The following is a 144179-nucleotide window of genomic DNA, read 5'->3' on the forward strand; positions in this document are numbered from 1 at the left end:
CCATTCAGTCAAAAACTACTTTTCGAAGTCAAAAAGTCATTCACTAAACGCAGCGCATGATCAAAAAACTTCTCTCGCTCAGAAAAAATTAGTTCACACGGCAATTTTTCTCACTTTCGCTTTCAGGTCAAAACAGCGTCTGAACGAATAGTACTTCCGGTAAAAAAAAAACCTTAAGAAAACCAATACTCCTCTTCGAGTCGTAAAAACCAAGAGCACCGCAATATAGCTACGCTCAGCTTACAGCTTCGCAGCTAATAAAACCGTCGAACAAAAATCTCTCATAAATGACCGTGAGAGAAAAACCAAGTTGAGAGAAAATAATACCCTATCTCTAAGTTGGAAAACAATTTTGAAAATGCATCAATTGAGAGCATTTGTTTGCAAAAGTATGAATAAAACTCTGAAATAGAAATTTCAATCTGGTGAAAAGTATCATGGCATGAATCAGGTCCAATATATGCAATCATTCTACATAATGTATAATTCACTGAATGCCACAACATCGAGACGCTGGAATTTTGGAGGTGTCTGCATTTGTAACACACTGACTGTCGCCTGCTGCCTCTGGAAAATGATCAGACTTGTTAACCAGTTTCTCGTCAGGAGTTTCTTTGTATTTGTCTCTTTCCGTATTGATCGTTGGTTGCTTATTAGAAACTGCATCTTTAGAAGAATTAAGAGTTTTATGTTGAACTGAAGATTCTGAGCTGTTCGAGTTCTTCTCTTTCACAGGGTACGGTGACGCCTCATCAACCAGCAAACTTTGACTTTCAGAACACTTGGCGTCAATTTTTTCCTCTGATGAGGGCGAAACTGAAGCATCCATTGAGTTCTTCATGCAGGATGTGAAAATAATGCGTTTGGTTTTGCGGGTTTTCTTCCTCCTTTTTCTTGTACCGTCAGATGAGGAAGCTTCCCGTTTTGTTCTGCTCCTCGCAGAGGCCGATGTCTTATTGTCAAACTTATTATACTCGCATTTGACATTAGGACGACCCTCTAGTGACACGTGCGTTCCACTTTCTGACGAGAGACTGTTTTCGTGATTCTTTCTATAGGGACTACTGGCGCCCAACGCCGCAGACTGTGGTACTTCGAAGTCATGGGAGGCTCCACTTGACATTGGTTCCTCTTCAACCAGGTTTATTAAATTAGCAGCGAGTGTCGTGTTATGTTTGCCAGAGAGCAGCCTGGCTGAACAGTCAATATCGCCAGCATCTACCAGCTTATTGCAGGCGTATGAGGAGGTTTTGCGAGAACTTACACTGTCAGAGTCACTCGGGGTATTATTAGTGGGATCAATGGGATATTTACTGCTTAAATTAGAAACCATTGAGCTCACACTCAAGTTAGACATTTTCATATTCTCGTTTAACGATTTCTTCTTGCGTCTATGGCGTCTGTTGTTCGGAGTTGAATTGCTGGAACCAGAGAGATCATTTCGCTCCATGCCTGCCAGAAGGGCGTTCTGCTGTTGGTAAGATGCGTTGTGTCCACCACTGCCAGCTGAGAATAAAACTGGTCTTTCAACTGAAGAGTCGTCCGATAGCTGATTGAAGCTGTGGCGTTGCTGTCTGTGTGAGTAGCCGAGAGATCGATCGCTTTCGCTGAAGCGACTGATGTTGCGTAGTCTGTTGTCGCCGTCCTCCCCTCCCGACTCATCAGAGCTGCAAAACAAGCAGACAGTGCAATATCCATGTAATGCTAACCCAAAGACAATATCGAACTTAGATTCCCATCTATAACTATACTTAAACCACCAAACGAATTACAAAATTTCATTAAAGACTAAACAATTATTTTGTAGTAAGAATTCATATTTTTTAACCTAATTTTACTCGATCGCTATTATAATGAGATAGCAACGGGAACTGCAATACGTAAACTAACACGTCAACCTAGAGCCTTTGAGAGAGCTTTGATTTTTGCAATAGGATAATGTAATCTTGACACGTCCTTATTGCAGCATGTAGTTCAAAGTATTTTGAATGAATACAAACACTAACTTATGATGACTTCTAGTGGGAGTACTCCTGCGACTCAGTGCAAACGTTTTTATGCCATAACCCCCCACTCCACTGCCGACACCCCCAGTGCCCCCGGTGACACTACCAGTACCACTACCACTTCCAGGGGGTCCCAGAGCACCTCCGCTGTTTGCGTTGCGTCTCAGGCACTCTGGACTGTGTCCGGCAGATAAGCGTCTCTGTTGGTTATTCTGCTTCCGGGAGAATAACGTTCCCAGACTGTGATTGCGAGACTTAAATCGGCTGCTGTTTGAACCTACAGTTTAAAAAACTACAAATAATTGGCATGTATTTTTGATTGTTAGTTTTCCTAACACACGGGACACGGGATCATGATGTGATTGATTCTGAGATAACATGCTATAGCATTTACACACCACTGGTTAAATAGAATGGTTGAATGACAAAATATCAGAAGCATCTGTATATTATTTGTTACAGAAACGACGCTAATTTCAATTCAACAGTTGAAATGTATTAATGAAGATCAATATCAAATTGCTTACTACGAGACGTTCTAGGCCCTCCGAGGAAGGGTCCCGTTCCATCCTCGAAATCGTCCAACTCTGACTCGCCCTCTTCCTCCACAAGTTTGCCCAAACCTCCTGCGTGAGGCTCCGACAATCTAGAGCTCTGAAGAGTTCCACGTGACGTTGAGACAGGGGTTGAAGAGATTTTGGGCTTTATGACGGAATCGGCAGAGGAAGAAGAAGGAACCAGCAGAAGATTTGGAATGTCTAAATTACAAACGATAAAATAAAGCAATAACTCAAGTGCATATTAGACTACTCCTTTTCGACGTGTCAAGGAACGGATTCCCAGCTTAACGAAAGTTACGATGAAGCTTCCGACCAACGAAACTTACAACGAAGCTTCCCACCTAACAATACACCTTGCCATGTCATGCAAGATCTTGAAAACTCTTGCAAAACTTGCAAAGAATGAAACACCTTGCCACGATATTGATAGGCAAAAATTTCTTGGAACACCTTGTTAAGATCTTGACAAGATCTTATCCAGTCATGTCAAGAAATTTTCTTGGCATAACTTGCTAAGATCTTGACGACAAAGAAAAACTTTTTTGAAGCAAGTATGATTTAAAAAACACTTTTGAATCAATTTTACGGTTGAAAATTAGGGCAAAGTGGATCAACAATAGTTTTGGACACTTTTTTTTTTATAGAAAGTGATTCAAAGCACCATAAACAGAAAATAAGCAGGGGAGCAGTATTTTCCGACATTTTTGATAATTCTAGATAACTCTTGTTTAATCTGACAAATTCATGCTAAATCTCTTCTATTGAATTTTTGTTACTTGATATGTCTTGTCATGTCTTTCTTGGAATTCTTGACAAGATCTTGTTTCTTGATACCGATGCAAAGATCATATAAGTTGGTACATATCTTAATGATCACCATCCCCCCCCCCCCAGCTTAGCGGGCATAATCTTTTACGGCCCCCAAACGCACGTGCTATTTTCTTACATAGTAACGTGCTGTTTTCTTACATAGTAACGTGCTATATAACAGCACAATTTGTAATAGGGAGCATAAAGAACACTGGGGGGGGGACAGAATAGATCCCAAAGTTTTAAGCGGTCAATGTCTAACGTGATGAGGGAAGGAAGTCAGAGGGAGAGGAAGTGGGGAAGGATGAAGCGGGAGAAAGGAAAAGTGGGGGATCTCTAAAAAAGACCATTCTCGTGATGAATTCATGTCTTTTAAAATTCCTCGGTGAATCGCATATTTAGATACTTGGCGACTACTAAGCTGTAAGAATCTAAGAAAACATAATGCTCCCCTAACTTTGTTTTTTCCGTTTTTGAGGACGAAATCTCAAAAGGGGTCAAAGGAAAAATTGGGTACGCCGATAGAAAATTATTAAAAAACCTAACAAGAAAAAAATGAGACAAAAGGACAAAAAACGGCTAAAAACGGTTAGCTGTGCCCTCTTTTCAGTGTCCAAAATTATTCAGAATCAAAACGTCATTTATTCCACGCAGAGCATGAAGAAAAAATTATTTCACAGGGCAACTTTACTCATTCACATTTAGGTCAAAACACCGTCTGAACACATAGTACTTCCTGTAAAAAACCTAAAGAAAACCAATACTCCTCTTAGGGCCGTAAAGAGAAAGAGCGCCCCAATACAATTCAAGCTTATTCAATTATTAAAAAACAAATGAAGTCCAGTAATCGCTCGCTATTATGAAACTTTGATTGAGAGCAATAAATAACATAGCCGGCAGATTTCCGGAATAGCTGCGAAAGAATAGACTTGTGTGCCGTATAATAGAGATAGAAGAAAAAGATAGAAGAAAAAGTTATCGACGCCGAAAAAACCTCGAAAAACATTCAGCGATAAATTAATAAAGCTTGTTAAAATTCATTGCACAGAAGCCTTTTCATTGGGGGCCTTAATTACACATATGAGTTCCTTTGACCTTAAACTAATTCAACTTAAATTGTGCAAAAGTCATTTTATCGAGTGAGGTAAGTCACATATGATAAAAATCTAATCAAGCAAATGACCTAAAAACTTTTACTAGAGAGAGTGAGAAACGACTTCACACGCGCAAATGCCGTTAGTGAAAGGAAAAAGAAAATTTGACTTTTCAGCTTTGCTGTGTGAACAAATGCAAAACGAAAGAGCGTCAGACGACGAAACAAAAAACATGGGACAAGTCCTGACGTACAATTCAAAAAAAAAATTCATTGACTAAACAAAAGCAAGACCTAGAACGGACTATGATTGAATTGGAAAAAACCCTTTCAAAAAAATCAGATAAAAAAATTTAAAAAACTGTAAATCAATGTCAAAATGCCGCATGTGAACAAAAAACCACTAGCGAGAAAGAAATTTTGTTCAAGCAAAAAACTAGGCCTAGAATGAACTATGAGAGAATTGGGAAAATCATTTAGATAAAACACCCAATCCAAAAAATTTAAAACATACCCGGCAGATTGCCGGAAAATAGCCGCCGTTGATTCCAATAAGCATGATTGGGATTGAAATAACAGAAGATATTGAAAAAAAAAAGATTTTTGTACAAAAACATTTTTTAAGTCCGATTTATTTTGATGGCATTTCGTAGTTGAACATACTCCTGTTTCTTAGAGAGAGGCTACAGGGGCTACTATCAATAACAATAAGCATTAGAGATGGTAAATAAGACTTATAGGAACGACATTCAAATAGCGGGCATCTAAAATTGGGCTTTATGGGTTTATCCCGTTTCTATTTCTGACTTCAATTTTTATACTGACTCTGTTCATTTTGAATTGCTTTGCTGAGCAACTGATGTTCAAATTCACTTTTAGCAGAATGAGAGAAGAGAGAAACTAGCCTAGAGAAGTCAAAAAGATTTCACGCAAAATGTTGAAAAGGCGGCAAAATGAGGTAAAGCGAAACATTTTTTTTATTCGACGAAGTAAAAAAAAAAAATAGGAGCGCTATAATAGCCGGCTGAGAAGATGAGGGCGGCTATTAATAAACAGTAAAAATCAAGGTGAAATTGCCGTATTTGAACAAAATACCACTAGCGAGAAAGCGAATTTTTGTTCAACACGTTTTTTCGCTCCACTTCCGGGAAAAAATCACTAAAATCACTACCCCAATTTGACTTCAAAAATCATGAAAATGTGTGAACAGATCATTAAAAAAGACAGCGCCTCAATACAATTGAAATTCTTTGAATTGTAAAAACCAAGATCACCGCAATATAGCTCCGCTCAGCTTACAGCTTTGCAGCTATAATAAGAGACGAACGTGGCCGGAATAAATGCAAAAAACTCCGTATGCGATTATATCGAATGGAGAAAGTACCTCTTACCATTTTCACACACTGATAAATTGAGTCTCTGCTCTTGCTCTCTCTCCATCAGCTTGTTCACATCCTCTTTCAGAATGTTCCTGTTGTATGATGGTGCAATGGTTAAGTGCTCTCTGTGAGGCACTCGCGCACCAGACGGTGTTCCAGCGGAGGATGTGGTGCCACCCAGTTGGGAGTTGTGTGTAGCCAAAGACTCGAACGAGTTCACGCCAGTGAAACGGGACAGCATCGGCGGCGGGGAGGGGGAGGCCGAGTCTCGTCCAACACTCATACTGCCGTGTCGAATGATTGCGGTTGAGATGCCTGGACCCGCAGACCACGATCTCTGGGTCTTGGGTTTTTCAGCAGTTTGTGTTTCTGAAACAACACGCAACCATCTTAAATTATATCAGACATGCCTATTTATAAGTTTACAGTTCAGTATCAGCTCCGATCATAGAATAGCAGTATAGTGAAGCAGCATAAGCATTTTACATGTATGAGCATTTTTTGGCAATGACGACCAAACACCAGAACACGTGAAGCACCATTAGAACAAAGATAGACAACCCCATTAATTATGAGGAGCACAATCTACAATGAGTGCTTGTCGTCTCGTCATCCGCTTTCACAGCAACAGGTGAAAGTGGAACTAATTTCCAGTCTGCAATATGGAAAAGTGAGCAGCAGATCGGTGGTGATTCAGATACTACAATAAGCAGCAAAGTTAAGAACCCTAAACACACCGCAACCTCTGCCCATCATTCCGTCCTTATTTACCCACCCCTCTAGATTGAACGATCGTCTGATCTCTTGGACAAGGGATGATAATCGAGCATTTCAAGAAGCGTCAAATGTGTCGGTTCTCTTAGACTGTTTCGAACCAACACAAATCGATCAACATTTGTTCGCAAACATCATCAAACGCTCGCTTTGCCTTCATAAAGTTGATCTTCTACTAGACTCGTCACTTCATATTTAAGCTGAGTCGCAGCCAATCCAGGCATTCGTTTCGTAGACTTCGCTCACAAGATTCCACAAAACCATGCCGGTGAAGCTGAGCTGTCGAACACATTTTCGGCCTTTCGTATTGTCCAGAACCAACCAGCAGTTGATGTAGAAATGCTGCTTCGAAAACTGCTGGTTTGATACAGTCCATGACAATGGCTATGATTGTCAGTTGTTATGTGAATAAATGATGACAAGCTAGTATATTCAGAGGTAGCAGTCAGCTTATGCAGTTAATATTTAATTGATCATTTCAGTTCATGGCTCTCACAGGTGGCCGCAGTATATGTCCAATTACGAGGATGATTGTGACAGGAAGGGTAGATTTTGCGGGGATGATGTCGATAGTAGTTGTGGTGGAGGTAGTGTTGCATGTATTGAGTGTAATAATAACAATTCACATTGACACTATCGTATGTGTTTGTTAAGTGTGAGTTGTATCTACAAGCTATAGCATGACTAGACAGAAGACTAGTGTAGCCATTGCAGACTAGACTACTACCCAGATGTGGAGCAGGAGCAACAGGCGGTGGAGAGTTTGTTTGATTTGGTGCTTCCTGTGGAGGGGAACACAGCTGCCCTTTGGGCCATAGCTTGCAGCAATATTTTCCGCTCACCTTTAGCCCCTCCCCCTCCTGTCCCTAAGACAACACTGCTGCTATCGCTACTCTTCCTGCTCAGCTCCGGAGAGTCTATCGCTGTAAAGGCTTAAAAAACACGCCCACATACTAAACGCCATCAAACAAAGAATTACACTATTTACAGTTGCATTCACAAAAGAATAAACAATCAACTGCCAACATCAAATTTCATTTTCACTATAATTGCACGTAAGAAATACAGATAAAGTGCATAATTCACATGAAAACCTATAAAGGGTGCTCGGCAATGTGCGTTCGCACACAATGTTTTGGCCCCACTCATCCTACTTTTCGGCTTAATTGTGTACCAAATTAAGCACATATAGCTAACATTCAAATTATTAAAGATTAGTTCAAGCTTTCTAATTTAAATTAAAATTAATGAATTAATGACATGCACATCAGTGACGTTAAACCACTAAGATAATTTTTCAATTTCACTAGAATGGGCAAAAATTGAACTGACCAAAACTTTCGGCTTAAAAACTTAAAATCAACTCTAATGGAATTTCTTATGAAACACCTGATTTTGCCAGCACACAAATTAAAAATTCAGCTATTGAGCAGTAGAAGTCACTTAAAAAGTCACTCCTTGAATTCTTGGCGTCATCGACTCCTAACAAAAATCGAGAAGGATGATAAATTTAAACATAAACCAACAAATGTCAGAAGAATTGCTCTTGAACGAGAGGCGAGGCAATTTAATTCATGGTCTTTAGTAATGACCAATTTTTCTTTGTGTGTGCAAACAACCTCGACCCCACCGTGATTCCAACCACTGACCTCCCGATCCATGGCCACCCGCACTAACCACTGCGCTACGAGTCAATTAATTTTCCGATGCTGCAACCGAATTTATATTAGCAACAAGCTTTACTTCGGAGCACTAGAGATCACTAAAAAATGATGAACGAAAGCGTGAAAAAGTCACTTGAGAAGTCAAAGAATGTTCTACAAGAAAAGCGCAAAATTTTCAAGCGAAAAATTTGCATAAGGAAAGACACACACTTTTACAATAATTGCTATGAACTGCATTCAAGAGCAATTAAAAACATAGCAGTAGAAGTATTCAAACACAATCCAACGGAACGGACAAACAAGTAGCCTCGCTATTAGTTTCATTAGGCGAACAGAACCTTATGGTCAACTAATCAAAAAAATAAAATACGCATCATTAGAGGGCATTGCATACATGACAATATTGACATTGAATAACAGGACAACAAAGAATTACGAAAACCGGTACAACAAAAAAATCATTATTTCAAGGAAAATAACTAGCTCGAAAGTTGTCAAAACAACCAAATATGGAATGAAACCATTAAAAGAAATTCAATTAACCTTTACTAGAGCGCCAATGAAACCTGCCGTTGATGCAAGTATGTGGCAGGAAAACAAAATAAACTATATCAACAGGCAATAATCAAAAATTTATCTCGGGATACATCACGATAAAGTCCGAAACAGTTTATTAGATTTGAATATCCTCCATTGGAAAGCCATTTTCACTTGTCATTATTCAGACGGGTTGGTAACGCAACATAAAGAAATGGTTAAAAATTAGCCAAAATTTACGAGATATACAGTAAAAAAAAAGTCATGAAAACAAAAACAGAAAACACAGCTGGCAGATTGCCAGAAAATAGCCGCAACAGCTTCGTAGATCTACAGTATAAAAAACAGTAAAAAAGGCAGACCAAAAACAAACGTGTCTTTTCATGGAAGGCTGATATGTTATATTTTAATTTAAAATCTGTAAGTTTTTGCTACCTCTATTAGCTGCTCTCAAATAACCTTTATTTAGAGTGACACACATTCACCTGACCTTATCTCTTTGAATTAAAGTATATAAAAGTGAACTTCAAGGTGAGGAAGTCATTTTTGAGAGAGGTAAGTCAAGTGTGACCAAAAATTTAATCTCGCGAATGAACAAAAAACTCGCTCCTCTAAGAGCGAAAAAAAACGTCACGCACGCACTTCAGTTGAAAGGGAATGAACGAATGAAAAAAGCAGACTTGAAGTGGTTGTCACGTCATATGGTCGTAACAAAAATCTTGACGACGAAAAAAAAAACCTGTGCGGCTATTAATAACTGACCCACTTTTCCCAAATTGCCAAAAATTTTTGCTAAGTGTCAAAGTGTCTTATTTGATATGCAAATTCTGCATATTCGTTTAGATTCTAGAACTACACTACATTCAGCTTCTACACTGAACGCTATTAGCATAATACCAATGCCAGCTATCAATCGCTTTAATGAAATTTGATAACCTAGTGCACTATGATTTAATGACGGGGCTTTATATGTTTCTCCCGTTTCTTTTGATTTTGCTATTTTGACTTCCGTATTCACTACATTAAGTAATTCAATGAGTGAAAGAATTTAAAATCATTCAATTGAATCGGTGAGTGAGGTTAGTAAGAAAAGCAGCTGAGGCTGACGGCCGTCGAAAGGCTGAAGGCTATTAATCAAGAATCTAAATGGTTTGTTTATGTCTAATTGGGAAGCCGTGGTCACATGTCATTATTCGACAGAGCAGTCAGACAACAAAAACAAAATCAAAACACTAATTTTTTACGAGACTAAAGATTGATAAAGTCATAAAATAAGAGGCATCAACTGGAAACTTTAAACAGGTTTTTTAGGCTTTACCAGAAAACATCTAAAAGTCAATAAGAGTGTGAACAGCCCTTCGAAACAGACATTGGCATAGTAGTATCCAAATTCTTTGGATAGAAAACCACAGGGCAGGTGCTTTAAAGACAGTCCATAAATAAAAAAAACCGAATGAATTACTATCAACTAACGCAAAAACAGCTTTTGACCCTGACCGAAACTTGTCATCCTGCAGAAGAAAAAAGGGGAAAATATCAGAACGCACTCGTCTTCAAAAACATCTGCGCTAATTTATCACAACGAAATAAGAGTTGAACAACATCAGGCCTACTTTCCACAAAGCAATCGCTTACATTCATGAAAGCCAATAAGAAGATATTTGGCAAATAATAACATTTTTCAAAATTAGAGAAATCAGAGTTAACAAAACACCTAACTACTAAGAAATTCGTCCAAACTTCGTACATTTGGCTGTTAAAGGCCAGCCAAAATAGTTTCTTTCTCCAGTAAGAGACTAAAACTTTATTGCAACAAGAAGGATAAACATAGCACGCAGATTGCCCAAATAGCTGCGAAAGAAATAGACTTGCGTGGCGCGTATAATAGATAAACAGATACAGAAACAAGTTAAAAAAATTATCGACTTTGCTCAAAGAACTATGTAAAAACCGGATTCATTCCGCAGAAGCCTTTTTATTGGGGATCTTTATTACACATACGAGTTCTTTTGACCTTAAACTAATTCAAATTAAACTTGAATCATAAAGCGAAAAAGTCATTTTATCGAGTGAAGTAAGTCACGTATAATCAAAATCTAATCACGCAAATGAGATAAAAATGTTGGCTAAAGAGTGAGAAGGAAGAAGTCGTTCAGAAAATTTTTCAGCTTTGATATGCAAACAGATGTGAACCGAAAAAAGAACGTCAGATGACGAAACAAAGAAAACACGAATACCGCAATATAGCTCCGCTTAGCCTACAGCTTCGCAGCTATAAAAAGGGGGGAAAAATCAAAACTTAAAACATAATAACCGACTAACGTCGGGTGAACTGCTTTCAAACGACAGGCGAGTGGTTGGCTTTGTCAGTAGCTGGCCACGTTTTAGTGAGGCTAGCTTTAGCTTGATTCGACTCTGCAACTATTAGTTCTCTAGCCTTGTTAGTAAATAACTCAAATAAAAAAACTGATATTTTAAAAATTTACAAAATTTAAAAGAAACGCTTGCAGATTTCGCAGTGAAATGTTCAAAACTAATATTTGTCTCTGAAGTTATGTCAAGTAACCCATCTGCAAGACCTGAAAAGCTTCGTTGGCCAGTAATGATCGTTAAGCTCAGAAAAGGACAAAAATACTAAAAAAAATTTTGAAAACAATAGCAAATTTTAAAAATATCTTACTCAAATTCAAGACATTAAAACCTTCAACACCATTTCAGTGTCTCAAGAGACTAGCCGGTCTCCCTATTTTAAGCTTAAAATGGTTTCACTGGCTCATAAGGATCCATAAACTTCGAACATGATACTAATTTTAAGAAAGTTTGAAAAAAAATTCAACTTTTTCAAAAAAATGCTAAAGCTTGAAACATTAAAATATTGATGACCACTCCATTGAATTTAGAAAACACGCGACAGCTTATCATCAAACCTAGGATCTTGGTACCGGAAAAAAAGGATGAAATATTCAAAAGACTCAGAAAACAATGAAAATGTTTTAAAAAATTGCTGATATTAAAATCTTCAAAAACATTCCATTACAAATAGAAGCTATGCGTTCACCTAAAATCGAAGCCTAGAGGAGGTTATGAGGCTCTTGAGGCAGGAGAATCCTAAAAAATGACAACAATTTTTATAAAACTTGAAAAACAATTCAAGTAGCATAAAACAAACTGCTAACATTTGTGATAAAAGTTGAAAACAAATCCATGGCCGAAAAACATTTTCCAGTAACTCATTATCAAACACTACCGGAGATTTCCTGTTAGGCTGAAAAACCAGAAGAATGGGGTGGGGGGCAACTGCGCGGTTGGGATTGGGCAATAGTGGGGGGGGGGGTCAACAGTGGGGGTGACTGCAACCTCTAAGAGCCGCCCTTCACAGAATAAGTATAAGTCTCCAAAACAGTTTGAGCTGAAACAGAGCTGAAAGGCTCTAAGAGCACTTAATGCCCGCTGGGCGTTACCTGTTTATCCCGTTTTTGCGGACGAAAAGTCAGAAGCGTCAGACAAAAAATCGGTCCAGCTAAAAATCGCACAAAAAAGACCGACATGACTAATAAAGTTGCTACAAACTACGTTTGAGAGCAATTAAAAACAAAGTGTATCGGCTGACAACAACCGCAGCAGTCTGTCAACAAAAACTCAGTTCACTGGAGAATTGCTGAGATTTTTATTGAGGCTTAAAGAATTAAAAGTTAGTCATCGTTTTCAGAAATTGTTAATTATTTCATTTTTATAGTATTTTTTGTTGTCATAACTAGAATCAAAGTGAAAAATAAAAATAGGTCACAACTAAGTTCAAGAACCAGATTTAAAAATTTTCAATAGCTAGCAAATTGAACCTGTCATCAAAGACACCAAATTCAAGATATTCAATTCCACAGAAAAGATTCAGAGCTCCACAAAACCAAAACAAGAAAAACAATAGTTGTCAACAAAAACTTTCCAAAACAACACGTATCACTGATTCTAAGGAGATCAATGGACCGCCCTTCAATCAGCAACAAAGCTGGCAGATTGCCAGAAAATAGCCGCAATAGCTTCGTAGATCTACAGTCTAAAAACAGTAAACCAAAAAAAATTGTCTTTTCACTGAAGGCTTAGGTGTTATATTTTGATAAAGAATCTGTATTAGATATTGTTGCCTATGTTAGCAGCTTTCAAAAAAGGGGTCATTTAGATCGACACACATTCACTCGACCTTATCTCTCCGAATCAAAAAATAAAAGTCAATTTCAAAGTGAGGAAATCATTTTTAAATGTACGGTAAGTCACGTGTGACCAAAAACTCAATCACGCGAATGAACAAAAACACTCGCTCTAATAAGGGCGAAAAATGACGTCATGCACGCACTTCAATTGAAATTGCACGAAAAATTGAAAATTCAGCTATTGAGCAGTAGAAGTCACTAAAAACGTCACTCCTTGAATTCTTGGCGTCATCGGCTCGTAACAAAATTCTAGAAGGATGACAAATTTAAAAACATAGAAGTAGAAGTCCTCAAACACAATCCAACGCATCGGACAAACAAGTGACCTCGCTATTAGTTTCATCAGGCGAACAGAAACGTGCGGTCAACTAATCAAAAAAAATAAAATATGCTTCATTAGAGGGCATTGCATACATGCCAATATTGAAATTGAATAACAGGACAAAAAATTAAGAAAACCGGCAGAACAAAAAAATCATTATTTCATGGAAAATAACTAGTTCAAAAGTTGTCCAAAAAATCAAATATGGAATGAAACCATTAAAAGAGATTCAATTAACCTTTACTAGAGCGCCAATGAAACCTGCCGTTGATGCGAGTATGTGGCAGGAAAACAAAATCAACAGGCAAAAACCAAAAATTTATCTCAGAATACATCACAATGAAGTCGGAAATCAATTCATAGATTTGACTATCCTCCATTGGAAAGCCATTTTCACCTGTCATTATTCAGACGGGTTGGTAACGCAACAAAGAAATGGGTAAAATTTAGCCACAATTTACGAGACTATACAGTAAAAAAAAGTCATGAAAACCAAAACAGAAAACACAGCTGGCAGATTGCCAGAAAATAGCCGCAATAGCTTCGTAGATCTACAGTATAAAAAAACAGTAAAAAAGGCAGACCAAAAACAAACGTGTCTTTTCATGGAAGGCTGCTATGTTATATTTTGATTAAAAATCTGTAAAAGTTTTTGCTACCTCTATTAGCTGCTCTCAAATAACCTTTATTTAGAGTGACACACATTCACTTGACCTTACCTCTTTTAATTAATGTATATAAAAGAGAATTTCAAAGTGAGGAAGTCATTTTTGGGAGAGGTAAGTCAAGTGTGACCAAAAATTTAATCCCGCGAATGAACAAATAAAAAATCGCTCCTCCAAGAGCGGAAATGACGTCACGCACGCACTTCAGTTGAAATTGCATGAACAAATGAACAAAAAGCAGATTTGAAGTGGTTGTGGCGTCATATGGTCGTAACAAAAATCTTGAAATAAAAAAAAGAAAGAAGGCCAATAATAGCTCCAGCTATCGCTGTGTGGCTATTAAAAAGAACAAAAAATAGAAAAACTCAAAAACTTTGCCAAAAAGTTACGAGAAAAGAGTAAAAGAGCAAACAAACTGTAGGCTATCAACATAATCTGTTGATCTATTGATCAACTCAGAAAAACAGATGAACACAAAAATAATTGTCAAAGAAAACTATTGAAAAGAAAGTTTAACAAAATTCAGCCACGGATTTTGGAGTAGGTGTTCTGGTAGATGGGGGTTGCTCGAACCACGGCCGGTTTCTGGTTGTCTTGATAGTGGAATGCTGGAAGGGGGTAGGTTTGTGAGTGGTCATAGGTATGGTTGGGTGAAAGTAGCGGGCGATAAGTAGGTTGTGGCCGAGGGGAGGGGGGGCCTCTCCCCAGTACGTTTGTGCCCTCCCCCCCCAGTACGTTCCCCCCAGTTACAGAGCACGTGCCATTACATTGTAAATCATCATGTAAACATATAGCAAGTGTGTCTGGGGGTGCAAATAATATGCACCCACTAAGCTGGTGGCACAAACGGAAAAGATCCAATAAAAGAAACAACAATAAAAAAAATTGACTAATAAAACTAAAGAAACTGTTTTTACAAAATGCAGACACGAATAGTTAGTTCAGTTCAATTGATATTGATATGAAAGCTTCAGAGCAGTTCAATTGATATGAAAATCGTGCAATATAAACTCTTAATTAATCTCCTCTAAATTAGAAATATCAAAAAGACAACAAAACGAAAATATAATTCCCAAATAAAACAATCGAAAGGAAAGTGCATTCAAAACCAAAAAATCAAATGAATCTTCAGTTCCTGATATTAAATCAGTGCTCTTACCTTGACCTAGTCATAATTCACAATTCTTAAAAATCGGAGCTATATTAAAAAACGGTTTTTTCTTCATGTTGTCAAAATAAAACATACCCGGCAGATTGCCGGAAAATAGCCGCCGTTGATTCCCATAACTCTATTGGGATTGAAAGAAAAGAAAAAATCAACAAAAATTGATTTTTGTATAAAAACATTTTTAAGTGCGATTTAATTTGATGTCATTTCGTAATTGAACATACTCCTGTCTCTCAGAGAGAGGCTACAGGGTCTAGTATCAATACCAATGAGCATTATAGATAGTAACTAAAACTCAAGAGAACAAAGTTCAAGTACCGGGCATCTAAAAATGGGCTTTCTGGGTTTATCCCGTTTCTATTTCTGACTTTGATTTTTTATACTGACTCTCTTCAATTTGAATTGCTTTGCTAAGCAGCTGCTGTTTAAACGGACTTTGAGCAGAATGACAGAAGAGTGAAACTAGCCTGGAGAAGTCAAAAATATTTCACGCAAAATGTCGAAAAAGCGGCAAAAAGGGTAAAGCGAAAAAAAAGTTCGACGGATTAAAAAGACATAGCAGGACAAGTCCTGAAAGAAAATCCAAGGAATTGAATGACAAACAGACCTAATGTACCCGACCAGCAGATCAATTGAACAATCCCAGCCAAAAAGACGAAATCTCGAAAGTTGAGAAACTAAAAGAATCAAACTAAACAAAAAAAACAATTATTCCTAAAACTATTGAAGCTTTTAACCTGAAGGCCGTTTATGACACAATGCAATATAGTCATTAACTCACGCAAAAGACTTGAAAGAGATTAATTTGACACCAAAGGTAGATAATCTCGAAAAAAATGACAAATGCTTCAAAAAGAAATGTGACAACTGCTTCAAATGAAAAGGCAAAATTTAAAGATATTTTTCGAAAATGTGTCTGGAAAAAAGTTCAAATTCATTTGTTCTCTGTGGAGTTCTGCTTTGTAACTCATCTGCAACATTTAAAAAGTTTCGTTGGCCAATAAAGATAGGTAAACTCAGAAAATGACCAAAAAAAATTTAAAAAAATTTGAAAAGAATCAATAAATTTTAAATTGCAAGCTTTATTTAAAAAATTACTTGTATAGCAGCAAACCCCTGGCCACTGATGAAAAAGACTAAAATTTCAGGAAGCCAAAGAAAAAATTACAATTTGAAAATCGCTAAAATTTGTAATATTAAGATCTTGAAACACACTCCCCATTACCACTAGAAACTATGCAGTAACCTATTATCAAAACCTAAAGTAAATTTTTGGGCTGTTCAGGTTACAGAAACCTAAAAATTAGAAGAAATTGGCTTATGCCATTGCCAATAAAAAATTTGCAGTAAACTATTAGCAAATCCTAGACAAGATTTCTTGCCCCCTGGAGCTGAAAAACTTGAATAATGACAATTAATGTCAGAAAATTGGAAAAAACTGCAAGTTTTATCCAAAAAATTGGTAAAATTCGTGAAGTTGAAAACCATTCCATTACCACTAGAAACTATAAAATAACCTATTATTGTGCAACCAAGAGCTAAAACAACAAAAATATTCAAAAACTTGAAAAAATTTTAAAAATTAGAATAAATTACCGTGTTTATGTTTGGTGTAGCAATACATATAGCTCTTAAAATGGCCATAAAAAGTAATTACGTCTTGCAAAAGACCTTTACCTTTTACAAACCTCAATTTCAGACTGCTCTAACAAAAAATCAGAAAAAAAGGCGAAAAAATTGCAACATTTTGGGCTCAAAAACTTCTAAAATGACCAGTTAACCTTGAATTACGGCCTTCCCAGTAGCTTCACCACTCTAAGTACTTGAAGAACTACTAAACGCGGTTAAGGGCCTCTAATGAAACTTGATACCGGCTGAGCTTTACCTGTTTATCCAGTTTTGAAAGCTCAAAGTCATGAAAAACATGATGTGAAAATATGAAAAACATGGTGTGAAAACATTTAAAAAAAAATTTTAAACATAGCTGGCAGATTGCCAGAAAAAAGCCGCAATAGATTCGTAGATCGGCAGTCTAACAATAAAAACAGTAAAAAAGACAGACCAAAAAAATTCGTCTTTTCATTGAAGGCTGATCTGTTATATTTTGATTAAAAATCTGTAAAGTTATTGCTGCCTCTATTAGCTGATCTCAAATAACCTTCATTTAGAGTGATACACACCCATTTGACCTTATCTCTTTGAATTAAAGTAAATAAAAGTCAATTTCAAAGTGAGGAAGTCAATTTTGAGAGTGAGGTAAGTCAAGTGTGACCAAAAATTTAATCACGCGCATGAACAAAAAAACTCGCTCCACTAAGAGCGAAAAATGACGTCACACATGCAATTCAGTTGGAATTGCATGAACGAATGAACAAAAAATGGCTGTGACGTCATATGGTCGTAACAAAAATCATGACGACGAAATAAAAAAAAACCAAGAGAAGGCCAATAATAGCCTCAGCTATCGCTGTGCGGCTATTAAAAAAGAAGACAGAGCACCAATACAATCCAATTCTTGGATTGTAATAGGAGCGCTATAATAGCCGGCTGAGAAGATGAGGGCGGCTATTAACAAACTATATGTTAGTTGTAACACCCATTACAATGAACATTCCGTTGAGCTTAAAAAAGCAGACTTGCAACATATGAACATTATAAAAAATGAAAAAAAAAACAAATAACGACTTCTTGCTCTCAAACGGAAGGTAAGCTTTAATGTTGAAAAGTAACTCCTTTCGGCAGGCTTTTCAGTTGACTTTGTAAAGTAAACTGCCGCTCAATCTAGTTCAGATGCTTAATTTTCTGAATAGGAACACTTTAGATTACTCATAAATCGAGAAGTCACTCGAAAATTTGACTAGTCAGAAAAAACGATCACGCGAAAAATCGTATAAAAATTCCAACAGTCTTAATATAATAACTACTAACTTCGTTTGAGAGCAATTAATAATGGAGATGCAGTACCTGGTTATTATTTTCATACAGCCGCAAAACAATAAAAATAAGCCACTTACCACTAGCTCTTCGCTCCGATATATCAGTGAACGGCTCGTCGGTGAAGCTGTTGCTAAAACATAACAGACAAGTAAACAGACAGACAAACAATGATCTCATTCTGTTTCAACATTAAACGAGAACAGTTCAATCTACCGCCTCCAACATGCCCCCTCCCGCCCCACTCAACTACCCTGCTTCTATGAGGTTTATCATTCTACAGAGTTAAAAATAGCTCCAAAATAGGTTTGATTGGCCTATAGCACACAACGCAATCTGAAAATCTTTGATCTTGGTTGGTAAGCCGTTTCTTTATAGGTATGCCGCATCAAATGCTTGATGAAACCGTTTTAATAGAGAAAATGAAGCAACAATATTCAAAATTTTTGTTAATTGTCCTATATCTTACTGGAAGAAATTGTTTCCAAATGTTGCCCGAGCGATATTATCCTCGTTGACTTAACTCATCCAACTGTTGACTTAACTCATACATTTAGTCATTCAGTTCATTTTGAAATAGAAATGCGAATGAGAAAACAGCAGGACAACTCCTCTGAAATACAATCGAGAGAAACTTTTCCTGAAGTATTAGGATTCAATACATGGGTGTCCCAGATTATCTTGACAAGGTTTTGCAGTTGCCGTTGTCTATAGGCACCTTAATTTTGATGAATATGCCATTCAGAGAAATAGATTAAGTCAGTCGTGGTTAAAAAAAAATAAAAATAGCCGCCAGATTGCCGGATAATAGCCGCCGTTTACCCCACCCGCCAAATTTGGTGTGAATGGTCAGAGAAAACTAAAAAGAAAAAGTGACGACAGAATTTGATTAACAGTTCCATTATATTCAACAAATCTAGCGAATTCAGCATCTAAATTGCAACAAAATAAGCCTAATACTATTAGCAGTTACATGCATCCCCTATGCAACTTTGATAACGTAATACCCTAAGTCTTTAAAAACTACGCCTTAGCGCGAAAACCCTTCCCTCGATGTTATTGAAAAAACGTGACATCGAAGTCAGTAAAGCACCCAAGAGATAATCACTATAGGTTGAGATACTCAACATCTATTGCACTATGCATCGATAGAACGCGTATATCAACTTCAATGAAAAACCATTCGCTGACCACGTAACAGAAAGAGAAACAAATGAAGTAAACAATCAGAAGTTCAAAAATTGATAACAAATGGTGTCAAAGACAAAAAATGGTTAGCAATAAACTGAAACTCTGAAGTTGATTATATTATGCCTAATTAGAGAACAAAAAAGACCTCTCAAAACTAAAAGAACTCAAAAAGTCTCTCACAATTATCTCTCTCGCAAAAACAAAAACTAATAACTTCCTAAACCACGTCGTGCCAAAGTCGTGAAAACGGTTAGATATGAAAAAGAAATTCTACTTGATCAAAATGTACTCATAAGAGAGCCAAATATAGGTCTCCATAATGAGACTACGTAACACAACAAGAAAGAACCAAAAACATCGTTAAATGTCTGAAAAAAAGTACTGTCAAATTTGTCAAAATTGAGACACATTGAGACGAATGCACTTGAGACATATCATTGATGCAACTAAATGAAAAAAAATTTCAAAAAGTATAACAACAAAAAACCTAAACTAAATGAAAAAAAATTACAAAAAGTATAACAAAAAACCTAAAAAGTTCAATCTTTTTACGAAGATAACTAGCGTCTAAGTCATGAAAAACCATTAGTTAACTTTTGACGGGTAAAAAAACTGAAAACACGCATCATTAAAACAGAAATAGCATCTTTGAAAAGAATTCGCATGAATGCTTAGAGAACAGCAAAAACAAGACAAATTTCTGCATGTGAGGAAAATTTTCGCTCAAAAACCAAAATCTGATTAACACATTTTTCCTCATTCACTAAACAAGCAGTCTGAAAAAATCACCACTCAAAACTACTCGTTTGTCGCTCCCCTTACTACTACAGCGTCACTAATCATAACTCCAAATTGACTTCTCATTGACAAAAAAGCGTGAACAGATCTTAAAAGACAGCGCACCAATACAATTCCAATTCTTTGAATTTTATAAACCAAGAGCACCACAACAAATCTTTGCTCAGCTTACAGCTTCGCAGCTATAAATATAGCCGGTAAAATTCTGGAACCGCTGCGAAATAGAGTTCGGTTCCGTATAATACAGGTAAAAAGTCATAGCTATATTTTATAAAAATTATCAGAAATTTATGTCAAAAACATTCAAGCGACAAATTAATCAAGTATTTTCAATCTGCAGAAATCTAATTATTTATTATGCATGAGATATTTCAAACTAATTCAAATTAAACAAATCAAAATCTAATCACAAAAAACATTTTTGTGTGTGTGTTTGTGTGTGTGTGTATGTGTGTGTGTGTGAGAGAGAGAGAGAGAGAGAGAGAGAGAGAGACTGAAAAATGACGTCACGCGCGCAAAGCCCTTAATGAGAGGACGAAGTCATTCAAAAAAAATTTTGACGATTCCAACTGTAAAACGGAAAACAGCATCAGACGACGAAACAGCAGAACATAGCAGGACAAGTCCTCGCACAATACAGAGCATTTCATTGACTTAATAAAAGACCAGAAAACGAATGGAAAAAACGGATTGGGAAAACCACTTACCACTTAGAAAATTTGATAAAATGAAAAAGATAGAAAAAAATTGCAGTCAAATAGCCGCATATGAACAAAAACCACAATCAAAAAAGCATTTTTTTGTTCAAACAGCGTTTTCTCAATCTACTTTGAAATTGGAGTGAAAAAAATGCCGCAAAACCACTCACTTTTTTGCTCCACTTCCTGTTTTGGCGTCACCAAAATCATTTCTCCAAGTTGACTTCAAAATTCACGAAAAATGTGTGTGCAGATGTGTGTAAAAGACAAAGCCACAATACAATTCAAAAATAGCCGGCAGATTGCCAGAAAATAGCCGCTTGTGGTTTTCCATGAAATGAAACAACTAAAAAAAACATAACCGACTAGCGTCGGGCGAATTCCTCTCAAACAACCGGCCAGCGGTTGGCTTTGTCAATACTTAGCTAATGTTTAGTGAGGCTAGATTTAGCTTGATTGAAGGGGCGTGAGGTTAGGGTAATAAACGATGACATCAAGCCAAATAACAGCCGCTGAAGTGGGGCATCAACAAAAGAGTTAAGGAAAGTGTGTGCGTGCGAAAGATAAAAGGTGAACAAAAAAGATAAGGAAAGAAACCCCAATCAACACACACAGAGAGAAAGCGCGCTAGGAAAATTTTCCATGATGAGATTCGACTCTGCAACTTCAAGTTTTCTAGCCTTCTTAGTAATTAAAGCACACAGAAAAACTGAAAGTACATAAATCAAAAGAAAAGTTTCCACTTTCGCAGTGAAGAAAAGCTTCAAAATGTTTTTTGTCTCCTGATTTCTGTCATGTAACCCATCTGCAGGACTTAAAATGCTTCATTGGCCAGTAAGGATCGTTAAACTCAGAAAAGGACAAAAATATCCGAAAATTTAAATAATGGCAAATTGTAACAAAATCTTGCTAAAGTTAGTGATATTAAAATATTTAAAAACATTTCTTCGTCTCAAGAGACTATCCAGTATCTCTACTTCAACCCTTAAACAGTTTCACAGGCTCATAAAGATCCTTGAACTGAGAATATGATAATTTTTTGAAAATTTTTAAAATTTTTATCAAAGTCGAGTCATTAGAATATTGATAACAATTCCATTAAATCTTAAAAACAAGCGGCAGCTTACTATCAAACCTCGGAGGAGGCCCCTGTTGCAAGAAAAAATCAAAACAATTCAAAAAATATTCAAACTTGAAAAAATTTAAAAATTTACAAGATGCTCAAATTCAAAATAATAAAATCTTGAAAAACATTCCATTACATCTAGAAATTTAACAGTAACCTATTATCAAACTCTAGAGTAGCTTCCCTGGCTTTTGACGCTGGATGAACCTGAAAATTTTTTAAACATTGCTTAAATTCGTGATATTAAAATCTTGAAAAACATTCCATTAGGTCTAGTCTAGAAACTATGCACTTCCAGGGTTGGGTTCAATAGTGGGGGTCTTGAACCTCTAACACCCGCTCTTAACACGTCAAGTATACGTCTCAAAAACAGTCTGAGCTGAAACAGAGGTGAAAGGCTCTAAGAGCACTTAATGTCCGCTGAGCGCTACTTGTTTATCCCGTTTTTGAGGACAAAAAGTCAGATGGGTCAGACAAAAATCGGTCAAGCAAAAAACTTACATAAAAAAGACCATCACGTTTACAATAATTGCTATGAACTTTGTTCAAGAGCAATTAAAAATAGCTGCATAAGAGGTGCTTACCTTTTGTTATTTCCATTATAATTGAAAAGCTACTGCAATTGAGTGAAAAAGTAAACCAACTTTTAGACCCAAATGATCAGATACTCCCCTTCATTAAAAAATGAGCACAATTGAAGGCGTAGAGCTTGGCTACTCCTATTGACCTTAAATTAGTTTTCCTTTGAAATAAGTTCTATGGAGCGGAAACTACTTTGTTTAAATCAGTGGTGATCATGAGAAATTAGCAGTCGCACAAATAACCCCTGTAAAACTCTATATTACGCTGTGAACTGAATTTTAATCCTCAAGCGTGAAAATATCAATTAAATTAGAGGTCAAAAAACATCACCTAGAAACAACAAATTCCAAAGTTTTATGAATTTGTTTTTGGAGCAGTTATAATTACAGCTGCATTGAGGCAATAAATAAACTGAAGTTTACTAACCATTGTACCATAATCTGATCTGTTATACCCTTTTGATAAATGTATGCTGACAGATAATTTCTGCAGTAAAATTAACGATGTAGCATTTGTATAACCTAGCTGACTGATTGTCAGAAAATAGCTGCAATAGCTTCATAGATCTGCAGTCTTAAAGAACAGTAAAAATAGCCGGCACATTGTCGGAAAATAGCCTCGATAGACGCTTGTGGCCTTCCGTGAATTGAAACAAAAGAAAAAAGATACAGATTGACCACCAGTCCTTTAATAGAACATTAGACGTTTTGGTTAGATTCGTACTGTCATTTTCATGAGACAGATACACTCTATAAGGAAAAAGCCCTAAGGGAGCTTTTTCAAAATTAATAATCAAAAACATAAAACAACTAATGTCGGAAGAACTGCTCTTTAACAACAGACGAGTGGAAAAACATTTGACACCGTCGGAAATTGAACCACTGACCTCCCAATCCATAACCACATGCACCGCCCACTCGCTTACCAGGCCCTTATTTTTGCTATGTTCCAACCAAATTTATATTAGCAACAAACTTTACTTAGGAATGAGAGCGAAAGAGATCACTCCAAAATAAAGAACGAAAGCGTGAAAAAGTCACTTGAGAAGTCAAAGATCGTTCTAAAAGAAAAGTGCAAAAAATGTCAAATCAAAAAAATTGGCATAAAAAAGACCAACACGTTTACAATAATTGCTATGAACTTCGTTCAAGAGCAATTAAAATAGCTGCATAAGAGTTGCTTGCCTTTTGTAATTTCCATTATTAATTGAAAAACTACTGCAATTGAGAGAAAAACTAAACCAACTTATAGACCCAAATGATCAGATACTCCCCTTCATTAAATAATGAGCACAATTGAGGGCCTAGAGCTTGGCTACTCCTATTGACCTTAAATTAGAGTTTTCCTTTGATAAGTTCTATGGAGCGGAAACTACTTTGTTTAAATCAGTGGTGATCATGAGAAATTAGTAGTCGCACAAATAACCCCTGTAAAACTCTTCTATTACGCTGCGAACTGAATTAATCCTCACACACAAAAATCAAGCGTGAAAACATTAATAAAATCAGAGGTCAAAAACATCGCCTAAAAATAACGAGTCTCATAGTATTATGAATTAGATTTTGGAGCAGTTATAAATACTACTGCATTGAGGCAATAAATAAACTGAAGTTTACTAACCCTTGTACCATAATCTGATCTGTTATACCATTTTTGGTAAATATATGCTGACAGATAACCTTCTGCAGTAAATTTAACGATGTAACATTTGTATAACCTAGCTGACTGATTGTCAGAAAATAGCTGCAATAGTTTCGTAGATCTGCAGTCTTAAAAAACAGTAAAAAACAGCCAGCAGATTGCGCGGAAATAGCCGCGATAGACGCTTGTGGCCTTCCGTGAATTGAAACAAGAAAAAAGATAGACAGATTGACCACCAGTCCTTTAATACAACATAAGACGTTTTGGTTAGATTCGGACTGTCATTTTTATTAGAGACACATGCTATATAAGGAAAAAGCCCTTATGGATCTTTTTCAAAATTAATATTCAAAATCAAAAGCTCAAGACTCTAATACTCAAGAATTAGGGCATATACTTTTACACTACTTACATGCACACCATTGACCTTCAACTAGCAAACGTTCAGAAATTTTAAAGTTCATTAAGCGAGTTCAGAAGTAATTTTTTTGAATGAGGTAAGTCAAGCAAATTGACCTACAAGCAGAAAAATGACGTCACGCACAAATTTTACGCGCAAAGCACTAGAAATCACTGAAATTGAAAAAGTCAAACCCAAGAAGTAAGGTGTTGTTGTTGTTGAAGAGTCATCGTTGGAGGCGACGATTTAAAAAAACCACAATGTCCGCAATAATAGCCGCTATCGCTTCGCGGCTATTAATTATTTGAATTGTAAAAAAAACGAACACCGCAATAGAGCTACGCTTAGCTTCCAGCTACAACAAGATCCAGAGCATTATATGGAAATTAGAAACAGACCTTGCACTTCTATTGCTCAGAGGCAGCTGCATGCCTCCAGTACCAGTTGTGGTGTTGATTGAGTTGGAGGGTCTCCCGGTGCCGGGTGCCAGCATCTGGGCTGCATTCGATATTATTGAGATATCGGCAGAGCCATTCCCACTTCTGTTACTCAACTGGGCCGCAACTCCCACTTGACTCACCTGACCCATCTGCTGCATTGGACTATTGGGCGCCGGAACCTGAGTTATGTTATAGGGAGTGGATTGTTGTTGCTGAGGGAATTGACTACCAGCTGCCCCAACGGTAGTCTGGCCTGCGTTTACTTGGATTGGCGTGTAAAGAAGGGGCGACCGCCTGCCTTGACATTGTAGCCCAACCAGTCCACCCGTTGTCCCATTCACAACTGGAGGATTCGAAGGTTGCAATCCAGAGCCTTGTGAGCCTGATACTGCGCCTGTGGGCGAGCAAAGACCAAATATTGAGGGTCCGCCCAGTGCTTTGAGGCGCTCATCGTGTTGCAGCCGTAATCTTTTCTCGGCAAGTAGGAAGTACGTTGCCGATATGTGGTCATACGCTTCTGTATTGAGTGAGCTGAAATAATAACTAAATACATCACATTGAAAACATGACACGTATAAGAGAATCATGGGGTTTAAAATAGTCACGCATTGGGACCTCGAGACAGTTCAACAACTTATTCAATAAGTTTGCAATCAAGTCGCGTGGAAAAAACTCACTAAATACCACAACATTTGCTTAGCTCTTTGTTCTACTTAGTCAACGTTTTCGCCCCACTTAGTGCCCTCTAGAAAGCTAATCCAATTTTTTGAGCTTTTGATTCCCTAAACAGATACAATAAATCCTAGTTCCTCTCGGGCGTCGTACCCAGCACTCGGGCAGGAGCGCACTCATGCCAGTGCACTAAGTCCCTCACGCGACTAAAATACTTAACAACCACAAAGTCAAAATTTATGCAAAATTCAGCATCAACAAACGCTGAATGAAGAAAGCATTCATCGGACATCACCAGTCAATTCAGAGTTGCATGTTTTCATAATCATTTCATTTTTCAAACGAATAGTGCAATATTTGTTAAATAGAAACGCTAATTTTAAATCAAACAATACAAATGGCAGTATTTATCAAGTTTCATTTACTATCAGCTCTATTTGATTGACTCGCAAAGTTCAACTAGCACAACAAATTTGCGCTCCGTCAGTTTAGTCTATATATAGTTCGACTGCCCATTCAAAACTTGCAAAAAATGTCAGTTCTTATGCTTCTATTGCCGACAACTGTCAACTGAGTTTCTAATGAGATGTAATTAAGCACCTGGGCTTCTTTCTTAACACATTTCAAGACAAATAATTTTTTTCAGTAAAAAATAGCCGCAATTGCCAGAAAATAGCCGCAATAGATTCGTAGATCGGCAGTCTAAAAAACAGTAAAAAATACAGACCAAAAAATTCATCTTTTCATTGAAGGCTGATCTGTTATATTTTGATTAAAAATCTGTATAAGTTATTGCTGCCCCTATTAGCTGGTTTCTGATAACCTTCATTTAGAGTGACACACGCCCATTTGACCTTATCTCTTTGAATTTAAGTAAATAAAAGTCAATTTCAAAGTGAGGAAGTCAATTTTGAGAGTGAGGTAAGTCAAGTGTGACCAAAAATTTAATCACGCGAATGAACAAAAAAACTCGCTCCACTAAGAGCAAAAAATGACGTCACAGATGCAATTCAGTTGAAATTGCATGAACGAATGAACAAAAAGTGGCTGTGACGTCATATGGTCGTAACAAAAATCATGACGCCGAAATGAAAACATAGCAGGACAAGTCCTGACGTACAATTCAAAGAATTTTCATTGACTAAACAGAAAAACTAGACCTAGAATGGACTATGAGTGAATTGAGGCAACTATTTTTTTTAAAAAATCAGATAAAAAAATAAGAACATACCCGGCAGATTGCCGGAAAATAGCCGCCGTTGATTCCAATAAGCATGATTTGGATTGAAAGAATAGAAGATAATGAAAAAAAAAGATTTTTGTACAAAAATATTTTTTAAGTCCGATTTATTTTGATGGCATTTCGTAGTTGAACACACTTCTGTTTCTTAGAGAGAGGCTACAGGGGCTACTATCAATACCAATAAGCATTAGAGAGAGGTAACTAATACTTATAGGAACGACGTTCAAATAGCGGGCATCTAAAATTGGGCTTTATGGGTTTATCCCGTTTCTACTTCTGACTTCAATTTTTTATACTGACTCTGTTCATTTTGAATTGCTTTGCTGAGCAACTGATGTTCAAAATCACTTTTAGCAGAATGAGATAAGAGAGAAACTAGCCTAGAGAAGTCAAAAAGATATCACGCAAAATGTTGAAAAGGCGGCAAAATGAGGTAAAGCGAAACATTTTTTTATTCGACGAAGTAAAAAAAAAATAGGAGCGCTATAATAGCCGGCTGAGAAGATGAGGGCGGCTATTAAAAAGAGGGAAAATCAATGTCAAAGTGCCGCATGTGAACAAAAAAAACCACTACCAAGAAATGAAAATTTAATTCAAACAAAAAAACTGGGCCTAGAATGAGCTGTGAATGGATTGGGAAAACCATCTAGAAAAAAATCCGCTCCAAAAATCGAAAAAACAGTTAAAATCTGAGTGAAATTGCCGCGTGTGAACACAAAACCACTACCGAGAAACCGAATTTTTGTTCAAACACCGTTTTCTCACTACTTTAAAATTAGAGCGAAAAAAATTCAAGCCGCAAAACCACTCGCTTTTTCGCTCCATTTCCTGTTGCGGCGTGACCAAAATCACTACTCCAATTTGACTTGAAAAATCATGAAAATGTGTGAACAGATCTTAAAAAAAAGACAGCGCCCCAATACAATTCAAATTCTTTGAATTGTAAAAAACCAAGAGAAGGCCAATAATAGCCCCAGCTATCGCTGTGCGGCTATTAATAACAAATCAAAAACGCATACCAATTTTTTAAAAATTAAAAATAGAAGACATGCAATATTTCCCCAAACTTCTTTCGAGAGCAACTAAAAACGGAATCGAGAGTTCAACTATCGAACGAAGTCAAGACATCATTAATTTAGAGCTGAGTATCGACAATGAAACACTTACCACTCTGCTATCAGGCTACTACCTGACAATCGCTTTTATTTTTGCAAAGAAGACTTCATTCCTCAACAAGAGCAATTGAGGTCGAGCAAACTCAAGTCAAATATGAAAAAGTCACTGAAGAAGTGCAATCGAAAGAATTTTCTAGAAACTGTCAAGCAAAAATTTTGCATCAACATACAAATTAGCAACAAAACATAACCGACTAACGTCGGATGAATTGCTCTTGAAGGAGACCCACAACCACACTAATTGCTTTCATCTTATTTTAAGAGTAATTGATTATTAAAAGAATTTAAATTGTCAAGCTCACTCTAGAATAGCAGGTTCATCTGCGATGTTCTGCATTGTCATACATTCCACAATTTCTTTGTGTTCGTCATCTGTAATCATGTCTCGTGTTATAACAGGGTACCTTCTGTACGACGCTAGGGAGGAGGCTGCTGCAGAGGTGGTGCTGTATGGGGGTCTATACCCTCCTGTAATGGTATTGACGCTCAGGTGTTGCGCATGATTTGAGGTATTGTTTGCTTGCACACGATTATTCTGATTATGATGTAGGGGGCTGTCTGTGGGCTGAGGAGAGGGCTGTTGCTGCATCCACGGGTGCGCCAAGATCTCAGCCAGTGACAAACGATCGGCGGGCTCGCGCTTCAGTAAGTTGCTCACCAGACTAAAATTACATACTGAAATAATTTGTATAATTGGTTCGTTCAACCCAAATGTCTCCCTGATTTCACGAAACATTTAGATCACATAACAATTTAGATTAAATTTTAAATTAAATTGGCAAACAATGGAACCAAAATTATATCTTATCACAGCTTAAAACAGGGAGAACACTCCGGAAACCAGCCAAAGGTTTAGCACGACAAAACATAGCCGGTAGATTGTCGGAATAACTGCGAAATAGACTTGCGTGCCGTATAATTCAGATAACAGATGCAGATATAAATTAAAAAGTAATTGACGCCGCTAAAAAACTATATTAAAACATTCAGCAATTTAAGGATTGTTAAAATTCGCTCCGCAGAAGCCTTTTTAGATGGGACCTTCATTACACGTATGAATTAACAAACTCAAACCTTAAACTAATTCAAATTTAACTTAAGTTTTGAAGTGCAAAAGTCATTTTATTGTGTAAGCAAGTCAGGTATAATCAAAATCTACTAACGCAAATTACCTGAAAACTTTAACCAGAGAGAGTGAGAAATACGTCACGCGCACAAAAGCCGTTAATGAGAGGAGGAAGTTACGCAGAAAATTCGAATTTTTACTGTGTGAACAAAATTAAAACGAAGAAGAGAGCGTTAGACGAAGAAACCAAAAACATAGCCAAAGACTATACACTCTAGTCGAAAAAATCATTTAGTCCCCTGCGAAACGTCACTCACTCAACGAAACAAATGCTGTTCTTATTTTCAGAAAAATTGAGGAAAAAACGCAGTTCAGAGAATTTTTCCTTTAAATTCTTCACAAGTTGCGACTCAAAGCCAATTACCGTCAACAGATCCTGTATAACAATTTCTGCTCACTCAATGACCAGATGCATGAGAGAAAAATAACCGGTAAAGTTATAAAACCTGGTGAAAAAAGAATGGAAACAAAGCAATTCAAAATCTGATTAGAACATATTTGAAAAAAATGTCTGCAAGTTGTTAAGATCCCAAGGTTTGCTATAGGGAAACTTGGCAAAACCGCCTGTTGAATCAGTGCCTACCAATGCGACTAACAAAACAACAAAAAATGGCCAGAGTAGAAAAAAGCAGATGCCTATACAACTTTAAAATGACCTCTCTGGAAACACAGCCCAGAAATTAGCTCTAAATGAAAAAAATTAAATAATTGAACCTTAAAAAAATCCGAAAAGAACAAAAAAAAAATAGCTAGCAGATTGCCAGAAAATAGCCGCAATAGATTCGTAGATCGACAACTTAAAAAAACAGTAAAAAAGACAAACCAAAAAAATTTGTCTATTCATTGAAGGCTGATATGTTAAATTTTGATTGAAAATCTGTATAAGTTTTTGCTGCCCCTATTAGCTGGTTTCTGATAACCTTCATTTAGAGTGACACACGCCCATTTGACCTTATCTCTTTGAATTTAAGTAAATAAAAGTCAATTTCAAAGTGAGGAAGTCATTTTTGAGGGTGAGGTAAGTCAAGAGTGACCAGAAATTTAATCACGCGCATGAACAAAAAAACTCTCCACTAAGAGCGAAAAATGACGTCACACATGCAATTCAGTTAAAATTGCATGAACGAATGAACAAAAAGTGGCTGTGGCGCCATATGGTCGTAACAAAAATCATGACGACGAAAAAAAAACAAGAGAAGGCCAATAATAGCCCCGGCTATCGCTGTGCGGCTATTAAAAAAGATTCAAAAATAGGCCTTCATTTTTTCACATTTCGTTACAAAAAAAACAAACAAAACTTATAGCAATCAAAAGAAAAGGTCCCAAATAACTTATATAATAGAATTTAATCAAACAAATCTCAAATACACAAAATTGAAGTAGGCCACAAAAACAACAAAACAGCTCAAAATTGCACCTGAAGATGTAATAATTGCTTCCAGTGGCACAAATACACTTCTAGACGAATAATTAATGGTTAAAAAAGTTGAGAAAACCTCTTGGCTGAAATAGTTAGTTAAACCTACTAAAATGCTTTGAAAATGCCGCGATCAAAACACTTAAATTAGCAAATCGGATTCCCAAGAACTAATCACAGTGAAACACCAGATGATCAAAGAAAATTATGAAGTTGAACATAACAAACAAACGACGGACAAATTGTTCTCATATATCAGGCAATGGCTTGCTTTTGGTAGCACTATGCTTAATTGTAGGCTTATTGCTCTCGGGTTCTACAACTCCATCCTTTTTCCCCAGACAAACAGACAGGAGTATTTGTCGTTCAGACAATAAATTGGCCGCAACAAAAAACGAATAGACCAAAAACCGAACAACAAAACAAAACAATTGCTAAAAACTTAATTGTCATCAATTAAATTCCCATAGCACACTTCAAACTATTTTTGGTCCACATCACCGTAACAAAACATAGACGGTCAAACGTTGGTCAAACAAATTGCTCTTGAATGACTGCCAGGCAAAAAATTTAGAAGGAGGTATAGGCTAGAGAAACTTTTATGGCGCAAAAGTTGCACATGGTGCAAATGGATAGGGACAAGTTCGCACTCGCGACTTCGGCTGAGAGTCAGGGACATCAACCACTACCCTACACGGGTTATGTATGGTCATCGCTCACAATCTGTTATATTTTAGCAACGGACTTAACTTCTGATTTTACTCAATTCCAATTACTCAAAAAAGTCAAGCGTAAAAAAGTCACTCTAGATGTGAACTCTTGAAAAGAGTCAGGTAACAATTTTGCATAAAAAACACACACACACGTTCACAATTATTGCTTCTATCTTCTTTCGATAGCAATTAAAAATGGATTATCAAAAAACTCAAAAACGTCAGACGAATTGCTCTAAAAAACTGGCTATGGATTGCTTTTGATAGTCGCCGGCGTAATAGGAGGCCTAATGTTTAACCCCGTTGCTTTACACCAAAAAATACAAAAAATTATTGGTCAGCCAAATAATTTGCCGTGATAATCGAATAAGAAACCAAGAGGACTTACATACATTACCGTGACATTAAAAACGAATTTATTATGGGATTTAAAGGATGAATAGCTCTCGATCGAAAGACGGTGGGCAGTTTAATTTAGGGAAGTAACAGAATGTTCTAGAACAAAAGCGCAAAATTGGTCAAGCAAAAATTTTGCATAAAAAAGACCACCAAGTTTACAATAATTGCTTCAAACTTTGTTCGAGAGAAATTAATTAAGACCATTAATTAAAACTGTATATTGCTATGTAAATTTATTTTTAAAGAGTTCATTATTTTTTAAGAGCAGTTAAAACAAACTTCAGGGTTCAGGGCAAAGAGAAGTCATTCTACTGTGATGAACCATATGGGATTAAAAACCCAGTCAAACATAAGAGAGCCAAACTTAAAACAATCCTGGTGCTACAACCAAGTTATATTGACAACTTGACTTAGGCAATTAAATGAATAAAACCAGTCGCGACTGCTAGGTTTACTGTAAAACATGGGGAAAAAGGTTGCCGTACTATTAGGTACACTTGCATGTCTGGTCGAGAAGTTCTGGCTCGTAGAAACTTTTTTATCCACAAAAAAGATTACGTTAAGTGCTATTATTTTGAGCGTAAAATTAATTTAAAATTTACACCGCGATACATTATTAGAGCAATAAAAACACCCAGTTTAATAATTATAAGCCCTCAAGTAAACACAGACAAAAAGAAAATTATTGTAGCATCACATTTTTTCCACAAATTAATTACTTGTGCTGGAAAATCAAAACATACCCGGCAGATTGCCGGAAAATAGCCGCCGTTGATTCCAATAAGCATGATTGGGATTGAAAGAATAGAAGATATTGAAAAAAAAGATTTTTGTACAAAAACATTTTTAAGTCCGATTTATTTTGATGGCATTTCGTAGTTGAACATAACGTACTTCTGTTTCTTAGAGAGAGGCTACAGGGTCTAATATCAATACCAATAAGCATTAGAGATGGTAACTAAGACCTATAGGAACGACGTTCAAATAGCGGGCATCTAAATTTGGGCTTTATGGGTTTATCCCGTTTCTACTTCTGACTTCAATTTTTTATACTGACTCTGTTCATTTTGAATTGCTTTGCAAGATTTGCGATAGATATTAATGCGAAATTACTTCCCAAGTCAAGGTCCCAGGCCCAAGCGACCTGTGATCAGACAGACTGGGATCGCACACGGGTCATGGACAGAAACATAAAACAATGAAAACAAACAAAATATCTGAAAAACCTTAGGCAACTACCAAAGAGAGCATTGATAGATTATTGCCAACTCACTCCTGGCACTCCGGTGATAGCTCTGGTGGCAGTTTGAACCTACAGTCCATAATCATTGTGAGAGTCTCGCTGTCTGTGCCCTCGTTGAACGGTGCCTCGCCACACACCAGCATATAAAGGAGCACTCCGAGACTCCACACGTCTACAAGCAAATAGATGCTCTCATGAAATAACTCACCTGGACCAAAATTTGATAATGGTAAGAGAAAGCGTGCATCTCAAACACTGACATTAACAGTTTCATCGCTTAGAGCGATGACATTGGTCATGATGTTTAGATCTATCCCACGGGCATGCTAAAGATATTAGCAATCTCGTTGTTTGTGATTTCTGTAAATTTAATATCTGTATTTGATAATTTATTTTGAAACCTGCATATGGGTAAAATCTTCTACCTCTTCTGAAACAAATTCACATCAAACCACTACATTACAAAATCTAAGAGATAATTTCAATGATATCTTTTGTGCAATGAGTATTATGGCGGAAGATACATTGCTTTAAAACGAATTTTTCTATAAGACGATGTTCCAGTTCTATAAGACGAGTTTTTCTTTAAGCTCCAGTTGTAATTCAAAGGGAAATGTGAAGCATTTTTTTCGCGTAGAACGCAAAACCTTAAGGCTTTGTTGACCATTTGTGAACAGATGTTGAAACAATTAAGAAGTAAAGATGAACATCACATTCAGCAACAAAAACTGCGCATTCTGTTGGATTTTCCGTTTTTCTTTACCGCTTGACCATGATCAGGACATTTTTTTTCATTCTTCTAGACCTTTTTCAGACTAATACATGCAGGATGTTGGGTAACCTGCGTAACTTTTGCGCTTTGATATCGTTACCTTCATCCAAATATAGTATCACAGTTCAATCTTATATATTTAACGCGTGGGCTCTGAATTTGGACAAAATTTCTGCATGTTTAAGGGGCCTCACAAAGCGCATGTTTAAGGGGCCTCACGAAGCGCATGTTTAAGAGCCGCATTGAGCAGCATGGTTAAGCGAACATATCGAAAGAGTTCAATGACCTAAAAGGCTCAAAATAGATGGGTGAGAACCGAACCTGGGACAAAAGACTGTTAGTCAGGTGCAGTTACCGCGAGGCTAAGAGGGCTTGAAAGTATGCTCGCCAAGAGGAAGGATTTACTTTACTGGGTACTACGTGTTTTTTAATTAATATTAATTTAAGTTTGAAAATCTCATTGTAAGTGTGTTTTTTTTTCTGCAGCTTTAGCCGTACGGATTATGCGCTATTCTAGAACACACTTAGCTTTCAATTAAGTTTTTTACGTGTATCTTTTCGATGTCTGCTTAATCTCAAAGCTCTCAATCGGAAATATGTTAATCGGTGAGATAAAAGCGCTTGTGAGAGACGGTGGTTTGTAGTGAATATAGCCCAGTTTGCAAGGTGAAAGACTGCTAATCTGAAGCTTGATGTGTTTACTGTTACCATTATCGGTAAAATTGCTATGAAACTAAATTTTAAATAGTTTTAGTTGTTTTGTCTTATATTCCTTTTTATAGTAAATATCATTCGCAATTGAGGACAATGGTTAGCAGCCCTCCTAAGGTAACACGTTTTAGGGGTCCTTAATCAGGGAACCTAGCGTAATAAATGCGTTTTGAGACGCGCTTTACCATCCTTTTTAAGCTCCTAATTTGCGCTGATTAAGCTTGAGGTATAGCAAAAACAAGCAAATCAACAACGCCATTATCCAGAAATTTGCTGTAGAAAGAGCAAAAGAGAAGCAATACACATAGATAGTCTAAGTTGGACACCTATGGCTGTTAAACGAGGGGCATGGTTTCTAGCTCGTGTTGATGCGAAACAGTAACCTTTACTTCTTTTAAACCTTCGATTCGTGTAAATGATTTTCTGGTTGTTTTTGCGGGCCTGCTAGTATTGGTGAATTACGTTGACGTTGTCTAAATTTTGTGATAAATTAACTTCAATCCTCTTTTCATTTGACTAACTTGTGAGTGAACGAGAGAAGGCAGCAGCTCAAGCTCTGAATGATAGCAATTTAGATCTTCTTAGATTGGAAACTTCTCAAACAATAGATAGGGGCTCAACTAAATTAAATTATTTTACCGGTAGGATATTTACTGTTGAGGCTTTAGTTTTGGGGAGGCTAGCGCATTCTTAACTGAGGGACGGGGTCGATAATTTCGTGGGTGCTATATAATAAACCATAATGGGAAAGACCCAGCAGAGGTAGCAAAAGGTCAAAGATCATATAAAAGATGTTCCAGTACTTACTAACCTACAGCAGCCGCTTCGTATGAATCGCCAAGAAGAATTTCAGGAGCACTATAAGCTAGAGAGCCACATGACGTTCGCAAGTGTGTTCCAGGTGTGTACTGATTGCTAAATCCGAAGTCAGTGATTTTGACGACGTCTTGATTTCTTGACAAGACAACGTTTTCGGGCTTCAGATCCCTGTGTACTATGTGCAAATCATGACAATAAGTTATGGCAGAAACTATTTGCTGGAAGAAATCGCGTGCCTTGTCTTCAGGAAGTCCTCCCTCGTGTTTCGTTAAGAAATCATACATGTCTCCTAAACAAACACTTTTCCATAAATCAATAATATTACCTCTCTTGTAAAAGACTCCAATGCTAAACTTCCTAGTTTTTATCTTGAATAATTGCGTAATATCATTCCATAATCAATGACATTGGTTTTCTACAGAAAATGACACCGTACAGGTACTCGGTCATCCAAAGTACCCGTGATATTTTAGCTCGCTATTAGACAACTCTTCATGTTGCACTTTATGATCCAGCCCCGCTAGTCACAAAGATAAACTCCAAACATCAAAACTCCTGGATTTGTGAAGACAATAAAAAACTATGCAATTTACAACGGAGACCGGTATAAGACAAAAAAAATAATGTAAACCACAATTTCGGTGCGTTTTTAAGGAATAAAATACCCAGTTATTATCAAGCCTCTGTGACCATCATATGTTAAGATATAAAACCATTCCTGAATTTTCGCAAATTGAAAACAAGAGCGCTGTAACCTTTACCTTAGTCAAAACCAAATTTTTCCACAGAGACGTTCAAATAAATATAATAAACATTCAGCTTTGAAAATTTCAGATAATTACGCCATTAGATTCAACTGACACTGAAGGTAAACAAAATTCAAATTTTTTTAAACCGATCTACAGCCTTAATTGTTCCGACCCCTCTTGAGGGGGAGGAACTATATACTCAAATGGGTTTTTTTGTTCAGTCAATTTTGGCCGATCGATATATTCATCGTAGAGAAATGAGACTGGTATCATTAGAAAGCTTGTTCAGCGTAGAATATGGAATTAAAAAGATTTTTTTGATTTTCGTTTTTGACAGGGAGATATAGAGGTTTAAACTTTCGAGAAAATAGAGTGAATTCAGTTGATTTCACTCACTTTTTCGGAATTTTTGACTAAAATTTCGCCAATTTTGGTAAAATTTAATAAAATTTTCAAGAAAATGTAGTTGATTTTACGTTTAAAGACCAAATATATTGTCGGCTATTTTCATTGATTTTTTTTGGTCACAAGTTCCGGCTAAATACTTCACAACATTCAGACTTTTTCATCAAAAGCAGCTCGAAATAAGTTTCTTTAGTCCACTCTGATTAAATTTGCAGGAAGTGCACACCCAAACACCACTAACACAATCTTTGTAGACTGAAAAGGGGGCTAATTCCACTTCAACTTCCGTTGAGAGTGCTCTGTAAATGAAACTTTGCCGTTTTTTTGCTAACTTTATTCGTTGATTATCAAAAACGCAGCAATTATTTTCGATTTTTTAAGTAACAAAATATACATATATATATATATATATATATATATATATATATATATATATATATATAAATAATATATATATATATATATAGATATATATCAATGACATTCCAAAAATTAAATATTCCTAATGGACAATCAGCATTAGCAGGACTAGATCTAAACCAACCTTGGACCGTTACAATCCAAAAATAATTCGGATTGTCGTCAGTCGGTTTTTTTTATAAAAAAAAGTTCGATCTTTTTTATATTAATTAAATAACAGAGCATTTCAGATCAAAGCTCACTAGTGATAGGTCCTATTGGCTTCCTAATTCACTTGAAATTATTTTCTCTAGTTGATTGCTCGTAAGCTTATGGTCGTTTTGACTTTTAAAATACTTGATTTTTAAATAAAAAATGGCTTATTGAACTTTGCCTCCATTTTTCTCTTAATTTGGTCAACTTGTAGCTTAGTATCAGCAATCAAAGAGTGCTCGTTCTTTCTGCTCAATTCAAATTTAGTCTTTTTTGCGGTTTTACGCCTTAAGTCATGGTGTTCTGGCTTTAATACTACTAGATTTCACAATTTTTTTTAATTTCTAGGTATTTGCCCATTTTTCATGTTTTCTAGTTTTGTCAAATTATCACGTTATTGTCTGTTCATATATCACATTTTTTGCGTTCAAAATAACGCACAACTGATAATAATTAAATCCTTAACGATATAGATTGTGGTTCTTTACCGCTTCGACAGTACATTCTCGAAGAATTTAACCGATTTTTTTAATTTTGTCTTTAACTGTCGTTTTTACTTTGTCTTTTTAGTCGTATTTAATTTCCTGTACAATTACCCAGTTTGATTGGCTTTTCCTGGAAGAGTAGATGAGCCGATGTTCTGATATTAGAAAATAGATAATGGCTTTCATGGCTTTGAAAACAATTGTTTTTATTTGACATTCTTTTTGTAGACGTAAGACTTGTTCTTGAGGGCCACCTTTGGAAGAATAAACGAAAATTTTCAATTTTTTCAATTTTTAATTAATGGCATTCATGTCTTTGAAATAAATTTTTTTCGATAAAAACAAGTATTTTATAATCTTGCTTCTTTTTTTCTTTTTGCTCTAATTGTTACCTAGTTTCATTAATGAAAGGTCACATAATACAATTCAAGGGAAGGTTTCAAAAGAACTAGTGTCACAAAATCTAATGTTTTAAGAGAATTCGCTATAACGTTACTGGCTTCCACACGGGTTTTTTAAAAAAAAAAGTAAATGATTTTTTGATTTTTGTCATATTTTACGTTCTTTTTGTAGACGTAGGATATATTCTGGATAATTGCAGGTCTCAAGGGCTTACTTTGGAAGAATCGACGAATCTATACAAATTTTTCATTTTGTAATTAATGGCTTTTATGTCTTTGGAAGTAAACTTTTTTCAAAAAAAAAACAAGTATTACATAATTTTGCATTTTTTTCTTTTTTGTCTCATTGTTGCTTATTTTCATTAATGAGCGGCCACATAATACGTTATCGGTGTTCGACGAAGGTGCAATCAAACATATTTTGTGGGCCGAAGTATGGCTTTTCGGCTCCCAAAGCATTTTCTGGCAAGTTTTAATTGATTTTTAATTTGTTGACTATTTGTTGCTCTTTTTGTAACTGCAAAAAAAATTGAATACCAAGAGTTCTTAATTCCATTCTATAGAAGCATTGGTAATTGTAAACCTATGGAATATTTTAGTTGATTCCTAATGGTTTTCATTATTTTGAAATTAATTGTTTTTTTTTAAAAATTCAGCGAATTTTCTAACTTTAAAGTTTCTGTTCTTTTTTGTCGTATTTTTACCGAGCCTTATTATGAACTGGTGAATAACCATTTTTTTCTGGTGAGTTACAAGTTATTTTGTTTATTTTCAGTTTTGTTTGACGCTATTTTGACTTTGTTATTAAGTTTTGTTTTTAAAATGGACATAAAATTTTTGATGTAATTAATGTTTGTTGTTGTTGTTGTTTGATTTTGCCGTTCGTCTTCGCTCGCTTTCTTAATATCGGCTTATCTCATCAATCTAATGCATCTTTTTTTTACTCCACTGAGTTATTTGCTTCGGCGGCTATCTTTTCGTTCATACACCAATTTTTTTTTTGAAAAATACTTGAATTTTTTGTGTTTTTCCATCTGTTTCTCATTTGGTAGACAATTATGCCAAAATTGTGGATGAGCGGGGTCAGAACCTTATGTGCGATCGCACATTACCGAGCCGCCTTGTTGGAAATTTAAATATTCAATTAAAGAATACCGAAACCAATTGGCTTGAAAGACTAAAGTAAGCTAAAAAGACAACTGGACAATTTAAAAGACATGCTTAATTTGCATTCAAACTGAAAACTTTCTGCGCTTCAATGGCCTGCAATGTTAATTCAACGATTTTCGTTGTTGGTCAAATGGTCGTCTTCACATCAAAAGTCGACAAAAGCATTTCCGATAACCGTTCTCTATCTTCATTTATTTCCTTAAAAAAAGGTAACGTGGTTCTAAAAAAGTCTCTATCTTTTCGTAGCTCTCAAAAATGTTTATTATGCTCGAAGACATCATATGCGCATTAGGAGAAAAGTAAAAAGTTTGTTTTAACAGAACTCGAAAATCTCTTTTACTGATTCCCTTACAATTTTTTACACTATCCCATATAAACTAAGAACCATCTTTCGCTAAACTTTTCTGGGTACGCATGCGAACAGGGTGAAATAGCAAAAACAACTGAAAGATATAGCTAGTTTAATTCGCCCGAGAATTCTTTATATTCAGAAAGTTTCTGTAGCCAGTCACTTAATTTCAATTATCCGGACACCAATGCAAGGATATAATACTAATTTCAAATTAGCTGTTCTAATAAGCATTATCAACTTTGACATTTTGAGAAAACCTAATCATTTATTACATGTTTCATAGTGCAAAGACAAAAATCGTGTGTCGTGCAAGGCGCTAGTGAAAATGGCAGACGTACCAAAATAAAGAAATTTTACTGCTGGCCAATCACAATTGAGACAATAGGAATGTTGTTTTCTGATTGGCTGATAGCTCAACAAATTCTCCATGTTTTAAAATAGGATATAAGTGTTAACGTAAAATTGTTCAGAAATCGCGATAAGCCGAAATAGAATAATTATAAGTTTTTTGGGGAAACTGGTCTCACGTTCGGTTGTGATAGATTCATATCAAGTCCCACGGGCCGCTGAGGCATGGCCATGGCCCGCGAGGCATGGCCAGATGCGGTAAAAATTATAATCTAGCATTAGGCTTTGTCCAGTTTAGGCTAATTGAACGCATAAAAGTTAAGTGTTTTAAATTTCTCAACCAATCACATTCGTTGAAATTTCCACAATTTGGTACGTCTATTTGTTAAGCTAAAAAATCCAGTTGGAATGTCTTGATTAGCCACTGAATTTCTTGAACTAAATCAGTTAATTAAATTTTGACTATGATGACAAAAACTTAAATTTTGCAAAACCTATAGTAAAAATATCTTTCCCAACACTTTAATAAACGATCAGCGTTTTTAGAATGCAAAAAAAATCGACTCAAGTGCTTGGCCAAAAAACTCTGATCGAATGTTTTTACTTTAAGAACTGTTTCAAAAAACATCAAGTTAAAATGTCCTGAGCTCAATGGGCCGTCTAATGATACCACAGACGACTTTGTAGGGTTCAAAAAGCATAACCAACATTCATCGGAAAAATTGCTTTCAGACGAAAAGTGAGGGGTTGGCTTTGGTTTTAGCAAGATGAAGCACAGCGAGGCTAGCCTCAGACGGAGAGGACAACAAAAGCGAGAGGGGCGAAAAGGCAACTTTGCTGAACGGCACAATAAGACCTAATTAATAAGAGAGCTGCCAAGAGACTTAAGGCCTTACCAGTCCATCCTGTTTTTGGAGATAGACAGCCAAGTTAAATAATTCAAGTGAGCGAAAGAAACCTCGAGGATGTTCTAGCTGAAAAGTCAAAACAATCAAGCAAAATTGTTAGCTTTAGGGGAGAGGATGTAGGCAGGTGGTGGATAGGTAGTTGCGGGTGGTGGGCTCGGGGTAGGTGTGCGGGGCGGGGGGTAGATAGGTGGGGTGGTTTGTTTATAGTTTGCATAGTGAGGAGGCACTGTTAAAAAACTAAAATTTCTCAAAACGACCTTCAATCTTGAATGTAACCGAACGTTCTTAGTATTATATACTAAAAAACTAAGCTACTGTTGAACTAAGCTACTGTTGAAGTCCAATGTTCGAAAACAGAAGTCAATGTTCTGAAACAGAAGTAATGGTCGAAAAGAAAGAAGTCAAGGTTCAATTCATGAACAAACTTGTATAAAACTTTAAAAAAACCGTAGAATACCAATACTCGTCTTCGAGTCGTAAGACACGCACGTTTTGAATAAATGATTCAAACTTCGTTCGAGAGCAATTCAAAATTTCATCGGCTCAAATTGAATACGCAGCAGAGGTGATAATGGCTACCCCTCCCTCCCTCCCTCCCTCCCTCCCCCCCCCCCCCCCCCCAAAAAAAAGACAAAAACTTTACTGAGAGTTGATTGAAAAAATCTCGGCACTAACGAGTGGGGTCATGGGGGTCGAAACAATAAAATATCCCACTGCCGGAGTTTTCTTTTGCAAAAATCCTATTAATTGCGATCATTCTCCGGCTGCAATATTGCTAACCTCCATCTCCTAGCTCCTGCACAATGTATAGAAATTTGCTACTGTCAATGACTTCGTACAGCTGCACAATGTTCTCATGCTTCACCATCTTCATGCAGGCCACCTCTTGGTACAAATGGGCTCGCGATACCTCGTCCAACTTGCTCTTGTCTATAACCTTAATAGCCACGCGCTCCCCAGTGTACAGGTGCTTGGCCAGCTTAACTATTGCAAAGTGACCTTTGCCCAGAGTCTTCTCGAATTCGTAAAGACCTTTGATCTGGCTGTCTCGACGCAACCTGCCATCTCTAAGACTCTCCATCTTGATAGCACTCCAACCAGCAACCGTATCTTCAGAAATCAATGTGCACCCACACACGCCATATGCATCACTTAATGCTTGTGGCCAACGACTCCAACGAAACAAACACTTTTCCGACAAAAATTATACAGAGTAATCCAATAATTGCGCCTTTTGATCAACAAATTTTCAGAGCGTTCTACAGTTGGTTTTCGTTCCCAATTCTTCGTCACCAAATAAGCCTCACCATCAATAAATTATAATAGCAACTTGATATTGATGAAATGTTCCCACCGCCCAAATTGCCGATGATCCTCAGCTACGAGGATCTCAGGTTCACAATCTGAAATACAACGGTCTCACGCTTACAGTCTAATTCGATATAATTGACAACCAGGAAACGCCCCAAAATAAGTTTTTAAGTAAAACAAGTAGCAAAGAAAATTTAACTGGACATTTGAAAGAATTTGTCAGCTTCGAGCAATTTGTAATTAGTTTCTTCATGCGTCATATCGGTAAAGTAAAGCTATGAAACAGTACAAAGTACATACTACTAACGTAAATCTATACAAGAAACGTTTTGAACATCAATATAGCGTCTCAATAACGTCTAAATTTGACCCTCAAATTTAACGCAAGGCACTCGGTTGAATCAAATTAGAAATGTAAAGCTATGCATCAAGTATTTGTACACTATTACAGCAGGGACTATACTTAGTCGAAATAGCAGACATGAACATGGTCAAAGTCATTTTATCACATCGAGAAACGTTCCATCAGATAGACTCGACATCCTTACGACAACCTCCACGCTTGGTAACAGTTTTTGTTATTTCTCTTTGTTATTGTTATTTCACAATCTACTCTTTGTTATTTCTACCATTCAACGTGCTTTACGCAGAAATTATCAAAATATCAACTTGTAAACTTTCGAAAAAAAAAATAGCAAAAATATTCCACCAACCACTTCGTTGTATGATAAAAAAGGGCTACTAGGCTTTTTTTGCTCTGAAGCTTCTGACTTTTAATCAATTTGCCGTTTGCCGATACTTAATGGTAATATAATACAGCAAGCTCCACAAAATTATAGCTGGCAGCTTGCCTGGGAATAACTGCTAGTGCTTCGTGCTTCTGTAGCAAGCATCAAAATACTGTTGAAAAAAAACTGAAAACAAAAAATTACAAATCAGTTCTTAAAACGAAAAATTGAATAGGAACATTGTGCTGGGTATAAATTAGAGTACTATTTAGAGTACCAGAGAACAAGAAATCTATTCTTTAGACAATGCAAAAGAATAAAATATCATACTGCAAAAAAACAGCGAGCAAAAAAATTACCAACATCGTTACTAATTTAGTTATGATGAGGATGCTTTCCAAGCTACTTCAATCACCAACTTTAAGACCTTCTGAAAAAATAGCATTCCAATAAAATATGTTAATCCCCACGCATATGAAGGCAAATTAAATTTGCAGTTTTAAAAGCTTGAACTTCCAACCGTTTAAATTTTGCTGTGAGATTAAAGACCAAGATGATGGGAATTGAATGCGAGTAAAACTACAGAGAACTCTTTACCGAAAACATCAAACAGAAATGTCTTAAAAAGGGCATTAAAACGAACAAGGCGAATAGCAAAGACTTCTCCATCAGTAACTACAAAATAAACAGATGTCATTGCAGTAAGATGTTTGAAATTAAATGCTCAAATTTTGTCTGTTAAAACCACTTTGAGGACCTACGGTAAAATGATTATCGAGCACTGGAACAAAAAGCAGTCAATTTTTTATTAATTAGCGGACAAGTGACAAAAACGCACGTATGGCGGCGTAAGTCTGCCTAAATATTAGGCCTCGTTCAAGTTTTATGCCGTAGCTTAGATGCTTTTAAATTAATTACTTTAATTTAGACGCCCTAGTGGGATTGCACTCAATTGTCAACCAAATCAAAACTAACCAGAAAGACGCAAACCGCCTAAAGTAATACAAAATGATTACGACTAGATTCATTTAGGTAATGTGTATATGGGCTTACAGGCACAGGGGAGGGGGACGTATAATTACTAAAATTTCAATTTTTACGCATTATAACCATTTTTAATAAATTCATAAATCTCTCAATATATGAAAAAACTAACGATATTTTAACACATTTTTTTAAACAAATAACGTAATTTTGTAATGTATATATAGACTTAGAACAAACCTACAATTAATCAGTGAAACTGCTTCACAGATTCTATATCAAAATACAATAAATATTACACCAGGTGTAAAGCAAAACTTAATACATCGCCATTAAAATCAATTAATCTACCATGTTCATCCTCAAAAACTAAACTCAATATATTCTACTCTATCTTTTGAAACAATTTGATATAAAACATTTGGCGGTATAATAACTATCATATAACCAGGTGGTTCAGATAGATTAAACGTACATAATATATCACTATTTTGCCATTGTCTTTAACACCCGATACAGTATTACATAGAATATTAAATGTCTTAAACGCATTATATCAATTATCCTATCAGCATTGTATTTACATGTTGAATAGTTTTGTTTCTTGAAACCTTGTAATGATTGTATTGAATTATCAACATCAATATTAACAAAACTGCCAACATCCATTTTACATTTCATTGTATTTTTATTAGCTTCTATTGTAACATTACCATCAGTTTGCTTATTTATATAATATTTTCATATGAACGTTGTTTTATAATATGAACGTGGTGGCATAACAATAAATTTTTGGATTGCATCTATCTGATGGTGCAATTGGACACATAATTATAATCAGAAAATCTTATTAAACCATAATTTGTTGCATTAAGGATAGGTTCATTAAAATGAAATCGTTCACTTGGTCTTCTCATTTTAAGGTTAATTGTATGTTCACCTTTAGATTTAGTTGTAGTTCACATAATATAGGGTTATCTGTCAATTTTATAATTTAAATATTGTTTATTATGATAACTGTGATACGGACATTCTCCAGCGGAGCACACGCCCGTTCAACTTAGCACCTAAAAGTACTACTTATAAACACTACTAAACTATGCTATGTATTTTATACACGGTTTTTAAAAATGTAGATCGTTGTTACTGTTGTCTGTAGACAGCATATGTGTTCAAGGTCAATTAGATCTTATGTTAGAAATGAGCATCTGCAGCGCAGACGCTGAACATGAGCCCTAGAAACAGGTTGAACATATAACCAAGAGAGAGCTAACATTAATTCAAATCTTATCGCTTGCTTTGTTCTCAATCGCTTTACTGAGCTCACTTAGACTATCTTATCGGACCAAACTTATTTCTGTTGTACTCAAACCTTCGATCCATACGGATCTGAAGAGAGCGGACATCATTCACTCCTCTCGGAGACACTATCACCTGAACGGTGTGCACGATACTTACAGCTTCCACAGGAACTTATCAGTCCTAGTGAACTAAGCCTAGGCACTACTCCAGTGGAAAATATCGTATCTAACACACAGATCGAACTCAAACACAGATTCGGCTATAACACGGCTCAGTCAGCTACAAAAACATCATTAGGCCAACCCCAATTCTGGGAAAATGGAGCTAATCTAAACACTGGAAAAAAATGGATGGGGACACTAAAATTGGCAATCATGGCCAGAGAAAGTATTCACGTTGACAAACTCTTGAAATTGAAACTGGGGAGAACAGATCTATTCTATCCCCCACTCCTATCATAAAGAGATCCAATGGAGGGTGAAACGGAAGATTAATTCAGAGCAAGAGAATAAAGAAACGAAAAAAAGAAAAGTAGATTGGGAGAATGAATGCCTATCAATCGAAAGGAAAGGACCCATGATAGAGAGAATACGATGTGACGAAGCAGACGTTAAGGTAAAAGCCTGATCTACTTATCGTCAGGAGCAGAAGCAACCAGAATTTTTCATCAACGAAATCCTCACACAAGAAGTGATCGATGCACAACGAATGAAATTATACACGAACTAAACATCACATTTACGAGACAGAGAAATTCTATTTCTAGAGAAACATTCGATCGTTTCCAAATATTCAACACAAAACAGACTAACGAATCACTCAAAACATTATACAGCATACTAAGGGAACTAGGGTCCCATTGTGGTCTCAGTGAGCTAGAAGAGGATTGCGAGAGTTGGCAGAAGAATGGAATAACGTAAACTTCATAACACCCAAAAAATTCGAAAACAAAATATGCAAATGGCATGGTGAATTCTGTTACAAAACATGCCCGAACAAAAAAGTTACATTGGTTGGTCAACAACGGTTCTCCGAGATCATTTATGAACATTGACACAGCAAAAAAACCTTTGCAACCAACTCCTTACAAAAATTCAAGAGAACAACGAACCTAACAAATACAGATGCTTCAATAACGACATCAAAATAGAGGGCGTTATCCATTTTGAGCTAAATTCTGGCTCATGGACACCGCGCAATTGTAAACTACTCATGGTGGCATAAAAAACAACATTATGGGGCGCGCCAAGAATTAGGTATACGCCTAGAAGCAGTCAAACAAAACAAAACTCAAAAACTCGCATGTCAAACACAGAAACGGAGAAAAACATCATAAAATGGGTACTTCGAATATACCCACACTCATGGCCACGGTTGGGAAAAAAATCCACGTCGCAAAATCAATAATTAGAGAAAATGGCAGAAGAGCACCGTTACACTTATTGGACTAAGTTGACCAAGAACTAAAGAAATTAAGACGAAAAACAAATAATTAAATCAGACAATTGATCAGACCAGTGGTAATTACCTCATAAGTCCAGTGGTAATTACAGTCAAAGAGTAAAAAAATTGCACTAGATTAAAAAAAAATAAACGACGCAATCCACAAGAACAAATAACAAATAGGATCACCTTATTGACTCAGTAGCAATTTATATCTCGAAAACAAAGTCAGCACCCGGAAATTTCTTTCTCAAAAATTGGACGTCAAATATACGTAAAGTCAGATTCCATTGGACGAAGAAATTCAAAAACACTGCAATTTCAACTTATTGGGTGGAGCAGCATCCGGCACCTATATATTTATCAACGGATTCTATGGACTTACTGACATGCCCACAACATTCCAAAAAACAATAGACACAACATTAGAGCCAACAAACTCCAAATTTAACAATTTTAGATGATATTCTAATTTGCACGAAAGATTCACTGTCAGAGCACGAAAAAGAACTAGACAAAGCTCTATACCTACTAAACGTAGAAGAATTGGCTAAAAACTGGCAAAAATGCGAATTCGCAAAAAGATCAATAACGAGGTTGGGACACAAAATGACCCCAGACGGAATCACACCTACAACAATGAAATGTGATTCCATACTCCAACTGGAACCACCAAGAACACAAACAACTCAGATCCTTTTTGGGCTGTATTCACCCCCTAATAAAATAACCGAAAACAAACACTGACGTATCAAGATAAACAAGAGTACGTTGCGATGCAAGCAAAACAGGTCCTGGCGCATGCCTAGAACAAAAATACATACATAACAAACATAAATATTACCAATACGGAACAAAATTTCTCCTCCAAACGTATCACCGAGCTCTTTTATCAGCCCTGAAAAACAACAGAGTAAAGAAAACGCATCAAAGTCCTCTAACACGATTGGTTGATAGATTACCTCCATTTCACTTTGAGGTAACGCATTTACCAAGAAAAAGCTTGGGTTTCGCAGATTACCTAAGTAGAAATCCATCAGGAAGAACAAGTCCATTGAACTCGTGTGTCGAACAATTGGTCATAAACACAATTGAACAAATACATTTAAATCTATTGAAGAATGAGTTAAAGCGGACTAATCCAACCAATCAAAACACATACAACAGTGAACAACTAAATGACGCAATAACTCAAAATACACACACCAAACACACAACTGCTTTTCGCAATTTCCAACCCGATAAACCGTCGCTCTATTCAAACACAATCTTTCAAAACAATTCAAAATCTAAATTCACACAAACAAAATTCAACTAAATCTAAACTCTTTCAAAATAAACGAAACCATAAACCACAATTTATCGCCGTTACAACGCGAAATAACCCTAAAAAACCTACGAAATTCCAATGAAAAAGGCCAGAGCACCAAAAAAAATCAATTTTCCGAAACCCAATGGACAATCAGCACCAACATCAAATCCAATGGACTCACAACAGGAACTTCAGAACTCAGACAACATACAGAACCCAACCCAGGAACAAAGACACGATCCAACGGACACAAAACAGAAAACAAAGACTCCATACAAAAAACTTGTATCTAAAGCACACAGACGCAACCCACTACAAAGGAAAAGCACTGTTAGCACTTAACCCAGATAAACCCGAACCCTTATTCAAAGCAGCCAATGAGCCATTTCCTTAATTGTACAGAGATCGGATGGAGCAATTATTTAACAAGGAACTGATAGGATGCGCCACACGAAAAGACCTTTTTCTTTATTAAAGATCAAAGAAAAGGGACTGAAAGACATTGAAACTCGTAAACTTGTTTTTTTACAAAATCCGAAGCTGGCCTAAATGTGACACCCACAGATTGTATCACAAACGATAACAAAATGGTAATCCCCAGATCTCTAACACAGTTAGTAATCAACACAGTACATCACAAGCACCCCGGACAGGCCGGAAGGCTCGCCCTAGCACAGTTTATTTAGTTTCCAAACGCCCTAGCACAGTTTATTTAGTTTCCAAACTCTAGATTGGTAGCAGAAGCCCAAGGCTGCAGACATTGCATCGAAGCAGGTAAAACTTAAAACCAATGCTCCCGAAAGACAATCTAGGAACACTAAACGAACAAAACGAACCAAATGAAGAAGTCCAAATGAACTTTGTCCTTTGTCGGACCTTTAACAAGTAACAACACTAATAATAATTACATACTGGTTACCGTGGACCGTTTGTCAAGATACCCATCGGCGGAAAGTTTTAATAACTGCGACGCCGAAACGGCAATTGAGTTCTACACTGCAAAAATAGCTAGATCAATAAGATGCCAACAAGCTCAAGCATTTAAATCGAGAATTTGAAATTTTCTGTAAGAACAAGAACATAAAACTAATCCTAGCTCTAGCCAGAGATCACAGAGGTACATGAATGTAAGAAAGATTAACAGAAACCATTAAACGTAGACTAAGTGTTTTGGAAGTCAACACAGATTGGATAACTGAATCACTTTCATCAAGAATAGCAGAAATCATACAGAACATTAGACTAATACCAAACAAAACTATCAAAATAACTTCCTTTGGAGCCCACTTTGGAAGAAAACCAAAAACGGAGTAATCCAACATACTGACAAAACGTAACCTTAATAATTTAAATTACAAAATTATAAAGAAGACTGTTTAGACAAAAGAATTCTGAAGAAGCCCGTTCTCACAGGGGAAAAATTAGGAGACTAGATGGGGGATGTGAGGACGAACTGGATATCCAGTATGCAGAATCCCCCAAGAAGAGTAGCACCATCGGATATAAGATTGAACCATCTGAACTACACTTCTCCATCTCCATTGGATACAAAACAACTAAAACCATTTATAAAAAGAACGTAGACAGAAAATCCAAAAACAACGGAAACACATCCTACTTTATCTCTACTTTGGAACATAATAGAAGAGGGAACCATAACCGATTACACTCCACATACTATAAACATTGATACTCCATTAAGAAAAATCACAGTTCCAAGAAAAGGTAACTTAGCTTTAGTAAACGATAAACAAAAACTATCTACTGCAAATGCAAAAACTAACATAGAAAAAACCACGTCTAATCCATATCGTAGCATGTAAAACAACCGGAGAATACAACCATAAGAGAAAAAATTAGAAAAATGTGCGTAGAACGACGCGTCCAGAAGTCCGATGACAGCGCAAACCCAACATGACAGCGCGTCCAATCCGATGACAGCGCGTCCAATCGGATTGGACGCGCTGTCCAATCGGATTGGAAGTCCGATGACAGCGCGTCCAATCCGATGACAGCGCAAACCCAACAAATACCAGTACGTAGCAGAATTTCACACAACATCCAACGGAGAAACATCAAACATATTACATGTTGGGATGAAGATAAAATTGTACAACTGGCTAAAGAGAACCAAAAACAGCAAGCGAAGAACAAAAGCTCAACACAAAAATATCACATCAAAGCAAAAGTCAAGAAAACAGTTCAATCCAAGTTCTGTTAACCAGAGATCACTCCAAGCATAATTGACAATTCACAAAACAATACGCAAACTACAATACAACCGTCACACCAAATTAGTAACCGAAAGTTAGTACCCGAAAGAAATACACTAAAATAAAACCAAGCAAAGAAAATACATGAACCTTCAACCAGTAACTCAACTAACACCAAAACAATTGTAGGTCCAATCAACAGATCACTTCTGAAAATAAATATGAATAAAATTGAAGAAAACAAGAACATAAAAATGAAGAACCGGTCACTATCTTATCAAGCGACAACCACGCACCAGTACTGATCAGCAACGATCCGTCAATTTTTATGAATACATAGATTGAAAGGCCATCAACAGCACCAAACATAGAACCATCACCTCATCCAAACCAATTCACATCAGTGAAAATCACCGAGAATGAATCTATCCGTTGAAAAGATCAGAGAGCACAATAGCCAAATCCAATTGGATAAAAAACAACTCGAAAACAAAACCTGAAAAAATATATCTCGACTCAGCACAGTCCACTACAATAGGTATAACAACTCCATCCAAACACAACAGATGAAACAAACGATACATCCAAGCAAGAACAGTGAAATTAGCAAACAACCTACTGACGACCAGAGAACATACGGAAACGTTACGAGGTTGAAACTACTTAAACGCAACAAAGCAATGAGCCAATACAAGCAGTAAGAGAAATCACACAGGACCAGCAGAGCAACAATTCAAGGCCACACCATACAACTGATTCTGTGTTAACAGTCTACGCAACACCATCAATTTCAGATCCCAAGGACGAAGACATTCAGGAAGTTAACCCCATCCCATGGAATGGAATCTAAGAGCGGCAGTGTGATATGGACATTCTCCAAAAGAACACACACTCATTCAACTTAGCACCTAAAAGTTTTACTTATAAACACTACTAAACTATATGCTATGTATTTTATACACTGTTTTTAAAAACATAGATCGTTGTTACAGCTGTCTGTAGACAGCATATGTGTTCAAGATCAATTAGGTCTTATGTTAGAAATGAGAATCTACAGCTCAGATGCTGAACATGCCTAAAAACGAGTTGCACATATGGCCAAGAGAGTTTACATTAATTCCAGTATTATGGCTTTTGTTCTCAATCGCTTTACTGAGCTCACTTAGACTATTTTATCAACTATGCTTATTTCTATTGTTGTACTCAAACATTCGTTCCAGCGGATCTGGAAATGAGCGGATATCATTCACTCCACTCGGATACACTAACACATGAACGATGTGCACGATACTTACAACCTCCACAGGTACTTATCAGTCCTAGTGGACTAGGCATAGGCAATATTCCGGTGGATAATATTGTATCTAACACATAGATCGAGCTCGAACACAGATTCGGGAATAACAATAACCGAAGTATTATCCATTGTAATAACAAATACATTTACATATTTGTAGCATAAAAATTGACTTCAAACTGGTACAACTTATGGTTACAATGATATACACAAGAGTAAAATTACAGAAAATAAATCTAATAAAATAAACACAATGAACAAAGAAAATAATATTGGCATCACTCTCAATAGAGAAGAGCACCATTTAAATATACATGATTCTTATCGTGAGATTGAGTTTATTGTCTCAGAAAAAGCGAAAATGCTGGTGGTTTTTTCGGGAATGATGCTAATAATAGATGGGTTAATTAGAGCCAGATTGCATTATTTAGTTCAGCTAAACTTAAAACTAATGGCATCAGAGCTATTGAAAATATAGATCATTGTCACCCTAATCTATTAATAAAATACTAACTTCTACTGAAGATGAATACAAAACAAGCTTTGTTAGAGATCAAGCTGACAGAGATAGTTAACTTAAACATGATCATGCTGCTGCGGAACGTGGTCATATGTATATGATGAATAAGATAAGGGATCTATTTGGATTTGTTAATGATTTAGAAAAGATATAGGGTTTAGGATTTAAACTAATATTTAGAAAAAATAACAATAGAGTTAATACTGGTGCTGGCGCTTAAGGTAATAACGGTAATAAAGAAAGAGGTATATCATTTTGTGAGGATAGGATGAATACTAATTATGGTGGTAAGAATTATAATGAGTCAAATAAAGAGATAGTGAAATTTTTTAAAGAGTATAAGGGGCTACCAGATAATATAAAACATATATAAATTATAGAACTAAAAGTATATTATATATATTTGATACTAGATATCACCTTTATCACATAAGGACACAACCAATACAACTCAATATCACATTTGCTGCAGCTGAAGCAAACGTTTCATGTCACGTATTGGTATTAACTAGAAGGGTTATTAAAGTTAGTAGTGATGGTTATAAAATGGTTTATATAGTTTCCCAAGGAAACATGACCGTAGGTCCGTAATCTCATGGAGACAAGGTCATAGACCTAACAGTGAAATCCCTCAGGGGATCTTGTCGTAGACAACGCGGCTTCGCCGATAGTCAGTTGCTAATCAAGCTGGTTACTAATTTAGCTAATCAAATAGTTACATAGAATATATGAAAATTAAAAAACTATTACTCTTTACAATACTACAATTTAATAGACAGCATTTGCTTTTAATCTATCACCACCAGTTTTTAAAATACCTAAAAACAATAACAGACTTAGAATCATAAAAGGAAGTGATCTAAATCCATTATTAATTATTTCATATTGTTTAACTTTATTTTCTATCGAACTTATCTGCAAAGCAGGTTCCCTGATACTTCCTTCCATCTCATTTATCTGCAAAGCAGGCTCCCTGATAGTTCCCTCTAACTCACTTAAACTATTTTCTCTTTCTAACTATTCGTATTTTATATCGGAAAAACCTAAATTTTACCACTAGCTAGTATGACCCTGTCGCAGTTGGCAAAGCAAGGCTTACTCTTTTACTGATCCACGTAGTGGCAATTTCAATCATACTCACTCAGATCAATCTTAACATTCCAATTTACCCTAAGCTTATCATTAAATATTTTAACTCTTTAGATATATCAATAACAATATAATTAAAAGGTTCTTTCTAAATATTACATAAATGAGCAAATTATCATATGTAATTTCACGATCATTAAAAAAGACCTTTTATCTTCCAATTAAAACATTACCTCTTTGTTCAAATAATTTAAATAGATAAAAATTCCCTAACACTATCTAATGAAAATAGATTTTGATTAAGATATATCATATTGCAATTACTATGTCTACCTCTACAGGAGTACTCATTAACAACGGGCTCTTTAGCTCGTGCCTCATCAAATATCATTGGTTTCTTTTTATCTTTAGTTAGCCGATCAAGTGATGGTAGATCATTTATTACTCAACGTCTGCTTCCCCAATAACACTATTAACATCTTCATACAGCAGTATGATCAATGATATATTATACATCAAAATGTATTTTAATTATAAATCAAATTTTTAATAGATGTGTCTAACCTCATTCCCTAGGGCCAGATATTGAACATCTAAATTTTTCTGGGAATACACCATCATTATCAAACAAACTGACTTTCATTATCATTAACAATATCGTCATCATTAACACTATTGCTTTCATTATTTTTTATCGACTTTGTCGCCACTACGGGGATCACTCTTACCACAACACAAACAATAACACTGTTTATATGAAACACAACTTCTTTGATTAACCAAAAGTGAGCTTATGCCTTCTTAATTCTAAACCCTTGATCAATAAGACAGATTATATAAACAAAATGATTCATCATATACTTGTATGATTTCATCTAATCCAATATTAACATAATTTCTTAAAAATGTTGGCGGAGTTTCAACACCAAGATTATCGAAGTACTAAAAAATTATCTGCGAAGGGGCTTCGCTCTCGGCAGGTCTCCGACCAGCCGCGTCGCAGGTTCCCGGAGAAGCTTCACTGATCACAACCTCTTCTTATAACTAGAATCCAGTCAGTACCATCAATACGATGTAGACTAACAATATTAATATCATTTCTCATTAATTGTTAAGGTAGTCGCATCTTTCATTGCTATTTCAATTGATATTAACCTTATTTCACAACTAATCATTCTATCTCAATAACACTCAAAGCCTCGTTTTTAATATTAAACTTGAAGCTCTGTAAGGGATAAAAATGGGCTTGCTAATTGTTTTATCATTAATTATTGAGTTTTTTATATTGGTTGGCACTAAGAAAATATACAATTAGAAGAAGATTTAAAGGATACGAAAAAGTAAATGTTAATTTTGGGTTTGAGAACACATTACGTACAATTTTTGTGGTGCTACCTGTAGTGGTAAAACACATTTTGTTAGAGAACATTAAAAAAACAAACGATGACAAAAATGTTGTGTTTTGTAAACATAAAGATTAGGAGGAATATGATAGTGCTGAAATGAAAGGATTACCTACTGATAACATTAAAAATTTCGAAGATTGTGTAATAATAGTTGATGATATGGGTGAAAACTTTAATAGTAATATAGAACACTATTTCGCAACGGGCAGACATGAGATACAACTGATTGTAATGTGTCATTAATCAGTGGAGTAAGATGACATGGCTAGAGCATGAAGTCCTCCTAACCATTGCCACGTCCAAAAAAACTTTTTTTGAAAACAAGTGATGTTAGAGTCAATAAAACTGTCAGATTTTAGTATATGAACTCGAATATGCACAGTGAGAGAGTCAATGGCACCATTCCAGTGAGAACAACAAACAACCACAAATGGGAACATGTAGGAAACCTTAAGAACACTTTCTGAAAACAGGTCGTAAAAAAACTATTAGATACGACTGAAACCTTTAAATAGATCCAAATAGGACTCATAAAAAAAACTAGTGAGCTGTCAAGAACAACAGAACACTAAAAAGAACTATATAATTCGCCTGAAAGTCGTTAAAATCATTAGAATTGATATTGTATCAATCGATTACCTCAAATAGTCCACATGACAGGTCCATGAAGACGTGTCAGTAACAAGACTAGTCATCAAAACAACAACAAGCACTACAAAAACAAAAAAATATTCATGCTTCATGAAAACAAATAGTCAAAGTTTTAAAAACCATTAGTTGCCTTCTGAGCTGTTTAAACAATTGAAAACAAGTTTTATTAGCACACACGTATCACCTCTAAAAGTATTTGAGTATAGAAAGACGAGAAAACAGCGAAAAAATTCAAATTGCCGAACGCGAAAATTCGCTCTCAATAACCGAAAATGTGTTTAAACACTAATTTGTATTTGCTTCAAAAGCAGTTGAAAAAAATTCACGCCTTCAACCTTTTTTTTGCTGCTCTTATTCACCACCCCAATTTCACTTCTTATTGAAGAGAAAAGGTTAGAAAAAGAACAGATCTTAAAGTCAGCTCACAAGTACAATTCAAATTTTTTGAATTGTAAAAACAAACTAGTCCTGACCTGCAATTTAAAGTTTTTCGCGGACTAAACAACAAAACCTGATCTTCTAATCATTGCAAACTGATTAAACGAAGATTTAGAAAACCCGATTAAAAACCAGAAGTTAAATGGCATCACCTGAACAAAGGTCACAATTGAGAAAAAAGCTTTCGCTCTAACGCAGTTTTTTCACTACTTTAAAATCAGAGCGCACAAATTTTACGCGCAAAACCACCCGCTTTTTCACTCCACTTTCGTTTTCGGCGTTACCAAAACATCACTTCAAATTGACTTAAAAATCATGAAAAAGTGTGAACAGAAAAGACAGCACCACAATCTTTGAACAGCAAAAGAGAGCGCCTAAATAATATGCGTTGAGGAACTGGTAGCGTCTATTAAAAATACATTTTGTGGAACAGGGCGACAAATTTGTGGAAAAAATTAGATAATTTCTCGCGGACTCCGACGAAAAAGCAAAAAACGGGTTGACTTTAATAGGATTTTATTGACAGGCTATGAGTTTTCTGGTTTCTTTCCTGCTCTTTCAATATATTCCTCAAGGAAACGAAAAGCTTATAGAGCATTTAAATTTTAATTGCGATGACGGTGGTTTTAAAATGATGAGATGTCGAGGTTCAACTTTTATCAATATTCAGCTACCTAAAGTGACCTGGAGAATATTTGCAAAGCAAAATTTGAAAACTTCAGAGATTTCAAACGAACTCAAGTTTAACATTTCAAGGGCCCTTTAAGTGATATCGTTAGCAAGTTTAAAAAACTAGAGAAAGAATTGGAGGGAATTCACTTGTTGTTTTCCTTCATGTCATTTAACTTCATAATTTTAGCAATGATGTCAAAGAAAATCGCTAATCATTGAAAAAAGGCACCAACTGTCATGAACAGAATGACAGATACCCGGATGAAAAATCTTTGTGCTTTTGTTCCAGCTACTACTAGCTACAAGTTATGAGAAGAGTTTCTCCTCTGTGCGATCATAGTGAACTTTCACCACTTTTGAAATGAGAATATTTAAAAATATGCACATTACAACGCCTCGTTACGTGTACATTTTCTATTAACCAGTTGTCAAATTTAATTAAAACTGCCTTCTATGGATGTTTCTGCACCTTGTAGCAATTGTTATGATTAAGTCCTCTTTAGGAGACCTGCAGCCCTCTAGATTAATATCTTGCCCGCAACTTAATTCTTCCGATATACGATGTTACTTTAACTTAAAATTAGGGAAAAAGTTACCTGAAGGTTGAATATCAAGAGTTTAAGCGGTCACATTGTCGGTATCAGCAACGGCTTTATGGCAAAGTCTTCTTATCAACGTCACAAGGTGAAAATAGCTAACACTCTTGGTTTCACTCAAAACGTTCGAACTGGAAGTATTTTTCCCAATACTTTGACAAAGAAGCTACGAAATAGCCACGAAAGAACAATTAACTTCTGGTGATAACTATGGGTTAAGGGGTGGCTAAAATTGTGATGCAATTATAGGGACAGAAAGGAGAGGATATGTCAACCACGAGGAAGGTAAGAGTAGATGAGGGGGAAGAGACGGCGGGGGTACGGAGGAGAGGGAGGGAAGGGGGGGAGGGAAAGGGGTGAAGGGAGGAAAGAATGTCTCAAATTCAAGTAAAAACGCCACCGCTCATAACTGCCACAGCTCACGCACATACATACTATCCTAACGGGCTGTTAGAGTAATTGAATATATTGCATAGAAACTAAACAAACACAAATCAGCTTCATGACATAGTGTTTCTTTATATATCCTTAAAATGCCTAAATTGGAAAAAAAAACAGAAACCAAGAACAAGCTTAATGTTCGCAAATACAATCTACGCAGAAAATCCACTCACTGCGTCCTGTTTCAGCAATCCAAGAAAAACCTTTACATGGAATAGTTACAGTGGATAATATCTCAAGAAAAAAAACAGACAGGACGCGATCTGTTAGGTGGATTGTATGCTAATAGATACAGGAGTTTATTGACATCACGTCAAACCAAAGCAAGATCCAACTGCATATATAATCACTAAAATAACTTACCCTTACTGTCTTACTATTCTAAATAAAGGGCTGAAGAAACACAGCACAACATCAGCAGCATGCATACAAGTATAGCAGGAGGAGGAGGAGAAAGAGGAGGGAGGTAGTAGTGACTAGTGACAACTGAAAGGAAGCCATGCGCATCATTACCACCACATCGCCATTTTACTCATCCCATTAAGCACCTCGACTCTCACAAGCAGTCAATCAGTGTGTGCATAAATAGCTCACGTTTCCTTCACACCTTACCAATCCCTCCCTGCCCCAAATGAGGGGAAGCTTAGAAAGGGTATTAAAGAAACGAAGCTAGAAAAAGTGTTATCAGTTAATAATGGTGCCCTAATTAAATACCGCACTAGTTGAACTTTCTCGCTTTTCTGTAGTCTTGTGCTGCAACGAAAATGAGGACAATTCTAAAGCGGAAGAATATTGATTTATAAACGTCTTATAAAACGGAGGCGATGTATTGAATTGGATCGATTGTTCATCCTAGTGGCGTTCATGTTTTGCACTTACTCAGTTACTTACTTACTTCCACAATGGTTTAACGCTTGGCCGAATAATAACACTATCACATTGCAATCCTTAGAGGTAGGAACTGCGTTGAGGTATTGTGACGTTCATAAAGGGACGCACTCGCACGCCTTAACCAAACACAAGCTACAGCATAGATTATTTTGAATTGAAAACAAATTTGAGAAATTCAGGCTATGCTTCCTTGCAACGCGCATAATAAAATCAGTCGAGCTTAACTAATGAAACTAAACTGGTTAAACATTGCATTTTCCCAATAAAATCACACCTGCGACAGGTAAAACAGAGAAAGAAACCTCTTTGATTTCAAAGCACCAAAATAGAGTAAGCACAGATTAAACAGTGTGTTTGAACTAGAATCATTATTTCAATGCATCACAAATCTGTTTGTGAAACGAAACAAAATCACCTAATGCTGTCCCAACAATCGGCTGCATTGAAAAAACGCCGACAGTCTCATCAAACAAGGTTCCAACAACCATGTGCGTAAAACCAAAACAAAAACTTCCACAATTGCCATCTAAAAAACGAAACTGAAAAAAAAAAATAATCCAGCAAAATTCACAGCTGACGTAATAAAATCTACGAAGTCAGAACTAGTTCAAACAAAACAAGTAAACAATATCACTTAAATTATAAAATTTCAGGTATCTTCACGCATTGAAGCCGAATATTGACTTTCCAGATAGATTTCCAAAAAATTTTCCGTCAGTCCAAAAGTTTTCGGCTTCACATCTGACCTGGCCACGTCTTAACGCCCAAGCACTCAAACTTCATTCTTAAATGTTGAAGCTCTTTCATTCAAATTCATACATTCAACTTCATAAGACCTGTAGGTCAATTTTCTAAAAATTAGCGTTATCTCAGCCATAAAAGGAAGATAGTGAAGATTTGCCATGTAACACCGCGGGCAATGAGTACCCGGAGGGAAATGGTCGACATTTAAACGAGTTGCTCTAGACAAAAATCGGCCATCATCAGACAATCCAGACAAAAATTTGGCCATGATTAGAATTTGTGTGAATTATTGCGAATTGTTTCGATCCTCCGGGGCTATGCAAAATTCGCGATTATGAATCCAGAGTGCTAAGATTAGAAACTATGCAACCATGGTTAGACTGTGTGATTCCAACAAAAATGTCCGTGATCAGATGCTCAGACAATAAGTTGACATGATTCAAAATTCCGTTCATTTCGTGACTGCGGTTAAACAAGCTGTTTTAAGCAGAACCGTTTGAGACGAAAAATTAATTCATTTTTGTATATGTAACCAGTTTTCAAACAAGTTGAAAGCTTTCACGCAATTTTCTTGTGTACTGCTATAAACCATGCCCAAAATGACCATCATGCATTGATTGACCATATTAGAGATAAGTTTCAAATTAAATTGGTTTCAGCATCGATTTATGCAAAAAACTGGAAAAAAATGGAAAAATCGAACCAGCAAAATCATTAGTTGATAACTCTACAAAGTTTGATCTTTTATTCCTTTTTCCTTCTTTTGGTTGATATCTTAAGTTGATCTTTTAATCAAGTTTATGCACGACAGATATTTAACGCTTACGGTTCTTACAATGATATAATAACAAAGGGGTAAAAGGGGTAATTGTGTTGAGACATTGAGTTCTCAACAAGAAGTTTTTTAAAATCAAAATAAGCGTTTAATATCTTGAGATATAGAGACTAACGAAACAATCTATAGATCAAAAATTTGAAAATCTTATTTGGAGGGCCGATATATATATATATATATATATATATATATATATATATATATATATATATATATATATATATATATATATATATATATATATATATTATATAATCTCGAAATCATTTAACGTCCCAATCAACGTTTTTCTATTTCATGCAAGATCAGCTGAAGAATCGAGAAATATATTTTTTACATTGTACTGTTATCTGTGCATTGCACAAAAAAAGTTTAATGAATGCTGAAATCAGATCATCATCAATTGTTCAATTTGGCTCAACCGTCTTCAAAAAATGGAAAACAGAAGCTAAAAATTGGACCAGTAAAACGTTTTTACAATAACTTTTTTTTTCAGTTTTCAGGCTGTCGTAGTGATATTCAATCACTGCTATTTTAAAAAAATAATTTTGAATTGATGGGCAAAGGTCATGACTTCGGTCATGCAAGCGAAAAGGCCATCGCAAGATGTTCTAATTTGGTGTGCAGATTCAGTTATAATCTAAAATTATACTTAACTGAGCTTCTAAACTGAAGGCTACCAAGCTTAATATTAATGTCAGCTAGCAATCGCTCTAATGAATTTTGATAGCCAAATACTATAAATTCATGCCTGCGATAATTCTGTTTATTCCGTTTCTTGTCATTTTGCGCCTTTACCAAGACTCTAAAAACATATTGCGTAATTCATAGCAAATGGATTTAAAATAAATTCTATTCAACAAAGAGGTAATTCAGAAATCAAACGTGAAAGTCCAACCACCTAACAAAAGCAATATCAATAACAGGCAACAACCAAGAATTCTACATAAGTCAAAGACAGCAAAACGATTGTTAATTAACTCACATCCGTAAACAGATTCAATTATGCCTCGATAGGGATCATAGACCTGTCATTAGTAAAACAAAGACCGAACAACAAAAACAAAAAAACGGGCAAAAACAAAGAATCACTATACTTTAGGAAACAAGTTGTGTTAAAATTATGGAAAAAAGTTACATATTATTTGACGCGGCAACATAAGCTCCAATATGACTAATTAGAGAGCCATTAACAACTTATCAATGAGCGTAATTGACAGACCAACGCGAAAAAACTTGATATTAATGAAAGCACGTGAAATACCAGTACGAGAAGTACAAAAGAGGGCAAATCCAAAAGAAAATTTATTTGAAAACAAGTAATATCGGAGTCGTTGAAACTGTGAGATTTGATTAGATGAACTAACATATGCAGTATGAGAAAACCAATGAGACCAATCATTAATCAGACTTTGTGGCAAACAACAAAAAACTACAAATACGATCACGCAAACAACCTTTAGAACCTTTTTTCAGAACAGGTCGTGCCGAAGGCGTGAAAACTATTGGATATGACTAAAGCCCTTAAATAGATCCATAAGGACTCAGAGCCAGTGAGAACTGTCAAATCCGAGGCAATGTAACAGGACAATCAAAACATAATTTCAAATTAAATCAGTCGATTACCATAGATAGGCCTCATGACATGGCCATGAAGACCTTTCAATTACGATACTATGCATCAGAACAACAAAAAACTACAAAAAGGAAAAATCTTTAAGGACTTATATTGATGAAAACAAACAGTCAAAGGCTTAAAAACAATTCGTTGCCTTTTGAGGTGTGTAAACAACCGCAAATATGAATTATTAGAAAACACGTATCGCCTTTAAAAGCATTTGTGCAGAGAAAGACGAGAAAACCGCGGAAACAATTCCTGAAAGTGAATATTCGCTCTCAAAAATCCAGAATACTTTTAAATGCTAATTTTTAACTTCGCTTTAAAAGCAATTTGAAAAAAATCACGCCAGAAAACTTTTCTCTCTCCCTTCCCCCTACTTCTCCAGCGTGATTAATATCATCACTCTAAATTGACTTCTTACTGACGAGATAAGTTCGAAACAAGTGCAAACAGAACCTAAATAAGACAGCGCACCAATACCATCTGAATTCTTTGAAATATAAAAATAAAGCATGACAAGTACTGACTTGCAATTTAAAGCATTTTCACGGACTAAACAAAAAAACTAGACCTAGAAATGACTGCGTATTGATTCAAAAAAGATTTAGAAAAACCGATCAAAAAAACTCGAAAATCAGAAGTTAGATTGCCTCACGTGAACAAAAATCACAATCGAGAATTTTTGCTCAAATTTTTTCTCAACCAACTTTAAATGAGTGCAAAAATTTTACGCGCAAGATAGGGAAAAAAAGGACAATTAGAAAAATTACTACCAACTAAGGAGAAACCGAAAAATTTGCTACTAATGCTAACGCAGCCAGCGACATTTTCAATTCATTTTAAACGCTACTCGACAGTTCAACTTTAATTTAAAAACATAGCCGGCAGATTGCCCGAATAGCTACGAAAGAATACATCCGCGTGCCGTATAATAGAGATAGAACCAGAGACAGATCTAAGTTGAAAAAAAAATCGACGCCGCTCAAAAAGCTAGGTAAAAAACATTCAACGATAATTTAATAAAGCTTCTTAAAATTCATCCCGCAGAAACCTCTGATTAGGGACCTTACCTGCACATATGAGTTCCTTTGACCTTGAACAAATTCAAATTATGCTTAGGTTTTAAAGTGCAAAAGTCCTTTTATTGAGTGAGGTAAGTCACTTGTGATCAAAATCTAATCACGCAAAACAATTTTTGCTAAAGAGAGTGAGAGCTGACGTCACAAGCGCAAACGCCGTCAGTGAGAGCAAGAAATAATTCAGAAAAATTGACTTTTTCAGCTTTGCTGTGTGAACAAATGTAAAACGAAAAAGAGCGTCAGACGACGAAACATAAAAACATAGCAGGAAGAATTCCGGAAGCGACTCGAAGCGTCAAAACATTACAAAAAACCGGAATCATAGCTGAAGTCATTACCATTTGCATTAAACCATTAAATAATTAACCCTCGAGGACTGATCTTAAAAATGGTGAAATTTAATCCACTGTCACAAAGAAACAAAATTTTATTGAAAACGCTTGGTAACGTTAAATAAGAAAAAATTCGGATGGTCAAGATAATGATAGGCTGAAAAAGTTGACAGGGCTATCAATTGGCCTCAATTAATTCTTTATTCTAATCTCAAAAAAGATCGCGAAAGCAAACGGCAGACAATACTCTTAGAAACTAAGTCAAATTTTTCAAAAAAAAGAATGCTCAAATTTAAGAACCAGAAAACCACTACAATTAGATTGCTAATCACTGCGATTAGGACAAAAACAACACCTACTTCTTCCTTGTTGTATATATGCCAGACAACATGATTTCATAATATATCAAAAATTGAATTAATCATAGAAAAGACGTAAGCAACAGAATATGCAAAGGCAAAAAATCGTTTAAAACAATACCAAGGCCGGAATAAAAATGCAATAAATAATAATCATTGGAAATTTTAGAAAATGCTTTCTAGCAAACTCTCAGTACTGCCTTATATTTCAAACCATGAATTCAATTGCAAACCAAAGAAATGACCGAAGAATGAGAAAAAGCTGAAATCATTTAATTTTTTAACAACTGATAAATCAAAAAAACCAATATAAATGTAGTTGCCAGGACAGAGCTAGAGTGATAAAAACTAGAATGTGAAGAATATGGACACAAAAAAGGCACAATGCAACGAAGACTAATTCTATGTTTTTGAAAGTTAAAATTCAAATAAAAAATCAAGAAAAACGAGGACATTTCATTGTTCAGCATTTCAGACAAAATAAAGACAACGAGTCATCCGGGACAACGATACATGATCCTGAACAGAGCATAAAAGAAAAAGCAGAATTCAAACATACAAAACATTGAAACATTTTGCAAAAAAATGGTCAAAAATTCAACTGTTTTTCAAAATATTAACACTAAAAAATGATTGGTTTTTACTGAAACGAAACTAAAGTCCCTCATGTTCCACAAAAAGACTATTTCTAGTAATTAAACCAAAATACAGATAACAAACTGACAAAGATTGAAAAAAAAATACCAAAATCGGGTTAGCATATGTACAATTTTATAAGACAAAATTACATCGAGGTAGAAAGAGGCGTTTAGTATATGAATTATCAAAATGAAGTCGCCATATTAACCAATTTGTGGCAAAAAGACGGCTGAAAGATTAGGAAATGAAGAAATTAGGAGAAGAAAAGCCAAAAATTAACTAAAAAATCATGAAATATAAGCCAACTTTGAACTTGAAACGCATTTTCAGGCTCTGCAAAACACTGTGGTATCAATTTCCGACGTTTACATTTCAATATAGCATCAAATAAAAATCATTTCTACAAAAAATTACAAGCACAAAAACTGGGCCACTTAGACGAAAAAACGGCTAAAAACGGTTATCTATATGTGTATTCAGTCAAAAACTACTTTACAAAGTCAAAAAGTCATTCACTAAAGGCAGCGCATGATCAAAAAACTTCTCTTGCTCAGAAAAAATTAGTTCATACGACAATTTTTCTCACTTTCGCCTTTAGGTCAAAACAGCGGCTGAACGAATAGTACTTCCGGTAAAAAAACTTAAGAAAACCAATACTCCTCCTCGAGTCGTAAAAACCAAGAGCACCGCAATATAGCTCCGCTCAGCTTACAGCTTCGCAGCTATAATAAATTTTCTATCCTTCAATGAACGGTCCAAAATCGCAATTACACTAACATTGACGTCATTTGCTGCTTGCATTTCAAGTTTAATTTTTCTCAATCATGAACTATGACCATCTTCATTTTTGAAACTGCAATCTATGGGTTTAAAAATAAATCATTCATTAGAACAGAATATTGTTAGAAATGTAATCTAATTAACTGAATCAAACATGTACGTAGAAATTTGTGTAGTAGTTGATCCATTAGTAGGCAATAAAATAGAAAGAAATTGCATTTGTACAGATAGAAAAATATTAGGCATTGCTGACGGGCGATGGGGGTGGATCGTGTCCAACATGCACCTGTCTGACAACGTAGACCATCGAGGAAGTTCTGTCTGAGACAGGAGAAGGCGGCAGAAAGCTAGTGAATTCCTGAGATCCACTCAGGGGAGTGCAGGCGGGTGCCGGTGGAGGCATTAGTCTGGGTTGGTGACCAACCGAGTGATGCATGTGGGATGTTGGCGACGACGAATGATGATGGTGGTGGTGACCAGATTTATAGTTTGGGCTTCTGCTACTGGAGGGGGCGCCTCCTGTGGTGTACGTCACCAATTCGTCCATAATAAATCTACGTCTCTTCACGTATTTGCCCGGAAGCATGTTGTGCGGCAGAGATGTGTGACTGGGAGAGGGATAGAAATCTGCAAACCGTGATCCGTTAGGCAATCCCGCTGGTCCCTGCGACTTGGGAAGGAATAGAGGTTCACTCTCCTCGCCCGATTGAATTCCCCGACAAGACCTATGGCTGTTATGTCTTTGACCACTGCCTCGACGCTCTCGTTTCCACGATCCCCACGATGACTTTTTCCCTTTTGAGTAGGCTCCCGGGCTATGGGCAGGGTAATTTTGGCGCATTCGGCAATCAGGGCACATGGTGTCAAAGTTAATATCCGAGTTGTACAGGGAAGGGTTCGGGGTAGGTGGTGGGACAATTCCAGTTTGGTTGAGCGTCCCACAGCTTGAAGAGAGAACAGACGTAGATCTGATTGAATTGTGCGGAACATGAGAGTGATTGTGGAACTTTTTGGGCTTTCTATGCGCTGTACTTGTACTATGTATAACTGAGTACAAATCTGAACTGTTCGATTTGTTACGTGTTCTCGACTGGTTCACAGTCTGGTGAACATTTATACTTGTGTTGATGAATAGATTGCTCTCGTTCTTTTTGAAACTTATTGCACTTTTGGATACTTCGATGTTGTTGCTAACATTTGCAATATTCACGGCTTCGGCTTCATCGTACGCATTGCAGCCCGCTTCAAAACGCACAGCTTTGTCTGATTTCTTATTGCTTCTGAACTTGTACAGGACTATTGCAAGAGCTACAACACATGCAAACGCCACCACAAGCAATAAACAACCTATCACTGCAACCAATACAGGCTGCGCAAACAACACACCCACTTCTTCTTGTTTAGAAGGTTTCGCTACTGACTTCGTAAGACACTTGCACCACTTAGGTCGTTCATCGCATAAAGAGCTTTCACTGTTGTAACATACTGACACACTTTTTTCCTTCGTATCAGCCGCTTTGCACTGCTGTTGTTCACGAGCACAAGTTCCATTATCAAATGTTGAGCAGAGAGTGAGCGACGGGCACATGGCATCAGGGTGGAGACCTAACTCATCGCATCTAAGAGTCTTCTGACTCACAGGACAAAGTACCTTGTCAACTACAGGCACACAAATTGCACTCGATGGCGACTTCAGGGTTTGTCCTACAGGACAAGAACACCGTTGTGCATGTGCATCGCAAAAATGAGAGCAATTCCTTTGCATGCAAAACGTCAACAATGACTGGTTGACGGCTTTCCTGTCCAAATATTCTTGGATCACCCCACCCGCCCTAAATACCAAGTCTTGCTGGTCAGGACCTTTAGCAGGATAAATAGTTTGTGCACTGTCTTTCCAAGAGAGCTTCGAAATTTTAGAGCCATCAATAGCAGCTATGATGTTACCATAAACGCCAACCTGGCGCATACCACTCTTTTTATCTCCCGATAGCCTATAATCGAACAAATTGTCGGGATGAAATTTGAGTCCAGTTGAAAATCTGAATCTGTACAAAGTGTAGAATCCGTCGTACCAGCTGAGGATACTGCGTCTCTGGTCGATAGATAAATACATGGGATTGTTTTCTCCTCTGAATACCTCCGACCTCCCTACATCTCCGTGCAAGTCAACCATGGCCACCATCGAGTGCGGATTGTTTGATGTCGATGGCTTCATCTCGAAAATACAGAAGCCAAAACTTTTGCCCTGAACCAGAACAAAGTCTTCAATTTTTAAACTTTCTTCATTCAGAACAGGTTGGAATGAGTGAATAACTTTCCAATGAATCAAGCTGAACATGACAATTTTTTTGTTCGTGTGCCATACAAGAAGTCTTCCGATCGGATCAACATGGAGTCTTCTTATGTCTGCAGCCTCAGTGATCAGACGCACATTTGCTCCTCGTGCGTCACTTGCAAAGATCTGCCTAGTGTAATCTTCATCCCTAGCATTGAATCCGCTTATTTTCACATCATGTTTCACAATATAAAAATAAAGATCTAAGATTGGATCAAAAGCAAAGGATGATATGGCCAGCTTCTTAATATCAGAAAAGTTTCCAACTTTCAAAGTTGTTAACTGTGCAACAGGCATTGGTGGCTTGCGGATGTCTTCCAAATCGTACATAAAGATGGTTCTATCCTGGAGTGTCTGAACAATATGCTTTGAGTGTATACACGCTTTCTTCTGGTCAATTTTGGCGTAATTAGATGTCTGGTTACAGCCACAGTAGCCAGGCGGCCCATAATTTTCTCGCTGTGTGTCATGCTCGCTGAAGCAAAACTGTTCACATGTTGGTCGTTTCGATGCGTCAGTTAGGAAACACTGTCTTCTCGATAAGTCTGGCTGGTACTCTTTGGCAATATTTGTGACCGATATAATCTGATCATCGACTAAATTTAGCGAGTAGTTAACTGCTCCAGCCTTAAATGGGTAGTCCCAAAATTGAGTTTCGTGTACATTAAGAACATGCAGTGTTTTCCGTTCAAATACATACATTTTGGAGCCACTCACCGACAGCATTTTAAGGTTGTTGAATTCACGAGAAGGTAGCAATACTTTATTCTGAAGTTGTTCTTTTACATTGTCCTTGTGGTCTCGGTCTAAGTCATAGATACTCGCATATTTATTTCCATTGCTAGAAATGCTCAAGTAAATTAGTTTCCGACTCGAAGAGTGAACAGACAACTGAAATGGTCTATCGGCATTGCAATATTTGGGTGATATCTCTCTTCCACACAGATCCAAAAGGACATCCGATTCCAATTGCTTTTCCCAATCACTACTAACAGTCACTTTTATCAACTTTTGCTTAGCAAAGAAGTAGAGGTTGGGGACAAAATAGGCCAAACAGCAGATCTCGTCATAACCAGAAGCAGCAACACGAGAATACTTGCCATCAATAGTTCCCATCAATACAGTTCTACTGGCCGCATCAACCCAAAACAGAAACCTACTGCTCCAATCGTACGCTAGCGATTTTGATGAAACGTTTAGAAACAGTTGATACGGCAGTCCAAAATTATCCGGTTTTATCTCTTCAGATTTCTGATATTTGCCCACCGATTGCATGATTGTATCCTCGGGGTTCCAGAGGTCACACCTGTACAATGAGGAAGCGTCACTCGAATCATTGGCAACAAAGAATATGGAGCTAATTCTATAATCATAGATTGTAGGTCCTCGTAGCTTCAGTTTTTCAAAACTACAGTTTAACTTCTCGTTCAATTTCATCACACCAGGCGAGAAAAAAGTCATCGAGTTTTGTGAAGTCAATAAGAACATGCGATGGTCGCGCAAGCATTGTGTGCTATCATCTCTCGAAAGCTCCATGTTTTCTGGGCATCCACATTCCCTGTGAAAAACCAAATATTTTGTCCGACTTTTCGGCACCTCGGAGGATGAAAAACAAAAATGGGAGCAATTTCCGTTATTCTTTGAGCATCCATTCTCAAGTTGTGTCATTGAAGACCGCTCTTCCTCCGTAATCAGTATCATACTGCTTATAGGCAGTTCAGAAGCCAATTGAATGTCAGTGTAAGATACATCAGTTATCTTGGAAACTACATTTGAGCCAATATCGAACATTTCCAGCAAGGAATTGTAGCGATAGGAAATGAAAAAATGTGAGCCAAATTTTACAAGGCCATTCGTTGTTTGGCTGTTGCTCTGTCCCTGTATTGTTTTAACAAAACTAACATATCCAGAATAATTACACTGATGGAGCTCTAACTTATCGCCGTCCAAAATATACAATGTCTGGTTTGTTGCGTTAACGACAATACTATTAGGCCAATTCACCTTGAGCGATTCCAACATGGATATTCGTCGAGCTTTAAGGTCAGATTTATAAACCAGGTTCTCGTCTGAATAATCGCCAATAAACAAATAGCCCGCAATTGGATCCACACCTAACCCTCGCAACTTAAAACCTCGTTTAGATTCTGTCCCCAAATGCGTTCCCATTTCATCAGCACGAAGTAGGATTTTACTAATAGTCGTTTCCGAATCAGAGTGAGTTCGCAATTTGATTGTACCCAACTTGAACAGACGATCAGTGAAATATAACATTCCTGAAATTTGATCATACGCAGTGTCTTCTATTATGCCTGTTCCTGACGGCATGTATCCGACAAGCTTTTGTTGGTTACAATTCATGCCAGTGCACTTGTAGACTTCCTGCGGTCCAGAATCTCTATTTTCACTCCTGAGCGCGTAAAACAGCGAGCTCACTGAATAATCATACACCAAAAAATCAATGTACCCCGACTTGGCTCGATAAATCTCGTTTTCAATCGGCCAGGGGCTTTCCAGATTAATTTGAAAAATCGAGTTCTTAGAAGAAAAGAGTAACGTACTCCGAGGTCGCTCAGTACAGAGGCTAGAGTCTAGTAATGAATTTGCACACAGACATTTCTCTTCATTATCTAGGGGTACACAAAAATGCGCACAATTTGAATTCACGCAAGGGGTGGAAGTATCCGTGGAAATGTTTTCATTACTCTCCCAAGCAAAGATAGCTGAGTTTTCCAATTGGACACGCTGCTTTGCTTCTCCCACTCTTTTTCCGTCATCAGAATATCTGATCGTTTGACCTTCATACGCAAACACAAACTCATCGTTGTAGACCGCAAAAGTTGTACATTCAAAGTCCAAACGAAAAAGTTCTCGCCCGTGCTCTCGAATGTCCTCGACGTTAAATCGATACATTTTGGAATCCTGACAAAAGAAGATTTCATTTATAAACCGTGCTGTGCTTCCAAAACTCAAAGAATTAAATCTTAAGGAGCTCGTATCAACCTCTTCAGTTCCTAAAAGATTTGTGAATAACAAATGTGCTCTTGTTCCAGTGCGCGAGATGAAGGAGAGCCTTTGATTCTGCGAATCGACCAGCAAATCAGTACAGACGGCAAAAAAATCATTCCGAACAAGTGTTCTGAGACGTCCAGTAGAAATGTCATAGAGCATCAACATTTTTGTTTTCTGGTCAACTAGGTACAATGCATTTTCGTTTACTCGTGAAAACGCAATTGGGCCCAGCTGACGAATGTTCAAGGCAAAATTAATGACCCGATGTCTTGCACTGTCATTTTTCTTCAACCTTTCCCAATCATAAATCTTTAGATAAGAGCCCCTGGCAATTACTAAGTGCTTTTCGTTAGCTGCTATATGCCCACAATCTATAACGTTTACAATAGAAGGTGCATCTGTCAATACAGCCAGCTGACAATTCGACTGGTCTTTTGAAGTAGAATTGGCGAGAAATAAAAATGACTCGGCATTTCCAAATAAAACCCACAGCGCAGTCAAACACAGTATTCTAATTGGTGCTGAAAGCATCTCATCTAATCATCATATCTGAAACAACGATGGGCTTAGTTCGCATTAGCAAAGATTTCAAGTTGACCATGGCGTCCCTTTATGCAACAATAATTACAGAAGCGAAATAATTTATCTGCAAGCCTTGTCATGGACATTAAAATTTACTCCAACCAACGGCTATCAAAGCACTTGCGAGGGATCTATTCTGTTTTGGCCCCCCAGCTTTGTAGGCATACGACTTTTACCAACAAACGTTTGGACACGTACAAAAACAAACACAAATACGAAAAATTTAATATTCAAAAATTTTCTTTTTGACGTCTGGCATTTACAAATTGTTCGTCACCTTTCATTTCTTTATTGAGTGTGTTTTCCAAAAAAAAACTAGGTTTGGACTTCTTCAGGCACTGGTATATCAGTAATTTTAAAATTGACATTGAAACTGGAAATCAACTTTTAGAATTATTTCAAAAATTTTCGTTTCATCAAAATTCTCCAATTTAAGTACTTTTCTAACTTTTTAACACTTCCTACAGTTTCTACACTCTGCCTCTAGCTGTTTTCAACATGTGAAGGAACGTTGAGAGCTGTTCGTAAAGTCTCTTATTTAGTAGTTTTGAGAAACAATGGTAATCATTAAATTTAATGTTTTGGCCTTCTCCCTCTTTTATGTTAAAGTACTTTTAAAATGGAAATAATGAAGTTTTTTGAGAACTGAAGAAGTTAATTTTTTTCTTTTCTTTCATTAGAAATTTTTGATTTCTTAAGAGAAGTTTCTCAATCAATGAAGGATTTAGTTTTTCAATTTACCGAAAAAAAAGCTTAGACTGAGAAGATTGATTCGAAGAGCAATTTCAAAAGAGATGTAAAAATCTATTTTCTTTATTTCAAAAGAAAAAGTGAACACGTATTAAATTGTTCAACCTGAAAATCCAAAAAACCTCCAATTTTCAATATCATATGCATTTTATTATATTAGAAACATTTCACTCGAACTATCTCCTCTGACATTATGAAGAATACAAATTAAAACGGAGAAAATATTTCCTTCTGTATTTCAATAATTAATTTGGTTGCTTTGATGTTTTCTTTTCTTTTTGACGTCTGACATTTTCTTTTGACGCCTGGCATTTACAAATTGTTCGTCACCTTTCATTACTTTATTGAGTGTGTTTTCCAAAAAAAAATAGGTTTGGACTTCTTCAGGCATTGGTATATCAGTAATTTTAAAAATGACATTGAAACTGGAAATCAACTTTTAGAATTATTTCAAAAATTTTCGTTATTTTTGGTCGTTCATGAGAACAATCCGCTCATTGTTATTTTTATAAAAAAAATACGCAAACTTGTTAAAAGCTGGAGGGGTAGAACACAGTTCTGATTCTGAATGTTCTTAAAGCCGCAACTTTTATCAAAATTCTCCAACTTAAGTACTTTTCTAACTTTTTAACACTTCCTACAGTTTCTGCACTCTGCCTCTAGCTGTTTTCAACATGTGAAGGAACGTTGAGAGCTGTTCGTAAAGTCTCTTATTTAGTAGTTTTGAGAAACAATGGTAATCATTAAATTTAATGTTTTGGCCTTCTCCCTCTTTTATGTTATAGTACTTTTAAAATAGAAATAATGAAGTTTTTTGAGAACTGAAGAAGTTAATTTTTTTCTTTTCTTTCATTAGAAATATTTGATTTCATAAGAGAAGTTTCGCAATCAATGAAGGATTTAGTTTTTCAATTTACAGAAAAAAAGCTCAGACTGAGAAGATTGATTCGAAGATCAATTTCAAAAGATGTATAAATCTATTTTCTTTATTTCAAAAGAAAATGTGAATACGTATTAAATTGTTCAACCTGAAAATCCAAAAACCCTCCACTTATCAATATTATATGCAGTTTATTATAGAAAAATTTCAGTCGAACTATCTCCTCTGACATTATGAAGAATACAAATTAAAACGGAGAAAATATTTCCTTCTGTATTTCAATTATTAATTTGGTTGCCTTCCTGTTCATTTGATGATCCCTGTTTTTACGTTTCCGGGATTCTGAAAACACTTAAATGGGTAGATTCTATTAAAGGGCAAAAAAAAACTGCAGAATTGCGAAAACGAAAATGTTTTCCAGCTGTTAGATATATATTTTCAAAGTTGACTTTTGCTATTTTGAGGGCTCCAACTTGCCTAAAACTTTCAATTTTCCAAAAAAAAACTTAACAGAGAAACAAGACAATCCTTACAATAACTTTTAAACAGCAAAAAAATGAGAGACGGATATAAATAATCGAAAACAACAAAAACGGAAAAGAAACACAAACTTTATAAAGTTTGTTGGAAATTTTTGGTCATATAATTTAATTTTAGGCCAAAAACAGTAATGTATTTTTACAAATTTCCAGTTTAAAAAAATAACCTCACTAAATTTACTGCAATATTTTTAGTTCTTTTTATCTTCCGATTATGAATCCGATCACACCTCACTTTGTTTTACACTTTCTCTCTTCCTATCTTGCTCCTTTAAAAACTCAAAAGGGTGGTATGATCCAACGGACAGAACAGTGGGCCCCCATCATAAAACCTATAAATTTAGCGCAAACATGCATTGTATTGTAAACCTAAAGCAACATAGTGAAAACGTTAAACAGAACTTCACTAACTAACTGCCATGCATTCTCTCCCGGAAAACAGTAAGGGTTTTGTTAATGCCCAGTATTAACTTCTCCATTAATTTGTGTAAAGTGCATGCCCTGTTTTGTTGATTCTGAATCACTTTGTTATGTTATAAGGTTTTGAAAGGTCATGCAAAAGGAAAATGAGTTGTAACCTTTGATGTCATGAAACCAAACAAGTAAACCAAACAATTGAAACTTATAATAGTGGGAACAAAAGAGACATGATACGACAAAGAAGAAAGGAAAGACAACGTCGTGATCATATTGGCGCTTCGATGAATTCCACCAACAAATGAAGCAAGTTTACCTTCAGATGACACAACAAGGAAGTGGTCCTTCATCAATGTAATGGGAGTGCTACAACTGTTGGTAACGGGTCATTCTTTTGTTAACGTCAACTCTGTGAGTACAAAACATTGAAAATAACAGTCGGGGAGTAGTCAAATGGTTTGTTCATAATCAAGGTCAGGAGGAAGCATCATTTGAGAGTTGAAAGTGTATGAGCCGTTTTTTTTACGGTGAACTATAAATTAAGCTTCGGGGCCTATTGTAAGTTGGTAGTGGGTTAAAAAAACGAATTGACTCATAGACAATTCGAATATTGGGTTGAGGAACTATATGCCAAACTGAAGACCGTTTTTCAGTTTAAATTTTCGAGAAAAAACTAGGGTACAAAAACAAAGTCTTATTGGTGACATAATTTTGTAGTTGTTGTCATTAAAAAAATTTTGAATCATTCGGGTCCTGTGAAGTTTTTCAAAGACTACAATACCAAGACGAGCATGATGTTTCTTTGGAGCCAGCCATGTACCGCACTCCATCACCCAAGCTGCCATCGCCAGCTCCAGTAGGTGCCTCCTACTAACTTCATTGACACTCAGTCGTGTCATAGCTCCATTAGCCGTGCGCCAACGCACTCCCAACCCCCAGCTGCCATCGCCAGCTCCAGTAGGCGCCTCCTACTGACTTAATTGACACTTAGTCGTGTCAGAGCTCCATCAGCCGTGCGCCAACCCACTCCATCAGCCCAGCTGCGTTCGCCGGCTCCAGTAGGCGCCTCCTTCTGACTTCAATGACACTTAGTCGTGTCATAGCTCCATCAGCCGTGCGCCACCGCACTCCATCACCCAAGCTGCCATCGCGAGCTCCAGTAGGCGCCTCCTACTGACTTCATTGACGCTTAGTCGTGTCATAGCTCCATCAGCCGTGCGCCAACGCACTCCATCACCCCAGCTGCCATCGCCAGCTCCAGTAGGCGCCTCCTACTGACTTCATTGACACTTAGTCGTGTCATAGCTCCATCAGCCGTGCACCAACGCACTCCCACACCCAAGCTGCCATCGCCAGCTCCAGTAGGCGCCTCCTACTGACTTCATTGACACTTAGTCGTGTCATAGCTCCATCAGCCGTGCGGCAACGCACTCCATCACCCCAGCTCCAGTAGGCGCCTCTTACTGATTTCATTGACACTTAGTCGTGTCATAGCTCCATCAGCCGTGCGCCAACGCACTCCATCACCACAGCTGCCATCGCCAGCTCCAGTAGGCGCCTCCTACTGACTTCATTGACTCTTAGTCGTGTCATAGCTCCATCAGCCGTGCGCCAACTCACTCCCACACTCCAGCTGCCATCGCCAGCACCAGTAGGCGCCTCCTACTGACTTCATTGACACTTAGTCTTGTCATAGCTCCATCAGCCGTGCGCCAACGCACTCCATCACCCCAGCTGCCACCGCCAGCTCCAGTAGGCGCCTCCTATTGACTTCATTGACACTTAGTATTGTCAAAGCTCCATCAGCCGTGCGCCAACGCACTCCATCACCCCAGCTGCCATCGCCAGCTCCAGTAGGCGCATCCTACTGACTTCATTGACACTTATTCGTGTCATAGCTCCATCAGCCGTGCGCCAACGCACTCCATCACCCCAACTGCCATCGCCAGCTCCAGTAGGCGCATCCTACTGACATCATTGACACTTAGTCTTGTCATAGCTCCATCAGCCGTGCGCCAACGCACTCCATCACCCCAGCTGCCATTGCCAGCTCCAGTAGACGCCCCTTACTTACTTCATTGACACTTAGTCGTGTCATAGCTCCACCAGCCGTGCGCCAACGCACGCCATCACCGCAGCTGCCAATCGCCAGCTCCAGTATGCGCCTCCTACTCACTTCATTGACGCTTAGTCGTGTCATAGCTCCACCAGGCGTGCGCCAACGGATTCCATCACCCCAGCTTCCATCGCCTGCTCCAGTAGGCCCCTCCTACTCACTTCATTGACACTTAGTCGTGCCATAGCTCCACCAGCAATTCACCAACGCACTTCCACACAACAGCTGCCCTCACCAGTGCGAGTAGGTACCTCATACCATACTCATCCACACTTAGACGTACCACTGCTCACATTCCTTGCACTCACACACATTATCTGTAACTGCGTGTTCCTATAGCTACTTAACCATCAATTAGTTCGATACTCAAGCCTTTAACAGGAAAATGAAAGGACGAAAACAGTCAGTTGCCGGCACTATACGGCTCTTCTATAGAAGGCTAAATACAATCGAGGAATTGAAAAATGAGATAGAGGCTCAAATAAGTAGTAATACTGAAACTGAAATTGTTTCTTTAACGCATGAAGAGTTCAAACGTCTTATGGGAGAAATCGAAAATTTAGTTGATGAGTTAACGGAATCAGACAATCAGAACGCTGAAGGTCCTTTGGCGAAGCTGATCAACTCACTCGATTAAAGATGGAAGTAGCGCAAAAAGTGAAGACACGAAATTCTCCGTCGAACGCTTACCTCGCGTCCAAACAGTGCAGCCTCTACTCAAAGCAGTCGAACAACAGCCTCGACAGTAGTTGAGACAAAAGCAAGAAATTTAAGGGAGCTCACCAATGGTGAGACAGCTAAAATTCTTATTAGTGAGCCAATCGATGACGAACCCTCAAATACTGAATCATATTTAGCTGAAAGTTCCGAAACTTCTATAGATCAAATTTCAATAACAGCTCCACATCAGCAGGAAAATTCCAAACCAGTCTTCAGAAGTAGACTACACGAAAAAAATGTAACTCCAAACATTGTCATACAGAGCCCTGCTTCACAGCAAACTGTAATAACCAGTACAACTGTCAATCAGGACGCAACATTACAAGGATCTCTTGAGAGTGCACCACATTGCTTTTCTGAAAAAACGACGAACATCCACAATTTGCCAACATGCATTACAAGTTTTTTTCATGGATCTGACACAGTTCAAACTACTATGTTACACCCCCAACAAAACTCAGTTGCTTGTTCGTCGAGACCTTACTATAACCCTTCATCATGGTCAATGTCTATCATCATGTAATCAATGGCCTACAGCATTCGCCTCCTCGGCAACCAGCAATCAATATGTTCAAGCTCCCGTTAACTACGGACTACCAGGTTCTGTGTCTCAGCAAAACCATCCAGTCTTTGCAAATCAATTACCAACTACATTAAGTTGGAAGACTAATACAGATCAAGGTCAGTTTAATTACCGGTTTCGAAATCCGCATCGGTCTGTAAAGCTGCCTGACATTCGCATACAAAAGTATGATGGTGATCCTTTAAAATGGAACGAATGGAGCAGCATGTTCACATCTACAATACATAATAACCCTGATATAACAAATACTGAAAGAATGAGCTACCTGCAATCTTTTGTGATCGGGCCTGCCAAGGATTGTATATCAGGTTTGCTGTGCAATCCAAATTTTTACATGCACTAAACGAATTAAATAGACGCTTTGGAAATCCTCAGAATGTGGTTTCTGCACTTACTCAAGAACTAGAAATCTGGCAGCGTCCCCAAGCCAATGATCATAGAGCTCTAATTAGCTATGCAGCACTCCTGCGGAAAATAGTTCAGACATTTCTAGCCCATGGCTTCAACGCTGACTTGAGTGCTACATATCTGCTGAAATTAGCACGCGATAAACTCCCAAATTCGCTCAAAATGAAATGGAGTGAGCACACCATTGACAACAATATTCAAAATCCAGGAATTTTTGAGTTCTCGGAATGGATGGACCGACACTCTCGCGCCTGTGAACAATTGCAGGAAACCAGTCCACAAAACAACAACAATGGATTTCAAGGAAACATTTCTAACAGCTCACAAAGTTCTCAGTTCTCAGCTAACGTGTACAGCAACTCCAACAATCAACAAGGAGCCAATGATCGAAGGAATAACCAAAAGTCATTTCAGACAAGCAATAATTTCAGCAGAAAACAAAACATTAACAATCAACAACCTGGTTTTTCAGTGAATCACAACCTAAATGCATGGAAAAACGCATCAAACGTCACCAAAAATGTCAAAACGAAATGCACCCTTGATCAACAAGAGCATTATATAGGTCGATGCCAACAGTTCAACAAATTTGATGTAGCTAGACGAAACTTGGAAGTCAAAAACACTCACTCTGCTTTAACTGCTTGAGCCCAAGCCACTCTGCTAAAGAATGCGCATCAAAAGTCGTTTGTCGTCATTGTAATGGAAAGCATCATAGTTTGTTGCATGACCCCGACAAACAAAAGAAGAGAACCGAGACAACAAACCTAACAGATGTCGAACTCCCGCTGTGCGAACCGTTGAACAGAAAAATGAATAGTACAGTTGATACACCAACCTACAACCCTGGATTTCCAGCAAAAACTCGCAATCAGCTGCAAGTCATTCCGGTTACACTTTTTGGCGAGAACAAGGAAAAAGTGGAATGCTACGCCATACTAGACAACGGTAGTACAATCTCTTATGTACTTGATACAACTGCAAACGGTATCAATGCCCCAAAGGCAATTAATTTTGATTTGAATGTCATGCACGCCTTTGACCAGTCAGTTATCAATGCGAATTTGGTCCGCCTTGATATTGGTAGGTATAATGATGATGAACCACTCTTCAGATTGAACTATGTGCATTCAATTAACAACTGGAAATTTAGCGACGCACCAGTGCAAGAATTAAATGAGACTTGCGCAACCTACTCTCATTTGCAACATATCAAAATTCCAAATCTGGGCAACAACAAAATTCAGCTTTTGTTAGGAGTTGATGCGACACAGTTCATTCTCGACAGAGAATTTCTTCAAGGACCGACCGGAACTCCTTTCGCTATCAGAAACCTTTCAGGCTGGACAATAACGGGACCAATGAAACGCAAAGCAGAGGAATCATATCAGGCGGAAACAAACCTTATGTCACATAGCTACAGACCATTCGATAATGTTCTGACATGCTCAACTTTTCATGACGAGAAACCGCTGTGCGACTATGTAACCAGTTTTTGGAAAACAGACAACGCCGGTACTGAACCAGAAGAACACAAAAACTTTTCAAAAGACAGCGAATTAGCTCTGGACATTCTCGAGAAGACAATTCGTCACAACGGTACCAGATATGAAATTGGTCTTTTGTGGAAGAATAACGTCCAATTACAAAACAATTATCCAGTAGCGAAAGCCCAACTAAGCAGCCTGCAACGTCGGCTCTCCAAAGATCATCAGTTGAGTGTTCTATACGATGCAACCCTGCAAACTGACATCGAGCCAATGGTCTTTGAGAATCCGCAGCCAGAAAGAATATGGTACCTCCCGCACCATCCGGTTAGTAATCCCAACAAACCAGGAAAAGTAAGACGAGTAGACAATGCCGCCTCAATTTTCAAAGGCCAATCGCTAAACACAAATTTATTGCCTGGGCCCGGTCTGATAAACAATTTGATTGGTATCTTACTTCGTTTCCGCGAAAAACAAATAGCCGTAATGGCTGATATAGAGGCTATGTTTATGCAAATTGCCATAATCCCTGAAGATAAATCTTGTCTCCGTTTCTTGTGGCCAACTGATCAAACTATCAGGCAAAATCAGTACACAAGGCTTATATTCGGTGCACGTTGTTCACCAGCAACTGCAATATTTGTCTTACAACGCACTGCTCAAGACTTCGCCCCAAGACAGGAAATTATTGATCTTGTCAACAAAAGTTTTTATATGGATGATTTCGTTCAATCCTTCCAAAGCACTGAAGAAGCTCAGTTGTGTAGCTCTGATCTAAAGTCGACTCTCCAGAAGGGTGGCTTCAATTTAACAAAGTTTGTAACCAACGAGCCGAATGCTTTGGAAATAATAGAATCTGACCACATCGAAAGTGAAACTGAAGACCACCGAGTTCTTGGACTGCTGTGGAACTCCTCAAGTGATAAAATTTTTCATAAAAAATTGTCAAAGACAGATCAAGACGCTTCTCAGTACACTTTGCGCAAACTGTTGTCCTTTATCGCTTGCCTGTTTGACCCACTGGGGATAATAGCTCCCATAGTAATCACACTGAAAATAATCTTGTAGATACCTGGAAAGAAGGCCTATCATGGGACGACTTGCTTTCTTCGTCAAAACGGCAACAAATCCAGGACTGGATTGACAAATATCTCGATTCACCACAGATTCAAATGCCACGCAGCTTCTCACATTTGGATATCAGTAGTGGCAGCAATCAGCTACATGTGTTTTGTGACGCATCACAGTTAGCATACGGTGCCGTTAAATACATTAAAACGTCAGACGACAAAGAAACTTCCTCCAACTTTGTCATTGGGCGCGCTAAAGTCGCACCCCTAAAGCAAATAAGCATTCCAAAGTTGGAATTACAGGCAGCTGACTTAGGGTGTCGTCTTTGGCAATTCGTCACTCAGCACTTATCTGTTCCAATCAAAGAGACAATCTTCTGGAGTGATAGTACTGCCGTTTTGGGCTGGATAAATTTAAAAGAAAAGCTCAAGACGTTCATCGCCAACCGCGTTCATGAGATTAGAAACCTTACGGGCACAAGCTGTTGGCGACATATAATTGGTAAAATAAATCCTGCCGATCACATATCTAGAGGAATTTTACCGGAAGACGTTAACTCCTTGTGGTTGTCGCCGCCAGAGTTTCTGAAGCACCCTGAGACAAATTAGAATTCTTTTCTTGCTCCTCAAGAAGCATCGCATTCGATGCAACAGACTTCAGCACTGGAACCTGTCTTCAATATTGAGAAATTTTCAAAATGGACCAGACTTTTGAGAGCAAGAGCCCGAGTTTTCTTGTTCATGGATAACCTAAAGACAAAAGAACGCAGAGCACTAGCCTTGGAAGACATTGATAAAGCCAGAAGTCATCTCTTTCAAGTTTCACAGCTCAACTCGTTTTCTGGAACTGTTAAGGATCTGATAAACGGAAAAGATCTGCAGAAGAAAGACCGCCTGTTGTCCTTATCACCTTTTGTGAAAGATGGCATAATACGCGTCCGTTGAAGGGCAAAAAGAAGCTCTTTGCCCTTCGAAGCAAAGCACCCGATAATACTGGACTCAAAAGAGGCAATTGTAAAACTCTTTATTCAGAAGTCTCACGAAATTTGCATTCATCTCGGCGTAGAATATACCAGGAACTGTATCCAACAAAGATGTCACATCATTGGAGTTCGCGAAAGCCTTAGAAGTCTTGCTTTCAAATGCTTCGAGTGTCGAAGGTTTCGAGCAGTAGGCCTCCACCTCCAGCCACCAATGGCTGACCTCCCGGAAGTTAGGTTTCAAGACAGTTCATTGCCTGCAGTCTTCACAAACGTTGGATTGGATTATCTTGGACCATTTTCAGTAATGCATAGAGACAAAGAAGTCAAGACATACATCTGCCTCTTTACGAGCCTCGTCACGCGAGCCATTCATCTGGAAATAGCAGAAGACTTGTCAACCGACAAATGCATCACAGCAATCAGACGATTTATCTCAAGACGTGGCCAGCCACGGGTTTTGATGTCTGACAATGCGACAAACTTCTTGGGATCCCGTAAGCAATTACGACGAAAGCCGCTTTAACTGGACCACGATTTCATCAGAAGCAATCTTCTCAACCAGTCTATAGAATGGAGACTTAACCCACCTTCTTCACCTCACTTCGGTGGCGTCTGGGAGAGACTCGTCCAAATAGTTAAACGAGTTCTCCTCATCAATCTTGGCTCCGCAAAATTGACACCTGATGTCTTTTCAACCATTGTCACGGAAGCGGAATGTCTTGTGAATTCCAGGCCCTTGACTCACGTGAGGAGCGATAACAAGGACGACGATCCTCTAACGCCCAATCATTTCCTCTCGGGACGACCCTTTGCGAATGTGCCAACACTTCTATTTCAAGAGTCAGCCAGTCTCAAGTCGACATCATGGACCCAAGTCAAACAGCGCCTGCAACAGATCTGGAAACGACTGCTTCAAGAGTACAAAACCGCTAGGTCTTGCGAATTAAAAACAGCTTTAGCTTCTTTAACCAGACCAGCCGTTAAGCTGCAACATGTGTACCCCAAACCCTCGTAAGGTTAGGGTTAGGTTTTTGGGCCCCGAGGATGTTAATGCCCAGTATTAACTTCTCCATTAATTTGTGTAAAGTGCATGCCCTGTTTTGTTGATTCTGAATCACTTTGTTATGTTATAAGGTTTTGAAAGGTCATGTAAAAGGAAAATGAGTTGTAACCTTTGATGTCATGAAACCAAACAAGTAAACCAAACAATTGAAACTTATAATAATGGGAACAAAAGAGACATGATACGACAAAGAAAAGACAACGTCGTGATCAGGTTTTATCAACCTCAGTTACTAGGTTAGAACTTTGACTGCCTCTGAGACACATAATTGCACTTGATAGAGGAGTGCGAAGCTTATCCTCATGAGAAATTATTTTTTTGCGTCCAAGCAGGTGTCTTTTCTTTGAGACTTTTGGTGCTGGATGCTTTATAGTGCCTGTTGTACACGCCCCCTGCCCCATGAAGGAAAACACGAGCACAACGAAACTTACTTTTTTCAATTTCCAAAATGCGTTGTTTGCCGTTCTGGTTTTGTCTCATATTTGTAGCCTCCCTTAGCTTCTTTTAGATATGAGTTGCCCGCTTGTCTAAAGCATTCAGCACAAAAAAGTCTCCACGTTGCGGATCTCCACGTTGAGGATTAAAAAAGTTGCAAAGTTCTTCTGAAGCCATTTTCTTTGTTGTCACGTTGGGAGCTGTCACCAGTACAAGTAGATTCATTGCTAACAATTTGACTGGAAGCTGAGGTGATGGCTCAGAAGGTCATATCATAGGCAATGCTTTATCCTCGCTAACGAATCTCTATTTTCGTTTGGCCACATTTGGTATACCCACGTGCAGATTGGAAGGCATGTGTTTGTGAATCTTTCCCCCCGAAAGTTGTGTTGTTGTGAAGGCCCTCAGAGGGATCGGGTTAACGCAGCGGCTCTTTCAGGGTCTTTCCAAAGCAGCTCGGCGCTTTCTGCGTAGTTGCAGGACAGATAGTGGTTCACTGATTCGGCTTCGTTTTGGCATTTCCTACATAGAGGGCAGTCTGTGATACCGATGCGGTGCCGGTAGTTGTTCAAGCTGCTACAGAATCCGCTTCTCAGTTGGGCTAGGCGGATTTGCTCTTTCCGCTCCAGCTTTAGCTCTTTTCTATCTACTGAGTGAACCGAGGGGCGGGTGGTCGTTTAGGACTCTGTTTGGCTGGAAGTTATTGATTGCTTGTTTGACGTATCCGGTGTGTATCTCCTTGAGATTTGTTGTATCGCTGTCTAACTGCAGTTTGTCGCATTCGGAGACGTAGTATGGCTTCAGACTCGTTTTCATATTTCGGGGAGGATCTGGACTGTTTAACACGACGTCGTGACATGGGTGCAGATGGTTCTTGACAGAGCGAGCATACTGGGTTGCGAGCACCCTACAATGGTCCTTAATGGGGATGAATTGTGTCTCGTTTCTGGGGTGGTCAATTCCAGTCATTCGCAGACATCCGGTTGCACAACGTAGCACGTCGTTTTGTCTAGCTTCTAGTTTCTGCCAATGGCTGTTTGCGACGTTTGGGGTCCAGACTCCACAAGCATAATTCATATTTGATCGGGTGATGGCTTTGTATACTGTGAGAGCTTCTTTCTTCTTCATCGCTTGATTCGGATGGGTTATTGCTTTAATTGCGTTGTTGGAATTGATGCATTTGTCGTTGACGTCTTTGATATGTTCATGGAATGTAAGGGAGTGGTCCAGAGTAACTCCGAGCAGTTTCAACTTGTCTTTCGTCTCGATTGGGATGTTGTTTAAGATGTTCAGCTTGCGTTTCCATTCTTTTGTCCATGTGATGAACACCATGTTGTTGCATTTGTCGATAGAGATGATCAGTTGCTTCTCTTTTAGGTAGGGCTCGATTGTTTTCAGGTATTCGGTGATTCTGTTTTCTGCTGTCTCGATGTTGGTGTCTTGGCCTACAATCGTGAAGTCGTCGGCGTACATAATTAGCATCACGTCTTTTGGCGGCTTCGGGAAGTCAGCGATGTACCAGGAGAAAAGGATCGGGGAGATTACGCTTCCCTGTGGCACACCTGCGCGGACCTTGGCTGTTTTGGATAAAAATCCATCAAATTCCGTGCGTTGCTCTCTTCCTCGAAGATAATTTGTTAGTCATCTCTTGATACTGTTTCTGAGGTCTGAGTCAAGTATTAGTTTCAGGAGCTGCTTGATGTCAACTGTGTCGAACGCCCTTTTAAGGTCAAGTGCTGTTGCTATTGCTCTTTTAGGCGGCGTTTTTTAGTTAAAACTGATGATGATTTTTTCTGTGATTGAAGTTAAAGCTGTTGATGTGGAACATCTCTTTCTAAATCCGTGCTGCTCGCCTGGAAGTTCTGCATTCTCCACGATTTGATCTTGTATTTTCTCTGCAAGTTTTACAATCGGAGAGATGATCCTAACCGGCCTATAACTGCAGGGTTTGGAGGCCGGTTTTCCCGGTTTCTGGAGCGGTATGATCTTCGAAGTCTTCCAGATAGCGGGGCTCCTTCCAGTGCTCAAGGTCATACTAATCAAACAAGCCAGGTAGCTTCTGATCTTGGGTCCGAAGAGTTTCAGGTGGAGGGTACTCATGCCGTCGAGAGCAATGGCTTTCGAGTTGTTCATGGCTTTGATAGCACTTTTCACTTGCTCCTCCGTTATCGCATATTCCTCTTTCTTCAGTTCTGATGCTTTCCTCTTAACGAATCGGGTTTCTTTATTCGTTTTGTGGGGGCAGCTGTTGACGATGAAGCGATTCAGCTTGTTGGCAATTTTCTTGGAGTCTGCAATTTCTTTTCCATCGAAGACTATTTTTCGTTCCCTAGTCTTCTTGCCATTGATGGTCTTTATTGATCCCCCCAAAAGTAATCGGTAGTTGTAACTTTTGATTCAAGATTGCCCAAACCGTCACAAAAATTCCCAATTTGTCAACCTAAAACCGTAGCTTTTCAGTGAAATGGCAGTGAGACAGCTTGAAGCACCTCCAGCAATGGCCAATCAGAAAACATGACGCTTCTTCTCAAGTAAATCGAGGGGTATGTCCTTTTTGCGAATTTTCACACTTTTTAGCCGAGAATTTTGTCAGTTGCGCGTAGTCTTATATTGTGTGACGAAACAGATGTCAGATTTCTATTCCCATAAAAATTAACAGCAGCTAGTGACGCAGCCTAAACCTTGTCAATTTCTCTCAGCTCCATTACGTTGAGTCCATTCTAACGCTACGGTAGTGAAATCAACTGTCTTGCAACATCCGAGACGATGAGCGATGGAAGCGAAAAAATGTTGAACATTTTTCTGAGCATTTAAGAAAAAGTGCAAAGCGTTAAGAGTTGAAAGAGTAGGAAACGCAAATTTCTTCTTCAAAAGTATTATGAAACTTGAAGACGTTTTGAAGGCATGTTTTTGCTACTTTTCCCAAGTTTTTGAAAAAGATTTGAAAACTTTGGCTACGTCGTCATTATTAAAGATTCGTGCAGTTCATGGATCCCAGGGACTAATCCCAAATGCTGCAGCCATCTACAATGTTGACATCAGTTGCTCTGAAAGTTGCACAGGCCCTGGAGTTCGCGTTACTGTTTTCAGGTATTTTGCATGCTTGAACAATTACTGTATTAGCAAAACGCTTATATGCTCGGATGAATCAGTAAAAATGTCAGAAGGATGTCAAAATTTCATGTCGCACTGCTGTCATCCGCGTCCCATTTTTTTGTTACCTTTGAGCTGCGTATAAGGTCAATCAATTGCAGTATGAATACATTGCCATGTCAACTTAGTCTCCTGTCGGGTCGAGACATTGAAACTGCACAAAAGTGTCAGCTACAACAAAATGGGAAGAACATGAACTTTGAGGGAAACTGTCGAAAGCAAGATACCTTTCAAACAAAATTAAGAGCTAATAGTCAATTCAGCAAACTTTACGTCTATCAAGTCATCGTACCTCATGAGCAGACCATGCTGATTGAATATCATACTCAGTCCCTCATTTTTGGCCCGGGCAAAGCAAAGTATAGCCTCCAGGAAAACCCAAATCAACTTCAATGCACTATACATTGCACTTCCCTGTGATACAGCGGAAGACTTTTCTAAAGCGATTGGTCTAACGCTAGGGTGTTTGTTGATTGCTATCAAAAGACATGTCGATTGCTGCCAAAACTCAAACAAGACACTTTTCGTTGGCTAACTTGATGGCAATTTTGAATAAAGATTTCTCAACTTTGGTTGAGTTCTCCTGGAAGCAATCGATTTTGTTTCTATTCATTGGTATCTGAACCCGACGGACCGTGACTTCCAAAGGATTTTAATATCCGCCGTTTAAACTATATTTGGGCTTATGTTTTCCAAAGACATAGTGAAGAAAAATGGGGCGAGGGAAACAACTGATCACAGAAAACGACACAGAGCATTTGAAGCAAACAAATACCAAAACAATCACTGATTTTCTAAACTACACACTACACGTCATGTAAACATCGTCAACTTTATAGTTGATTCTTTCCCATTATAGCGCCCCTTTTTGTTTTCAGATCACCTGTACGCCCTCTCGTTTTACATAGTAAATGGCTACATAAGCAATCATAAAATGTAATTAGGGCGCACTGAAAACAATGGCGGGAAAACAATAGATCTAAAAATTTTAATAGCTTATAAAAAAATCTTGAAGGTAATACCAGTTATTTGGAGAGCTGTTTTAAAGAACAATTCAAACCCAGAGAAAAAAGAACATTTCTGTTTCCGCCCTCAGCAGATTAATGCTCATAAAACCTTTTTAACCCCCAGATGGCATGTGTTTTTTATACAATAAAGAGCTAAATATCTTCTCTCAAATAGTAACTGGTGGCATATAAAAACACAGGTGGCGATACACAAGGGGGGAGGAAATTCCTAAAAAGGAAGTGAATTTCAGAAGCAAACAAGTACGTATAATTAGGGGTTTGCTCAAACTACCTGAAAACCTCGTCCACTCTGTAGTTGGGTCTATCGTTCAGTCCCTCAAATTTAGTTCTCACAAAACGTTTAGAGCCCAATTTTATTATATAGACGATGAATGGCGGACTAAATTTTTATGGTAGCCTATTCTGGAAGGAGCCTTCATTATAAACTTGAAACGTAACCTGTATTTATTTTTAGTGGTTTGACAGAAATCAGGATCATTCGAGCCAAATTAACCACAAAAGCTCAAATTATCCTGCCCATGCTAATAATTGTGAGAAACATGCAGTGCTCACTCATTATATTGCTTCAAGTATTCCAACGAAAGTCTGAGGTGGAAAGATTTGACAAACTGAGATGCAGCTCTTAGAACGTTTTTGAACTGTGAAATGGGCGATCGGTGACAACAATAGGTATATTATCAATTTAGACTACTGCACATTCTACCTTTTCCTATGATTGTTCTGTTCAATGATATAATTTTGATAGCAAAAACTATCAGCAGTAACAACAAAAACATCCTATTAGAACAGCTAAAACGAGAAGGACGATCAAATAAAATTTTCAAGGTGAAGAGAACGCGAACTGAAAAGATTGGAAATTATTTCAACTAAAGACCGAAATACCAGACTAATGTTATATTTTATTGATTTTCTGAAGACAAGATTTGCACATGACAACTCTTGCGATTGCGACAACAGCAGAAAAAACTGACATTATTCCTCAGCAACAAAAATTTGCCAAAAATCCTCTGCAACAATGTCAAAAGGAAACTTTTATACAGTTGTTTATCTTTCATTTTATTTCTATTTGAGAGCTTCAAAACCTTAAAAGATGCAGAGAAGTAATTGTCAATTAAAACTCAAATCGAACGTTTTCGAACATTGCGTTCATCGTCAGGTTTAAAAATTAAATGCAATCATAAACAATATTATTACAATATATTATTACAAAGTATATAAACTTGTCTTTGACTATAATTCTAAGAAATGATGTAAAAGAAACCAATTTGTCAAATTAAAATTACTTCCAATACTTAAAACAAACGTTTTCGAACTTTACGTTCATCGTCAGGTTAAAACTGTTTTACAAATTGTTAAAAGATAAAATGAATATGTATTTACATTTGTCTGAGATGACAATTAAAACAATTCTAGGAAACATTCTAAAAAATTCAATCGAAAATTTTTCCTTATATACAATATTTAGCCTATTTACAACACATATTTACATCTGTTATCAATTTACTTAAAAACATTCCTATTCCGGATTTTTCGATTTTGTCCATGTTCTTGTATTTTTAGGGTTATTCCGAATTTGCCCTAACCATAAGTATCCCTCTTGTGGAGGTTTTGCAAATTTCGTTTTGTCATGCACAAAATGTTTTTTGCCCTATGCATTCTCATTTAGTCAAAAATATGATTTGAACTAATATTTTAGCGTGAGTTCCCTCCCCCTATATTCGTCGCGTGTGTTTAGTGCCGGCTTCAGCTTGCTGATATATATAGCTTCGATGATCATTAGTTTTTCTACTGACCGACAGGCGTCCAGAATTCTCCATTCAATGTCATTCGTGGCGCCACGACATTCAACTAGATGTTGACCCACCTGTGAATCCTTCTTTTGATGTTCTGTTATCCTTGTGGTAACATGCCGGCTTGTTTGCCCAACATAGATGGATCCGCATCCATTACATTTAATTTCATATACCACGTGGGATTTCAGATCTCTATCAAAGGATGATTTCAAGGTGGGGAGGCACGATCTTAATTTTCGCGTTGTAAAAACTACTTGCAATTCGCATAGTTTCTTCAATTTGCTTGCGAAGTTTTGAGTGAGGTTGCCTCTGTATTGTAGAAAAATAGTTGGCTTATCATTAGATTTAGTCTTGCTTTTTTGATGCTCTTTTGGTGTTGTTCTTAATTGGTCTTTACCGCCACTTATTTTTTTTTCTAGAGTCTGATTCACAATTTTTGAAGACCATTCCTCTGGATATTGATTTTTGGTCCAGCAAGATTTGTTCTTTTCAAGAGCCTGATCGAAGGCCAACCAATTAGAGGTTGCATTAAAAACCCTGTGAACCGTCCCTTGAATCACATTTTTCTTATGTTGAAGCGGTGCACAGCTGCGAAAATTCAGTATTATTCCAGTGTCAGTTGGTTTTTGATACCAATGACAGGTGATATTATTTTTGCTGCTCACATTTACGTTAATGTCAAGAAAAGCCAAACCCCCATCCATGTTCACTTTTTCTAAGGTAAATTGCAGGTTGTTGTGTAATGAATTTGCAAATTTTAAATACTCATCCGGGTCACCACGAACCGTGCAGATAATATCATCCACATACCTTTTAAACAATTTCATCTCCTTATCGTGTCCCACTGTCTGTTGGTTGCTGCAATAAGTACAAATCCAAACCACATCCTGCATGTTGGCGTATTCCTCATTCGATATTTTTTGGCATCTTGCATGAAACCAGTTTTTGCATGACTCACATTCCACTCCTTTTCCTCGGTAGGTCACTCTCCGGTTACAGTCTTTGCAATTCCCGTTTTGGTCGCATCTGGAAAAGTTTTTACTGAGCTCTGGTTTTTGAAGTGATGCCTCAAACGATTTCATCCACACATTTGCTAGTATTACAGCCAGTGATGCACCCATAGCCAGTCCCTCTGATTGTACATACCAGATCCCATTACATTTGAAATGAACATTCGTCACCGCAAGCTTTAGCAAACTTTTCATGGCGGACCTTGGGATATCTGGAGCTAGGTTGCTTGAATAGAGATCTCTTAGAGCAATTTCTATAGCCTCTCCAACTGGAACGTTGGTGTACAAACTTTTTACGTCAAGAGATACTATCTGCTCGTCATCTTCAAGAGTGAGAGACTCTAAGGCTTTTCTAGCATCTTGCGTGTTGGTTTCAATGTTTGCGCCCGGTAGTTTCTGGAAAAATGGTGTCAAAAATCTGTTCAAGTTTTCGTAGCTGCTACCCGGTATTGAAAGAACAGGTCGGAGAGGTGTATCTTTTTTATGTACCTTTGCCAGGCCATAAAGCCTCGCTGGTTGTGAACCTGTTGACCTGAGTCTTTGATAAATTTTGTCACTAATTTTCCCTTGCTTCATTAAATTTTGCAGGCTGTTATTGATCTGTTTTTCATTTTTGATCACAATTTCATCTTTAGCTACTTCGATTTTTTGAAATTGATCTGAGTTCAGTACCTCATCAAGTTTTTCCCTGTACGTTGACTTCTTCATCACACAGAAACCGCAACCTTTGTCAAATGGTACCGCCAGCAAATCATTGGCTTTTAGGTAATCATGCACTTTTTTGACCCCTCTATCCAATGGGGTTTCACGTACATTCTTTGCATACCATTTTGCGGACGCCTCAATTTCACAAAGTTTCTCACCCTCAGTGTTATTCTCGCGTAACTCACGTACAAGTTTGTCTACATCTGCGAGAAAGTGCACCTCATTAAACTTGTCTCTCACTGGGTGTTTAGGTCCCAACGATAGGATGTCAAGTACAAACTTTGGAAGTTCCGGGCCATCCATTATCACAACATTACTGTGGGAGCCATTCCGCAGTGGTCTATCCTGTCTCTCTGACAGTTTATCAAGTTTTCCATTAAGTCTGTTCTGAACCATTGCGGAGTGACCCCTCATTTCACGCTTAATGCAGCTAACAACGGATGGCATCAGTTCTGGTCTCACCTTCTCCCTAAAACTACTCCTATCTGTCTCAAGTTTTTCCCTGAACACTTTACGGCCTTTCTCCGCACGGTTTATTTCTTGTTTTAGGAGCTTTAATTGAAAACTGTGCACCGCTTGTTCAGAAAAAATTTCATTTTTAGGAGCGCGAAACCTCAAAAAATCCGGAATTATATCATTGTTAAGGCATTGTTTTAGAAATTCAATTCGGTAATTGCAGCTAGTGACCTTATTTAAAGATTTCAAGTAATCAAGATAAAGTTTGAAACAGTTTGATTTTTTCAAAATATACCTGAGCCACGTCTTCGGTAGCAGCAACCACATACCTCAAAGAAGCTCAAGGACAGGGGGCAATGAAGCCCGATTGTTCAGGAGCTCCTCCTCAGTCTGTGTCTGTTGCACCTTCCTTGCCTTGGCTCTCACTTTCCTCTGCCTTTTGCCCAAGTTCTTGCCTTTTCCTTTCTTGAGCAGCCCTCTTAAATTGTATTGATGGCGTAATACTGTCTCCAAGGTCTTAATCTCCAGCCCAGCTTCCTGATGCAGCTGAGAATACTTTCCTGGCTGCGTCTTCCTTTTTCTCTTCGAAATCAGGTGCTTGGTTACGCTTAGCACCAGTACCTCGGACTTCAGCAGCTCCTGAAAAATATCCTCTGTGCCTATACGTCGACAGTACACAATAGCACAGAAGCGGTCTTTGTTCGTTCTAAGAAACGATGTCAACTCCGGCACGCTGCAGGGTTGGTAGTTGTTTGACTTGTGACGTGAGATTGTGTTGTTTATCAGGTCGTGCCACACTACCAAGTCCTTCCTCTTGCTCAGATGACCCTTCTGAAGGAGATTTCTCGCGTTGAACCAATTTCTGGAATTTCTGTTGAAGGAGAATCCGGGAACATGTTACTTTCCCTAAAAACTGTTTCTTACTTGAATATGGGAGACTATTTACGGCGTGATGAAGCGAACTTGCAGCCAAAATATGCACCATCTCGGTAAATCTATAAAATTCATACTCGCTAAAACACTAAAACAGTGAAAACTTCTCAAAGTATTATTTAATGAGCCCCTCTATAGGCCTTGTTTTCAAAATATTTGACAAAGTAAATAATGTAAAAGAAACCAATTTGTCAAATTAAAATTACTTCCAATACTTAAAACAAACGTTTTCGAACTTTACGTTCATCGTCAGGTTAAAACTGTTTTACAAATTGGTTTCTTTTCGAAATGAGTTAAAATAACATCGAATTTCTGAAATTAATTACAGTTACAATCACATTCACAACATTTTATATAAACTTATTACACTAAAATCAATTCATTTTTTATTCCGGATTTCATGAAAATTCCGGGCATAATGCTTTCCATTCCTGAAAAGGGATTTTTACTTTAATTCCTATGTTTTTATTTTTTACATTGGGGTTGACAAAATTTCGAATTAACAGGTACCAGAATATTTTTTGAACTCCAAAAGTCAATTTTTTGTATTTGAACTAGTACTTCAATGTCAATTCCCGCCCCCGAAACTCATCGCGCGTATTTAGTTGCGGTTTCAGCTTTTTGATGTAGATCGCCTCTATCGTCATTAGTTTTTCAACCCCGCGACATGCATCAAGAGTCTCCCATTTTACGTTATGCGTTGTACCAAAGCATTCAACCAGGTGTTGTCCAACAGGGGAACCCTTCTTCTGATGCTCTGAAATTCTAGTGGTAACATGTCGGCTGGTTTGGCCAACATAGATGGAACTGCATCCATTACATGTAACCTTATATACATGGGATTTCAGATTCTTATCAAAAGGTGATTTCAGGGTGGGCAACCAAGTTCTTAGCTTTCTTGTTGTGAAAATGATTTGAATATCACACAATTTTTTCAGTCTACTTTCAAAATTTTGCGTGATATTTTCTCTGTATTGAACAAAAAACCTAGGTTTAGGCTCCCTATTGTTAAGACTTTTAATTTTTAAGATGTGGTTCATTTTGGGGTGGTTTGGTTGTGACCTTTTCCTTCGAAACTATTTTATCCAAAGTCTCATTAAAAATACTGGAGGGCCACTCCGTTGGGTATTCAATTTCAGTCCAAATCTCTTGATTTTTCATAAGAGCTACATCAAAGGATTGCCAGTCATTGTGTGAGTGTCACACGTGTGTAAAAAAAGGTGTACTAAAAACCTTGGGTTTCAAGGTCAAAGATTTAGTTTAAATTTTAATTTATTACTTGATTAATGACTGACACAATCTTGATAGGTGTCGACAGATTGAAATAGACAAAGCTCGGGCTTCGAGCAATACTAACAATTGTGACATATCAGTATTTACTTGGTTAATTTACCCCGGTGATAGAACCGATATTGGGTACGGACAAAACTGAGGATAAAACTCATTCATTGAACAATAAATCTACTTTCAGAGTTAGTCACTCAATTTGATCTTCATTTATTTGAAACCATTCTCTTTGCTTTTATCTACTTATTAATTAAACTTCAATCCTTGTAGTTTAAACAATTACCACGCTCAATTACAGAAGATAATACATATTGCGCACGGGCGGCTGCTATAGTGGCGACAGAGATTAAAAATAAATAGAAAACCATCACCCAATAATATTGAGCGTTGTACTAATTTCCAAGAGAAATCTATTTTTTGTTTGAAAACCAACTTTTAAATTCGAGTTCGACGTCTTAACATCACGACACGGAAGAGGAATTGTGGACTGCTGTCGGGATTCGACATGAACAACTGTCATCTTGGAACTTTCAAGTGAGTACTCCCTAAAAATTCGAATAGCATAAATCAGGGCGTACATATTTTTTTATAATAAAATAGCGTTCAGAAATATCAGTATTTTATTTTGATTTAATTTGACTTAAACTAAAGCATTAAACCTCGAGTTTTTTGTATTTATTGAAGAGGGAATTAGAGTTTCAATCATACTTAAAAGCTGTTAACTAGAGAGTCGGAAAAATAGTTCGAGTTTCGAACAGAATTAGTAAAATATTTTGAATAACAACAGCTTTTAAATAAAATAAGCATGGCGCGGCACTCCTCCAAAACGCTGTTACCGGAACCGTTTACTAGATCAAATGAATTTGAACGTTATACCACACACTTTGAGCTCTTGTCACAACTTCAAAAGTGGCAAAGAAAAGAAACAGTAAACGGCGCCGAGACCGAAATTGATGAACGGCCGCATTATTTCGCGTTAGGGTTACAAAAGTCGGCTATTGATTTCTATCGTACACTTTTGGAGGACACTAGAAAGAGTTATGACAAGAACGTAACGGCTTTCAGACGACATTATGATGAGAAACCAGTAGTCCGGGGGAGTCTAGCTAGGAGAGTCCAACAGCCTGGTGAAAAATTAACAGATTTTCTCGGTGATTTTAGAACTTTAGGAGTCTAATGAGATAAGAGAACATCTCATTTTGAGGGGATTCCTCGAAGGCATAGAAAATAGTCAGGTGCGACTCGACCTGAGAAAGAACTTGGGTGACGCGGATATAACTTTAGACAAAACTTTAGAAAGAGCACTGCACATTGAAGCAGTCACGAGAATTGAGGAGGAGGATAATGAGTGGCGGGTTTCTGCCATCCAGTCGAATGAAAACACAACTGGTTAATTCGATTAACAATTTAGTGCAAACACTGCAGACTAATCAACCTAATAGGCAAGAGAATCAAAAGTTTTCATCGCAAGGAGCGCGGCCAAAAGAGTTTCTGCGCGGTAGTGAGCGAAGTTCAAGAGAGAACGGAGATAGAAATAGAAGTACTAATAGCTATACCAGAAGCAGCGCTGAGCATAGAAGAAACAATTACGAAAGTAGAGCGCGTTCGCTAACACCGGGAGGTGAGAACAGAAGCCGAGATCGATCGCACGAGAGTCGTGCCGAGTAGTCGAAAGCAGCGGTGAGTTTCGAGAAAGAAAAATGTCGCCGTTGCGGTCAGCGAAACCATGCATCTAGGTAATGCAAAAATTGTTTCGAATGTGGGAGCCCAAATCACTTCAAACGAAATTGTCCGTATTTAAACAAGAACTAGCTGGAAATGGCAGGGCTTCATTTTCAGCCGGCTACGTAAAAACCTTGCGTGGCGGAAACAGCCCAGTGGAGGCGTTGTTTGCAAATATAATTAGAACCAATGAAAGACAAACTGATAATGGCCATTATTGATAGTGGAAGTAGTGTTAATATTATAAGCGACACACTCTACAAGCAATTGGGGGAACAGAGCCAGATCAGAACGTGCAATAAAAATATAATAGCAGCCAATAACGGGAAAATGCCTATAATGGGGTCAACAGATACTCAAGTTCAACTTCAGAAATTTACATGTGAAATAACAGTTAAATTTCTAGCGACCAGAATTGAGATAACGCCTGCCTTAATTATTAGGCACGGAATTCTTGTACAATTTTGACTGTATTTTAAATCTCAGAAAGAACGAACTTTTTTGCGGGGAAGTTGGGAAAACATTACAATTGTCCCCATCCCAACGAAGTAAAAAAGAATCTGTTTTTAATTGCTGTTGAGGATCACGAATTACCTCGTCGCTGCGAGGGTTTCATTAAATGCAACATTATCGATGAAGAAGGTAACATAACACAGCAAACAGAAATTATAGACGAACCCACGAAAGGTTTTGAAGACAAATCACACTTATTAATAGCGAGATCGCTGAATGACATGGTTGATGATGTTGTATGGGTTCGAGCTCTGAACCCTACATTAGAACCAATGAAAGTTAACAAAAATGCGAGAATCGCATGTGCGGTAAACATTGAAAAAATTTCAAAAGTACAACAAAATAACCCTGACAATAAGAAAAAGCATAGGGATGAATTTGATTTCAATGAGCTTGTCTTGTGAGGAAATGACAAAAGTGAGGTCACTTTGCACAAAATATGAAGTGATATTTTCGAGAAACTCAAATGATATGGGATTTTGCGACCGAATTTATCATAAAATAAAATTAAAAAAGGATGCTGTGCCATTCAGACGTACATACGGCAGCATGAGCTTTGAGAAAAGAAAAGCCATGAAGAAAATCGTTGAAGACTTGGAACAAGATGACTTAGTCGAACCAACACACTCTGATTGGGAAGCACCATCATTACTGGTACCAAAAAAAGACGGAACCTTCCGCTTAGTTGTAGACTACCGTGGTATAGACAAACAAATAGAGAAAACATGCTGGCCTTTACCACGAATTAATGAGGTTATCGACACGAATTAATTAATCGACACGAGTTAAGGACACCAATTAATGAGGTTATTTTATCGGTTTTATTACACCTTTTGGCCTGTATAATTGGAAAAGGCTCCCTAGTGGACTAGCTTCTGCACCAGGAGCTTTTCAAAATCTAATGGAATTAATTTTTGCTGGTCTCTCGTACGAAGTAGCTTTAGTTTACCTAGACGACGTTATTGTTTTCGGAAGAAATTTCAAAGAACATCTTAAACGGTTAGAGCTGGTTTTCCAACGTTTATCGGAGAATGGATTAAAGATTAAAGGTTCAAAATGCAATTTCTTCCAAAAGCGCGTCAGCTTTTTAGGACGTATTATATCTGAGAGTGGTGTCAAGGTCGACCCAGAGAAACAAAGAGCGGTAGAAAAAATGAAAGAACCATCATCCCTAAAAGACGTCAGGGCTTTTCTGGGCCTTGTGGGCTATTATCGAAAATTCATTCCGGGTTTCGGAAAAACAGCAGAACCTCTTTACAGGTTACTAAATAAATCAAATAAATTTGAATGGAGTACAGAGTGCACAAGTGCGGTAGCAGAGTTGAAGAAAAAGCTTTTAGAAGCCCCAGTTTTAGGATATCCGAACGATTGGGATCAATATACATTAACTACCGATGCTTCCTTGACAGGCATCGGAGCAATTCTTACACAAACAAAAGGAGTTGAGGAAAGAGTTATTGCATATGCTAGCAAAACTTTGATTAAAAGTCAACGAAACTACTCAGCAACTAAGCGGGAATTATTCGCAATAGTTCATTTTACCCATTATTTAAAAAACCATTTACTTGGTCAGCATTTTTTAATTATAACGGACAGCAGGGATCTCGTGTGGATCTATAGTTTTAAATAATCAGACGGTATGGTCGCAAGATGGATAGAGAAACTTGGGCAATTTAATTTTGACATCAAACATAGAGCAGGAAAGAAAATCCCACACGCTGAGTGTCTTTCGCGCATAAACACAGAAGATGAGGAACAAACAGCTTTCGTTAACGCTATTGCGCTAGACGTAGAGCAAGACGATAACGACTATAGTAGTCGAGGTTGGCAGTTTCACAAACTACAGAGAGTAAAACTGCGAGATTCGCAGCAAAGTGGCAATATACTCAAAGAAGTATATTCATGGGTCATAAACAAAAAAGACCCGAACCACGGCAAATGAGAAACGGAGCTTCAAAGGAGTTATGGAAATACTGTGTTCAGCATAAGAATTTTTTCTCATAGAAGGGATTTTGTATCGAAATACCAAACAGAACCTAACTTTGAAACTGTTTACCAAATGCTGGTACCCTGAGGTAGAGTGTCCAACGTTCTTGAGCTGTTGCATGATTCGCCTAGCGCAGGACACTTTGGTATAGAGAAAACGTACAAAAGAGCTTGCGAAAGGTTTTGTTGACCGTGCATGAGAAGGGACGTAAGAAACTGGATAGAAAGCTGTGACGTTTGCCTGAAAAGGAAACGCACTAGGAAGAAACATTGGCATTCACTCACAAAATGGAAACCTAGTCATCCATTTTGGCAAGTATCTCTTGATATCATGGGTCCACCTCCCGTGTCTCAGGGAAACAAGTACATTTTGCTTATCGGTGATCAATTCAGTAAGTGGTACGAAGACGTAGCGTTACCCAATGTCGCTACCTATAGACTGCATCTATACCACACCACAGACCACAATATATGCAACACCAAGTGACTATGTTTTCACGATGAAACAGAAACTACAGGAAACGCACCAGTTGATGCGAGAGTATATGGATGTCGAACAAGAACGCCAGAAGTCGTATTATGATCGCAGTAAGTATGGGCCGAGCTATAATGTTGGCGAAGAAGTGTTAGTTTTCAACCCAATGGTTAAAAAAAGGAGAAACAAGAAAGTTTACTTCTTTCTCTAGAGGACCATACATAAATGTTGAAATTATAAACGATTTGAATTTCAAGGTAGAAGATAAAAAAGGCGAGGAAACCTATCAAGGTCTATTATGACCGACTGAAGAAATATAAAACACGAGAAAAACCATTCACGCCTGAGCCTCAGGCGAAACGAAAAACAACCATTAAGGAGCAGAAGAATAGCAATTTGAACAGCTCAGACGATGGCGATATAATTGAAATAGAATCATCAACAGACAGTGAAAGCAATCTAAACACAGAAAATCAATCCGAAGCTGAGGATGCTAACGATTCACTAAATGTTACAAATGAAGCGTCTGAGAATGAAGCTAAAGAATCAGAGCAAGAAACCTCTAAAGGGCAAGAGAAGGCACAAAATGTTCCCGAGGGAGGAGGTGCAATTTCATCAAAAGCTACAGAGTACACTAAAAAAAACCAGCAGAAACAAAAATTGCAAAACCAGAAAAAAAGCAACAGGAATCTAGTAGTAAAACAAAAGTACTGAAGAAAAGATTAGAAGTAATCCCAATGCACCAAAAATGGCTACAAGCTCTAGCAGTCGATTAAAATCGGTGCCTGAGAGATTAAAAAATTACTTTACTGAGCAAGATGAGGAGTACGTTAGCAGCCAGGAAACTGATGATGTTTTTGTTTCAGGAAAATCCAGAAAGAAATAATGGAATCGAAAAGAAAGACGAGTTCGTCTGGAGCATCGTGTGATGGAATATTACTATGTTTGTATCTGGCATTGCTAGCCATTTTTGCTTCTCCCTCACTTTGTATTAAATTATACAGCTATGATTTTGACAATATCGTATCAACAAAAATATATTCTCTGGATCACAGTACAAACTGTGATAACAAAATTCGGGTATCGAAAACAATAGAAGAAGGTAGTTTGATATATGCTGAGGTTCAGCCCGAGATAAAATTAAGATTTTGCATGTATGAAGCGGCATATACTGTGTCTGCACTTAAAAAGAGCAATGTATATGACGATGTTGTCTTTATTACCAAATACTCAAGACTCCTAAAATCCATATATCCATTAAACGAGGGAACCTGTAGGAGCATTTGGTAAAACAAAAACTTTGCTTTACCAGGTTTTGGAGATAAAACTTTTAAAGTCAACAATTCAGTAACGGAAAAGATTTTACAACGAGCAAGTGAAACTACTTATGCCGAGGAGCATAGCCAGAGCTTCATGAAAAAAAATAATCGTGAAGGTGATATGTATGCTGAGCCTGTAGAGTGGGTTTCACCTACAGGAGTAAAACTTATTTGAAATGTGATGATCAATGCAAAACTTTACATCGGAACAATTTGGGGAAAGCTGATACAAAGAAACCTCTTAAGCTTTAAGGATCCCCTAGGTTTCTCGAAAGCTGTTTTTATCAAAACCACATATTTTGAAGACGATTTAGTAAACTATTTTTTTGAAAATCAAGGTGAGCAAACAGGTCAAACGATCAAACATTTTAATAAGTAGGACCCTGTAAAAATTTTTGGTAACAACAAGACCACTTTTATCAGCGGAAAAATTTTACACAAAAACAAATATGAAGATTTTGCATTAGAAATCTTAGAGGAAAAAACAATTAGTTTGGGTGGACAGCAGGTGAAAACAACCGGAGTTCCAGTTGTTTTTTACTCCGAGGAAAGTTCAGAACTGAAAACTGGTAATCTTAAAAAAACCATGGAAATGTTTCTTTCAAGCGTTGTTGACACCTTGAATTTCTTTGTTGACACCTTGCATTCTTTTATGGAAATTAGAACGCTCCAATGCGAGATTCAACGACTAAAAAATCAAACTATGATTGAAATATCAAATAACATTGTTAGTCAATCGGTAACGCTCTTCGAGAAAGGAACTCACGTCGAAAGAGCAGGATCTTTGTTTTAAGTTCATAAATGTGCAAAGATGGTAGCAACAATAACTAAACTTCTATTTTGCACAGAAGAAGTTCCTGTCTTAGTAGAGGGTCAGAATTTTTCTTCTATTAGATATATGGACCCTATTACAAAAATTTTTTATCATAATTATACAATCGCTGCATGCAACCCGCTGTACCCAAATGTTGTAAAATTAGAAGACGGCAGTTTTCAACAATATGGAGAAACGCTGAAGAAATTCAATCGTGAGATATATCAGTGGTCGATGAATAATAATTTAAATGTAAGTGATGAAAATCTGCATCGCAGCTCTTTTTCCATATCAGACGTAAAGCAGAGTCAAATTGCTTGAACAATTCGCCATAATAGTAGAGGAATTATCAGTTGGGAAGCATTCCGAGATTTGGATGGAAAATACAGTCATGAAAATTTTATTCATTGGAACGCTCAGTTCCAAAAACAATTTTTTCTAGAAAATGAAATAACAATTTTTCGTAACTTAAAAACTGAAAGCTTATACGTTTTGCTAAAAGCTAAGGTCATTGCTGTGTCAGTCTTAACAGTCTACATCATATTCCAAGTTGTAAAAATTTTCCTAAATTGTACATCTACTTAGGATTAGTCATTAATGGAGCCTCCTGGCAACAACTGTTGCGGAATCTCGACCTTGTAACGGGAACACGTATGTATAATCAACTACTCAACTTAATTAATGAGCGCCGATAAAAAAAGAAAGTGATTGAAGAGAAAGAGTCCTTGAAAGAGTCGGTTGTGTAAAAAAAACGAAAATGAGTTGTCTTGAGTTCAAGACCAAAAAAATGAAAATGAGTTGTCTTGAGTTCAAGACCAAAAAAATGAAAATGATTTGTCTTGAGTTCAGGAATGAATGAAAATGACTTGTCTTGAGTTCAAGACCAAAAAAAAATTTAAATTGAGTTGTCTTGAGTTCAAGACCAAAAAAAAATTTAAATTGAGTTGTCTTGAGTTCAAGACCAAAAAAAAAGAAAAAATTGAAAAAAGAGTTTTTTTGAGGTCAAGACCAATAAAAATAAGGGAAACGTCTTGAGATCAAGACTGAAAATATTGAAAAACTTTAGAAGCAAAAATGGTTTCTATTAAACATAGCAGGCAGTGAGACCCCACAAATTGGTGAATATGTGTACTATATGCCAGAGTTGTGGAAAGTTATTTCGGAGATTTCTCCGTGAGTGTACCGAGTTGAATCTTGTCTGTCACGGACCCGGAAGGTGTCTACCCTAGAACTTCTGGCACCCGCCAATATTCGGTCCCGAGCTCTGCAGACTAAGGTGGAACTGCAAAAGCAGTGCGCTCAGTTAGAGAAATTGAAGAATACAAACTCTTTACTCCAAAAGGATCTTGTCGAGCTTCAAGAAAAACTAGACAAACATTGCGATAATGCTAAAGAGGCAACAAAAGAAGCATTGGGAAAACTGAGCGCCGAGTGTGAGGCGCTAAGTGATAACCTAAAGGCGGCGGCAGCTAGAAATGCCAAACAAGAGCAGTCAATCGACTTACTTAAGCAGGAGTTGGCCGATCTAAAAGTCAATACTGAAAAAAAGAGCGAAGCCATGGAGAAAATGGCGAAAGAGAATGACCAATTGAGGTCAGAGCTTCAGCAGTTGGAAAACTATAACTATAAAGAACGAGAAAGCCAAAACGAAGGCCACAGAAAAGTGTTTTTTCGAGATTCGGAATAAAAATGTATTGAATCGACCTGCGACATTGTACGAGATTTTGTTGGAAAAAAGATCTGCTTCAAAAGATCAGATCAAAAAACACTACCACAAAATGAGCTTGTTGACGCACCCTGATGCTGGTGGAGATGAGAAGTTTTTTGAGACCATTAATCGAGCATACCAAATACTGATGAACGATGGGGCGCAAGAAGCGTACAACAATTTCGGGCTGGACGAGGCAGAGAAAGTCATGATTGACGAAAACTGATACCTAAACTTTTTATATGAAAAGTACAAACTTTTTGTATTTTAAAACGTTCATGCATCAAGAGCTGTAAAATTTGTTTGATTTTATGTGTGTGAGTGGCACACTCTATTCTTATTGAGAGGGGGGCAGTTTGAGTGTCACACGTGTGTAAAAAAAGATGTACTAAAAACCTGGGGTTTCAAGGTCAAACATTTAGTTTAAATTTTAATTTATTACTTGATTAACGACTGACAAAATCTTGATAGGTGTCAACAGATGGAAATAGACAAAGCTCGGGCTTCGAGCAATACTAACAATTGTGACATATCAGTATTTATTTGGTTAATTTACCACGGTGATAGAACCGATATTGGGTACGGACAAAACTGAGGATAAAATTCATTCATTGAACAATAAACCTAACTTCAGAGTTAATCACCTAATTAGATCTTCATTTATCTGAAACCATTCTCTTCTGCTTTCATCTACTTATTAATTAAACTTCAATCCTTGTATTTTAAACAAGTACCACGCTCAATTACAAAAGATAATACATATTGCGTACGGGCGGCTGCTACAATTGGTCGCATTAAAAATCCTATGCACAGTCCCTTGAATCACATTTCTCTTATGTTGTAACGGTGCACAGTTACGGAAATTTAGGATGATATGATGCCGATATCAGCTGATTTTTGATACCAATGACAGCTGATATAAACTTGTCTTTGACCATAATTCTAAGAAATGATTTAAAATAACATCGAATTTTTGAAATTAATCACAGTTAAAATCACATTTACATCATTTTATTTACACTTATTACACTAAAATCAATTCACTTTTTATTCCGGATTTTATGATTTTATGACAAAAATGAGAAAATGACTCTTTTAAAAAACAGAAAATCAATATGTCTATTTCAAAAAACTGTTCTCAAAAAGGCAATTCGCCTCTTCATGCCAGCTTTAATTTAAATTAGAAAACGCATTGCAGCAAGCTTTATATCATATTATATATACTTTTTTAATGTGCGAGTTAATTTATTTCTTAGGTTGATTTAGCCGCATTGGCCAATTGATGATAAAACAGGTTCACGTCTGATTTTGGTTGAATCACTTGCTTGAAATTGACTTGATGGTAAGCTTAAGGTCCAAGAAGTTTTGACAATTGTTTGTCCGTGATGACAATATTTTCCGCTGTAGTCGATTTTCAGGTTTTAGCAGCAGTGTCTGCCTGTCACCTGCTTATGATTGTTCTGTTCAATGGTATAATTTTGATAGCGAAAACTATCAGCAGTAACAACAAAAATATCCTATTAGAACAACTAAAACGAGAAGGACGATCAAATAAAATTTTCAAGGTGAAGAGAACGCGAACTGAAACGATTGGAAATTATTTCAAATAAAGACCGAAAAACCAGACTAATGTTATATTTTGTGGATTTTCTGAAGACAAAATTTGCACATGACAACTCTTGCGATTGCGACAACCGCAGAAAAAACTGACATTATTCCTCAACAACAAAAATTTGCCAAAAATTCTCTGCAACAGTGTCAAAAGGAAAATTTTATACATTCGTTCGTCTTTCTTTTTATATTTCTATTCGAAAGCTTCAAAACCTTAGAAATTGCACAGAAGTAATTGTCAATTAAACTTAAATCAAACGTTTTCGAATATTGCATTCATTGTCAGTTTTAAAAAAAAATGAAATCATTTACAAAGTATATAAACTTGTCTTTGACTTTAATTCTAAGAAATGAGTTAAAATAGCACCGATTTTTTGAAAATAATCACAGTTAAAATCACATTTACATCATTTTATTTACACTTATTACACTAAAATCAATTCACTTTTTATTCCGGATTTTATGAAAATCCCGGGTATAATGCTTTCTATTCCTGAAAACGGATTTTTGCTTTTCATTCCTATCCGTTGTTGTGTTTTACTTGTTGAGGTTGACAAAATTTGGAATTAACATGTATCAGATTTTTTTTTGAATTTCAAAAGTCAAAATTTTGTTTTTGAACTAGTACTTCAATGTCAGTTAAGCTTAAAAGCTCCAAATTCCTATAAGCTAAGGATGAGATTTTTTTTTAAAAACTTTGTATTTTCGAAAACTTTGTATTTTCCCATTTCCTATATTTTTTAAACATAGTCTTCTAACTGTAACAATTTTGTCTTTTCGATCTATTTTAGATGCAGGTTCAGAGCAAGACTCAATTAAACTCCTTCAATTTCAAAAAAGCCTATAACTTAATTGCATTGTTCTATCACTTCCAACTCTTTCATGCAACTTCTTCTTCAATTATCTCGGTCAGTCAATCTAATAAACCAGTCACAAACCATCTCTAAAAATTGAACTTTCAGCAACTAGAAAAAAGTAATTCATATCAAATCTGGATTAGATATTTGTTTAAGACAGTGCGCTTCTATAAAAATGAGAAAATGGCTCTTTTAAAAAACAGAAAATCAATATGTCTATTTCAAAAAACTGTTCTCAAAAGGGCAATTCGCCTCTTCATGCAAGCTTTAATTTAAATTAGAAAACGCTTTGCCGCAAGTATTCCAACGAAAGTCTGAGGAGGAAAGATTTGACAAACTGAGATGCAGCTCTTAGAACGTTTTTAAACTGTGAAATGGGCGATCGGTGACAACAATAGGTATATTATCAACTTAGACTACTGCACATTCTACCTTTCCCTATGATTGTTCTGTTCAATGGTATAATTTTGATAGCAAAAACTATCAGCAGTAACAACAAAAACATCCTATTAGAACAGCTAAAACGAGAAGGACGATCAAATAAAATTTTCAAGGTGAAGAGAACGCGAACTGAAAAGATTGGAAATTATTTCAACTAAAGACCGAAATACCAGACTAATGTTATATTTTATTGATTTTCTGATGACAATATTTACACATGACAACTGTTGCGATTGCGACAACAGCAGAAAAAACTGACATTATTCCTCAACAACAAAAATTTGCCGAAAATCCTCTGCAACAGTGTCAAAAGGAAACTTTTATACATTTGTTTATCTTTCTTTTTGTATTTCTTTTTGAAAGCTTCAAAACCTTAAAAGATGCAGCAGTAATTGTCATTTAAAACATAAATCCAACGTTTTCGAACATTGTGTTCATCGTCAGTTTTAAAAATTAAATGAAATCATTTACAAAGTATATAAACTTGTCTTTGACTATAATTCTAAGAAATGAGTTAAAATAACATCTAAATTTTGAAGTTATTTACAGTTGTTAAAATCACATTTACAACATTTTATTTACACTTATTACAGTAAAATCAATTCATTTTTTATTCCGGATTTCATGAAAATCCCGGTTATAATGCTTTCTATTCCTGAAAAGGAAGTTTTGCTTTTCATTCCTATCGGTTTTTGTCTTTTACTTGTTGGGGTTGACAAAATTTAGAATTAACATGTACCAGAATATTTTTTGAATTTCAAAAGTCAAAATTTTGTATTTGTATTAGTACTTCAATGTCACTTAAGCCTAAAAGCTCCGAATTCCTATAAGCTAAGAATGAGATTTTTCTTTTTATTTCGAAAACTTTGTATTTTCCCTTTTCCTATATATTTTAAACATAGTCCTCTAACTGCAGCAGTTCTTTTTTTAGATCTATTTTGGATGCAGGTTCAGAGCGAGACTCAATTAAACTCCTTCAATTTCAAAAAAGCCTATAACTTAATTGCATTGTTCTATCACTTCCAACTCTTTCATGCAACTTCTTCTTCAATTATCTCGGTCAGTCAATCTAATAAACCAGTCACAAACCATCTCTAAAAATTGAACTTTCAGCAACTAGAAAAATGTAATTCATATCAAATCTGGATTAGATATTTGTTTATGACAGTGCGCTTCTATAAAAATGAGAAAATGACTCTTTTAAAAAACAGAAAATCAATATGTCTATTTCACAAAACTGTTCTGAAAAGGGCAATTCGCCTCTTCATGCCAGCTTTAATTTAAATTAGAAAACGCATTGCAACAAGCTTTATATCATATTATATATACTTTTTTAATGTGCGAGTTAATTTATTTCTTAGGTTGATTTAGCCGCATTGGCCAATTGATGACAAAACAGGTTCACGTCTGATTTTGGTTGAATCACTTGCTTGAAATTGACTTGATGGTAAGCTTAAGGTCCAAGAAGTTTTGACAATTGTTTGTCCGTGATGACAATATTTTCCGCTGTAGTCGATTTTCAGGTTTTAGCAGCAGTGTCTGCCTGTCACCTGCTTTTAACACAAATTTTTGTTGAAGAAGATTTACAAGCGAGCTCAATATAGGCCTTCGCGATTTTGAATTTCTTCGGCCGTACTTTTAACAAAGCCAAATTATGAGTGAGTCTAATATCCCTGAGATTTAAAAAAGAAATTCGGCAAATTATGACAGATTTTTTCCAATTGTCACATTGCGAGGAACGATTGATTAAGTTGGGTCGGATACTTTTTATGCGCATTAACCCATTACAAATAACTGGGCAATTGCGTTTAATTATTCGGCTAACGGTCTTTGGTGATCAGCTTATTCTGACATCTGAACTTGCAATTCCTCAATGAACAGTTGCGTCGCTACAGCAATGATCGCAAAATGTGTTGAAGTATCGGTTGTCTGACCTTTTGACAACATATGATAACAGACACAATATTCTAAAGATCCACTGGGGCATGAACTGGATTGTAACCATTTTGTATACACTCGACTGCTGATGTTCTGCTTCGAAAAAGAATTTGTTCAATTCCTCAGATTACGGCCAATTCAGAACCCAAACTCAAAACTATGAAGACTCGTCTGTATTTATATTGCCCATGTTGTTATTAACTATAGCTATCGATATATATACTACATGAATGTTGATGATTTTCTACAATTTGCTAAACATATGATGTAAAACAGAACAATATATGAAAAAAAAATTTTTAGCATCAATTGTTTTTATAAATAAATTATATATTTTCCTTTGAAGCTAGATGGTATGGTTTTTTGTTGAAAAAATTGAATTAATTTCATTATTCAAATAAAAAGTTAATTTCTACACTATCATTATCAACATTCAGATATCCGAATTCACTAAAAACAGCATGTGTATAGGCAAGGAAAAGAATAGGGCTTTGAAGAATTTTTTTTTGAAAGTCTCTGTTACTTGATCAAAAAATGCAATAATATGACAATGTTGTTCTTATATTCTAAAAAATTTGTTGTTCTTATTCAAACTGTAAGCAAAACTGTTGTTGATTTCTTCATTACCAAATAATGGCTCAGGGCTGCAGATAAAATAGTGAATTTTTTTTTGAAACTGTCGAAAGAACTCAGGTGTTCGTTCAAACATAGAGTAAACCATTATTAAAACTGTGTGTCGCTCTCAGAATTTTTCTTCGCTTTCTTTTTTGTTCGATCAACAACCTGAGTTGCTTTATTTCTATTTGTATCCAACAAGAAAGCAACGTGATAACGTCGGTTTCTTCCCGTTGTCTCATTCTTTCTTTTTTTCATAGATTGCTCTGATTGTCCACTTTTTATTTTTTCACAGAGTTTAAGGTAGCTTTGAGTAAATTGTTCAAGCTAAAGGTAGTGTAATTTTCTGGTTTAACTCGGAATCACTGTTTTCATTATTGCAATTATTTTTATTCATTTGGATTGTATCACGGAGGTTATCTTTTTTGAAAGGTTTTACCTTTATATATGTTCGAGTAGAGTCTAAAGTTTTCACACAAGCAATGACATGACGTTTTTCTGTGTAGGTAATATTGTGTGAAAAATCGAAGAACTAACAATCGTTAACCACTGACATCATTTGCTTACAAATTGAACTCCAACTGACACTCATACAATTTTTTATGTGTTTGCTCTTTTGCTATGCAAGTACTGTGTTAAACTATAACAACGACACCACCCAATACAGATAGTTGAACATGTAAACTTATTCAGAAAAAAATCGACACTGTCGGACGATCGGTCGTCGAATCACAATCGAGAACGACAATTACTCGTGTAAACTTACTTTCGGCAGTGATTATAGTAGTTAGTCATAGTATACAATTAAATTAGGCAACAGACATGAGGAATGCAACAAACACACGTTTTTTCAACTAAATAGTGAGCCGTGATTAAAGACTAAGTTTTGTGATATGTTTTATAATTTTATATACTGAGGAAACAATAAGAAGAGCGTTGAGACTACTCCTAAATCCTTCAGTTTTCCCACAAAAGGGTCAAGTTTTTTGTTCGATGACGAAGTTCATCAGGTAAGGCGAGCTCCACAAAAATTTATCTTTTGAATCTGAAAACCGGTGCAAAATGCATTTCACACAATTTTAATACTTCCAAAATTTTAAACTTTTTCCAAAATTTTTCAAATTTTTTTTTCGATGATGAGGCCCACCAGGTGAGATGAGGTCAACAAAAAATTTTTTCTCGATATGTGTATTTTTTGGCGTTTGGCTCGCCAAAAGGCCAAAAAATTGTAAAAAAAATCGGAAAAATTAAAAAAAAATGACGCTACTAGTTTTAATAACAGAATCATTTTTCAGAAATAGAATACGCAATTTTCGATCATCGTCGGTTCTCCCTAAAGTAATTGTATGTTTTGGTGCAGCGTATTTGCCTACTTGAGATGCTTTTGAGTACTGACAGGCGAAGCATCATATTGACGCGTTTTGAGTTTAATAATGGTAATGCAAAACGAATCATTCGTAGAAATGAGAGCATTACAGGTAACGACGCATCCAAGGCCAGGATGTCCACTTGAGTTTACTAAGAGGTGTCACGTTTGAAGTGAAGATTCGTCAGGGATAATTTTATAGGGGTCTCCAATAATGATTACGCAATCTCCTGCTATATTGGAATACAGGTTTTTCTCGAGCAATTTGGACAGCCTCTTTCTTGAGGACCTTTGTGTACAGACTTATAACATCCAGAAACACTAGATGCTCTCTTATGAAATTAGTTCTAGAGAACTAATTTCAAAAGAGAGTGTTCAACCTGACAAAAGAGAGTGTTCAAACAGAGGTATACCATGTTATGAAACTATTAATGTCAGGTTGAACACTTGCACTAAAAAATTCTGAAGCAAAAACAAGACAAATCTTTTTTCATGTTGCCTTGAACGTTCTGGGGATTGGTAAAAGCAGAATGCTGATGGAGTGTCGTTTTCATGCGTTTTTGCCGGGCTACAAAGTCAGGCAGGTATTCATCTCTTTTTTTAGGTTTTCTGCTAAATGTTGTTACTGATCTTACACTGTGTGAAAAGTTGTTATGAAACTTTGTCATTTAACTGTAAGTTTTTATAAAATTTTGTCATTTATCTGTAGTCCTCATTCGATTCATTTATCGTGTTTATCTTTTTCATATTTGCTATTATTTACCTTTTTCTGTTTTACTGTCTATATGACAGCCCTCGATTTCCCTTGGAACTTTTAGAATTTAGCATATTCTTTTAAATAATTCAGTACAGACAAAACCCCTCCAGAAATGGCCACAAAATCACAGGGGAGAAAAACTTCAACTAAAAAATGTCGTTTTAGAACTTTCCACCTGCGTTTTTGAAATCTATCTTTGTCGTCTAGTTTAAAACACCAATTTGAGGATTCTTCTAAAAAGTGCAAACGGAGAGAATCAACCAATCAGGGAATAGCTCTCCGCAAAAAAGATAGACCACAAATCTCACAAAACAATTACACAATCTCACAAACCAAAAAATTTGTTCACAACCATACACACTATCTAGTAATCAGTGGATCCTCGATAACCCCAAACCAACTTCATTTTTTAGCTTTTAGATGAAATTGCTCTGCTCGCTTGTTCCAATTAGAATCGGGAAAACAACAGCCAAAAATGTAGGCTGATAAGTCATGGGTCCAGAAATCTAAGATTTATTTGCTTACTACATACCCCTCAGTCTACCCTTTAAGCTCATTACTGGTTTCATATGATAGCCTTAGAAATACAAGGAAGAAAACAATATCCTCCTCTAAAAAATACACTTCCGGATAAAAATATTGGCGCTAAACTGACATTCTCAGTATTTTATGTGAGCTTTAATTGTTTTTTTCTTTTCTCAACTGAAGACCAAAAGATTGCATAAGCATTCAAGCAACAAAAACTTCAATGGAATAAAAAACCAGCTAATCTGTACAAAAACAAACTAAAACAAATATTTTTTTTCGTAAATTCCAAATTTAAAAGATTGGCAGAAGTTGTAGCCTTTACTGAACACAAATTAACGTTCTAGGTTCAACAACAACAACAAAAAAGCAAAAAAAGTAAGACAACAAAATTTCTTAATCTCTTAAACAGTGAAAACTTTGTTAATTAATCAATCTAAAACGGGTTAGAGCAGATTTGTAACTTGCCCGGAGACATTACCAAACAAATCTGGTTTTAATTTAGAGCAGGATTTTTTGAAAACAGCAGAATTTTTGAATTAAATTTTGGGTGCTTTACAATTAAAAATGAGTTGCGAAGAGATACTATCCCAGGTTATTCAAATTAGACAACTTACAAGAATCGCATGCTTGAATCCGATGTATCCACGTGAATAATTAATCGTACCCCATTGTGCAATCAAAAAGGGTGTTACCTTTTTTGTCCCTCAACTATTTTTCCCAACAACTGAAACTATTGAAGCTCACGTCTTTCCAACGCAAAAATATGGCTGATATAATATCACAGTTGAAAAATTTTTTAGAATTTTCAAACCATTTTTTCAAATCAAAACTTATGCAAAAAGTTGTACTAGGTATGGCAATAGATATCAAGACAATAAAAAAGGTGAATAAGCTCTGTACTCTCATCTTAACAGAAGTAGCCGAAATTTGAATGGTAACCAGAAAAAATCGTGCGACCAGAAAAATCAGTAAACAGATGAAGTGAGGTTCAAAAACCGGGTTTCTTCTCTCTTTTAGTGAATCAACCTCTGCTTCAAGATCGTCACGAAGGTTTTTAGGTAACGAGCTGCGTATTCAACAACATTTTTATTCAACAAATTATTCCACAAAGTTAAAAAAACATTAGCTTACGTAGCGCTACATAAGACATAAGAAATCGGACAATTTTCTGACAAACTATCACAAATCACTGGTCTTTCTCCTAAAACCTTTTCCCCGCCAAATATCCATGATGCAGAATTTCTTCCCCAGAGGTAATGGAGTGCTAATTTATAGCGCGGAAACAAAAGACTGACCGCCATCGTTTTTATTATGGGATTTCCGCTTTATATAGAACTTGACAACTTTAAATGCTATATTTTTCTCTCAGGAATTTTTTTTTGCTAAAGGACGAATTAGTATTTCTCTTTTCTATTAATTCAGAGCAACAATTTGAACGAATTTTGCTTGGAATTCACAAATAATTCAGGTTTTTCTCTCTCCTTCTCTCTCTTTCTGTTGCAAAAATAAAACAAAGTTTTTCCTTTCACCATATACAATACACAAAATTAACATTTCAAATATTTTCTGTATAAAAATTTTGATTCAATTTCATAAATTCAAACTTTCAACTTCAGATGGAAATATTAAATTGAGTTTAATTGAAACTTGCTGGATGAATCCATTCATCATTGTTTTTGACGCATGGAATCATATTTATTTTTGCAATCATCTCGCTCATATTTTTCGATGGTTTCAAAATAAATAGCTGATTATTTCAACTACACTTTTCAAGTCATTGGTGTTATTTTTCGATGAAGAAGGGAGAAGTTCAACAAATTTGGTTGAATTTTACTGAAACTTCGGATTAGAGTCAAAATCAGAGTATTTCTCAAAACATGGCAAAAATTATCATTTACCAGTAATTTATAAGTGACCAGATTTGATCAACGAGGAACCGCCTTAAAGCCGATAATGTTCGGTTGAAATAGACATAGAATTTTGTATTTTTTTTTGTTAGAAGGCTTCTAGTTGGGGGACTGACTAGAGCCAAAAAAATTATCAAAATTCCGAAAAACTTATTTGGTAGTTCCTCTTATTGTAGGGCGTGTACTGTGTTGTCTCCAAAAAATGTTACTCTCTCGGCTGCTTGAAAACTTTCATCTGGATACTTGAATGAATAGTCAAAATATGTAATACCAGCAACAATTAAGGTTATAGACAGAAACAGATAATTGGGAAAATTCATCAATCAAACGGAATTTTTCTATCAAAAATAATGAATGGTCCGCGCTAAATCAAACCAATTCAATCAATATCTCCACAAGTATCCACAAATCCCTCGCCATACTTCCTAATCCAACTAAATAGAATAAGTTCTGCCTCCCAGTAGGTATATTACTGGCCAGAAAACTGTGATCTTTGCAATCAACAACTTTGAATAACTTTGCAGTTTCACTCACTGCAACTGCGAAACTTTGGTCTTTCGCAAAAAACTCAGTAAACAACTACAATTTTTTCACTCTGAGAACCAACTGCTCCACGAGCTATCTCTCAAAGTTGACTGACGAACCGCTGTCCTTCAGCCTCTTAAGTCTCTCTATCACACTCGTTCTCTCTCGTCCGATAGTTTTTCTTGTGCTTAAGGGTGCTCAACCTTATCAATTTTTTAATCAATGAAAGGTAACGTGTCGTTCCTTTTAGAAAATTTTGACCTAATGTATAAGTGCAATCATGGGCGTAGAAGTTCAATCACAAAGTGCAATTTATCTTAGGTAAAAATTGCTCAATATGACCGGAATTTCGCGAAGCTTGTGTTTCAATATTCAACAGTTCCTATACAAGTGCACACATTCTGTTTTTATACTTTTCCATGTTGCTGATGCTTCTCTGAATTAGCACATGATTACGTTTTCTCCCCCTGTGGATCTAGCAATGTAGCATTGTTTGTTTTCACCAACTTTTAACTATATCTTATAATCACAAAGACGAAAAAATCAGGGAAAACTAAGATCTTTCTGCCTTTATCCTTGTAGAATATTCACTCGGTAAATACTATGACACTGAACAATAACTAATTACCATTCTTCACGTTTTAATGTGGTTTTTGGTAGATTATTTGATTCTGGTAAGAGAGTTGTTTCTTTCATAGAAGCACAAGAAGATCAGTTATCGCCTCTAATTTTTGTTTGTTTTAAAGCCAAAATGAACGGTTCAAGGTACCAGAAATAAACTCTTGTTCTCCTCATTGTGTATGCAATTGTCCAAAGAGTCACCAGTTAAAATTTGAGGTCTATAAGGCTTGAGGAAGTAGGATTTTCAGGACTTTAGGGGGAGTGGTGATATTATGGACGCTTGATTTTCTAGCTTTTGAGTTTCTCTCTATCAGAATTGCCTTCAAACAGCTCTTGTTCTCTTCTGGACTTATCAATCTATTCTCAAGAATATTTTGCAGCAATAATTAGTCCTATCTCTAACATGGAACTCACTTCATACCTCTTTATTTCCACTAAAAATTCTCTTTTGAAACATTTTGTCCATTTGAACCTCCATTACTTTATTTGCTGCTTTTTCTTGACAATACTGATTCCTTCCACTGTATAGTTACTGCATCTATATCAATGTTTCTTTTACCTAGCACTGGTTTCAATTAGGTTCTGTAAATTTCCCAAATTTTACCTGATTTACTCAACTGTATGACAATTTGAAAATCAGAACACCAACAATGATTTGAATTATTTACTGAGATTTGTTCTACATGCGCCTCTTAATCAGACATTCATTTCAAAATGTTACTCCACTCGACATTCTTTTTGATTAACTAACGATGTTCCAGCCAAAACTATAACTATATAAACAAACAATCAAAGTTAGATTCAATTTCCTTTTTTTAGTTTCAATTCTTCAGTCATTTCCTTTCAACCAACCTTCTGATCTATTTAATTGCTTTCTGATACCAAACCCGTCTAGTTATTCTAAAACGAAACGAAAATCTTGCCCATTTACACAATGAAATAATCTTTTTTGATTATCAAAATTCTTTTTTGCTACCATTCGCAAAATAAAAACAATTGGTAAGTGTAATTTTTTACCATACAGTACGCTTTATTTTTTGCTCAGAAAAGTAGTTACACATTTTTATCTCTCTTTCTCTAATTTTTATTTCTCTTTGCTATGGGTAATTGTTAGGGGCAAACAAACATCCTTTTTCTTGGAAAAATTCAATAAATTTGGCCGACAAAGACTTCAAAGCATACCTTTTGTTTTTCTTTCTTCTTAAAGCAGTTTTCTTCTAGTTAACCTACCCATTATATCTTTCATGAGAACACTAATCGGTAACCCCAAAATTGTAGCTACTTATAGGGAAAAAATACTCACTTTTTTATACCAAAATGGCTTTTGGATGGTGCATTTTTGGTGTTAGGGGGAAATCATAATTAAATATCATTGCTTCTCCCAAGTTTTTCATTCTTTTTTTCTGCTGTAATCATACTTTGTTCCTTTCGTTTAATAACCTCTGAGTTTCCTTCTGACTATTTTTGACAACTTGATCATTTTGCAAAGCTAGTCTCTCTTTTGTTTACTTAGCTAACAATTAATCAATTCGCTCCAACTTACATCGCTCAAGTTCGTTCCTTTTGATTACATAATCAGTATGCTCAATATTAGCTCCCAAATTCTGTAAACTATTTAAGCACACAATATCGAAGCTTCATTGTCATGTAAGTTCAACTATTTAAATTAGAAATTCCACAAGGGAGATAAGCTGAGTAAAGCCTATTCAAATTCCCAAACAACAATAATTTCGCAGTTTAACGCCCACCAAAGGGAATGGAAACGAACAAAAAAAAAATACAAGTTTTGCTCTAAACTGTTTCTACTATGTCATCTAGCTGTGGTTAAATAACATTGCAACGCTCGTTTAAGTAAGTACGTTCGATTTATATTGTAAGGTTCTACTTCGTTTCACCCCTATTCATTTAACCCACTATCATTTAACCACGATTTATTCACCCCTCTATCATTTAACCCTCTATCATTTCAGCCCTCTGTCATTTCATCCCGCCAATTAGCAGTCGACATTAAAGGCATGTTTTGTCATAATTAAGTGGATAAAATAATCCCACGTTCGGTTGTGATAGTTTCATATCAAGTCCAACGGGCCGCTGAGGCATGGCCGTGGCCTGCGAGGCATGGCCAAATGAATATATTGCTAATTTTTTATTCTTTATTTTATAAAAATTAAAATCGGGGTGAAATGTTAGAGGGGTTAAAATATAGAGGGTTAAAAGATACAGGGGTGAATAAATCGGGGCTAATTGATAGGGGGTTAAATAAATATGGGTGAAAAAGCGGGACACCATATTGTAACACTGAAAACCAAAAAATAATAAAAATTTAAAATTTTTAAAAGCGTTCGAACTTATTCTAACGTTTTATATAGAGTCCGTTCTGCTAAAAACCCGTTTTTTGTGAAGAATTTTCCAGCATCACTCAGTTTGTAATTGATTTAACAAAATTACTATGACTGTTTGTGAGTTTCAATAAATTTTGGACTTAAGCATGGTTGCATTTATCGAAGTGGGGGCCGATAAACAGGACCACAGTTGTTTCATGAACGACAATTGCTTGAATTCTCAGTATTAACCCTCGCTATACCTCAAAATTTTGACCATTGTTTCCATAATATAGGCACAAGCGTTCCTCATCAATAGAACTAACGAGAAAAAAAAATACGCACACAGCTCTGAACTGCTGTCCATGGCCATGCCTCTCACTTGCTAGTAAGATTTAGTCCGGAAAAAACAGGTCATTGATCGCAGAGAAGGTGCCACACGTGCTAAGCGAGCCCGCCAGGACTAAATTATCAGCGCATAATGATATTTTTTTAATGAAATAGTCATACTTCTTGTCTATTTGATACAAAATTTAGGTATCGTCAATCTGAAACCACGCCTTGTTGAAACGCACGGAATTGATTTGTACAGAACTTCACACTTTTAGCAAATGTTTGGATTGACCCGGACGGGGTTAATTTAAATTTGAGATCTATACAGTCCCTTGTCAAAATTTTCATTTGCAGGTTTGAAAGTAATCCGTTAAAATGCTATGATTGAATAAACATGTATCATTAAATTATCTAACGTTTGGCGTTTGAGAGAAGAAGGCTGGTATGTGCGCAGAATGAACGAAATATGAGATTGCTCGGTTGCAGTATATTAAAGCCAAGTAAAACGTCAAAATTTCACACAATTTCACACAGGCCTAAAAATACTGCAGTTAAAAACTGTTTATTTCCTGCCTAAGAAAACCGCCTAATTTGCCAAAACCATTTTCCATGTTGCTATTACAAATGCTGCTAGCAGTAAGCTGCGTGTAAGCATTACTACAAAGAAACGTGCTGAAAGGTATCGACATTACCAACATTCACAATTCTGTTCACAGGTATATTTTTTACTGCTTTATGACTGCTTTTCAAGCGCGTTTTTACGCGGTTAGATAAATTTAGTGCTCAAAAACTGATCAAAAAATCTTTGCGAATTTCACGAAGTTTTGTTCATGATTTTTTTTCTCAAGCAGTGTGAAAATTGGCTTCCAATCATGCACTTTTTGTAACTCCGTCAGCAAAAATTTGTATATCTAAAACCCAAGTCAAAAATGCTTGTTCAAAATCAATCATGATGAAACCCGTCCGTGCCTTGACCGCGAAAACAGCTTCCGCCATTCTTACCCAAAAAAATAGTCCAAGAAAATGGCTTTCAAGATGGTGTCGTCATGAGCGGTTTTAAGCAAAAACTTTAGGAAAAAGAGCCGAATGAGAAAACCGAAAATAAGGAGGCGCGGTAATTTAAGTTTGCACAAAATGTTCCGACTCGGCTTATCCTAATTTTGGCTTGATTGTGTAACAAATGAAATAGACGAAGGCAGCTTTCAAATTATTCAAAATTTTTTTGTACCTAGTATTTTAAAACTCAGTGAATTCCAATAGATTGACAGACATGCATACCAGTGATGTTAATAGCAATATGGTTATTTTACTGGTTCATTAAAATGGGCAAAAGTGGAAGAGATCAAAACATTTGGGTCAAAACAATTCATCGGCTCATTAAGCTGCCGAGCGGTTTAAGTCAGTATTGGACTTCTTGGCGATCTGCGTTATCACATGGTCTGAACAAAAATCGACCAGACGAGATAACGAAAATACATAGCTTGACAGGTCCTGAAAAGAAAATCAAAGAATTTGACTAATTAAAGACATCGCTATCAGCCTCATCAAAAGGACGATAGTCTTTAATAGTCAAGAAACATTTACAAAGAACAAAAACAAAAGAATCTGTAAAAAAACTATTTTCACCATTTTTGTTGTCAAAAACAGAAATGATTGTTTTACTAAACGTTTGAAAAGCATTTAGACTGCTTCCTTTTAAACGCCAATAAATTTTATTAGAAGCTCCAACAAAAAATGATAAGATTTGATATAACTGAAATTAATATGAAAACGAAAAACGATTACTAAAATGGGCGAAAAATAAAACTAACTACATTTTTGAAAACAAAGAGTGTACAGTTCTTCAAATTACGAAGAAAGATATAATTCGATTTACTTTTTTTATTGGTGATCACTCATGTAATCAAGATTGCTCATTAGAAGCCCTAGAAGGAATGTCATTATTTAGGCGCATTAACAAGACAACAACAACAAAATTGTTGCAACTCAAAACATTATTAAATTGTAGAGAAAACAATTTGATCCAAACTTCTCAAGAATATTATCTATAGAATTGAACAAATGAACAAAATTGAAAATGATTTACGAGTGAGCCAACGAGAGCTATCAAATGCATTTATGTGACTTGACTTCATAACAACCTGCAAAAACAGGCAAAGTTCGAAAATTAATAAGTATTCTGTAAAAATACATATTGAAATAGTCACTTAATAAAAAAAAAACTATCAACTAAAAACTTTAAACGAGTTTTTTTATGACCCACTGGATTGGCAATTGCCTTGTTGTTTTTGAAACTCAGTTTGACGACAGAAAATTGACGAACTGAGATTAACAAAATTAGGCTAAAGTGACTAAAGTGTTTACGAAGAGTGACATCAAATAGTTGGAAAAATTGTGAACAAATTCTACAAAATAGAAAACGCCCACTAAAAAAATTTAATTTGGTGAAACACGTTTTGACAACTCCTTGAACTAGCATCCAAAAAAAAAAACAAATGACCTAATGAATTGACTATTTTCCACTGAATAGAGGCCTTCGATAGTCAACATTCATTTAATTCAGAATACGCATTGAGAAACAAAGTGACAAATAAAAACACACCATTCTTTGAGAATAGTTGTTCCGGAAAGTTTTTCGGAAAGTAAAAAATGATATATGGATAATGGTAAAATGATCTCTCAGACTGTTCGAAACACAAGCCTGCGGGTCAACAACATACGCCAAAATAAGACACTGAATGAAAAACTAGAATTTGATAAGATATTGATGTGATATGATCCGCTTTTTTGACACTGAGCAGTTTCATAGTTGCCATTTTTTCATAATTTCACTATTGGGTTTGACAATACAACAAGTGAAAAACTAAATCCGAAAAGAAAGATCACATTGATTTTCGATACAAAGTATATGAGACTTGTCATCTGTCATTGAAGTTGCAAGTGGACAAAAAGGACCACAAACACCTTCAAAAAACTATATTTTTACTACGTATATTTTTCAGTGAATGATACTTTATATCTTACAGTATATTTTTACTTCGTAAAAATATACTGTAAGAGTAGAAGAAACACAAGATTTTGAATTTTTTTATGAATCTAAATTTACAACTGCATTTTGGTTTCGCAATGTCTTATAGAAGTTTGGACATGTGTGTAAAGAAGATAAAAAAGATAGCTGACAGCTGATATAGGAAAAAAAACATAGCTGACAGCTGACAGCTGACATAGCAAAAAAACAAAAGTTCTTGAGAACAGTGCAAACAAAAGATTTAAGATCCCTGAAAAAATATCGATGCAGTTTGGATAAAAATTGATTTGAATTACAAATTAGACAGCAAAATACGCCTTTGGTCATGGGAAGTGGACGTAAAAATAGCCAGGTTTTGAGTTTACAAATTTTGTTTATGCAGTTCTTAGGTCTATTGTTCGCGCCTGAAGTGACATTTGGGTCTTGATATTAACTTGCCTCTTTTTTGAAAATCAGCCGAAATTTCAAAAATTCATGCAAGATTAGGCTAGCTTTGATCAAACCGTTTAGCATCCCTCTTTTATCTTTGAAGGTGAAACAATTATCACGATTTTTTTGCGTTCACTTGTTAGCGTTGTTATATACAAATTAAAAATTTCTAAAATATTTGACTGAAAATAACGCAAAAAATGAACAGCGGAATTTAGATTTATGTTCACGAAATTTTAGTCAGCTTTATTTGTTCAACGAGAAAACAAACTCCAAAAATCTCGTATAGAACAGCTTCCTTGAACAGAAATTTTGCCAGGCATAGCCTTTTCATCTACAATCGCAACGCTACTCCACTTTCACAATAAAGTAGTGTAATTGTGCTACAATTTACATACTCAATGCATTGATTATAACATGGCGCAGTCAACAAGATAACGAATTGCTAGTCATTGAGCTGTATTACATTAATTGAAGGAAAAAGAGTAGATCACCGCTGAAAGCTATAGATATGCAGGTGTCCGGAATATTAGCCGACCTGAAAATTAGCCGCAAAAATACCAAAGAACGAAAGTTAGACGAATTAATTGCATGAGATAATTGCTGTAAGCAAACATAAGTAGGACACGCAATTGTCTAACTCGCTTACAAATGAAAATAACGCATTTCGCCATGCCTCGCGGGCCACAGCCATGCCTCAGCGGCCTATGGGACTTGATATGAAACTATCACAACCTAACCGTTCTCAAATACTATTGGTTAATATCTCCTTTTCGGCTAATATGCCATTCGGCTAACTTTCCTTTCGGCTAATATTCGCGGCACCAGATATGCACAACAACGGTACATAAAAATGCTGAGTCGGTTAGGTGCGAGAGTGTTGCCAGGAAACAGTGCGTAGAACAATGAGACATACGAAGTATATTCAATTTGGTGTATTAAAGAAAAAAAATGAATTTGTCGTCCAGATCCACGAATTTTCCCACTTCGTGATGAACTGCCCGTACTTAACGTTCAGAGAGAATCAGTACTGAATCAGAACGATTTCAGAATAAATTCTGTATTGATTCTTGAACCTCTCTGAATCAGAGGAAAATTCAGAATTCTTTTCTGAATTAGCTCTTAATCAGAATGAAAATCAGAAACTTATCTCAACACTGCAGGCACACAATCAAAATTCGCTTCAGCTACTTAACCTTACCAGTACCGAATTGGCCTTGGCGTTAGGAGCAGGTGGAAAACTATGAAAATGATGACAACGAAAATAACAAAAGCGAATATGATTCGTGAAACAATTCAAAGATCAAAAATTAACAGAAATTTGAATTTTTTGGTTCAGTAGCTTTTATTACTACTTTTGATGTCTTCGGAAAGCTCTATTTGTTGAAAGTTTGTTCAAAATACAGTATTATTCAAAAATTTGTCGCCATACTTTCAACATCAAGTTTGCTCTGTAACTGATGTAACTTATTTTGAACACGCAATTGCTCCAAGATAGCACTGTTTATAAAATTTTTTACTTAAGCTATCTTTTTAACGGCAACACCAGTAAATTTTGATTTAATCGTATACGTTTGCACTCTGTTTGAATAGCTTTTCTTTTATTCACCAGTTTATTAAAATTTCAATCTGTTCTGCGTAAATTTTGTACTTTAATGAATGTTCAAAATAATTTAAATCAACAGATTTAAATTATTTTGAACATTCATTAAAGTACAAAATTTACGCAGAACAGATTGAAATTTTAATAAACTGGTGAAAAAAAGAAAAGCTGTTCAAACAGAGTGCAAATGTAAACGATTAAATCAAAATTTACCGGTGTTGCCGTTAAAAAGATAGCTTAAGTAAAAAATTTAACAAAAAGTGCGATCTTGGAGCAATTGCGTGTTCAAAATAAGTTACATCAGTTACAAAGCGAACTTGATGTTGAAAATATGGCAACAAATCGTTGAATAATACGGTATTTTGAACAAACTTTCAACAAATAGAGCTTACCGAAGACATCAAAAGTAGTAGTTAAAGCTACTGAACCAAAAATTCAAATTTGGTTAAATTTCCATCTTTGAATTGTTTCACGAATCATATTCGCTTTTCTTTTTCTCGTTGTCATCATTTTCATAGTTCTCCACCTGTTCCTAACGCCAAGGCAAATTCAGTACTGGTAAGGTTAAGTAGATGAAGGGAATTTTGTTTGTGTGCCTGCAGTGTTGAGATAAGTTTCTGATTTTCATTCTGGTTCAGAGCTAATTCAGAAAGGAATTCTGAATTTTCCTCTGATTCAGAGAGGTTCAAGAATCAATACAGAATTTATTCTGAAATCGTTCTGATTCAGTACTGTTTCTCTCTGAACGTTAAGTACGGGCAGTTCATCACGAAGTGGGAAAATTCGTGGATCTGGACGACAAATTCATTTTTTTCTTTAATACACCAAATTGAATATACTTCGTATGTCTCATTGTTCTACGCACTGTTTCCTGGCAATACTCTCGCCAGTAACAGACTCAGCATTTTTATGTACCGTTGTTGTGCATATCTGGTGCCGCGAATGTTAGCCGAAAGAAAAATTAGCCGAATGGCATATTAGCCGAAAAGGAGATATTAACCAATAGTATTTGAGAACGGTTAGGTTGTGATAGTTTCATATCAAGTCCCATAAGCCGCTGAGGCATGGCCGTGGACCGCGAGGCATGGCCAAATGCGTTATTTTCGTGTGTAAGCGAGTAAGATAATTGCGAGTCCCACTTATGTTTGCTTACCGCAATTATCTCATGCAATTAATTCGTCTAATTTTACTTCTTTGGTTTTTTTCGGCTAATTTTCACGTCGGCTAATATTCCGGACACCTGCATATCTATAGCGTTCAGCGGTAATCTACTCTTTTTCCTTCAATTAATGTAATACAGCTCAATGACTAGCAATTCGTTATCTTGTTGACTGCGCAAAAAAAGTCTTTGTCACAGTCGGATGACTAAATGTCGTAATTTTGCGATAAAGCAGTTAGAAGTTGAATCTTTTGTGTTTAAACCACTTTTCTGATTAATGGGTCAAGTTTCTCTATTGATTTATAAAAGCTAAGTGGCAAATTTCTCTGATCCTACTCGGCGAATTTTGGCGTCGGTTAGTATAAAATAGCTAAACCAAAAAGCAAGTGATGCCAATCGTGTAAGTGCAACTGGTCTGACTATGGTCGCTTGTTTTTTTTCTTTTTTTTACCTTTGGATTTTTAATTTGCCTTCAAACTTTAAGACACCAGGCTTCATCAAGACAATACTATTAAACTATCTTGTTGCCTGTAGATGAAGAGTTAAGAGTAGATGAAGTTCATATTAATAAAACAAAGGTAAGAAATTTTGCATCTTGAAATGATAATCTATAGGCCTGTTCTCTCGGGGAGCAGCAAAACTATCTTACAACAAATTTTCTCTTGGTTAAACCCATTTTATTTCAAGTTTTGATAACTTTTTTGGCATGTGATGGGTTGGAACTTTATAAAATTTATTGAGAAAGATTCACCAAGATTGCGAAAGAGAGGCGTCGGAACATTATGTGCGAATGCGCATTACCGAACTTGCTCTTTGGGCTGCACAGCCATTATCAATGCACAAACACGCATTAATTTATTCACACATAGAAAAGGAAGCAAAAAAATTTCCACGGGTGGAAAGTGAATTAGTTAATTCCCATATTTTTTGTAGATTTTGCTTCCCGCTCAGTCCCGTTGTGCTCTACAGGTGTTCTCCGTTATCAGAGAAGACTATTTAATTAATTGCAAGCCTTCAGTTCGAGATGGAAGGAGGGAGTGGAGGCAGTGACGTGAAGCAAGTGTTTCTAAGTCACTGTGTGTCCTCACTGGGAGATGCAGCTGAGAGTCTGAGTCAATATCTCCAGTCTGCCAACTACTCTGTTTTCATCTGCTCATCCATGGCAGCTGGACAGGACTTCAGGTCACTATTTTCTACCAAATTACTTCATCTCTTTACTTCCCATGTCGCGGTTTTCGTCTGTGCTAGCTTCCCTAGTGATAGAAGAACCCAGGTCGAGGTGTCACCGCTAAAAAACGCTAAAAGATGTAAGATTTGCGGTGAGTTTGAACAAAAGTGTAAGATTTGCGCTCAATGCGTTGAATGCGGTGATAAAAACTTTTAATCGGTGAAAAAAAATTCACCGCTTAAGCGGTGAAAGAAAATTTTTCACCGCTGTCATCAAAATTTTTCAGTGCTATACCAGGATGCGGTGAAAAATTTTATCGCTAAAATCCCAAATCTTATAAATATTTGCCGCTAAATTTAACGCCTATATTAAATTAACATGAAATAGCATTGAAGTAAGTGACAGATGGCGCAGTGGAATAAGAAAATGTAGACATATAGGTGGTGATAGGTTTGAATCTGTGTAGGGCAGTTTCTTTTTCGTAAGAAATCCGGTGAATGCTATGAAAAAAAATTTCACCGCTAAAAATCCCAAATTTTACAAAAAATCACCGCTGAAAACCCCAAATCTTACAAAAATTCACCGCTTTCACTGCGTTCAACGCTAAACGATCAGGACGCTTAGCGGTGAAAAAAAAGTTTTTTTCACCGCTATTTGTCGCTAATCTTACATTATTTTTTTGGCCAAACCTTGACCCGAGAATCCGAATTTTTGCAAGAATTGTGCAAGCAAGGGAATACATACCAGTTATATTTCATTTGCAAGATTTTGAATCCAGCTACACAGAATATTGGTTTATGGATTAATCAAGCAAGCTTTGTGCAAGGTTTTAAGCTCTCCGAATTCTTTTTTCCTGGTTACCTGGCTGCATTCGGTGGTTGGTGGAGCTGAAAAAATTAACCAACTGTAGGAAAATCTACTGAAGTCGAATTGAAGCTGACTTTTTTCAGATTTTCCAATATAATGGTTTGGTTCTTCCCTGAAAAATAAAAATATCATTGGAACTATGTTTTTGCCAGCATTCCCGTCTAGCTAGATTCCTGCAAGATTTCAATTTGTCGACCACTAGGGTTTATAAGCGCAAATAGGCGATACGGTGTGTTCTCAGTTGAAGATGCCAAAACAAAGCTAACTCTGATCAGTTCCAGATTCGTCCTTTGATCAGACCCTGTCAGCCCAGGTTGAGGTGTCAGACGCACACGGCGTGTTTCCAAATCAAAGTTACAGAGTCTGGGATTTGGTTTGAGCGCACATTCGTATTATCAGAGGCCACTTCAATCTGGAGAGGGTCTCAGAGGTCACTTCAGGATGGTTATAGTCTGATCAGAGGTCATTTCCGTCTGGGTTGATCTGATCAGAGGTAACTTCAAGTGCAAATTAGTCTGATCAAAGAAGACTTTGAGTGCAATGGGGTCTGATCAGAGACCATTTTGAGCGCTTTTTCTGAAATTTTTTAATGAGAGATATTGGCTCTGCCAAAAAGCAACAAAAAAGAGTATTTGATCAGAGACACATCTAGATCGGCCGCACTTCAGTCCGATCAATGGGCAATTTGGTCTGGGATGGTCTGATCAGAGGTCACTTTCGGATGGCACCTCAACCTGGGAGACCAAAATTACTTCTGATCCGAGCTAGCTTCACGCGACCCAGAGAATAGTGTGGTCTTTGTTCGACCATAGCTGTCTCTGATCAGTCGATGCCAGACCCAACAGACCTCTGATCAGACCATTTCAAGACTTTGTCTTCACATCAAACCATGTCAGAGACAAGCGGATATTGTTCGGACATATTTGTGCGACAATTATCCACACTATCGTGCTGCTCATAAAATTTTCCAGAACCTTAAATTTGGGTGGCACTATAACCCGCGTGTGCCACATAATGATCTGAGAGTTTGTTTGCGTCTGGAGCCTTAACCTATGGGCTGAAAGATGCACAGTTGAGGAAATATTTTTGCGAAACTTAAACGCGCCCCCTGAACTAAGGTCGAGCCAAATTCTGGGCCACACACGAGTCCCAAGGCCCTAGCTTAGCCTGTGTTGCTTAAAAAATCTCCAATTTAAAAAAATAGTTTTCCTTGGCTCAGGTTACCCCGACCCTAATTAGGCGTGAGTCATAAGGCTGCTCTGATTTGACCAAATTTGGGTCGCATTCCGGGAATGCAGACCAACCTGACCAAAAAATGTGCTCTGATCAGAAACTGCAGATACTGCACTTTTAAAAACTATCGGGCTATTCGGTTTGCTGAGCTCATTAATGGGCTATCTGAAAGTGAGTTTTGATCAGTTCATATAACTCCTAGTAACTCATAGACTCAAAGAAAATGAACTTTCTTTGAACAAAACTTTATTCCATCATTCGCTTGCTTCCAAGGAAAAAGTGTAGAAGCCTCATTTTTTTCGTAATCTTTAATTATTGCAGTTGCGGTTTAAAATATAGAGTGCAAAAACTAATATCCACAGATATGGTTAAAAAACAAAACATATTTGGCTATTATGCTTATCTTCTATCAATAAGCTATTTATTTATCCATAAGGTGATCCTCGATCGAAATCATGTTCGACATACATTATATATTTTTTAATCTTACGAGGTTACGAGGTTGCTGAATATTCAGCGCTTTTCTTGCATTTTCTATTGAACTATTCCAATGGTGAAATTTTGTAAGATTAGCGTTGATTTTAGCGGTGAATTTTTGTAAGAATTTCGATTTGTAGCTGTGAAAAGTTTTTCATTGCTAAAAATTTTTTCACCGTTGTCATCGCATTGAGCGCAAATATTACACTTTTAAGTCAAATTCACATCAAATATTACACCTTTTAGCGTTTTGTAGGGGTGACACCTCGACCCAGGTTATACTCATTTTGATCTAGGCGCCAATATCAGACCACAGATCATCCAAACCGCCCATACTCTGCTATGGGATCTGATCAGGTCATCCAGATAGTAAGTGTTCTAAAATTATGACATAGATCGTGGAGTAGTGGATAAAACAAGGATTCCAACCACCAGTAAAATTTGTCCCTTTCTCCTAAAGCTAATCGCGCATGTCGAATCGGGCCAAATTTTACTGTTTGTTGGAATCCTTGTTTTATCCACTACTATATATTAGCTCTATATTCACTTCTTTTATATTTTAAATCTATCATTTCTTGTCTCACTTAGTGCAAGCCACTAGTACAGAGTTAAGCTGGTAATTAACCATTATCAGACTGATAGTTCGGGTTCTATCCTCACTGACTCCAGTGAACGTATCCCAGATACTAGTATAAAACTAATCAGTGAAACGGCTTCGCAGATGAGACTGTGTAAAAAGCACGTAAAACCACCTTGCGAAAAAACTTGAACAAAAATTGAAAGAAATATTAAAATAATAAAAATTTTCATATATCCCCTAATCAATATTTAATCAATTTAAAAATAAAACTTTCTGCCTCACTTGGTGTAGTGGTTAAATCATCGAGTCTAATTAAGTTGCTTTAGCAAACGGAAGGTCTGGGGTTCCTTCCTCACTGACTCCAGCGAACGTCCCCCGATTCTGATGAATTACTATGAAACTAAGTGAGATAAAAAAAACCAAATTCACAGTTCTTAAAAAGGATAATCCCTGCTATGAGACTGTATATGGGACACACTGTGATGGGTATACAGTCAAAAACACTGAGATCGGTGGAAACACAGTGATTAGTGTTTTTCTATGTCTTCTTGAATATTATACTTATAAACATGCTCTCTGAATTGATTTCTAGTATGACCATATCTATATCTATGAAGATAAATTCATAGTCTACATTTCCTATTTCTAAATCTATATAACGATATATGTTTATAAACATTACACAAACTACACGTTAGATATTGATCAGGATCAGAATAGTGATATCCCAAATGTTCTATATAATCTTTAACCTTAACCATATTTTTACATACATAACAAGAATATTCTAATTCTTTACAATTATTACAACTTTTTTTCCGAGGTTTATTTATACACTTATTGCATTTCATTTTCATTTTTCGAAAAATTATTTTTTGATTATTTCCCTAAAAAAATACATCATGTCTCAGTCAACAAATACAAATGTCATAAACTTCTGTGATGTCTGTAATTTATCCTTTGAATCAAAGAAGGCTTTATACAGGCATCAATCATACGATCTCAAACATAAGGAACAATTGGAGAAAATGTTTGAGTCTGAAGAAGAAGAAATCTCGGAGAGGGTGTATAAATTGGATGAAGATGATTATATTATTAAAACTAAACCACCCACCAAACCTAAAACTAAAACTGAAGAGGATATCTACACCAGAGTTAAGTATGAATGTAAAGAATGTCATGAAGAATTTAGAAGTAAAGTAGCTCAAACTACTCATTCATATAGTCACAATCGCATGTATCTAGAAAACACAGAAGACTTCGATATAAACTAAAGTCAGAACATGAGAGAGTTTTATATTACTGATAAAGGTGGGAATTACATTGAAGATATAGATGAAGCAACTAATTACTCTTAGGAAGAAATTAAAAACTGTTACCAGTTTCGTAAAGTTAAGAGTTTTAAATATAAGATCACGGCTGAATGTGATTATAAGAAGAGAACCAAAGAAGAAGTTAAAACTACTAAAATATTTTTCAATACTGATTATATTAATAATAATGCAATATATGAATATGGTGACTTCAATCGGTGGCTAGATTTCGAAAAGGAAATATATGAAGGTTATGGTTATGATTTTGAGTTTCTTGGAATAAGAAGTATTCAGTTAAACATTGAACCAACTAAAGCATCTATTGGTAGTTATATAGATTTACCTCCTGATCTCAAAAACTCTCAATCGATATTAAATATACGTAGTTATAAATACAATTGCTTACAACTAACTATAACTGCTTGGCTACATCCCGCCCCACACCATGCAACTCGAGAAAATAAATATGTAGATAAACTAGTTGAACCAAGACAACAACATGAAGATGATTTTGCTTATATAATAAGAATACAGGAATTGTATAATATTAATATTTGGGTATACACACCTTGTGGTAATGGTAAAATAGAATTAATTAATTAAGTGGATGATTTTAATAAAGATAGAAAAGATGTAAGAATACTAGTTTGGATTAATGGTCAAATAGAACACTGTGCCCTAATAAAAAAAAGAAACCTTCTTAGAACGACCAAATAAAAACAACATTAAATAATATTATTGTGATAGGTGTACCTATTGGTTTAACTCACAAATTAAATATGGTAAACACGAATGCAGCACCTCATTCAAACCAGAGATTGTTTGTCCTAAGAAAAAACATTTTACTTTTGTAAATGAACACAAACGTCAGAATATAAAAAATATTATAACTGCTGATATAGAATGTTGCATTGTTGAAGTCTCAACTAATGATTTAAAATATGTAATAGCTGAACATATTCCAATGGCTGTGGGTTACACCTGGCAAGGTATCTTCAAGCACTACTTCGGTCTAGGCTGCATCAAAAGATTTGCTAGAGATCTGTTAGAAACAGAAGCTGAGAATAATTTCAAACATAATGAAAAGATGATATTCACAGAAGAAGATAAATTATATCATGAAACTAATAACACTTGTCATATCTGCAGTAAAACATGTATTAATAAAGTAGGAGATCATTCTCATGAAACTGGTAAATATAGAGGACCACCATGTAAAATATGTAATCTAAGATACAAACAACAAAACTTCATTCAAGTAATATTCCATAATGGCTCTGGCTATGACTTCAACCTACTATACAGTGAACTCTTTAAACAGAATAATGATAAAAGAAAAGTAGATAACATACCCCTAGCTGCTGGTAAGTCTAAGATGTTTAGCATTGGTTGTCTCAAATTCTTAGATAGCTATAACTTCCTAGCTATGTCTCTAGATCAAATGGCAAAGATATATGGATGTAAAACTAAAACATTATATCCATATGAATACTTTGGTTTGGATGATTACCAAAAAGTTATAGGTAATCTAAAAATAGAAGACTTTAAATCCTCTCTACATAATAAATTACCAACACAAGAAGAAGTAGATAATTTTAATAATGAAAACAGTAATAAAACTGGTAAAGATCTAACTATAGAGTATTCACAAAATGTGGAAACATTAGACTATTGCATGAATGAATATGTTAAACTAAGTATGAAAGAATTCAAGCTCAATCCTCTACATTACGTTAGTCTCCCGGGTTATAGTTTTGATTGTTGGTTAATGTCAAGCGGTGTAACATTAGATACATTACAAGATAAACAAATGCTAGATGATTTTGTTGGAGCAAAGAGAGTTGGTATATGTGGAATAATGGGAGATGGATATATATAAATAATCAGGGAACCTGCTTCGCAGATAGTAATACTAATACTAATGCCAATATTAATGATAATACTAATACTAATACTAATACTAATATTAATACTAATACTAAAACTAGTCAGGGAACCTGCTTGGCTAGCCACTAGCAAAGCTCGTTCGCAGATACTAATGATAAAGTTATTAATAGAAATATATGGTACATAGACGCAAACAACCTATATGGTTATGCAATGATACAAAAGTTACCTTATAAGGACTTCCAGTTTACTACTACTACTCTTGATACAATATTGAATAATCCAGATGATAGTGATCATGGTTACTATATAGTTTGTGATATTGATTATACTAATGAATGTAAAGAGAGAACAGAACAGTTAGCACTAATGCCTAATAAGAGAAAGATAAATGATATTGAATTAGGTTACAGAGAAAGAGATGGGGGCAAGGCAAGATCAGGGAAACTGCTTCACAGATCAGAGAAATTAGTCTTAGACCAAAACAACAAAACAGAATATATGGTTCATTATAGGATGTTAAAGTTCTATGTTAAGATGGGAGTAAAAGTAACAAAAATACATAGAGTAATTAAATTTAAACAAGATTATATATATAGCAATTATATACAAAACAATACAAATAAAAGAGCAACAGCTAAAACTGAAGCAGAAAAGGATGTAAGGAAATTAATGAATAACTCATTATATGGAAGAATGTGCATGAATCCTCTACACTTCTTTCCAAGCAAGTTCTTGCATAATGAAGAAAAGATAATGAAAAGTGTAAGTAAACCAACATTTAAGAATATAACTAGATATAGAGATTATAGCCAAAAAAAAATAGCCAAAGAAAAAAATAGAATATGATTCTCCAGTATATGTAGGTGTTACTATCTTAGCACTAAGTAAATTACACATGTATGATGTATTCTATAATATTCTACAACCATCCCTCAAAGATCTAACACTTCACTATATGGATACGGACAGTTTCGTATTAAGTTATAGTGAAGGTAAAGTTAGTGATGAGCATATGGACTTAAGTAATCTAGACATACCTATAAAAACTAATAATAAAGTCCCCGGCAAGTTTAAGCACGAGCTGGGAAGTAGGATTATTGAGGAATTTATAGCATTATCCCCCTAAACATATAGCTTCAAAAATATTCTAAAAACACCAAAGAAAAAGTAATAAAGAAGCATAATAATAGATTATTATGATGCATTAATGAATAAAACACAGAGAACAGTAGATCAATGTAGAATACAAAAAGTTGGTGATAACATGACAACAACAAAAACAAGTAAGATTAGTCTAAACACATTTGATGATAAAAGATTTTATGTAAATAATATTTAAAGCTATCCTCATGATGAGAATCTATATCTATTCAAAAGAGATTTAATAAAAATTGTCCGCCAAGCATCAGTGAAACTGCTTCCTAGATCATTAGATGGAGACAAAGACCTACTGGTTAATAATATTCTAGAACTAACCTTTAATGATGATAGAAAGTTAATTGAAGTTGCTATTATATTATATAATGAGTTTTGTTAATTTTTATAACAAATAATTATAGACCTAATTCATTCATTACATCCATATGGTTGGTAGTTAGTATATTATAAATCAATATCTGAGCCATATATTTTTCCATAATGTCTCCCATGATTGTATTCTTATATACTGTAGCTCCAGCTAATATATTTTTATTATATTCTAGAAATTTTATTATATTCCCAGCCCCATCTATATATTTAGAATAAGTTGAAATTATTTAATCATCATGATTTGGTTCCTCAATATGATCAATAAACTCATCTATAGTATTACAACGTCTTTTACAAGCTAAACATCTTTTTAGATTAAGAGAGAAGCTGTTTTTATTATCCATTTTTTACTCTTATTATAATTTTTCAATACATATAAAATGACTAAACTAGATGAACTTATAGAATTAAACTACCTAGAAAAACTAAACAGAAAGAATAGATTAGAAGATAAATTAAAACAACAAGAATATTATGGTGAAATAGAAGAGTTATTTAATCCTTTAACTAAAACACTAAATGCAAAGAATGAACAGAACCTAGCATTAAGTGAACAAACATTAAGAGCAATAGATTGGCAAAATCCAGAGTTAGATAAACAAACTAAGATGATTGGTGAAACTGCTTCGCAGATCGAGCAAGCTGGTTCCCAGTTTAATGAAACTGCTTCCAAGATGGGTGAAACGTTAAAGGGGACCATAAAGCAAACTCAAGATATAGCACCAGTTTTTGTTGATACAAAGACAGCCAAACTTCTTCATGACATGGGAGCTCAAACTAATCCTCAATTAAAATTAGAACTCGTAGATTTACCTAGTAGGAGATATAAAATGAATGGTGTTGATATAACTCTAGAGCAGGGTGCATTTTTAGTTAGGGATAATGTATATGAGTTTTCAGAAGGATTTACTGATTTTCTTACTAAATCAAATGTAACATATGATGATAAGGTTGAGGAAGATCAAAACAAAGTTTTTAAAGGATATTAGATACGATTTACGAAAAGGGGATAAGAAACGCGGTAGATATAGGACAGTTAAACGTATAATGGAGGTAAGAGATGATATATTTGACAGGGGATTAAATGGCAACCCAAATAATTTAGTAGAAAGACTAGAATTATTAATACTAGAAACAAAAGCTGGTCATGATGGGTTATATGATGAAATGCTAGATATATCTAAGCAACTATTTTCTATGAATATTATTAATCAAAACCAACTAGATAATTTTGTTTTTAACTATGGCAAGCAGGTGAAACCATGACTACGTTCATAAAAAATGTGGAAAAACAACAACAACAACTAGCTAAAGAAATATTCAGTCCTCAAATAGCAAAGTTTAAAAGACAAAGAATAATACCACTATATAAAGATGAAACATGGTCAGCTGATTTAATTGATAAGTCATCTCTAAGTAAATACAATAATAATTATAAGTTTATGTTAACAGTTATAGATATATTCACAAAATATGCATGGGCTATTCCATTAAAGAATAAATCTGGTTTATCTATAACTAATGGTTTTAAAATAGTATTAAGTGAGCATCCACAAGGTGGCTCTGAACCTAGAAAACCAGAAAAGTTATGGGTAGATAGAGGTAGTGAGTTTTACAATAAAACATTTAAATCTTTACTTAAAGAATATGGAACCGGCAAAGCCGCTTCAGGGATAGAGCTATATTCTACTTATAGTGATTTAAAGGCTGTGTTTATAGAGAGATTTAATAGAACATTATTACACATTATAAATAAACCAATGTTCATCAACGGTGATGGTAATTGGGTAAATATATTAAATGATGCTGTTGTAACATATAACAATAACATTCATTCAACAATTAATATGACAACAATTGATGCTTCTAATAACCCTGATAAAGTTAAATACTATATCAGTGGAACTGCGTCGCAGATTAATTCTACCAAAGCAACACCAAAATTTAAAGTTGGTGATTATGTTAGAAATGTAGATAAACGTAATATCTTCTCTAAAGGTTACACTTCAAATTGGAATAGAGAGTTGTTTAAAGTTAATGAAGTTCTAAAAACACAACCACCAACTTATAAAAAAGGAGATATTAATGGTGAGATAATAGAAGGTAAATATTACGAACAGGAATTATTAAAATCTGAGTTTGATTTTAAATCTAACAATAAGTTTTTGGAATCATTAAATATATTTCTTAATATAAATAATGACAAGAAATAGATTTAACTAAGCGAAACGTCATATAGGGAATGGAAACAACTTAACACTAAGTAAGGCTCGCGGGTTATTCCTAGAAGATAATGATAATATTGATATGAAGGATACCTATAAAATTACAAATGTACATCCTCCGATAGATGAAAAAGATGTTGTTAATAAAGAGTATTGTGACAATAACTTATTATCCTCTTCTAATAAAAAAACATTTTAAGTAGAAACATAACTGAACTAAGAAAGGGTGACTTTGATAAAGTTACAACTAAAACATTACAACTAAATGAAACACAAGTTAATGAAGAACTAATTATTGAGTTTATTGAATCAACAAATGAAGTCAGAAATACTGTTAAGTTTTGTAATAAAGTTGCTGCAGATACTATCTCTAAATATAATCAATTAAAGCAAGAATTTGATAATAATAAATCTAATCAGAATATCACTAACATACACTTAGATGAAATGTTTACTAACGGTCTGAGAGAAATGAAAGAATACAATAAATCTCTTAGAGGTGTTATAGTACAATATATAATGGCTATACTTTTACAAAGTAAGTTACTTGATAATAAAGAGAAAGACAGACTTGAGATGCATTATAGTTTTAATCAAGAAGATACAATGAAAGAAATAGAAAGAATTTTTACTAATGAAAATAAGCAAAGCAAAGACCAATCCAACAGCACCGAGTGAGAGATTACTATATCCAGATTTGTCATCAGTATCAGAAGGACTGATAAACGAAAAGATTCAAGCTAATAATAAATTTAACGACAATATTAACATTATAAAAGATATTAGAAATTATTATGAAACTGAAACTAATAACTATAATAAGAAGTTAAGTAGATATAAGAATTATATTAACATAGCTGAGAGAACAGAAATAGCATTATCATCAATAGCAACAACTGCAACAACAACATCAGTTTCACTAACAGGTATAGGATTAGCTTATTCTATACCAACAGTTTCGCTACAGCAACTGTTTGTGATTCATTATCAAAAACAATTAAAACTAAAATTAGAAATAAAATTATAAAGTATTCACAAATGTATATTTTAAGTAAACAGTTGATAAGTTTATTAAACTATATACTAAATCAATGAATGATAATAAAATAGATAAAGATGAGTATAATGAATTTGTTAAATTATATGAGGATTATAGGAAGAATAAGAAAAACAAGCTGAGTATTTTTTTAGATTAAAGATATTAGTGCTTAGTAATAACAATGTTTTTAGTAATAATAATATTAGTATTAATATTTATCGATAAATATATAATCATAATCATAGCTATAATCATAATCATAAACATAATATAATCATAATTATAATCAAATAATTATCTTTTCTTTGTACCTAAGTATAACCCTCTTCCTTTTTGTCCTACTTTTATACCTTCACCAGTAGTTGCAAATTTAAATAAATCAGGTGTGGCTGATAAAGCAGCTCTAGGGTTTCTAGATGCAGCTGCACTTCCTATTTTAATTGCTATTTCTAATGCTCTTACTGGATTATTAGCAACTTTCTTTCCAAAATTAACTGTAGCCCTACCAACACTTTTACAGAAATCTTTAAGTCCTTCTGCTTCTATTGTTGCATCAGATACTGTCATTGATTTATTCCTTCTAGATAAAACACAATTACCTTTTAACATTTTAGTACCTTTTGAAGTGACAGGTCCTCTTATATTAACAGTACTACTATAATGTCTACCTCAAACACAATATGAATTAGTTTTGAACTTATTTAAAAGACTCATTTCTATATATAAAAAATAATGGAAGTTAAAATATATAATCCCTTTGTTGTTATTAAGCCTAAGCCCAAGCCTAAGCCCAAGGTTAAACCCAAGCCCGAGGTTAAGCTTGAAGCTAGAGGCTTGGCTCTAGAGAATAAAACGAAATTAGACATTATTTATGCTAAAGGTTTTGTTAATACTAATAAGAATTAGTTAGGTATTAACAAGAGTAACAATTAGAGCTGACTAGCTATAAGTATAAGTATAAGTATATGGTTATGTATATAATTATAACAATAACTTTATTATACTATAATTATAAATTATCGCTAGAGTTATAACTAAAATTATAATTATTGCTAGAGTTATATCTAAAATTATAATTATCGCTAGAGTTATATCCATGACTTAAATTATATCTATGATATAATATCAACCATCTTATTACCATCACTATTCACACTAATAACCTTTCTAGTTAATACTAATGCATGACATATAACATCTGCAACTGCAGCACTAAATTTAAAATTAAGTTGTATTGGTTGTGGACATATATGATCCTTTTGATATCTAGTATCGAATACATATATTCTATAATTACGTTTGAATGTTCTATGATTTATATATGGTTTTATATTATGTGGTAGCCCATTATAATCTTTATTAAAGCTAACAATCTCTTTAAAAGCCTCATTATAATTATTAGTACCATAATTAATATTCATTCTATCCTCGGGATAAAACTCACTACCAATCTTACAATAACATTCAGTAACATTCATTACATCAAATGTACTTGCATCATGAGTTTGTTCATTAACATTATTATTTTCAAAACCAACTATTATATATTGTGGTCTTTCCATACCACTTTCCATACCTAGATCAAACAAGAAGTTAGTAGCACTGGGCACATTCTTATAAAATGTCTTTCTATCATAATAACTAAAGTCTACATTATTCTTTTTACTTAAACCCTTTTGCACAGTAATTCTATTATCATTACTAGGATCAATACTATGCACACACCATGATATATCTCTAATTTCTATATTACCATCATTAGCAACTGCACCAGGATTAGCATTAACTCTAAATAGAGCTCTATCATTATTATTTCTTTTTAATATTAGTTTAAATCCTAAACCATATATAATCTTTTCTAAATCATTTATAAAACCAAATAGATCACTCATCTTAATCATCATATACCTATGACCTCGTTGTGCAGCAATATGGTCACCATTAAGTTGACTATCTCTATTGCCCTGATTTCTAACAGAACCACTCTCATATTCATCATCGGTACTAGTTAATAACTTATAAATCAATAGCTTAGGATGACAATGATCTATCTATTCAATAGTCCTACCACCACTAGTTTCAAGCTTAATTGAACTAAACAATGCCGTCACACCATAATTAACTAATCTAATATTAGCATCATTAGCAAATACACCACCAGCATCATCTGATACAACAAACTCTATCTCTAGATATGAATCACGTAAATTTAAATCATTCTCTTCTCTATTGAGAATGATATTAATATTGGTATTAACCGTATTCATTGTTGCTAGATTATTAGGTTTATATTTTATAATCTTACTTTTATGTATATCATTTTTATAACCGTAAGTTGCATCCATATTAAAATAGCATCCAAATTTATCTAACATTTATTAGATAAAAAATGACAGACAACTTGATTCTATATGAACTACAAAATATACACGAAGCTTTAACTAAAACTAAAGAAGAGCATACACTTAACTTTAGAATGCTAAAACCAACAGAAAAGTTTAAATTTAGTGAACCTTTACTTAATACAACAAAATTAGGTTTAATTAGATTATCTGTTTATAATTCGGTGTTTAATGTGAAGAGGAGAAATAATCAATTCTTATATGCTAGTACTGTTATAGAAGATGATGAAGCTTTACCTCAGGCTCTTAGCTCTGACCCTAACCTTAACACTATCTCTACCTCAAGCCCAAACATTACATCTATACTTAATCATAATTATAAAGGAATCCCATTGCTATATTCAACTATTGCACCGGGAGCATATGAGTTAACTGACATAGCAGAATTAATAAAAGAAGAAACTGATGGTAATGTTATAATAGAACCTGATAAGAATACGATGAAATGTTTAATGGAAATAAAACAAGGAGCACTCAGCTTTGATATAGAAAACGCACTAGCCTCATTACCAGGATTTAGAAAAATTATTTATTAAAAAGGTAGATATAAATCTCAGAAAATTAGTGATATTATGGGTTTTAGTACTATTAACATTCATTGCAATATTATATCTGGAGCTAAAGATAATGGTAAAGATACAGACATACTATATACTTTTAATCTAACAGAACCACGAGGTTACTTGATAAATATTATACCAACTAATATCTTATATCAAAATGTAACTAAAGATAGAATAGAATATATAGAATTTCAAATTAAAGATGAGCATGGAAGACCTATAGACTTTAATGGTGATGTATTAAGTTTTACTTTACATCTAGTTTAGTCTTTTTCTTTATGACTTAACTTAAACTAAACTACAAAATTTTCCTATCCCAATTAATTGTTAGTTTACCATTAATATTTTTATTTTTAGTTATATCAATGACAATATAATTATAAGGCTCTTTCCATACCTTATTACATATATTAGCAAAATCATTATAACTAAGTTCAAAATTATTAAAGAAATCGTGATATATAGATGTAAGGACTTTACCTCTTTGTTCAAATAAAATAAATAGATTACAGTTCTCTCTAACACTCTGCCTATCCAGAGAGCACAGGTTTTGATTAAGATATATCATATTACAGTTATTATGTCTACCTCTACAAAAATATTCATTGATAACTGGTTCTTTGGCTCTAACATCATCGAATATCATTAGTTTCTTTAAGTCTTTGGGTAGTTTATCGGGAGATGATAAATCTTTTATATCTTTAATAAATTCAACATCTGCTTTTGGGTTTATTCTTTCTATACCATGGTACTGATCACCAGTAGGTCCAATGATGTATAGCTTATCAAAGTAAATACTAGCTAGAATTAGTTTTTTTAATAAGAATGTCTTACCACATTCACTAGGACCAGATATTATACATCTAAAGTTTTCTGGGAATGCGGCTTCAGTAATTATATCATCATCATTTAACCATGAATATAGATCATCATTTATATTAATAGCAATAGGATTTGTTTGGATTATATTATTTCTTGGGGGTGATATATTCCCATGATCGGTGAAACCGCTTCTCGAATTATAACTAATTCGTAGATTAGGACTACTTCTCTGATTATAACTTTTTCCCCGATAGACAATCTCATCATTGACATTATCATTAACAATATCATTATCCTTAACATTATCATTATCATTAGCATTATCATTAACATTAAAATTATCATTATCATTAACATAATCATTATCATTAACATTATCTTTAACATTATCATTATCATTAACATTATCATTATCATTGAGATTGACATTATCATTATCATTATCATTATCTTTATCATTATCATTATCATTATCATTATCATTATTAGCAAAGCTACTTCGTAGATCATTAACATTATCATTAAAATTATCCTTATCTTTATCACCACCTCTACTACAACTTAAACAAAAACACTCATTATATATTCCTGGATATTTACATTGATTAACTAGAATATTCAAAGCACTTTTAATTCTAAATCCTCTATCAATAAGATAGATCATATATAAACAATAAGCCCCACAATAAGGTTCATCGTATTGTTGTATTCTTTCATTAGAGCCTAGATCAACATATTCTTCTAAAAATAAAGGTGAAGTTTCTACACCAAAACTATCAAAGTAATATGTTGGACCACCTTCTCTTCTTATAACTAAAACCCAATGTGTACCTTCAGTTGGATGTAGATTTACAATAATGTTAGAAGTAGGATCCCTGATACTATCTGGAGTTTGATCTCTCATTACAATCTCAATTGGTGTTAGACTTATATCTTTACCTATATCTTTTATTCTGATATCACTCATAGCATTATTATCAATATTAAATTTATTATTGAATTCCTCAAAAGTTAGGATGAGCATTTTTATATAATAAATTTATTAAATCTAAGTCTAATTATAAGTCTAAGTCTAAATCTAAATCAAATCTATATTTACTATATAAAAATGGAAACAGGTAGTGCAGTTTTTATTTTTATTATTATAATTGGAATTTGTTATATAATATATGATTCAAGACCAAGTAAATATACAAAACTAGAAGAAAGCTTTGGTGGATTTATGGATAGGAGTCTAGTTAGATTTGAATATGAAAAGTCACCACTACATACTATTGTTTATGGTGGAACTGGTACAGCCAAAACATATTTTATTAGACAATATTTGAAGTGATACTCAGTCCAAAACCAAGATCAAGATCAAGATCAAGATCAAGATCGAGATCAAGTTCAAGATCAAGATCAAGATCTGCGAAGCAGTTTGGTAAACCACGAACAAAGTTCGTTCACTGATCAAGTTCAAGATCAAAAGTCCATAGTTATAGTTTGTAAAGATGATAGAGACTGGATAGATCCTGAGTCTAATAGGTTTTATACTGGGTTTAATAAATGTGATATAAATATGATCACAAAAAATAATATGCATAAATTTCAAAATTGTGTAATAGTACTTGATGATATGGGTGATAGGTAAAAAAAGGATATAGGTTATCATTTTACTGAAGGTAGACATTATAATATTCAAATGATTGTAATGTGTCATAAACCAGCTCAAATAATTAATACAGCAAGAATGAGTTGTGATACTATTTATTTAACAACTTATAATGGACCTGACCTATTTAAAAACTTTAATGAGATATATAAATGTGAACATGACTTCAATAAAATAATTAGTGAATTAAATAGTAACTATTATAATTGTACAGATGGAATGTCAGATGAACTTCGTTATGGTATAACTAAATATAATAAAAAGGAAATTACTTTTATTATTATTAGTAGTAATAGAACAATGATATATGATTCAAAAGTTGGTTTCCTTGATTTAAAAGCTCTTAGTTTAAAAGATGATTTAGAAAGAGAAGATATATATAAACTTATAGCATATATGAAACCACTAATGATTAATACAACAGATAGAAATGTTATTAATCATGATAATTAGCAGTTTTATTTTATTAAACTTCTTACTTGAAATAATATTAAAATACAGAATGATGTTTTAACTAAAGAAATGATTATGGGAAAGTGTATGAAAATTTTATCAAATATTGGTGGAATTATAGGCGCAGGTTTATTTATATTTAATTGTTTTTATCCTAATTCAATATCAAGAAATGCTGGAACTGTAGCAATGGGAGCAAGTACAATGTTGAGTAGAGTAAATACATTAGTTAATGTTGGATATGGAGAAGAGTTGGAAGGTGAAACACGAAATACAATCTGCGAAGCAGGTTCCCTGATACAAGAGGAATATATAGATCGGGGAAGCAGTTATACTGATCAGTGTAACTGTGACTTCGTCAATGAAGAGATGGGAATTTTGAATAGAAAGGGAGGAAGGTTTTTAAACAAACTATATATAAAAAATGAAGAATTTAGAGAAGGGATTATAAATTTTGTTAAAGATAAAAAAGAATTAGACCTTGATTTAATCTTAGATAAGAGATGTAAAACTAATACACTCAATACTTTAGGAAATAAATATTTAACAGAGTGTATCACAACTAAAGATAATACTAAAGATTTAATTGAAATCATGGCTAAATTTTACCCTGTGAAGGATTAGGTAAATATTATCTGCGAAGCACTTTCACTGATAGTTTACCCTATTATAAATGCTTTTACAATGTTTAGAGTGTAACTATAAATGTGGAAACATTGCTGTTTTAAAATATCATTATGAATCATTTCATAAAGATAAAACTGATAAATGTATGTGCGGTAATATAATATTAAGTGGTATTTGTGCTAATGATTTTTCTCCATGGGGTTGTTCTTTAAAAAATGAATCTAGTTCTAGTTCTAATTCTAGTTCTAACCCCAGTTCTAATTCTAATTCTAATTCTAGTTCTAACCTTAGTTCTAGTTCTAACCCTAATTCTAACTCTAATTCTAACCCTAGTTCTAGTTCTAGTTCTAGTTCTGGTTCTGGTTCTAACCCCAGTTCTAGCTTTAGTTCTGGTTCTATCTATGACTATAACTCTAACTCAGATCGTAACCCCAACCCTAACCCTAACCTTATCCCCAACCCTAACCCTAACCTTATCCCTAACCCTAACCTTAATCCCAGCTCAGAAGTATTAACTAGATGTTGTAATAAGTGTAATTATATAAAACCACTAAATAATTTTGATGAGGGTAAGTATACATGTAGAAGTTGTACTTCAGCTAAAGTTAATTGTCCATATTGTACTTCTGTTGTGAGATATGATGGCATACGGGCTCATGTAAAGAAACAACATCCAGATATAGAATTGACTAGAGGATTTAGTAGAAATCTGCAAAGCAGGTTCCCTGATATAACTGATCGTTGTAACCGCTTCGTGGATAAAACAATTAATCCTAGTTGGCAAAGTCCTAGAGCTGTAAGTCCTTTAGTTATTAACCAAACAGAGGATCTGCGAATTTGCAAAACAGCTCCGTTGAGCAGTTTCACTGATAGTTGTTCATGTAAATACTATAATTTTGTATCATTTCTTATTAATAATGGAATAAATATAGAAAAAATAAAAGAAAAGATAAATTTATTGAAAAGTATAGATAATTTGAAATAAAAAGTATAAAAAAAATTTAAAAAATCAAAAAGGGGGATTCACTCTTTAAGAGCGAAAAAGAGCGATCTTTTCTACTGGGGGATCACTCCGAATAAGAGTGAATCACTCTTTAAGAGTGAAATGTAAATTTTGCTTTGATTTTTTGATTTTTTTTAATTTTTGATTTTAATTTTAATTTTTATCAAATTTAGAGCTAATAGATAGTAGTGGATAAAACAAGGATTCCAACAAACAGTAAAATTAGGCCCCATTCGAGATGCGCGATTAGCGTTAAGAGAAAGGGACAAATTTTACTGGTGGTTGGAATCCTTGTTTTATCCACTTCTTCGTGGTCCTTGAAAATCTGAGTTTTTTTCCGGCGAGATGTTTCTTTACAAGGTCATCACTCTCAAGCTGAATTTGTTGTATAAATTTTTGTTTTCGCAGAACTTACAAGAAATCCGTTTTCTGGCCTGAGTTGCACAATTAACAATTATGGTCTACAAAACCTTGCAAGCTAACATGCATTAATACATTTTGCATTTAAAAAGGTCTCCGGCAGAAGTTTTTTCCAACAAAAATTGCGAAGCAAGTTGCAGAATTACAATTTTCTAACAGGATCTGTAGGGAAACTTCTTTTGCAGAATTTGAAAAAAAAACAAGTCTCTGCAAAGATATTCTTAAATTTTCTTGATCGCAGAGATTGCAGGATTAATATTTTGTTGTAGATTAAACTTTTTTGTAGAGTAGACTTTTCTCTTTTGGCAGAATTTGACAGACGGAAAATTTCTAGCAAAACTTGCAGAGCTTGCAAAATAAATTGGTTTCCAGCAGAAATTCAAGGGTTAAATTTTTTGTTCTCTCAGAATTTTCAAGATAATCTCATTTCTCTTCTAGCAGAACTGGCAGTTTGACATTTTTCCAGTGAAACTTTCAAGATAGCCATTTTCTAGCAGATGATGCAAGGTGGCCACTTTTCTTGCTTTCCAGCTCTATCAGACCCTGTGAACAAACTAGTTCTTACCAGACTTTGAGTTAATCGTCTTTTGGACTTCAAGAGATCACTAGCAGACCAACTTTGTGCATGACAAAAAGACAGCTGGTAGACCTATATAAAGATTTGGGCCAACTTTAGTATCGTGCTCAACCATGTAATTAAGGTCGGGAAATGAACTCTGCTTCAATTTTATTTTTAAATGGTCCACCCCTCGATTAGGGTAATACCAATTAAAGATTATCAATTTCAACCCGTTTAAAAAGAAACAGTTTAGCATCAAAATTCGTCTCTGTTTATTGTGAACCGTAGTAGAGTTTAGTAATGTAATTTAAGTTTAGGAAAAGCATCACTTCCAACGCAGCCAATTGTAAGATCATGGTCGTGTTTCTGGATGAGAACTGGGCTAACAGTGGGGAGTGCATCTCTGAGTTCAACTGTGCCTACTCTGTCTTCAACAAGAAGGGCAGTCCACAATTCATCCCGATTGTGATCGGAGGTTTCGACTGGATCGAACCAGAGAGGTACCCAGTCTCACACTGCATCACAGCAAACTTCCACTGTCTCGTCAAACGTAAGTGCTGTACACAACTGTACCTAAGACTCCGTGACAATCAGTACTGAGTCAGAACAATTTCAGAGAATTTTCCAGTTTTAGTACTGATTCAGAAGGATTTCAGAACCAACTGTGAAGGGATTTCTGAATTTCTCTGAATCAGAGCAAAATTCAGAGAACATATTCAGTATTATTCTGAATCAGAAGATAACTGAGAATGAATCGCTGAGTTAGCTCTGAATTAGACAAATTCAGTGCAAAATGTGACCTGAATTAGACTCTGACTCAGTACTGAATTTGCATTCGAGTTAAGTACGGGCATAAATCTCGGGAGATTATCAAACTCAGAGCATGACAAATTTTCTGTCTAATAATTTTAATATTGATTCTCGGAAAAAAATGTTCAGAATTTCCACAGGGATCCACAGGGGAACTTTATTGTATTGAAGAAATTTCATACGATCATCAGTTGAATTAAGTTCATCTGCGGTTTCAGTTTAAGTCATACCAGAGGTTTAATTTGCAGAAGAGAGACAGCAATGGGATGGGGTGTTCCAGTCGGTTGTGAAGAAGTGTGACGCAATCATGTCAGAGGTACACGGGTCTGAAGTAGGCGAGGCACTTGACCCTCAGCGCCGTATGTTCCAGGACTTCGTGACTTGCGAGATCTGCCAAGAGATGTTCTACGACCCCTGTCTCCTTCCGTGCAGTCACACATTCTGTCGAGACTGTCTCTCTGAGTGGCAGAGCAAAAACAACACTGATGGTACCTTGCCCTGTCCCAAATGTCGCATCGAATTCATGGGTGACGTGAACAATTTGCCCTCCGACTTGCGAGCTTCTCAATTGGTCGAGCTTCTTGTCAACCAGGATTCAATTTCTAAACTTAACTGTGCAAGTTTGGGCTCTATGCCAACGAGTATGTCCAATTTGAACTGCGACCCGGATTTAGCCGACTGGCTAGCTAAGAACAGAATTCCACGACAGGTAACTGAGGCTTTGTTCGAAAACGGGTTCGAGTTCCTCGACGTTGTACTCGAAATGACAGTCGAAGACGTAAAGCAATTGGGACTGAAACTCGGTCACGAAAGGAAACTCCTCAAATGTTTGAATCTTGGAAAATCTTTGAAACGTCGAAAAAAGTCATCAATTGCAACTTTATCAACAGCGGTCACTAACACTTTCAAGAAGTCTTGGTCGAACCTGGGGGAAAAGCTCTCGAAGGAAACGAAGATTGATAAAGTGGAGTGGAAGCTCATTCAGGATCTCTATGATGATCGGATCCTCAGCACGGGCACAAATCCGGCTGATTCGGTTAAATTTTGGGCTTCCCTGTCCAAATTTAAATTTGACAAGATTATTCATACAGTGAGGACACAGGCGGACGCAGTTCTGCACGATGGCGAAATTTCCGATCAAGATAAGGCTACTTACTTACATCAGGCATAGAAATTGTTTCCTCGTAACTTCACAGACAGAAAAAAAGCTTCCAAGTGAAACGAAATGTAAAATATTTAGAGGAGGTTCTGATAAGATTAGGGATAGAAAAGAAATGAAAAAATGTCCAAATGTGTAGGATCTTTGCTTAAGTTTCAATAAAAACGGCATTACATGATCTTATCAAGACATGGCAAGATCTAGCGTGGAAATTTAACTCAACATGCTCTTTCTACGGCATTCCATTTTTGTCACGGCAATTCCCTTTTGTCTCGGCAATTTTACGGCAATTCAAAAAAAAGCTTCCAAGTGAAACGAAATGTGAAATATTTAGATGAGGTTCTGATAAGATTAGGGATAGAAAAGAAATGAAAAAATGTCCAAATATGTAGGATCTTTGCTTAAGTTTCAATAAAAACGGCATTACATGATCTTATCAAGACATGGCAAGATCTAGCGTGGAAATTTAACTCAACATGCCCTTTCTACGGCATTCCATTTTTGTCACGGCAATTCCATTTTGTCTCGGCAATTTTACGGCAATTCATAATTTACTAAATAACGGAAATAATCAAAGGTAATTCATTTAAATGCAAGTAAAAAAGTAAGTAAAAGCAGCACGGAAACCAAGACTTGTAAAAACAAATTGAGTGTCAATTTTTCTC

The 144179-nt window shown here is 35.9% G+C and overlaps 2 protein-coding genes across 5 annotated transcripts in view; one reads left to right on the plus strand and one right to left on the minus strand.

Annotated features, from left to right (window-relative positions):
- Positions 1 to 350: 350 nt before the first annotated feature.
- Positions 351 to 57308, minus strand: LOC142334711 (uncharacterized). Of its 2 annotated transcripts, XM_075382955.1 has the most exons (12): positions 56679 to 57308; positions 41497 to 42119; positions 35279 to 35575; positions 33015 to 33156; positions 28389 to 28748; positions 24955 to 25527; positions 18201 to 18253; positions 7465 to 7554; positions 5861 to 6217; positions 2534 to 2764; positions 2007 to 2283; positions 351 to 1667 (listed from the first exon to the last, which is right to left on the minus strand). In XM_075382955.1, the coding sequence occupies exons 2-12, from the start codon at positions 41795 to 41797 to the stop codon at positions 488 to 490; spliced, it is 3861 nt and encodes a 1286-aa protein (XP_075239070.1). In that variant the 5' UTR covers positions 41798 to 42119; positions 56679 to 57308; the 3' UTR covers positions 351 to 487. The 2 variants fall into 2 exon arrangements, with proteins under 2 accessions (XP_075239070.1, XP_075239071.1); XM_075382956.1 differs by lacking the exon at positions 7465 to 7554 and having other exon boundaries at positions 56679 to 57306.
- A 57747-nt stretch (positions 57309 to 115055) lies between these two features.
- Positions 115056 to 144179, plus strand: part of LOC142335469 (uncharacterized) — a 37440-nt gene continuing 8316 nt past the window's right edge. The window contains exons 1-4 of one of the 3 annotated variants that reach the window (XM_075383982.1): positions 115056 to 115217; positions 121654 to 121902; positions 141863 to 142095; positions 142604 to 143520. In XM_075383982.1, the coding sequence (XP_075240097.1) occupies positions 121745 to 121902; positions 141863 to 142095; positions 142604 to 143520 (1308 nt within the window). In that variant the 5' untranslated portion in view covers positions 115056 to 115217; positions 121654 to 121744. The remainder of the gene's footprint in view (positions 115218 to 121653; positions 121903 to 141862; positions 142096 to 142603; positions 143521 to 144179) is intronic. The other 2 variants (XM_075383983.1, XM_075383984.1) reach the window with 2 other exon arrangements.

This window comes from Convolutriloba macropyga, chromosome 2 (assembly GCF_964194025.1).
Source record: "Convolutriloba macropyga chromosome 2, txConMacr16.3, whole genome shotgun sequence".
Lineage (NCBI taxonomy): Eukaryota > Metazoa > Xenacoelomorpha > Acoela > Convolutidae > Convolutriloba > Convolutriloba macropyga.

Coding starts and splice junctions, on each gene's coding strand:
- LOC142334711 (XM_075382955.1), bottom strand. CDS start 41,797: ATGGAGAGTCTTAGAGATGGCAGGTTGCGTCGAGACAGCCAGATCAAA. Junction 25,528..28,388: donor GATGAACCTGCTATTCTAGA/GTGAGCTTGACA, acceptor TTATTATTTCAG/CTCACTCAATACAGAAGCGT. Junction 2,765..5,860: donor TTTATCAGTGTGTGAAAATG/GTAAGAGGTACT, acceptor TTTGTAATTTAG/ACATTCCAAATCTTCTGCTG.